Raw genomic sequence first — 130,732 nt, 5'->3', positions numbered from 1 at the left:
TTAGAATTGACTCTATTTAATTTCTTAATACATTTTTCATGTCAATTATTTATCAGTGCACTTTATTCCAGAGTAAAATAGTTGTGTTTTGTAATCTTCTTTTTCAGCTGATGTCATCAACATTTTTCACCTTCCAATCAGAGCCTGATGGCTAAAATCACATCCCACCCTACTTTTTTTCCCCACTGAATATCTTATTTCACCTCTGAGCTAGGGTTTAATTTGTCAGATAATTTCCAACTTATGAACATAGCATGATGGAGATGGCTCTGTGAAATAAAAAAGAGTGCCAAGAAAAAAAAAAAAACTCCAATGATTACCTTTTTATTGTCATGGCTACTTTTCGTTTCATTCTTGAAATCAAACCCTGCCTGTCTAAATATTTTTGTACCTCTTATTCTAATGCGAAGCCAAAGATGCCCAGCTGCGTAGTTTACGTTTATTTGTGTACTATGGCTGATGCTCTTTTCCTCTGGGTTTGTTTATGCGCAATATTTCTTGAGAGCCAATGTCCACACACGTCTCAGTTTTTCCTAGCAAATGGTCCCACCCGAATTTGTTTGTTCTTGTAGATACATGTTGCGTGTGTATTTTCCTTTAGGGCAACAGCACGTCTGCCAAAGTCCAACTCAGGTAATGGACTATGGAAGGCTGACGGGGCCAAAAATCTTTAAACAGAACATGTCTTGACATCCTTCATTAATAAACAGGACATCTGATGTTTCTATAAGTATATACCAACATAACATTGCATTATAAATGCAAATATAGTCTCAAATACTACAATTGCGTTGGCTGCTGTGCATGTTGTAACAAATTTCACATCTTCTGTTTAAAGAATTTTGGCTCCGTCCACCTTCCATATGGACTCAAGCATCATGACCTGAGGGCAGTTAGTGTATAGGTCATAAAAAACCATTACGCCATACGCACCAGCTTTATCTGCCTCACATCACTTCCTGTTGACACTTGTCCAAACCACTGTCACATCACATCACACGATAATAGCTTGTTAGGTAAATATACTTCCTCATAGGGCAAAACCACAAAACAAATGCCGGATTAGTGTGTCATATCAATTAAGTGTGGGAGAAGCCTTTTGAACAAGCAGAAAGATGTATGACCTGTGTGCGTGTGCTTGTCTACGCATTTTGATTAATAGTGTTAGCTAAGTCAAGCATCACGATTACTATTGCTCATATTTAGGATTAGTGCATATAATTGTGCTATTAATTTTCCGAGCCATTGGTTTTAATGATTTGTTTTTATAAATCTCAAAGTCGCTTTAAGAGACTAGAGAACTCTCAAGGGTACACAACTCTTTTTACTTGGCAACTTGCAACATGCTATATATCACTCCAAACACCTGAGAAACCACTTTGAAACACCTTGGCAACCGCCTACAGTAGGCTACCCTAACAACCGCACAGCAACACCATAGTAACCACCCATAACACATTGTCATGTTTTGCATGAACAAGCTTGTGTTGGTAGCCTCTCAGAACTCCCAAGAAACCACATAGCAACATGCTGAATACCATAGCATTACTTTGGCAACCCTAGCAACAGCATAGCAACGCCATGGCAACCACCCACAACACTTTGTCATGTTTTGCATGAACAAGTATTTGTTGGCAACCTCTCAGAACTCCCTAGCAATCACATAGCAACATGCTAAATAACTTAGCAACACCTTGGTAACCATCCACAGCATTCAAGGGTCAAAATGGTGAATTGACAGTCAATTTTCATAAGATATCATACGTTGCAGGACTGTAGCTTTCGTTAAGTTATGTTTATTATGCCATCTTTAATCTGTAGGTTCCATAAATCGAAACAATATTCTTGACTTCAAGTTTTACTTTTTTTTTTTTTTTTGCAGAGAATATTTCTTATATCAATCATGCCGAGTCCAGCAGAGACGTTCAGATGATTTAAATGTGCTTGTTCCAGCCCCAGACTCTCAGAGGGATCACAGTAAAGTATTTCTTTATGAGACACTTTAATGCCTTTCTTTAAAACTCCTCTTTTTTTGAGTATGTCTGCCATTATGAGTAAGCCCTATAAAATATTTCAACTAATTAAAGCAGTGTATCAACATGCTCGTTTAATAAATCCATTCTTTTCTGAACTTTGGACTGCATGAACCCATTCCACCTGCGTTATGGGCAGATGCTCAGCAAACGACAGACAGAGCAGATCTGCCAAACTCACAGACTGGCCGCGTCCAGAATAGAATATTTGCTTACTTACTGAATACTGCACAGTTTATCCCATACGGCAAAACATAATTACATGCATTAAAATGGTCTCGACTATATATATATATATATATATAATTTATTTATTTAATTATTTATTTTTTTACATATGGGGTACTGTTATTTAAATACATATACTTTAAAAATAGCATGTGACTCAGAACACTTTATTCAACATGTAGCATGCTACATTCTTGATTAAGAATGTTCACAGATAGGCGTCCTGGTATCATCTCAGAAATTAACCTATTTTTTTTAACCAATTTTGTGTTTTAATGTTTTAAATAATGAGGTAAAATAAGATGCAGAAATCCTGGTTGATATTGCTTCTGTTTTGAGCAAGTCAAGTGCGTTGCATTGTGGTATGCAGTATGCTGTGGTTTTACACTGCACATCTTGGCAAATGTAGAAGTTTATCCACTTTTCTTTATCATTTCTGCTCTGAATCAGCTGGTGTTTTGGTGATTTTTAGTGGATGCATAAAGCCAGTTCTCTTCAAGTTCACACAGGTGTCCTAGCAGAGGAACCAGGTGTTGTTCATCAACAATACTTGTCTTCTTTTTTAAACACTAGAGCCATTGTTTTAGCATTTCAGAAAGCATAAACATCTTTTTGTCAAATGTTTGGCATGACATCCTGTGGTTAAGTGTATCTTAAGTATGCAAATAGTAAGGCTAGTAGTGTGCTATTCCGAACGCAGCCAGACCCTCAAACACAACTTTTATATTTCTGAACATCTGCACATCTGCTGGTAAATGGGAAGAAAACAGGAATGCAAATCACAGCCGAACATCTGCTGACCAAAGGCCACATCCCAGCCCAAGAAGAATAAATAGTGCTGGCTGTAATCATCAACAGATATTGATTTTAGATGGATATCGAACAGACGCAGCTGCGTCAGGCGGAGAGCGGAGACCACATACAATGCTCTCGCTTTCATGTCTTATGGATTCATGCGCTAAACGTCCGTGAATTGACAAACAAAACAGAAAGATCTGTGGGAAATGTTTCGTAAAACAACAGGCCCAGATGTTGGACTCGGACTCGTGGTAGTAAAACACCACAATGACTGAAAAAAAGAAGAATTCAAGGTTCCACAATTTTGATGTCGACAGATGTGCGCTTTTTCCTCCTTTCCTCCTCTCTCTCTCTCTTTCTCTGGTTTAAACGTTCCTCTTGTTCTGCAACTAAATTTACTCGAACCGAACCCCCTCCCTCGGCTGTGGCCTGCTGAAGCGTTGCACATGAAGTTGTTATTAATTGGACGCAGCTGTGAGTTCCATATCTGAAAACACGTACTGTCACCAGGCCTGTGCGAAAATAAATGGATAATTTGGAGCAATTGTCAATGAGTGTTAAAGAGACACAGAGTGTTTTCAAAACTGCTTTCCCCGCAATCATATTTCTTCACCTGGTACGACTTAAATGGTCATTTGAAAAACTCGCACATTCTTACACGTAGAGAACAAAAACAAAGAATCTGAGAGTTTCTGTCTGATGAACCAAAAATGTGGACTGTGTTTGAAATATCATGCTACTCATAATATTTCAGAAGTAGTATGTGAACTGCATGCATGGTTTGCTAAAATGTCCAGTTTGCAATCAATGCAATACTGTATCCACTTGACTTGACCTTCCATTTATATCAACCATAAATTGTAACATGCAACATAACAAGATCATGTGGCAACAATGTAGCATGATCGCAGCTGACAAAAATGTTCTAGTAATGTTTTGCTAACGTTCCCATTAAGTTATGAAAACATTACTTATGAATGTTCTCTGCACATTCAAAATGTCCAGTTTTATCAATTTGAGTTTTTGTTTGTTTTTTATTTATATGATTGTTAAGGGAACATTCCATTTTTGAATTTTGCAATCATTATGGGAATGTTGAAATCTAACATAAAATGAATTTTCTTAAACAATTATTAAAAGTGAATAAAAAACGTTAGATGAATGTCCAAGTAAAATGTTTCAGAAATAAGACGTTTCATGAACAATTTCTAAATAAGGTTTTTGTGCTAACATTTTGAGAACATTAGTAAAGACGAGATAACGCTGAACCAATGCTCTATTAACATTACTGGAAGAGCGTTTGTTTATAACACTGAAAGAACCTTCCCAGAACATTCCTAGTTAGCTGGGATACTGTTTGCATTACATTTGCATTTATGCCTTTTGTAGACACTTATATCCGAGGCGACTTGCATTGCATTCAATGTATATCAGTTCACGCATTCCCTGGGAATCGAACCCATGACATTGGCATTGCTTTTTTTAGCTACAGAATACCATAATGTACACTGTTGCTCATGGTATTTTTAAAAAATAAGTATGCAGTATACAGTGAGCTAGTATTCCCTTCTGAACAGAGCCTGAGCGGTGAAACACGTGGGAAGCCTTCAGAAGCAGAGCCGCCCCTAAATGTATGAAATCACAACATGCATGGTTTGTTTTTCTTTTTCCCCTGCTTTTCTGCTCGTTTCTCCACATAGATGCCCTATGTGTCAAGACCATCTTGACGGCCGTGTGTTAGTGTCAGTCCAAAGTTGTTTTAGTGACCCTGAGTGTTAGTTTGAGATCAGTTCTGGTGGGTTAACAATCATGCCTGATCCCCGGGCAGATGACTACTGTGGGAAGTATGATGGAGTAATTACTTGCACATTGATATGGTTTTCCAGGCCATTACATTCTGTGCCACAGGAAGGAACTGCCTTGTTCTGTTTGCCGTATCGCCCATGCCAGATCTTTTAACTCGGCTGATTTTCCATCAACAGTTGGGCTTGAAAGAGCAATAAAAGAGTTAATCAGATGCATTGGTTGACATTTAATGAGGGTATAACTCAATGATCTGCACGTCAGGTTTGTTCCTCATGTGTTTAATGTGTATTTGTTTAATCCCACACGGCAGCATTAATTTGGAGCACATAAATTGCATCCTGCAAAGATGTTTTCTGAAAAATGAGAAAAAGATGTTTGTCTCGATGAAGAACAGTTGTTTTAAATAATAACCTGCTTGTCTTTACAGGGGAAACCCAATAATCAGACAAATGTTTTTTTCACAGATGACAGCTAAACATTGCCCTCTCCTGGATATATAACTGGAATCTCTTGCTTGATGAGCCAGTAAGTAGGGAGCAGAGTTTTTTTGGCTTTATGTAGGTGGCATTTAAAGCATCATTTGAGTGAAGCATGTTCCAAAAGGTAGGCTGCATAACTGTATTTTCTTCTAAAATATCTTAATTTGGCCACAGCATTTTTAAAAGAGAAGCAGATCCCACAATGCATTTAAACAAGCTCAGTGAAAGTAGCTCTTTTTATGTGTAATCTTATTTGCACATTATTTGTATGTGCAATGTATTTTTATGCATATTAAAGTGTTCCAGTTGAATGTTTTGGTTGGTCTGAGGCTAAAAAAGATTCTTATTTATTAAAGAAGTGAATTGCCATACGGGCTTGAACAAATACACAGATATGAAAAAATATCTAATTTGCTTTTTGAATAGAACATCCTAGCAACCACCTTTCAATGCACTAAAAATGCATAGAACACTATAGAATAGAAACCCCCTGGGTATGCATAGAACACAATAGCAACCACATAGCAACACCTCAGCATCATGGTGGTGAGTTTTGTATGGACAAACACTCCCTGGTAACTACCCAGAACACCCTTGCAACTGTATAGCAACACTCTGAATGCATAGAAAACTGTATCATCCACATAGCAACACCCTAAGAATGCATAGCAACACTCTAGAATGGTGGTAAGTAACTACCCAGAACACTCTAAGAATGCATGGAACACCATAGCAACACTCTAGCCACATGGGGGTGAGTTTTGCATGGACAAACACACCCTGGTAACTACCCAGAAAACCTCAGCAGCTGCATAGCAACACCTTAAGAACACATATAACACCATAGCAACCACATAGCAACACCCTAGCATCAAAGTGGTTGGTTTTGTATGGACAAGCACTCCCTGGTAACTACCCAGAACACCCTAGCAACCCCTAAGCAACACCCTGAAACAACAAAAAACCAAAACACACAAACACAAATAACCCCATAGCAAACACAACACCATTGCAACCACATAGCAACACTCTAGCATTGTGGCAAGTTTTGTGAGGGCAGACACTACCTAGTAACTACCCAGAACACCCTAGCGACCCCTAAGCAACACCACAGCAACCACATAGCAATGCCCTGTAAACAAATAGAACACCATATTGCAACTAAGAATGTGCAGAACACCACAGCAACACCATAGCATCATGTTGGTGAGTTTTGCATGGGCAAGCACGTCCTGGATCACCTTGCAACTGCATAGCAACACCCATTCAACAAATCCAATCAACACAACATTCATTTTCACTTGTATTTCCTAGCATTTCCTATATTCACTTTATATATGATTTATGTTCACTTGTAGCAAAGAGGAATGAAATCGTATGTGAAAACTCATAAGACATAAAAAATCTCTCTCTTATTCCCTCTTCAGAGAAGCGTTGGGCTCCGGTCCAGGAGAACGAGTCTATGTCTAGACACACAGGTGCAGATCTCTGCTGTCTGAACGCTTGATTCTCCCGGCCCTGTGTGTCACAGCGAGCACAGCTTCAGCAGGACACACCCTGTCCCACACTGACTTCCCCCAGTGGCTTTCACTGTGCAGAAACCAAAGCTAAAGCCATACACTCTGGACCACAGCCAGACACTGGATTTCAGAAACAGACACGCAGACCATCGCAGCGTTTGCCTGCCAGATCACGGCTGAACAAATCTAAACAGACTACAGCTGAGATACATACAATACTAAGGGCTTAATTCACAAGCTCAAATGTTTGTAAAGTTTCATTCTTACAATTATGGGTTTGTTCAGTTCCCTAACCCTGAGTATGAGCAAGAGTAAACAGTTTTTGTTTTATCCAGCTGTATTTACTCAGTGCAATTTATAACATCCAAGTGAGGGGGAGGGGATTCTTTGCTATACCTACTGCACTGAAAAAAAAAATAATAATAATTTTGAGATTTTGCCATTTCAGCTTTTTATTTATTTATTTATTTATTTATTTATTTTTTGTAGAAATGACTAACTTTTATAAATTGTCCAGACACCAAGAACATTTAATTTTATTGGCCCTCAACTAAGCTGAAAGTCAAATGAGCTAGTATAACTGTTGTTTCAATACAAAAAAAGTGCATCTTAAAATAACTGTATGACACCGAAAAAAATAAATAAAATAAAATTAAGACAACAGGGAACAAAGTTTTTTAAGCTGATGCAACAATTAGTTTTTTACAGTATGTATAAACTATTATAGTATTCATTAATAATTCAAATTAGCTTTTATTTTTGTATTTTCAATTTATATATATTATATTTAGCAATTTGTTATTTTTTTTATTAATTTTAGTTTTCATTTAATTTTTATTTATGTTTTATTTACTACAGTTTTACATTTAGTAATACTAGTACTTCAACAAACCTATTTTCAGTTTCAATTGTATACTTTTATATTTATATATGTTTATAATTTTATATTATTACATTATTATTTTATTTTTTTCAATATTTTATACTCTTTACTTTTATACTGCACTTTTATACTGCACTGGAGATGTAAGATAAAGTTGAGTGCATTGCATTATGGGATGCATTATCCCACACACAGCATGCTTTGGTTATAATACACATTGTTACATATATAGTAAGTCATAGATATTCTATTTCCATGATACTGTTGCAAAAATAGTAGTTTTGTAGTATGCCATTCTGACTATCTGCATGCAGGGCTGGTGACATGAAAGGAGAAGTTCCTTCTCTCTCAATGAGCCACTTTTGTTTTCTTCACTTTGGTTTGTGTGTTTGAACAAGTGCCCTCCTCTGGTCAGACAAAAGCGCCTTGTTAAGCAAAACCTCTGCTAACTTTTATGGGTGATGCGGTCTTTGTGCTATTTGCAAACGCTCAAACAAATTAGAATAACAGTTGTGTGATGCGGGTGCATTTCGTTCAGATTCTTCATGGCCACACAGTGTTTCAAAATGATATCCTTCAATGCAGCCCTATTTCTGCGGCTTGCAGGCGAGGTTATATTGAGATAACTGGTGACCTGCTGCGTCAGCACTAGTGATATGATGGCTGAAGATCAATGGGGTGATACTTTTCTATACCCACTCTAAATATAAGTGCATTGGATAACAAAGCAGCAAAGCAAGAGATGGCATAATTTGCATGCATATGCAATTGATTTTAAACATTTGTATCGAATGCAAAAACATTTGGAGCCACTGTATTTATCATCTAAGTATCTAGGTTACACGTAAACAATGCGAAACCTCTTGAAATCTCATAAAGTGTAGGTTTTGTTTGATTTCAGCAGGAGTTCACTTCCCTTTTCTGGCCCCTGCACACAAGTAGGCGGTTCAAACAAAGTGGTAGGTGCTAATAAACAGACCCTGACAAAGTTTGTTTTCCTGTGGAGAGTCAATGCATATAATGGCTTCATTCAGGTCCTGTGGTTCAGCCATGGAAAGAGCTAGTAAAGAAATCCCATGCCTTGTGTGTGACCTTTCTGAACCTCTCACAAACCTGTTTGCCTTTCAGGCCCCGTGGAGGGAGAATGAATATTCATGAGAAGCTCGCTGCATTCACATTACTGTAATGAAAAAGAGAAATGCAAATGACAAGTACAATATGAGGAAATCTTGCATGCAAGAAAAACAGCAGTCACATCATTCACAAAGTAGTCATTTTCTCTTGTTTCTTTTAGTGGAAATATATTACTTTACGACAAATGCTCTTGCATTTATTAAATGGTTCGCTCTAAAATCGAAATTTTCTTACCATATGCATCTTTGTGTGGAAAACAGCTGCGACATGACAATGAGTAAACAATGGCAAAATGTTCATGTTACATAGTTTTTAATGATAATTTGAATTAGGTTTTCTTTTATGGAAGCCTGTTTCCACCAAAGAATAAAAATATAAAAAATTTAATTGTGAGGTAAAAGGTCATTTATCTCATAATTCAGGGTTTTTTTTTTTGTTTTTTTTTTGCTCACAATTATGAAATTACAGTTACAAAAAAAATATTGTATTATTATTTTTTATTTTTTACTTGTTTGTTTGTTTTCACCATGGAATAAAAAAAGGTAATTGTGAATTTTTATCACACAATTCTGACCTTTTTCTCGCAATTGAGATTTAATATTTCATAATTCTGACTTTTCTAACTTCCATATTTTACATTTTCCATTTTCATTTTCATTTTAGTTAATATTTCAGTAATTTTGTTGTGTTGTTGTCATTTTTCTTAGTTTTATTTATATACATTTTTATTTATAGTTATGTTTTATTTATTTTGTCCCATTGTGGAAACAGGCTTTTATAGTGTTTTTTTCCATTTTCATTTTCAAGTTTTAGTAATTTTATTGTGTTTTTGTAATTTTTATTAGTTTCCTTTTTCAAAATATCCTTTTAAATATGCTATGTTTTTTTTTTTTTTTAATAAGTTTAAGGTTTGTCATTATTCGATTTTATTTCATGTAACAAAAATGTTTTTGTTTTTTGTTTTTTTTTAGTTAAAGTTTTAGTTAACCATAATAACCCTGGTTCATGTTTAGGTGAAATATGCCTATAAATATCCTCTTCATTTTGTTCCCAGTGTCCGGACAGTGAAGAAAACTGGAAGAGTCACAAAACTGGTTTGGGTTACCAAACATTGCCTGCTTCCAGTAAACAGGAAGGATTACTGCTGTCAGGCACAGTACGTCTGTACAAACCACACGCTTTTGATGCATTTATTCAAACTTTTACACGAATGACTTACACAAATGTTTTATTCATGATGCTAAATCTGTCAAGCACAAATCCTCTGGGTTCATTTGAATTACACAAGTCGGTCCAGTCACAGGCACACATGAAATCCCCCAGCATGCAAAAGTTCTGCACATTAAAACCTTGAAATGAGCTCAGATCTTCTCAAAAGGGATCTATTGACTTCCTTCAGTGAAAGACATCCTGCCAGAAGACAACATACAGAAAAACAATATCAAATACACTGGTTAACCTGCATTTATGTAGCTTTTTTTTAGTAGTATTTTAAAATATTTTTATATAGTATTTTATGTAGTTCAGTACTGTTCTACATTTTACTGTAATTGCTTTTTGTTCTAAAAATAAATACTTTTGTTTTACTTTAAATCAATTCAAATAATTTATAGAATTAGAATTTTTTTGATTACCCATGTACATAGTAATGCTCAAACCGAGCTACCTGTAAGCGCCAATGCAAGGTGAAGTTCCTCACGCAGTATTTGGAGAACATTACTGACTCCTTTGTCACCCTATGGACAGAAAGTTTGATGTCCGGTTACACATTAAGAACTAACATGCATGTCCAGTAATTCAATATTTACTGTGTTTTACCTCGCAGGCGAGCGCCCACAGGATGGGTCTCCCTACAAACACAGCCTTTGCTCCCAGAGCCAGAGCCTTCAACACATCTGTGCCCTTACGGACCCCTCCGTCCATGAAGACATCCACCTTTCCTTCTACAGCCTCCACAACCTCAGGCAAAGCGTCAATCTGCACTGACATACGCCATCACGTTACTGTATGTTATTGCTTAAAGGCTCTTTCATTCGCAGTTATACATTAGAATATTTACGATTTTTTAATGTTTTTTAAAGAAGTCTCTTCTGCTCACCAAGGCTGCATTTATGTGATCAAAAATGGATTAAAAATTGTGAAATATTATTAGAATTTCAAATAACTGTTTTCTATGTGAATATATTGTAAAATGTAATTTATTCCATTGATCAAAGCTGAATTTTCAGCATCATTACTCCAGTCTTCAGTGTCACATGATCCTTCAGAAATCATTCTAATATGCTGATTTTTGCTCAAGAAACATTTCTGATTATTATCAATGTTGAAAGCAGTTACAGCTGCTGAATATTTTGGTGAAAACTAACATTGAGAAGTGTGGGGTAAGATTAAAAGTAAAAATTAATACTTTTATACAGGAAAGATGCATTAAATTGATCAAAAATGACAGTGAGAACATTTATAATGTTTCAGATGATTTCTATTTCAAATAAATGCTGATCTTTTGAATTTTTTATTAATCAAAGAATCCTGAAAAATTAAATGTACCACAGTTTCCACAAAAATATTTAGCAGTAAAAACTATTTTCAACATTGATAACAATCAGAAATGTCTTAAAGCAGCAATTCAGCATAGTAGAATGATTTCTGAAGATCAGATGACACTGAAGACTGGAGTAATGATGCTGAAAAATTCAGATGCGCATCACAGGAATAAATTATATTTTACAATATATTCACAGAGAAAACTTTTTTTTAAAAAAATGTTATAATATTTCACAGTTTTTACTGTATTTTTGATCAAATAATGCAGCCATTTTTAGCAGAAAAGGTTTCTTTCAAAAACATAAAAAACATTATTCCAAGTATCAAGTTTTTTGTCTTACAGTATATTGTGTCACCATAACTGGTTATCACAGAAAGTTCTAGAAGGATAGAGCTTCAATAAATCATCATCAGCACTAATTATAGATCATAAGATTGGAAGTGTTGGAAGACCTGTAGCAGATACAGCATCTCTGCATCTATATTCAGAACGCTCTTCACGCTCATTTGATGTTCTTCAGTTTTGAAGACCACTATGCGCACATAAAGCTTGCGGTTGTATTCAAACCTTTGTTTGGCATCCAGATTGGTAAACCAGGGACCGTATTTCACACTATCAAAGATGCAATTTACAGGCCGCAGAGGAAGGTTTGCAAAAAGGACTTGTGGGTTGGAGGTCTCTGGAGAACAATAATGCCTCATTTCTTCAACAGACACTTACGGTGGCTGGAACTCCATCAAGCTGTCTTGCTCCGTGGTTTGACACAAGTATTCCATCCACCCCATACTTCAGAGCTTCTTTGGCATCTTCAGCTAAAATGGCAAGATTCACCATGAGCAGAACATTAATTACTGCGGTTCTTCTGAAGCAGTTTTGCCTTTTCTCATTCTAAAATTTGGAGGCAAAATCTTTTGCATGGAGGAAATTATGTTACATTGCAATTATGGTATGCAGTACTGTCTTTATCTGTATTTAAAGGGCTAGTCACTAAAGGATTAAAAGATCTGCTCACTCTCAGGTCATTCAAGCTGTAGATGAATTTGTTTCTTCATCAGATTTGGAGAAATGTAGCATTCCATCACTTGCTCGCCAATGGATGCTCTGCAGTGAATAAAAGCCGCCAGAATGAGAGTCCAAAACACATAAAAAAACATCACAGTAATCCACAAGTACTCCACACCACTCCAGTCCATCAGTTAATGTCTTGAGAAGACAAAAGCTGCATGTTTGTAAGAAACAAATCCATCAAGAAGTTTTTAACTTCAAACTGTTGCTTCCAGCTAAAATCCTCAATCCATAACGACTCTTCCTCCAATGAAAAAGTGCATCTCCTGTAGTCTCTCACATCCAAATCCTGCCACATATTTTATTTGTTTAAAGCTGTTTTTGCTTGTAAATGGTGCTTGATCTGTGCATATTTCTCTCCTGATTCAGTCCTGACCACTCTTTCCCTGGAGGAAGCGTTATTATGGACTCGTATTTTAGCCAGAAGCAACAGCTTTAAGTTAAAAACACCTTAATGTTGGATTTGTTTCAGCTTTTGTCTTCTCCAGATGTTAACTGATGGACTGGAGTGCTGTGGATTATTGTGATGTTTTTATCAGCTGTTTGCACTCTCATTCTGACGGCACCCATTCACTGCAGAGCATCAGTTGCTGAGCAAGTGATGCAATGCTACATTTCTCCAAACCTGAGAAAGAAACAGACTCATCTACAGCTTGGATGGCTTGAGGGAGAGTTCATTGTAAGGAGATTTAAATTTTTGGATGAACTATTCCTTTATTGCAATCATTACTGTTACTATTGCATTCACTCTTTGAAAAGACTTGCTCAATTTATTTTGCACAGGAAAGCAGCTACAGAAAATGTGAAAAATTAGCTTTACATAGTGTAATTTAATTTCTCCAGGTCTGTTCTGTTCGGAAAATTCCCGAAAATGATTAAATAGCGTTTTCCTTTCAGCCGAGGCCAACAGGAAAGGATGCACTTTTCAAGGAAAATTATGTTCCACACATGAGCTAAAATAACTAATGGCGTTCCCCAATTACCCCCCACCCCCCACCCAACATACATTTCTGAGTTTGTCAGGGAACACATTTAAATCCTTTGGTCTGCGCTGAAATAAAAAGACTGGGTGTGTGTGTGTGTGTGTGTGTGTGTGTGTGTGTGTGTGTGTGTGTGTGTGTGTGTGTGTGTGTGTGTGTGTGTAGGCTGTGTGTGCGTGTAGGTGTGTGTGTGTGTGTGTGATCGCTCTTTTATTTACAGAATATGCTATTTCCAGAGCCAAAGAGAAGATAAAAGTTTATCTGAAGACACAATAACAGCAGTAAAGCTTCTAGACGTTTCTGAGATAACCTCAGCGCTCACAGTCTGACTGCTTTTTCCTCCCGGGAGATAAATGACACATTATCTTTAATTAGTGGCTCCTCGCTGACAGACGGGGTCGACCGGCCGTTTGTTTTGATTAGATTATGCAAATAGGTTGTCCTGTATCAGTGACGGTGAGCATTTCACACACTTAAAAATAAAGGTTCAAATTAGAACCAAATAAATAGAACTTTTATTCTGAAGTTCTTTAGAAAACATCTGTACTGGTGGATTAAAGAATCCATAAATTAACAAACTGATCTTAAAAACCTATAACGTAACATCAGGAATTATTTTAATCTCCATAAAACATTTATTTTAAGGGTGCAGGCAAAAGAAGACATTACAGACTTAATTAAATCCAAACTGGACTTTTATGGCTTTATCTCATGTCTATTGGCTTTGAGGTCAGCTAGTGTACTAGTGTAGGTCTTCACATTTTAAATATGTAATGTTTGCATAACATGCATTTATCTGGCCCCTTTTTACAGACAGAACAAATTTATCCTTCAGTGGCCAAGATATCCCACAGTCCTGTGCGTGCAGTTTGGCGGTTAGAGGAAAGAATAGAAATGGTGTCTGATGAAGTAGTTTAAGCGTTTAAATTTATTCATACACATATCTTAATTTAACTTATTTTTTATTTAGTTTTATTTTATTTTATATTTTAATCTTAGTTTTAGTTTGATTTATATTATATTATTTATATTTGTTTATATTTGTATTTTATTTTATTGATATTATATTTTATCATATTTAATTTATTAGTGACCTCGGGTTTTGGAAAGGTGCTATAAAAATAAAACCTAGTAGTAGTATCTTTAATATTTTATTTTATTTAAAGGGGTGCTATTATGCTTTTCCCCTTTTTCAACTTTAGTTAGTCTGTAATGTTGCTGTTTGAGCATAAAAAAGATCTGCAAAGTTACAAAGCTCAAAGTCCAATTCAAAAGGAAATTTTCCATTGGTAATTTTTTATTTTAACAGAAATCACTTTTCAAAATCTACAACGAACGACTCGTTTGGACTACACTGCATAATTTCCGTGATTAGTGATATCACAAATATTGATGAACGGGACGAGACCTGGTTGAGCTGCACTAGAGAAGGCAACGAGTGTTATCACTATGTCTGAGACACGCTAGTTTTCCAAAGGCAGACAAACTTAGAATGGTTACAATCATCTGGGTTTTAATCGCACTCAAATTGATTTGATTTTGACACAATATTTACACTGAAGCTGGCATGCGGCTATGGTAAGGGGCATGACATTTCCCGACCTTGTGCTGAGCGCTGCCAATCACAACACACACTGTCCCAGCTAACCAATCACAGCGCATTTAGTATTTCAGAAGGCGGGCCTTCATTTGATACAGGAACTATTCCAGCCGTTCATGCCAGACTGAGAGAGAGGTGTTGTAATAATGTAAAATATGTGAAAAATAATGTGTTTGAACAACCTAATATGAGAGCCTGTTCTAGTATACCCCCAAAACAAAATCAAGACCTTGTAAAAGTGCATAATAGGACCCCTTTAAAAATAAACTCTCTAAACCTCACTTTAATTTTTATTTTATTTTTTTAAAGATATTACACATGATGTCATGATGCATTGGAAGTCTGTCTGAATCCAGTTTTCTGCCTGTAAAGTCTGGACAGCTTTCAGATACAATCACATATGATGTAAGTGCAGTATTTTTTTATTTAATTAAATTGTTTATTTTGTTTTATTTTATTTTATTTTTAGTATTTCTTTTTTATTTCCACTAAATCCTTGTTTGGTTATTTCTGTTGATATGCTGCATTTGAAGCCTGTCTGAATCCAGTATTCTGCCTGTGAAGTCACCGTTTTCGGACACAAGCACACATGACATGACAGCTCTTCCAATCACCAAACACAACAGGATGGCTCACCTGTCAAAACCCCTTTGACCACCACAGGCAGGGAGGTCATTCTCTTCAGCCACGCGATGTCGTCCCACTTCACCGTGGCATCTATGGCCTGAGTTACATACACCGCCAGGCCACTGTCCTCCCCGTAACCTTTTTTTGAGGAGAACGCTAAATCAGGGGTCTCGAAATTAGCCATTCTGGGGGGAAGAAAGAAAAAGAAAATGAGAGTGCAAAATGGAATTAGTCCTGTGAGTGTTGTTTTTGGTCAGTGTATGAAAACTGAGCCGGGGTTTTATCCAAACACCAGAGCTCACGCTCAATGGCACCTTGTTGCCGCTGCTGCGCTTTGATTTGTGGGGCCGAGCGAAAGTCTCCGGGAGGGTTGAGATGAAGTTCATGTTGTGTCACTGCTGATGGAAACGGAGGTAGTTGTGCTGAAATATACGGTGGGGCCGTGATGCTTTTTTGGATTTCTAATTGCCGTAATTCACCTCGTGGGATCCAGAGCAGGAAGGCTTTACTTTCATGAGGGCATTTTTATAGTGGGCTGCTGTTGGCATATCTGTAGAACTGCTGATATCTGAATGTTTCCCCACATAAAAAACATAATATAGCGAGTGTTGACGGAGCTAAAGCTGAGAGTATTAATCCCCATGAGCGGTGTGATCTACTGTACGCTTCCCCTGTTCAAGAGAGAGATTTCTGTTTCCATAAATACATAAAGCTCTTCAGTGAGCGTTTTGGTTTTCAAGGGACAACAAACCTGTAAAATAATCTGTCCACCAGGGTGAGAAAACTGAGGTTTTTTTTTTATGAAGAAACCTCACAAGAATTGTAAAAGTAAAAGTATATGTTCTTGTGAGTTTTTTTTTTACATCCATTAAATCAAAACTGAAATGTTTACAATGCAGCATCTGACTAGAAAGGTGTAAATGAAGATGCTACTTTTTTTGTAAATATTGCAATTATTTACACCATTATAGTATTAAAAGTAAGTATTAAAGCATCTAGAGTCTGTTAGCGCATTATGTGGTTGCTAAGGTGTTGGGATGCAGTTGTCAGGTTGTTATGAGTGGTTGCCAGGGCGTTGGTATGCAGTGTCTAAGATGAGTAAATTTGCAGATCTGACAAATATAATTTCTAAATGCATAACAGGACATCGCTATGCAGTTGCTAGGTAGGTAAGTGGTTGCCAGGGTGTTGTTATGTGCTTTCTAAGCTTTCTGAGGGGCTGTTAGAACGTTATGTGGTTGCTAAGTTCTAAGTGGTTGCCAGGGTGTTGCTATGTGGTTTCTAAGCATTCTGAGTTGCTGTTAGAACATTATGTGGTTGCTAAGGTGTTGCTATGCAGTTTCCAGGGTGCTCTGAGTGGTTGCCAGGGCTCTGATATGCAGTTGCTAAGGTGATTAAAGTTGCAGATCTGACAGTATCATTTCTAAATGCATGCCAGGCCATTATTATGCAGGTAAGTGGTTGCCAGGGTGTTGCTATGTGGTTTCTAAATGTTCTGAGTTGCTGTTAGAACGTTATGTGGTTGCTAAGTTCTAAGTGGTTGCCAGGGTGTTGCTATGTGGTTTCTAAATGTTCTGAGGTGCTGTTAGAACATTGTGTGGTTGCTAAGGTGTTGCTATGCAGTTTCCAGGGTGCGCTGAGTGGTTGCCAGGGCTTTGATATGCAGTTGCTAAGGTGATTAAAGTTCTGAGAGTATAATTTCTAAATGTATGACAGGACATTGCTATGCAGTTGCTAGGGAGTTTTGAGCAGTTGTCAGGGTGTTGCTATGTGGTTTCTAAACATTCTGAGTTGCTGTTAGAATGTTATGTGGTTACTTAGGTGATTCTATGCAGTTGCAAGGGTGCTCTGAGTGGTTGCCAGGGCTTTAAAGTTGTAGATCTGACAATATAATTTGAATGCATGACAGGGCATTGCTATGCAGTTGCTAGGGAGTTCTTAGTAGTTGCCAGGGTGTTACTGTTTGCTTTCTGCATTCTGAGTGAACTCACCACTTGTTGATTGTTCATATATATATATATATATATACTATCATCTATACCTGTTGCCACAGCATGCTACATTTACCAGGACATTTTAAGTGTTTGTTAGAGCATTGCTATGCAGTTGCTAAAGTGTACTGAGTGGATGATAGGGTGTTGCTATGCAGTTGCTAAGCTATTCTGGATGCTTCCCAGTGATATGCAGTAGCTAAGGCATAAAATTGAAATATATCATTATAGATCTGACCATATGAATCTTTGGTGCAAAAGTCATAGAAAACCTCCGGAGCAGCAGAAAAAGTGTCAGTGTGATAAAATAATAGTAAGTCCTGCCTGTCACATGCTGCTGCTGAAGTTACACTGAAATTACCAGTTGTTGATTCAGATCATGTCTATTCTGATTTCTGATCGGATGAACAATTCACACTGTGTTTGTGAGTTTACAAACACAACCAGCGATGTCTGTAAAGCTTGCTGCTGGCATGCACGCACGTCACGTGTGGTTGTCTCAGCGTTTACCTCAAATGAGAGGGCAGCTTAAATCGGTTGCGCACGTCATCACGTCGCCTGCCAAGATAAGGTGTGTCCACTGTGACAAAGATACCCTTATACCCGGCCTTCTCAGCCCTCCTGACCAGAGACTGAGTCAGCGCTCTGTCTTTATAAATGTACAGCTGCATCCAGCGCACGGCTCCAGGTGCGGCCTCCGCTACTTCCTCAATGGTGGAGGTGGCCCATGAGCTCAGCATCATCCCCGTGTCACAGGACAGGCAGGCTGTGGATGGGAAGAGACCAGAGGATGAGTCAGAACAGCAGGGTGATTGTCATAAGGGTGGTGTGGCTCACAAGATACTGAATGGTCTTGGGTTCGAACCTTCTAACAGGGGTGATCCTTAAACTATATCACCTAAAGTGTGTTGGATCTGCTCAGAGATAATAGATCCCTCACAAAGTGCCAAGCTGACAATTTTCTTCCTAAACTCTGCATAGGTACTAAAATTTTTACTTCAATAAAACTGTGGTAATTTTGTATTCACTATTACTGACAGTAGTAAAGAAGTATGGAAGCTCATTTCTGCTACAGAAGAAAAAATATTGCAAAATATGAGATTAAAAAGACAAAGTTTTGAAATAAAAAGTCTAATTATGAAAAAAGTATAAATTATTAGATTAACAACTCTAAATTATGAGATTAAATATTAAGTATTAATTATGTAATAATTTTGACTGTTTGTCTCATAATGACTTAGTATGTCATAATTTTGACTTTTTATTTCACAATGACATTATATTATAATTTTCGCTTTTTTTCTCATAATTTTGACTGTCATCATTTAAACTTTTTATCTCATAACTGACTTAGTATGACATTAATGTTGATGTTTTATCTCTTAATTATGAAAATTCATGTCATCATTTTGACTTCTTATCTCATAATTATGACTTATGTCAATTATGACTTATGTAATCATTTTGACTTTTAATTCATAATAAAGACTTAGCATGTCAGTATAACTAAGTGTAACTTAATATCTAAATTTATATATTAAATCTTAATATATTAATATCTCAATAATAATATCTTACTATTAACATCTCAGTTTTATCTCTTTTATCTCATAATTATAACTTAGTGTGTCATAATTTCAACTTATTATCTCATAATTATTACTTTGTGGCTAATAACTTTGGCTTTTTAGGTAATAATTTCAACCATTATCTCACTTTGTTTTTCTTTTTTTATCTCATAATTATAAAGTAAAAAAAGTAAAGTGACGTGACATACAGCCAAGTATGGTGACCCATACTCAGAATTCGTGCTCTTCATTTAACCCATCCAAAGTGCACACACACAGCAGTGAACACACACACACTGTGAACACACACCCGTAGCAGTGGGCAGCCATTTATGCTGCGGCACCTGGGGAGCAGTTGGGGGTTCGGTGCTAATTATAATTATGACTTTTTATGTTATAATTTTAACTTTTTACTTCTCATTTAATTTCATAATCATGACAGTACAACATTATTATGACATAATTATGTGTTATAAGTTTCATGATTTCATATTTTTTATCTGATAATTGAATTATAGTCATATGTCATAATTTCAGTTTATAGTCATATGTCATAAATTCAATATTTTGAATTTTATTTCATAATTATGATTTAGTATGTTTTTTGTTTTTTGTTTTTTTTTTGTTTTTTATCTTATGTGGCAGAAATGGACTTCCATATTAGGGCCACACTGAAACTATAGTATATTAGCTCATACTATGGTAACCGTGATCCATTTTTGTTAGGGTTGTTTAAGTGTGATTGGGAGCAGGACATACTGTAGAATGTAGGAAAGACTTATGGTGCCACCATGTGGTCAGAGTAAGTTAATGGTGTCTGACCTCTTGCAGTGGCCGTTTCACCGTCCGGATGCGCCATTCGCTGCATAGCAGTAGCTGCCACACAGATGGGCATACTGACTCTCTGGCCCAGAACTGTGGTGGACATGTCCACTGTGGACACGTCTCTGAGCACACGAGGGTAAATGCACCACCTGCAGGACACAGCAATTCATATTTCAGAAATAAAAACTTTATATAATAATTAAATATAGATGCAACCGGGAATGGGTGGGTTTATTTATAAATTGATTATAGTCGTTTTTTAGACACAAACCTTAAAGTCTTGACTAAAAGAGACTTTAAGAGACCAGTGGGGCATGTTGTCCATTATAGTGGGTATGAAAACCTGTTAATACATGAAATACAGTAAAGTTAAATGTTATGTCTCTTAAAAAAAAACTTATACTCTTCTCAAAATCCTAAAAAAAAAAAAAAAAAAATTATGTATATGTTGATAGTCTTGGCTCATTTCATTTTGCAAAAACAATTAAGAAAAACAAAAAAAAAAAAAAAAATCTGCATTTGTATTAAAGGCAATTTTAAAACATTTTCAGCTAAATATATTCAATAAAACAATTAAGAAGCACAACTGCAACAAGCTACTTTTTGTGGAAACCATGTTTATAAATAGATGAAATGTTTGTGTTTGTTTTTTTCCTGCATGAGTTGTGTAGCGTATGACTTCAGCCCTGACGGTCACTCAGTTTTGTGTTAATATTTGTGTTCATTTCTTGACTCATCGGGTCTGACCGCAGCTCACTTAACTTTCACAACGCGTGTCTGTAACCTGGAAGGACATCTTGTTTGCACATTTTATAAATATGCATATATGACTAATATATATGTATGACTAATACAGTGGCATTATTCATTTGGACAGAGCCTCTGCTGACACTGCTGTAAGGCCGTATTTAGGTCTCTAGGGTCCGTCTGCCCACCCACACGAACGCTCCAGGCCAAGATAAACGCACATAATTATAACTGGCCTTAACTGACCCCACACACCCCAGAGAGGCTGTCTAAAATTAGGTCAAAACATTTAGAAGAAGTGTAATTCTTGTCAGGCTGACTCAAACTATTACACACTGACTCATGCCTTTTTTACTTCATGACTTAAAAGCAATTTGCCAGAGTTCTGTGTTATTACCTGTTTGGTCATTTTTAACGATGTTTAATTTCTCTCACATATTTTATATATATATATATTATATATATATATATATATATATATATATATATATATATATAGTGACTCTAAATAGGATTTACAGACAATTATGAATCAGGAGATAATATTTCAAGAAAAGGTGTTCTTTTCTGAATTTGATAAAGAAATGTCAATAAACAGCAGGTTTTCATTGTGAGTACAATTCCCCATATTTCGTGACAACATGCCCCATTGAATGTATTCAGTTAACAGTGTGTGTGTGTGTGTGTGTGTGTGTGTGTGATAACAGTAACAGTATGGAAGCCAATTTCTGCCACATATGTAAAAAAAAATCATACTTTGGAAAAATCCTAATTTAATAAAATATGAGATTAAAAAATAGAATTTTATGAGATAAAATGTCAAATTTATGACACAAAGAGCCAACATGATATGTCACAATATGCTTGAAATATATATATCTAAATTTTTTAAAGTGTCATAATTTTGAACTTTTTTATCTCATTTTCATAGTCATGACTGAGGATGTCATAATCAATAATCTATAACTATCACATATAAATTTTAATACCATAATTCATAATTTTAACATCATACATAATTTACAACTTTTATTCAATAATTACTACTTATATTCAAAATTTTGATCATTTATACATCATACAGTACATTAAACTCAACTTTCTTATCACATTTTCTAGTAGTTTCAATAATCATAATTATGACTTATCAACTTTTTGTCTCATAATTATGATTAGTATGTCAACTTTTAGTCCCAATTTTGTCTTCATGTCATAATGTCAACTTTTGTCTAATTTTTATCTAATTTTCATAGTCATGACCAATAATTTCACAAAATTGAATTACTATCCCACAAAAATTAAAATATCACTGTTTTGCCATAATTTTATGACTTTTTTCATAATTGACTTTCATAATGACTTTTTATGTCATAATTTTGACTTTTATGTCATTTTTATCATTTATCTCATAATTATGACTTATTATTTCATAATTTTGAGTTTTTATGTCAATTGCAACCTTGATCTTGTTATTTCATATATATGACTTATCACTTCATAATTCATACAATCAATATCATAGTATGTCAACCACATGAAAAAAAACTTTCCCTCAATTAAACCCATAATTATTACTTAGTATGTCATGTTTTTTTTTAAATAAATTTGGCTTGAATTAAACCCTGCGAGATCTTGACTGTGACAACTAGCCCCAGTCTCCCCTGTAAGATTTATTTGTTGCTTTCAGATAATAGTTGGTTCTTTTGCTCATGCATTTGTCTTGTCGTTATGTTTTTCACTTAGCAGACACTTTTATTCCCGATCAGCTGAGAATATATTTGTCTTACGCCTGGACAAACATGTGCTTACGTGTTCAACAGAATCAGATCACCTGTGCTTTGAACCTTCAACTCTTGGGTTAAAAGGCTAGATCTTTAACTATGGTAAGACACACCCTGTCATAAACTTCTTGAGATATATAATTATCTTCGGTAGTATGATATATATATCATAATATATATATATATATATTATATATATATATTATATATATATATATATATATATATATATATATATTCTATAGTATATATATAAATTAGCAGTTTGATATCACATAATGTCAGATGCATGATTTGTAATTGAACTGTAATATAATTATCTTCAGTAGTATCCAAAGTAAAAAAAAAAAAAAGAAAAAAAAAAATTTTCATTAGAAGAAAACTGTGCTTAGTTATAATGAAAATAATCTCACTTTGCAAAACATCTTAATGGTTTTGAAAATAGACTTTATCTACATAAATAAAAATATAAATACTATTTACTCTTTTAAATTATATACAAACTACACTAACATTTGTTATAGGATTTACTTTGGTATAGGATTTACAATTTTAACTCAAAAAGTGCTAGTAAATTTCACAAATAATTACAAAAAGCTGAAAATACACATTGCATTAAATGTGAAATTTTGAAACAGAAAGACTCGATAATCTTTGTTTTATTTACAACTTCAAAAAATCATTTTGTACAGTGTACGACCCAACATGTTTTTTGTAAAGATTCACACTTACAGTATATGCCTTTCTTCATGTCTTCTCTGTAATAAATGCTTGTCAAATCAGAAGGTGTTTATATGATGATGAACAGTCACATACCTGGCAAATGCTGCTACGTTATCACGCAGAGTTTGCTGCTCATCTGCTCCTGAGAAATAATAATCATACACTGACTTTGGTAAAAGTCTTTGAGCTTGACGCTCATAATCACTGACACACACCAGCGAGTCTGACATGTTTCCACTGATGAGACTCAGAGCTCTTCAGCCAGCTGGATTTCACCAGGATCAGAGAGCCACTGATCAATTATTAACTCTCTCAAGTTAACTTTCTGCAGTCTTTCAACTAATGTGTATCCAGCATTGGACCCTTTGCCCCGTCGCAGCTATAGGGGCTTCTGTCATTAATATGTGAACCAGCACAGAACTGAGTAAAAATCAATACTGTCTGTACATAATGAAATCTCAAATAAAGAGGTTTGTATGAAAAATTAGAAATTTAATATGACATGAACAATGTGTCATTGGGTCAAAAGAAAAAAAAAAACATTTTGCATAAAGAATATTATTGTGACATTATTTTCTTGACAATAAAGCCCATTTTGACCCCAAAATTTTATTACGGCAATGCATCGGGATGTTTTCCATTTGAATTTGTTTGTATTTATTGTTTGTATTAATTATTCTCAAAGGAAATTATCATCCATTCAAATGTTTGTTAGTAAAAAAAAATAAAAATAAATTACTACCATGATGCAAATCTTGATATAATTAATTTTAACAATTATTACTTAATATAATATAACATAACATAAAATAACATAACATAACATAAACACTATATATATATCATTGTTGTTGTTATTATTATTATCACGTTATATATATATATATATATATATATATATATATATATATATATATATATATATATATATATTATATATATATTATATATATATTTATAGTATATATATAGTGTATTAATTTATTTATTTGTATTAATTTAAATAATTGAACATAAGTTTTTTGTTGTTGTTTTTACATCTTTTGCTTAATTGTCATCAAATAATGCAATATAATATCCTAAAAAAAAAAAAAAAAAAAAAAAAAATTTTTTAATACTTTTTTTCATTTATTATGTTACTATTCTTCGTTTGTTTTGCAATGTAATTGTCATCAGATAATATAACAGTATCTTGAAGGTCCGAAATTAGGCTTCATTCAGTTGACAAAATCTAATTTCTTTGGAATTATGTTACTATTCTTCGTTTGTTTTGCAATCTATTAGACATACTATGCAGACATACCTCACACATTTTTTGAGATACTCCCCCCTCCGAGAGTAAAAACCGTCACAATATTCTCCCCCATCATCTTGTATAGAATTTTAAAATTGTGTGTCTCCTCTCAGCCTCCTCTGCAGCTTTACGTAACAGCATTACAGTGCTTCACAACAGCTGCTTGCACACCTCGACTTCACATCACACCACACAGACCAGAACCTCAGTTAACAGACTATCAAATGCTCATTCCTTTAAAACCAGTATTAAAATGACTCTTGTCCCAGTGAACCAATTCCTATGAAAACCAAGTCATGAAAACATGAGACTCTCATATTCCAGCTCTGCTTATTCTGGATGTTCATCAATCAACTTCCTGTTTTGCATTTAAACAAATGAGGAACAGTTTTGATGTTGTTGTTGTTTTGCTTCTGTTTTTGTTTTGTTTTTTTCTTCTTTCATTATAAAAAAATACATTTAAAATGCAATGTTGGTCGTACATCTAATATTTGTATTTGTCTACAAAAGCCTCATTTGAATCAAGCAGTAAAGCAGATCTAAAGGTTTTTGAGATCAATAGAAATCAGTTCTGCCTGTTGGACAATGTTTGCTAGTTTCAGGTCTCTTTGATCAAGCCATGGCAATTATTTTTACATAATAAAATTATTTATTTTTATTACACAATAACATTTAATTTCCATTTATTCATTTACACAGAATAAGTGTAATAATTTATGGTGCTATTTTGTATCATTGAGATATTATTATAGTTTTTATTTAAAAGCTCTTGTCTTTTTCTCCTTTTCCATCTCTCCAATTCTATTCTGCTCTCTGGTGATTGGAGATAAGTGGGTCATGACCTCTCACTTTGTTGCAGTTTGCAGATTTTTGTAAAATAACTAGATTTTGCTTTTAACATTTTTTTTTTTTTTTTTTCAAATAAAATGTTGGGTTCAGTTTAATAAGTTGCAGGCTCATTTATTGGTAATAAATAGGCCTAATTTATAATAAATAATATTGATGATAAATAATTGATTTATATTGGTCTTGTTTTGGGGCTTATTTTTGAAGCTGCGGTTGCTTATTTGTCTCACGAGAGTTGGCTACAGTGGATAGTGAGTATGAGACAAAAAGGAAGCAGGACTCTAAAAAATGCTGGTTGTTAAAGCAAAGCACTCTAAAAAATGCTGGTTGTTTCAACCCAACTTTGGGTCAAATATGGACTAACCCTACTTTTGGGTTAAAAATATAATAAAAAAAAAATTTAACCCAATGGTTGGGTTAGTCCATATTTGATCCAAAGTTGGGTTGAAACAACCAGCATTTTTTAGAGTGAAAGCAGCATCTTGAATATAACATCTAAACTTCTGTTAATTCTGAACAAGAACTGTTATATGAAATTAATTCAAACTGGTTAGTACTGTAAGTGAAGACGCAGAGATCTGTTAGTGTTTAATGGTATGTTTCTGCAAGTCATTTGACTTTTTTATTTTGTTGTTTTTTTTTTTTTTTTTTTTTTTTTTTTTTCAAGTATAATAAAACATTTTGAAAATAAAAAACATGAAAAAAATAAAAAATGAAAAAATAAAAAGCACAATTACCTTAAAACATTAAATGCAAGTATCTGAAAATATTTTGCACTGTATTTAAATTAGGATATTTTACTTGAATTGTTCCTTTGGCAACTATTACTACCAGTCATTTGACCTTTATTTATTTATTTAATTTTGTGAGCAATGGTGTCATCTGTCCATTTACACCATCTGGTGGTGATTTCACAAATTAGTATCGCTGTTATTTTTGTAAATTTACATACATATCTAGGTAATTTAAGAAAACAGAAAAATACTCTATAAATAATACAGTATTTTTCTGTGTCAGTAATTATATAATATTTAAAATAACAGCCAAATTATTAATTTTACAGACATAGTAATTTTACAGTTTTGTGTAGAATTTATGGTAATTTATATTTATTTACATACATGTATTATGTCATCATATCTCAAACTCTAATATGCATGACTCAAGTTTTGTTTGTTTGATGACGCTGCAGGTTGTTCTGTATCCAAATGCATTTTGTCAAGTGAAGTGAAATTAAATAGATATTTTATGATAAGGTAGTAGGGTGCAGATTAAAAGTATAGTTCACCCAAAAATGAAAATGCTCTGGTCATCCATGAAAAAACTGATTTACATTATTATAATAATAATATTATTATTATTATTATTATTATATTATTATTATTATTATTATTATTATTTTCTTAAGTAGAGAGTAAAGACAATTTTTAGCTGAAACCATGGTCATTGGTGATTTTAGAAACCCTGGCCAGTATTCATTAAAAAGACTACAATCAATGCATGTCTTCTGTCAAAACTGGAAGACAGTGGCACAAACGTCATTAAAGTCAGTGCACTTCATAATACATCATAACAAAATCCACAAAACTACAACAAAAAAATAATAAATCTTATTATTTATTTTTTACAAAATTTAAAGATCCAGATTTTGTTTTTTGTTTTTTTAGAAAATTGCAATACAACATGCAATGCTGTAGTAATTTATTTATGTAGAAAGCAAAGATAAACAAAGGATGGGAGGGTTTATGGTGTAAATACAAATCCCCTGGAGGAAGGATAAAAGTGCTTAAGTAAAATAAAAACAATGGGAAAAAAGGCAGTTATTTTTTATTCATTTTGCTTATAGGATCAGTGGACTGTGGTGTAACATCATCTTGTTCCACTTAATCTGGCAATGAAATCAGAGGGGGAAAAATCATTAAGGCAACAGAAACATATAGTACATACTGTACATACAAATACAAATTTCTACACACCACGTCTCTCTCCTTTTATCACTTACCAGAATATACCTCAACTTCACACAGAGTGAGGTATTCTGCACGTCCAGGCACAATAAGGTTGACGTATCGCCCCTTAAGAGGCTTAAACTCAAATGTTTTTGTGTTTCCAAGTGGGATGGGCCCAACAGTTGCAGCCCTGTGAAGACACACGGAAAGAGAGAAAAATAGAGGAGCACATAAAAACGGCATGAAGCATATTAAATATACTTCTGTCAAAGGCAAGTTTGTATTAGATATATTTAAAATTGCTTAAACGTAATCTTTAGTTTGGAGAAATGTGGCTAAAGTTTCAAAAACTGTGTAAGCATTTAAAAAAAAAAAAACTGTAAAATGATTTATGCAAACTTGCAAAGCAATTTTATCACATGTATTTAATTTTCTAATTATTTGTGTAAGTCTTGAGAGAGCGACAGCACTTACAGCTGATTATTGTTGCCGTTATTCTCCAGGCTGTTGCCGATACGGATCTGAATACCCCTGATCCTCTTTTCACAACAGTCTCCACGATTAGTGATGCTAACCCTGGTTATCCTGTAGACGTTCAACAAGTCAACTCTCCACCAGGGGTCTCTGTCCCCATTAGTCACGCTGCAGGACCCGAGCGCGTAACTTGACTGCCTGTTGCCATCGACAGCATTATGAGCAACTCCTAAATTACTGTATGTGGTGGACTGAACAGCATTGCCTCCAAGAGCAAGATTTCCTGTTTAACATAAAATAAGGCATTATTATTATTATATTATTTATTTATTTATTTATTTTGGTGAAAAAGCTGTGTAATAAGTAAGTGACTCTTACTGTATATTATTTCTGTATACTATTCTTTGTTTGTTTTGCAAGGAACTATTGTTCTTCACAGAAGCTTTGCATTTATTACTAGTGAGCTGATAAAACATTTCAACTCAAATCCAGGGCCATGCCGAGACCTTTGGAGGGTCAGGTCAAAATGTAAAAGGGTCACATTGAACGAGGCTGTGCTCAAAATGTCAATACAGCAATATATCGTGGCACTTTCCTTGCTTATACGCCTATCAATATGTATTGCTCTATCTGATGTTTGTACACAACAGATGCTTTCCAAATGAAGCGATCTTTAACAGACATCTTGCAGATGTACCTGTGCTATCTGGGTTGGTGTCCAAAATGAGGGGATGTGAACATTACAGAGCGCTAAACACTCTCATGCAGTGTGTTTCATTCATATTTGAAGCCGTAGGGCGCTCTCGCACAGAAAGTCCAAAACGGACTCAAAGAAGTAAGCAGAAAAACTATCAATTAGACTTACTGGCAGCCGCAGACGTTATTGAAGGTTTCCTGATAGTGTGCTAAATTACTGACATCTGATGAAGTCAAGTGAAAGGTCACCATGTGGGTCATTTTATTTATGGCTAAATTATTATTCATTAATGGTTGTAATAGTTAGATTAGGCAGGCCTTCACAAAAGAGCCTTTAAGAACCACCCCCCCAAACATTTTGCCTTGACAAAAGGGCTCTTTGGGCACGTTCCAAGATAACAACTGTCTGGATGTACATGATCCCTTATTGGTTACCAAATATATGTGTTACTGACAGCATTCAGAGTAATGAAGAGCACTCACTTGGAACACAAATGTACAGTGGTTTGTCCTCTTCTGTAAATAATAACAGTCATACACACATTATTAAGTACATGAACAAATTTTTTCACAGAGTCGTCTTCTCTCTCTGTCCCTCACCTGCAAACACCTCGACTTCACACAGAGTAAGAATTTCATTATTCCCGGGTAATAAAATGTTAACATATCGGCCGTTAACAGGCTCAAACTCAAATGTTTTTGTGCCATCAGGAACAGTGAGAATAGTTGCAACCCTGCAAATTCACAAAGAGCAGTGTTAAAAATGGAAACCAGAGGCCTCTCAATGCAATGTACATTTAACAAATTCAGTTAGACTGTACTGAAATCAAGTGAGATTGTATAGCACTCTTCACAATACTAATGATTGTTCATGTTTTATATCACGTTGCTACAAATTTAAAGTTGTATTGTGTACGCAGAACCTCCTTTAATGACTCAACAGACAAGTGATTACTTTCCTTTTCCACTGGGTTTGCTTTAATGGAAAAAAACTACAAATGGAGAGAAATGTTTTTTATTTGTTTATTGTAAGAAAGAATAGCAAAGAGAAACTTTGCAATCTTCAGTAGCTCTGAATGAAACTCTATGCTTTTGGACCTTTCCAAATATTTGGTTCACTTCTTGTGTGCTTGCAGATCACTGAAATTTGCATCACTGTTACACCTTTCTGTGAATTTCTTCAGGTCGGTGACATCAATTGACCCTTCTCAAAGACTCGCCCCCCTTAGTTACTGTTGCTATATCCGACAAGTCATGGCGATCTCACACCACGCATCATGTTCTCACGCAGTGAAAAATACATTGCGGAGCAAAGAGGAAACTGACAACACCCCAACAGACATGCAGTTTGACCAATGTTTGCTTACATTCAGGACCTAAACAGAAAGGTCAAAGCAATGCAAAATCACACAAAATGAATGCAGACTGTAGAAAACAAAAGCTGAATCCTGGACATTTTTGATGATTTAGAAGTCCTGGCTGGACAGGTCCAAAAAGAGAATGTATGGGCACCCTGGTTAAATCAGATCGAGCATCATAAACATGGGGAGATGATAAAACATTTGAAACATTTCTTACAGCTCATTGTTGTTTCCGTTGTTCTCCAGGTTGTTACCAATACGAATCTGAGCTCCTCTGAGGCGGTCTTTGCAACAGTCTCCACGATTAGTGATGGCAACCTTGCTTATACTGTAGACGTTTCCAAGGTCAGCTCTCCACCATGGATTCAACTCAGATTTAGTGTGAGTGCATGAGCCCTTGCCATAATCTGCATTTCTGTTTCCATCTACTGCATGTTCAGCAATTCCATCGGCTTGGTATAAGGAGGACTGCACTACCCTGGCATTAAGAGCAATATTCCCTGTCCAACCAATAAAAAATAAGACAGCTTCAAAGCAATACAAACAAATCAATCAATCAATCAATCAACCACAAGCTTCCAATTTCCATATTTCATTATATAATTTTAATAATTTAATTTTATTGATATGTAATATGACGACTCACAATGGTTACAGATAAACATACCTTTCAAATAAGCAACGGACAGGCCAGTAAAAAGTGTTAGTACCAAAATCACACGTATGGCCATCCTGATTAAAGACATAACAACACAACACATCATCACAGCATATGAAGAAATTATTTTCAATTTCTCATCCTCATTTACACAAAGAAAAAGAATATAGTCCAGATTGAACACTTGATAAAACTGCAAAGATTTTAATGCAGTTAATAAAACTTTTCAGTTGCATCTGTTTTCATTCATGTACAGTATATTCACAAATTCAGTCTTGATTAATATAATTTAAGTTAGCTGCTCACAATTATCAACAAACACACTTGGTTTATTTTTTGTTTTTGTGTAGTATGAACATGACATTTACACTGATATTAAAGTTTTGTGAAAGGAAAAATAGATAAATAAAGTAGCACAACTTTGTCTCTTTTGACGATGAGCTTTGTTAGAAGTTTGATCAGATTTGAGTGTTTGTACCATCTCTCAAATTTATCACTAGTGAAACTGATACCAAATTGGTTTAATACTCTGTAATCAATCAATCATTTTATATATATATATATATATGTGTGTGTGTGTGTGTGTGTGTGTGTGTGTGTGTGTGTTGTGTGTGTGTGTGTGTGTGTGTGTGTAAGACTGCATAAACATTCAACTCACCTGGAATCCATCAATGTTTCAACCATGATTATCCGCTTTTAAACAAAATAATAGATGTTTTATATAATGAAAAAATTGTATTATAAATACTTGTTTATAAATATATAATGTATATTATCCAATATATTATTCACATGTGGAATATTATGCCCTGACAAAACATTTCAAACCAAAAATGTGCTATTGTAGCTATGAAAATTAATACACACCAGCAATCTGTGAAGAGTGCCTTGAATAAGACTCTGCTCTGAAATGATGCTTTATTTATTGCTGAATTAGTCCCTCCCAACTAAATGAGGTATCTGATATCTGAATATTCAACATTAAATGGACCAATTACGAAAGAGTTCCTATTTTTTGTAAGCTCTTATTCTGATAAGAGACAATTACATATGAAATTTGGAACATTCCCCTATAAATGTAATTATTATGTTACAAATATGTAATCAGTATGTTTATGTTATTAGCAGGGGTGCACATTATATTTTCAGCCTGGTTATCATATGAGAACCTGGATATTTGGTTTGTTCCTCACACAGCACATAGTGTGACCCATCAAATATAACTATAAAAACATTAATTAATAATAGTGACAACATTATTGCAATTTTTTTTTTAAATAAAATAATAAATTAAATAATAAAGTGTGATAATACTATTTTATTTTAAAATAAAAGAGAGTATTAAATACAAACACAATTATTTTATAGTAAACTTAAAAATAAAAAGCTTTTATTTTTATTATTATTATTTTAATTTGAACTTTCATCATTTTCAAACTGAAAATCAGCCAGCTTTTATTTTGGCGAGTTAATGACGCAGCAAGCATGACACCGAGCCATTTCTTCCTGCCACTTACCTGTTACCCAACACAAGGGAAGAAACCGGCTCTACACAAAGGTTGTAAAACCTCATGAAGGTGTTAGGTGTTGCCCAGCCCGCAGCTTGACAAATGTCTACCAGAGAGGCGCCGGGCACCAGCGCCCAGGGGGAGGCAACGCTCCGAGTGGAGTGGGCTCCGACCCCAGGGGGCACGGCTTGCCTTGGGATTGGTATGCCAAGGCGATGGCATCCACTATCCAGTGGGCCAACCTCTGCTTGGAGACAGCCTTCCCTTTCTGTTGACCTCCACAGCAGACAAGGAGCTGCTCAGAGCTTCTGAAACTCTGGGTGCCACAAAAATTGCAAAGTTTGGCTCCACCCATATGTTTAACCACGTATATGCGTAACAATCTTATGGGACACAACAACGCCAAGGCAGGATCTGCCTCGCTTGCAGGCTCATCACCTGATCTCGGAAGGGAGTGGTGGGAACTTTGGGCACGTATCCATGCCAGAGTCTCAGGACAATGTGAGAGTAGGCCGGCCCGAACACAAGGCAGTCTTCACTTACAGTCTTATGCTTGGAGGTCCCCAACCCTCTTGATAGAAGTGAGTGCGATCAGGAGCGCTGTCTTAAGAGATAGGAACTTTAGCTTTAGCTGTATATACAGTATATATACTTCAAATACTACAGAGACAAACTTGCAGGCAAATATAATTTTATAAAATATTTGTCCAAACAAGAAACGTAAACACTCCAAATACTTTTTCTGCTTGTTCAGTTGACTTTTTTGAAATAAGTTGCAACATTTGACTTCATATTTCATTTCACTTGAGAATTGTAGTAATGGTGCTTTTGTGTTTGGGAAAACATGAATAATTTTTGCTAAATGAAACTGGACAGTTGATTTCCCTTCATGGGATTGGATTCTAAACTCAAATCTTTATACAAAACACTTTGTTAGTGTGAAGTTCCTATGCATGTTAACAGAAAATGATGAAACCCCACAGCGGCATGCAAGGGCAGAGGAAAAGACACAAAAATATTATATAAAAACATTTTTCCTTCCAAAATATACACACAGCTCTGTTTCCACAAAACAACACAAAAATTTTTTTTAACAACACAATCATTATAATATAGTATTACACCACAACAACACATCACATTTAAAAACAGAAAAACACCTCTACAAAACTTTTATAGTTCTCTTATATATAAAAAACAAATTAAAAATATATGTGGAGCCAAAAAACTCTAAAATTTTTGTAAACCATTTGCATAAAGCAAATAAAAGATAAACAAGATGTAAGTTTATCTTCATGAATTCAGATTGTAGATCACAGCGTTTTTGTTTTTTTAGTAGTTGCATTAAGCCATGTCATGATCTTATCATGATTTCAGTTTGAATTTAACCAAATGTGCAGCCTAAATGAGCCTTATCACCAATGCCCACAAACCTCAATAAACTGGAGCAACACTGTAAAGAAGAGTGGTCCAAAATTCCTCCAGAGTGATGTGAGATACTGATAAAGTCATACAGAAAAGTGACATGACATACAGCCAAGTATGGTGACCCATACTCAGAATTCATGCTCTGCATTTAACCCATCCACAGTTCATACACACAGCAGTGAACACACACCAGGAGCAGTGGGCAGCCATTTATGCTGTGGCGCCCAGGGAGCAGTTGAGGGTTCAGTGCCTTGCTCAAAGGCACCTCAGTCGTGGTATTGCCGGCCCGAGACTTGAACCCACAACCTTAGGGTTAGGAGTCACACTCTTTAACCACTAGGCCACGACTTCCCCAGAAAATTATTACTTCAACTTATTGCTGCTATAAGTGGATCTACAAGCAACTGAATCATAGGGTGTCCTTAGTTTGTCACACATGGCTTTTCCATTTTGACATGGTGTGATATGCCATGTGTTGTTATATGGTTATGGTGAGGTTATATTTACCAAATTTTAAGACCTGCCAATGACCAGATTATTTTTTATTTTATCCTAACACAGAAAACCATGGAATTAAATAAGGTGTCCTTTCCTCTTCACTGACTATTTCTGAAGGTGGCAGCTGCAGTAACACAATGACTTTACCAACTGGCTATTGTCTAAATCCACTTATTCCACAAACCAGTGGCTAATTTAATGCAGTATTAATGCAATTAGCACTGTTGTCTGAATTTCTTCAGCATCAGTGTGTGAACCCTTATTTTTTATTAAATTTTTGTACTTTCACAACCTTCACTTTACACACACATTGCACAAAGCCAACGATTTTATCTTTGTTCTTGTAAGACTGAATGTAGTTATGCAATTGTAGTAGACCACATAACACACAACCTCTTTGTTTTTCTCTCTTTTCTGTAGCTCTAGCAGTGTTTACTTGAATGTGTATTATATGAAACGTTTTTGGAAACATCAGTTAAGGAGTTCTAACCATCAATCCATTTCACTAACAACAGACAAATATTCATCTGTCATTCATATTAAGCTATCGAATGGCTTTGGGAGACATAAAAAAATTATGCATGAAAACTTTTATTGTGCTTTATAATATTTTTTGCCATTTCTGGAACTTAACAACTGTGAACTGGACTATTTTCACAGCCTTCGCTTTACACACATATTGCACAAAGCAATGATTTAATATTTTTCCTGCAAGACTGAATGTAGTTATGGAGTTGTGGTAGACCACATCATACACAACCTCTACCTGGAAAAACAGTGCATCATACAAACAGTTCTAATCTATAAAATTTTAATGGTAAATGTTGTAAAACTTCAGAAGCATCACTGAATACACCTAACAGTTAACAACGGCAAAAGTTGAGAGTGATAAGGAACTGTAGAACTGTTGACAGAAATAGAGAAAAAAACCATTGGAGAAACCAGGCTCAGTCGGGGGTCAGTTCTCCTCTGACCAGATGAAACCAGCATGGTGTGGCTTAATTCCAGGCTGCAACATAAGTCAGCCTTCTCTTTGATGATTGTGGTACATCACATGGTGATGAAGTCGGAGCTGGCCACAGGGCCTGTGCAGAGGACTGGTCTGGTTCTCATGGTCTTTGGTGAGTTTCTGTGCCGATCAACCCATTGTCATCAATCAGTTTATAAAAAACACAACTTTACACATTCCAATTGCATGTAATGCATACACCAAAGTCCAATTTTGCATGCATATTATACACCAGTCCTTCCCATTAACTTCGGTGGAGAGCAGATGCGTCCAAAGACATCACAAAAAGTAGTATACTTCAAGTTTATTTTATTAAGTATACTTAAGTAAAGTTCAAGTATATTTTTAAGTATACTTTACGTAGCAAGTATACAAATATCAGTGTTCTAGTAGTATACTTGTAAGTGTACTGTTTCAATACTCCATTGGGACTAAATTGGCCCACTTTCTAGTATATAAAAGTATACTTTTAAGTATACTTTAAGTCAAGTCAAGTCAAGTCTGTTTTATTGTCAATTCTTCCACATAAACAGTACATACATACAGAGAATTGAAATTGTGTTCCTATCAGACCCTTGGTGCATACAGATAACACTAACAGTAGAACATTAAATACAGATAATAAAATAAAATATTATTACATTATTACAAAGTTTGCTTAGTATAACAGTAGCAAACTTTGAGTACACAACTAGTTTACCTCTATGTTTGTAGTTTGTACTGCAATTATACTAAAAGTACACTTTGAAGTATAGTCTCAGTAAACTACGAGTTTAGTAGTTTTATACTGCAAGTATATTCATAAGTTTTCTTTAAGTTAACTTTACATCACACTTTAAGTATACTACTATGTCCCTATTCAGGTTTTAATTTGTTTATATTTTGTTATATGAATATCTGAACATACAAAACATCCAAAGAAAGAACAGGGTATCTGCTTGTAAACAAAAACATTTTATTCTAGCCTCATGCATTTTTTTTAAACACTTTAATGTGGGTAAGTTTCATAAAAAAAAGAAATAACATTTTGAACAAAAAGCTGAAAAAAAGACTATGAATTGGATTCAGAATGATAATCAAAATGTAGATGGAGTCGATCAACACCCCAAAGCTTGACTATAATTATTACCTCCACATCGGTCGACATTTTAATTCCATAATGTTACAGTTTTGATGCTGTTTCATGTCAGATAATCGTGTTACATGTGTAAGTATCTGTTGTTTCTTTCTTCTTCACTTGTGTTTTTTTTGGAAATTCTGTACAGAAGATGTGTACTAGCGCCCTCTAAAATTATAACAATGAAAATATGGACTCTAGGGGCACAAGTATAGTTCAAATACTGTATATTTAAACTTTTTGTAAGTATAAGTCAAGTATACTTACATGTCATTTTAAATATATTTCTGAGGAGTACATAAAGCCCATTTCTGAGAAGCACATAAAAAAGTAAACTAAAAGCATACTTTCCTATTTTTAGTTTAAAAGAAGTATACTAATAGCACACTTGAATAAACTTATTTTTCATAAGGGACGTCACCAGCGAGGCTCAGTTCGCCCAGTTCACCTGATGCACGTACACCTTCAAATGGTTAAGTAAGGGCAACAATATTATTTTGTAATGAGATTACTGGGTTAATAGTAAAATAAAATTATTTCAGTGTTTCTGCATCACGTTAGATGGGGCCATGTGTTAAAATGGCAACGTATGTATTCAAGTGAGTTGTTAGTGGAACAGTGGGCTGCTCAGTTAGCACAGCTGGTACCATTCACATTAGCCTAAGAAAACAACTACTTAATAATATAGCGTCAATCACTATCAAAAACAAACTAATAAACAAAAAAATTTTTAACCACAAAACCTCATGGGTCTTCCGCTTTTAGACATGTTAAGCATGAAATACATAAAGACTCTTTCAATCATAATATATGTACCAATTCAAGCCCCTACTTTACCTGCATTTAAACAAGCCAGCAAAAATGTACAAAAATCAAAACCTCAACACACCCCATATTCTCAACCAAACTATCAAGCACACACTTTTAGGCTGACAATGTTTTAAGCTCAAAACCTTATCATGCCCCATGTTCTCCACCAATTTCTGTAGCGAATCAATCTTAAAGGGGAAATATGAATAATCAATCATAACTAGTTTATGATTAATTATAAATATTTAGACCGCTGTAAGTATTTACTTGACCTCTCAGTGTCAACTGTCTGTCAATTCTAAGAACGTTAATTTCCTGGTTAAGGAATTAGGTTAATTAGGGACTCCAATTATGAGCAAACAATGAACAACCTCAGGTGTGATACAAGACTTCATTAACTACATAAACACTTTAACTAGTCTAAAATGTGTTCCAGTGGCTTAGTGGTACAGCACTGAGTTAGCAGCACAAAAGGTTGTGGGTTCAATTCCCAGGGAATACACATACAAAATGTATAGCCTGAATGCACTGTAAGTCACTTTGGATAAAAGCATCTGCTAAATGCATAAATGTAAAATACATGCATACAGTTGGCATAAGAAAAATGGTTAAAGTTTAAGCAGTAAGGAGAAGAGAAATAAAAACATGAAGCTATGTTACAATTTGATATTCAGCAGATCTACAGCCTTAAGGAAATATCAGTTTCTTAGTTCAAATACACCTTTGTAAAAGGTGCAAATGATACTTGATATATCCATTAATAAGACTAAGTTTGATACTTGCATGTTTGAAAGTGAGTTCTGATGCACTTTGGAGCTCTAGTAGGTTTGCTGAAGTTAGCTGATGAGAAAGAACCATTTTGAGTCAGGGGATCTTGATGAATGGAAAGACAAGGCCGAGGCCTGGTACAAGCTTAGGGTGGTTTTTAAGACTTTTAGCTCAGCATTTTCTCCTGGAATTCCTGAATCTAAAAATAACTTCTCTGATCTGGTGATCAGTAATCTATAAAGGGTGACTTCTGTTAACAATAGTATGCAATCCTAAAATGTTCATTTAAAAGATTTTGTATCAATACACACTATAAGAGGAAAAATAATGAGATGAGGAAAACTGGGTACATTTCCCTACATTTTTCAAGTGGTTATATCTAGAGGGAGATAGAATTAGGATGGACTGTATAGTACATTTATCTGTTTCAAAGTGAATTTAGAGTGAAAACTCTACATTCCTTTGAGTTGTAAAACAATCTTATCTTGATGCGTGTCTTTGTTACCAAGGTAACCAGAGGCCTGTTCTGCCCTTTTGAGGTGTTAGTTGCATTTCAGGGGAAGGGTCCATAGACCCTCATAGTCGGCCCTTTGGTTAGATGAGGGGGTGTTAGATATTATTTGTTAAATATAACAAATAGATGTCTGTCTGATTGGTCCAAATGCTACATACTTCTATAAAAGGATGTTGGAGGTCATTGTATAAGAAAACAATTGAAAAACGAAGTGGAGATTTACAATGGCAGATTTCTCATTGGATTTTGGCAACAAACCGTTATGAAGCTCATCTAAATGCTTTGCAAGGAGAAGAGTGTTTGTTTTGTGGTCTTTAAGAAACAGTTTTTCATATATTCATTGGATGTTCAAGGTTATTAGGGATTCTTGGTGTGTTAAGAGACTTAAGCAATAATTTTGGTTTTATTTTTACACATAGTTTCTTTATTTTTGGTCCAAAATATAGCACTTCAAACAAATTTTTTTTTTTATTATTTTTTTATTTGGTGAGGCAAAAATGGCAATTTGGCTGACAAGAAATAGCAAAATGTTGCTTAACAGTGATATCGATCCTTTGAACATGTTCAGAACTTTGGTAAAAAGTAGGCTGGTTATGGAGTATAAGTAATATGAATTGGTGAATGATACTGAATCTTTCTTTTTTATGGGGTGTTGGAAATATTTTGTGTCAACCCACTGAAGAGCGAGGTTGTGATATATTGTTATAAAATGAAGATGTTTTTATTTATTTTAAATAATTTTATTTATAAGTATATGTATTTATGAAGTAATGGTTTGTGTTTAATGGTGGGTTTTTTGTGTTAATGGATTGTAATTAAAGAGATGTTGAAAGGTCTCTCTCTCTCTCTCTCTCTCGATTGCATGCTGGGAGTTGTGTGAGAGTGGTGGTGAGAGCTATTGTGTGGTGAGAGTTTCTAAATCTTTTTCTTTTAATCTTTTTTCCAGCCCCTTTTTTTCCCTCTCTCAACATTGTATGATTTAGAAAGGGCACATTTAAAAAAAAATGTTTCTGGGTTGTGTGGTAGGATGGTGTCTTTCGCTGAGATGCCACCATTATCACTTCATTATGGTTTCAGGTGTGCTCATGAAACCATTTTATCTGCTTCACGTATGAATAAGGCTTTCGTGGTGTTCCTGAAAGAACTAAATTTAATAGTGAGTGGTCTGGTTATTAATGATGCTTTTGTACAACTTTCTCCTCTTTACGCACCATCCACAAAAGTTACGATTTCAAATGTTCTGCCATTCATATCCGATGAGGTTTTACAGCGTGAGTTAGCACGATTTGGGATGGTTGTTAGTCCTTTTCTCGGCTGTAAACATCCTTCCTTGAGACATGTTGTGTCCTTTAGGAGGCATGTTTTTATGATATTGGAATCTAATGATAATACATTGGACATAAACTTTCGTGTGAAACATGAGGGAAGATCGTATATGGTGTATGTGACCACCGGCAATATACAATGTTTTGAATGTGGAGACATTGGACACAAGCACCTTGCATGTCCGCACAAGAGAACAGGGGCAGAGAGCGCGGCAGGATCAGGAGTTGCTGCTGCAGATAATATCGAAGACTCCACTGAGCCTGAGGCCGCTCCAGATGACATTGTTTCACCTGTTGAGGTGAATGCTGTTAATGCTGACGCTCTGTTATCTGCTGAGGAGGATGAAAATATCAAGTCTGTGCTCTCAGTTTCTAGTAATGTTTGTGCTGATGGAGATGTTGCAGTTAATATGGAACCTTGTGTTAGTGCAAACCTTCTAGTGTCTGATGTTAAAACTGATGAAGTAACTCCTAGTAAGTGAGTGAGTAACGTGACATACAGCCAAGTATGGTGACCCATACTCAGAATTTGTGCTCTGCATTTAACCCATCCAAAGTGCACACACACAGCAGTGAACACACACACACCGTGAACACTGGACAGCCATTTATGCTGTGGCACCCGGGGAGCAGTTGGGGGTTCAGTGCCTTGCTCAAGGGCACCTCAGTCGTGGTATTACCAGCACGAGACTCAAACCCACAACCTTAGGGTTAGGAGTCAAACTCTCTAACCACTAGGCCACAACTTCCCCAGTACTACTACTCGTGGTGTTAAACAGTTGGAGTATAAGGAAGGTGTAAACTATGCAAGTCAGGAAGAACTGTGCTATGATGTTGTGAATAATGAGGAAATGGAGGATGTGCTTTCTGATGATCTAGAGTTACAGAAAGATACTCAGTGTGATGATGGTAATTCACAGGGGTCTGTATTCAGTTCAGTTCAAGCTGATTTTTCTGGAGGCTTTAATATTTTGAATTTTTCACTTTAAGTTTGAGTAATTTTGTTGTGTTTTTGTCATATATACAGTTTTATATATATTATACATGGTTTGTGTGTCTATATATATTATATATATAGTGGTTGTTTTAGTTCACCAAGTTAAACTAAATAAAATATGAAATGTTGCCAACTAACAAATAAGTTTAATAATACTTTTTAAAAATATTTTATTTTATTTCAAGTAACAGAGTTTTTATGGTTGTAGTTTTAGTTTTAACTAGCTTATACATGGAGTTTATTAGTTCTTGGATTTTCTAATAATCCTGATGAGTTAAATCAGGTGTGTTTGATTAGGGAGACGTGCACCATGTGCATGCTTGGAGCTTCAGGACCAGGCTTGAGAAAACCTAAGGACCAGGCTTGAGAAAAACTAAAAAACACTAACTGCATATCAGCCCAAGTTTCTGCAGTTAATTCAGTTTCAAAAAAGATTTAGAAAAAAAAATTGCCAAATTTCTGAAGGAAAATTAATGCTTATTGGCTGATGAACATGAACACAGTCTCAAAACTTCAGTAGGGACCATCCTGACCATCTAACATGTAAGTCAATTTGAGTTTTTTTAAAGAACACAGTGAAAATAATGAAATGATTTGAATGTCACTTGAAAAAATAATGTTTAATTATTCAAAATACATGGCTACTTGTGAATGCTCGTCCAAATAAAAATATGGTACTTGGCAGCGGAATCATGGATGGTGTACTTATGATGTTTAATAATAGAGACTAACTAGATGAAAACTCATTTTGAGAAAACAGCCTTTAAAGATGTTTTAACTGAAATCTATAGATGCAAATAGATGAAATGCAATAAACAAACAAACAAAAAAACTACAGGCAAATGCTACATGAACAAACCCCTCTATAAAACCCTTCAGAATATGGATATAAAACTGTAGGCTAAGTTTTGTTGTGTGCAAGTGCTGCTGAAGTGAAGAAAAAAACTCCTTTGGCCTTTAAAGATATGGATTTTTGAAATCTACTGACGCAAACAGATGAAGTGCAATCAATAATAGAGTTAGGCAAATTATATATACACACACACAAGACCTTCTATAAAAACTTTAAGAATACATATAGGATGTTGTTGAAAATAATCCAAAAAATACGGAATTTCCTTTCCCTGATCAATTCTCAATTGGAAACTGTGATAATGAACCAGGTAAACTAGAAATTCGCTCATCAAATGATATGAAAACTTTGAGATTACAGACTTCTGCTTTAACATCTGAAAAGTTTGAGGCAGTATTAATGTACACCCTGTTAGAGTTTTGCTCAACAGTTAAAAACTGCCACGTATCTATAATTTTTGCTCACTGAACGATGATTGAGGTCCATTTTGCAATAAATATTGTTGCAGAATGGATATTCTTTCTTAAATGTTGTGTTGTTTTATCTTATCTTAAAGAGACATTCCAACAAAGTTTAAAAACTGTTTTTTTCCCCCTAGACTACACCTTAAAGATGTTGTAATTGGTTAATGTAGATATAGATTAGTTTGCTTCTCTAAAAAAAGATGCCGCAATTGTCATTTGAACTTATGCTACTGTGAGGTTGCTAACTGTCAAATTTTGCACTTGCTGGTCTGCGTAGCCATAGCAACCTATGCCCCGCTCACACAAAGAGTACTGGGTGTGTGTGTCTGCATTGTCTGAATATGGAGAAACGAAAAGAGAAGATGGGTTTTATGCTTGGCTATAAAATGCTAGGTCTGGAACACTTTTGTGCCGCAATTCGGGGTAAAAACTCTTAGCTGTTTACTTTTTATGTTATTTGCTTATGAGTTATTGTTTTTAATAAAGCTAAACCATTTTCTATGGTGATGCATTAAACTTCTTTTAAACAAGTCTCTGAGTAATTTATTAAGAGTAACCTATTATCTGAATTTATACATAAATCTCCAAAAAGAGTCCCGTAGTGGGAAGGACCTCAACTGGGTCTGACACCGGTGGGAAGAGTATTGAAGCTTCGATTGCATCTCATGATACAAGAGGGCGGTATTTATTTATTGCAACTGCTTGGGGGATACAAAGATGTAAATAGAGGATTTATATATTATTCAATCGGTATATCAAATACATCAAGGAGTAAAACTATAGGTTTTGGTGCAAGTGCTGCTGAAGTGCAGGGGGGAAAAAGAATTTTGAGAAAACAGCCCTTTAAAAAATATGTATTATAATTAAAGATGCAGATAGATAATGAATAAAATGAACACTTAAAAGTGTATTTTGGATGTTTTCTTTCCACTATTCTGAAACATGTTATGAAAAGCCAAACAGCCTAAAATCTCAAAACTGCCCAGTGCATGAAAAAAATAATTTTGCCTGTAGTGCTTTTAAATGCTGACATGACAAACTAAAATCCAAAATGCTTCGTATCAAGTCAAACTGTTTAATGAACACAAACAGTTATGAACAGCTTACACAATATAACAATCTCTCACACAATACAATGACAATAAATGTTCAGCATATGATAAAGGACACAGAAACATTGAACAGATGTGCTGGTGTGTTTCTGTGCTGGGAAATCACCAACATTTATTTGCTACACAGATTTAAACAGTCTGTCCAGAGTATAAAAATGAAAGGCAATTGTCAAAGACTGCACCAATTTTAATACCAAAGACATTGTCAAAGTTTTATTGTGCAAATTATGAATTCATTTTGCAATTACAGGGAATACATTACAAATCTACACCGTACAAAACAACATCTTCATATCATTGAAAAATACTTATCCTGAGACCTGGTATGCAAAGCATCTGTCTGATAATACGCCATGTTTATGGAACTATGAGTATGGACAGTTCGTGCAATTCAACACTATATGCATTCATTGTGTGTATAAATGCTATAGTGCAAAAAATACTCTTCATATTTACTATACTTTAAGAAAATTTCCTTCTGAAAATGGTCAGGATTGAATTGTGGCACAAGAATGTGAAACTTGAACTAACATGGAAGCGTTTATCATTACAGCAATTTAAGGAATTGTGGTAAAACAACAGTGTAATGCATGTATCTCATTAAACCTGTTAAGAGCATGGCTTTTATATTTCACACCAAAATAAAAATAAAAAATAGTTTTGATACGTTTTGCATTGCAACATTTTCATGACAATTAAGCACATTTCCCCCAAATTCTAATTACTGTAACGCATCAGTACCTTTTTCTGAGTTCTGTAATTTTAAGTTATTTTCATTACTCTGCATTACAGTATAAAACATTCAAGTCAAAAATAACAATTAATTACACAATTTATAAAATCAACAAATACTACCATGATACATAAATATTTAAATATTTAAATGCATTAATCACACCACTGTGTAGTTTGAAATAATTATGATTTTTTTAAATATTTTTGAAAGAAGACTCTTATTCTCACCAAGCCAACATTTATTTGATTAAAAATATAGTAAAAGCAGTAATATTGTGAAAATTATTACAATTTCAAATAGCTGTTTTCTATATGAATATCTGTTAAAATGAAATTTATTCCTGTGATGCCAAGCTGAATTTTCAGCATCATTTCTCCAGTCTTTAGTGTCACAAGATCCTTTTTTACAATGATTTCTGAAGGATCATGTGACACTGTATGTGCTTAATCAACAGTCAAAATGTAAAAAAAAAAAAAAAAAAAAAACTATTAATAATTCCTCCAACAGGTTGCATTTTTCTCTTTTGTATTTTTTTTTGAGGTGAAATATAAGCCTTTTTTTTTTTTTTTTAAATATTCATCCTAATACATTGTAAACATGTTGTTTTTGCAACTTTAAAATGAGTCTATTTATGCACATTCATATTTTTGGCATTTATAGAAAATATAAAACTGTCAATGTTTGGTATCTTTCAGCAATCAATTTAAGCAACTACTCTTAAAAACTAAACTGGATTAAACCGCAGCGAGAAGCAGGTAAACCGCGAGGAAAGCACTGAATGGGCAAACCACGTTCTGCATGTATGATACATGAATCAGCTGATAGTTGGCGTTGCTTTGTATATCCTACAGATATGGCAGTTTCCTCTTGTTTTTGGTGGCAACTGCAGGGACTTTATGTTCCCTCAGTAGTGTTCTGCGCCTGTGGTTTGCGTTTCCTCACTGAACTCTCTGCTGCCCCCTCTGACGGAGGCTGATCACTGCCAGCGGCGGCTCCGTCACTTATCGCTCCTTCCTCTTCGGTCGACTCGTCACCAGACACTCGCTCGCTCTCATTGTCCAGGTCAGATGCGTGTTTCTCCTCCGTCAGGATGTCCTCCACCTCTTCCTCTGAGACTTCCTCTTTCACTATCACAACTGCACAGACACAAAGATCAAATGATTCATTTTATTAGGGAAGGTTCAATAAAAGTTTATCGACCAAGTAAAGTTGACCTTGGCAGAGTTATTAAACTACTTAAGTAAACTGTTATTTTATATATATATATATATATATATATATATATATATATATATATATATATATATAATATATATATATATATTAGGGCTGTCAAATGATTAATCACGATTAATCACATGCAAAAAAAGTTTTGTTTACATAATATATGTGTGTATACTGTGTATATTTATTATGTATATATAAATACACACACATGCATGTATATATTTAAGAAGAATATGTTATGTTCAAATTATAATAATGTAAATATATACTATAAAATATAACAATATAAATATATAAATGTATATACATGTAAAATATTTTCTAAATACATAATTTATGTGTGTGTATTTATATATACCCTGTACACATACATATATTATGTAAACAAAACTTTTATTTTGGATGTGATTAATCGTGATTAATCATATGACAGCCCTAATATATATATATATATATATATATATATATATATATATATATATATATATATATATATATATATATATATATATATATAGATATATATATATATATATATACTGAAAATGAAACTGAAATAAAATATAGAAAAAAGTAAACTTATTTCAGCTAGTTGCCAATAAAACAATTCTTATTTTTTATTTAATTAACTTATAGTACTAAAATAGCTCAAATTAAAACTGAAATAAAAATGTGTAAAAACGATTAAAAAAAAAAAAAAAAAATCAAATGAAAATAACATTTAAATAATTCAAAATAACACGGAAACTGGGCATTAAATATGCACAATATATTTGGAAGGATTTTACTTGTTTTAAAATGTAAGCAACATTTTTTGTTAATTAAAAAAAAAAAATATATATATATAAATATTTAAACAATAAAAGCAATGTGTTTGACTGATGTATCTGTGAAAAATGATTTTCTTACTTAATATTTTTTTCTTGTTTTCCAGTACAAATATCTAAACATTCTTAAATCGAGATACAAACTTAAGAATCAAAATGACCAAGTATTGAATTAAGTGAGTTTTTGCATAAAACAAGAAAAATATTTGTCAATGGTGTCTGAAAAATAAACTTGTTTTCCCTTTAAATGAATCTTATTTTTCTTACCCCACTGAGATATTTTGTTCCTGTTTTAAACTTAAACTCATTACATTTTGATATGTTTTTCAGAAAACAAGACTTCATATCTTAAGTCATTTTACCTCTTAACTAAAAGTATCTTCATTTAAGAATTTGTATATATTTATACTGAAAATGACAAAAATACAGAGTCAGAAAATCATTGTGTACTATTTAAAATGAACAAATAGTAACACTTTACAATTAGATTCCATTTGTTAACATTAGTAAACACGAACTAACAATGAAAAATATTTCCAAAGCACTTATTAAACTTAATGTTAATTGCAACATTTATATCCAATTAAAATCAAGTTAACATTATTTAATGGATCTGAGCTGACATGAACTAACAATGAACAGTTGTATTTTTATTACCTAAAGTTAACAGTTTCTCATTGTTAGTAAATGTCAATAAATACATGAACTAATGTTAATTGATGTGAACTTATTGTAAAGTCATAACCAAAAATAGTGTGCAATATGCAATAATAAACATTTCAAACAGCATTATGCTATAATGCGATATAATAAAGTAAAATTAAACCATTTAAACATAATTAGTACAGAGTAAATAATAAGTATGATATTAAAAAATAAATAAGAAATAAGAAATCTAATCTCACCTGTTTTGTTTTCTCTGTGCTTTGGTCTGGACGGCCAAATGCAGTCAGCGATCAAAACAAGCATCTAATTGAGATATATTTACCATTAGACTGAGTAAATATCCCAAACCCAGCAGCTGAAGTTCACTTTTGAAAGTTTGATCCACTACATGCGAGAACCACCCACTGTATCCTCAAAAGAGCTGCAGAATCGACCAGTTACACAACTCACCGTTGTATAATGTAGGAACTTCTTTTTCAACATTTATTATGTAATTCCTTCTAGTGCAAGTCATCATGTATCAGTACAGTATGTGCGATCTGCTTCATAGAGCTCTTGCATCAGATGAAGTCAAGTGCACTTTGTTGGTTCCCTTTGGTAAATGGTCTTTTTAGATCTGTAGCACGGATGCTCCGTCCACAGGAATATTTATACATGAGATACTTTCATGCAAAGAGTAAAGCATTTTACTTTAGGCTTGAAGCATGAATAATACATCAACCCATCTAAACTGTGAAAATTATGTTTTTAAACTCACCAGGCCGAGCATCAGTCCCATAAAGAGCGTAATGATGGCAAAAATCACATAAGAGCCCCAAGAAGGGATACCGAGAGTATTCGTCAGGTACGTGTGGATTTGCTGTGTTGAATGGACAGAATAAGGATGTATTTAAGACAAATGACAGGATCAAATTCAGACTTGACAGGTTTCTTCATAAAACTCCATTTGGTAAATGAATGCATAAAATGACCCAAAAGGACGTTAGAGTATCATTAACACTTCACATTAGAAAATAGAAGATTAATAAATGCTTTTGCAGTATTTTGCGTTATTAGTGCATGTCAACTAATGCTAACAAATAGAACACAATTATGAAGTGTTACCAAATTGCTCTATGAATCAAGTGTATAGCTTTAGACATGAACATTAAAGAACAGTTGACCCAAAAACGAAATTTTGCTGAAAATGTTCCCACTCTCAGGCCATCCAAGATGTAGATGAGTTTGTTTCTTCATCCAGTCCATCGGTTAAGCACTTGGTCAACCTCAGTTGTGTTTAAACATGCTCTATAAAGAAACGTTGTTGTTGTAATGTCTCGAGAAGGCTAAAGAAACAAATCCATCATTAAGACTTTTAACTTCAAACTTTTGCTTCAGGCTAAAATACTAGTCCATAATAACGCTTCCTCCAGTGAAAAAGTGCATCTCAAATCAAACAGATATACTCACATATCTGTTTAGAGCTGTTTTGGCTTGTAAACGGTGCTTGATCTGTGCAGATTTCGCTCCCGATTCAGATCAGATGATTTTTCAATAGAGGAAGCATTAATATGGATTATGGACTCATATTTTAGCAATGGTTTGAAGTTAAAAACATCTTATTGATGGATTTGTTTCAGCTTTTGTTTTCTCCAGATGTTAACTGATGGACTGGAGTGGTGTGGATTATTGTGACGTTTTTATCAGCTGTTTGGACTCTCATTCTGACGGCACCCATTCACTGCAGAGGATCCATTGCTGAGCAAGTGATACAATGCTACATTTCTCCAAATCTCCAAATTTTCATTTTTGGGTCAACTATACCTTTTTTAAAGACAATACTACAGAACAAATTGCTAAATATTTCTTACTCTGATCCACACGGAGAGACGAAAGAGATTAGCCATTCCTGACATTCTGTAAAAGAATGGTTTTAAGCAAGGAGTTTATATATAAATGTAATGTATTCAATTCAAACAACTCATTTTATGTGAGGCAAACACATCAGCACTTTTTTTTCCAGACAGAAAAGGTTGTATTTACAGAAGAGAGGATGGCGACTTCCATCCTGGCACCGGCTCAACCATCGCCCACTTTTTCTGCTCAACATACGCCTGAATATCCTCAATAGTCCGTGATGAAACATATTTGCGGAAATTGCCATCTTTAGCGCTGTGGATGAGATGCTTTTTTTAGTATTATACTTTAAATATGAGGCATTTTTAATCCAAACAACTGAACCTAAAAGAAAATTTTGAAAGCCAGTTTTGTCATAACACCTGAGGGAATATAAATTCATCCATCTGAGGACTTACTGAAATATAGTCGGCAGTGTTGTAACCAGAAACCTCCCACTCAGACCTGCAGAACAAAAGAAGAGAGGATGGATATATTGATGCAGAAATGCAGATAGAAGAGCGAGCACATCCTATACCAGCCAAAGAAATCCCTTCGGCATGGGAAGGCAGCGAATGATCTATAGCAGTGCTGTAATAAGAGTAAAGCATGACAGCTTTCTGACAGTAAGAGGCGTTTTCTCGCCGCCTGAGACCTCCACAGAAACGTACGGGAGAGACGCCATTCAAGCCCCGCTGCAGGTGGAAGCACAAGACAACAGACTCCATTTCCACTGCATCATTAGCCGCTTAAATGCATTCTTTGCTTGCATTTGAAATGCAATTAGTGTTCAAAGGAAATCATCTAAATGGCTCTGGATACAATGGCTTTCATCTGCTTGTGATGTCACTCAGTGATGCCACACTTCAAATATAGCTAATAATAACTGCAGTAAGAATTCAAATTAGCGATCTGTTAAACGCACAACTCGAGTCTGGCTCCTTTAAAGTCCCACTGTAGTTCATTTGAGCCACATGACTAAACTTAGAGGGACTCTGTGTGCAAACAATCCAGCAGTGTTCAATGTAAATGCCAGACGCACTGCTGTTGATCAGACCGGATGCAAACAAGGCCTTCACACTGATGATCGTATCATACGCATATAATTCTTTTCAACGGCTTTGAACGTGGCTCATCCTGTTTTATGTAACTGTTGCATAATCTCAAGATGTTTTTGCACTGATGTCAGACTAATTGTACCCATCAAGTTCCAAAAAAAATAAAATAAATAATAATAATAATAATAATAATAATAATAATAATAATAATAAAGAAATCAAATAAGCATTTAATTCTAAGTATTAACATTATTTAAAAATATACAAACCAGTAAAAATAACTATACTGTGACATATTTTGCTGTATAAAATATTAATGATGATACTTAATAATACATTACTTATATTAAAATGTATTGTGTGTGTGTGTGCGTGTATATATATATATAAGCATGCTATATATAAATAATAACAAAACATTTTAATAATAACATTTATACATAAAATTAAAAACAATAAATAAATACAATAAAAAAAAAAAAAAAAACAAAACATTATAATAAAAAATAAAAAAACATTTTAATAATAACATTTTTGTATTACATTTTAATTATATTTGATTAATTATTTTTATATATTTTATATTTATTGTTTTATATATATAAAAAAATACAGTATATACACACACACACACACACACACACACACACACACACACACAAACACACAGCTAGATATACCCTTAAAGATTTGAAATGATTTGCATTTTAATTTCAAAACTGCATCATATACAGGACGAAGTAATGGTCAAACCTGGTTGTTGTGTAACATCGACTCTGCCCACTGATATACCCAGACTTTCACTTTGTCTTCCAAGACTCTCCCAGTCTGTGTGTAAATGTTGGCAGGCCGGACACCACGGAGCATAACTGATAAAACACATGAAACAGAGAGGTTAATTTACATGCATGCATAAACGCTGCATATCGGATGTAAATGTGGGTGTAACCCTGATGATGTGAACATATCTAATGTAGGCCACTATTTACACAATAACATCCACAATATTTGTGCATATAGACGTTTACTGCATGCCATGGCGATCTGAAACGATTTGCGTGCATTTATACATACTACTGCAACAAAAAAAGAGAGATTTATAATCACTTCCGGTGAGAACTCAGCACACCCGTCACTGCACAACATACATTGTTAATGTTATTATTTAGACACGCTGTTACAGTATAAATTGTTACATTGTTGCACCGCGCGGCAGATCAAAGCATCATCGAATCCCAGCGCTATGAATCTGACCATTCACACCTGAATCCTGCAGCGTATGGATCAGATCAGATCATACACACACACCCTACTCACAATTTGATCATCCACTCGCCGTCCAGGATGAGCGTCCAGTTCGCGTCGGCCACCGTCAGCACATTACTGGCGTCCGTCTGCGCGACGACACGAGCCGCGAGCATCAGGAACACAGCGCAGATCCAGCAGGAGCTTCTGTGATATTTCAGCATGTCAGCGCGTGTCAGTCCCGCCATATTGCTGCTGCTGCAGGAGCACATGATTCAACACAAGCAGGAAATTCAGCGGCGGCGCTTAAAGCTGAACTCGACAGATGTGAAGAAAGCCCCTCTGCAGTAACACACACACGCCTGAATACTGCACACATTATACTGGTACCTTAATCTTTAATATTTTTTACAATACATAAAACAATTATGTAGATACATTTTGTAAATATATATAAAAAATATATAATGAACATTACTCTGTATATATTTTTTTCTCTTCTAACATATATTAAAATACATATTACGTGTTTATTATATATATATATATATATAGATATATATAATATATATATATATATATATATATATATATATATATATATATATATAAACTTTATTATTAGTATTATTATTATTATTATTATTATTATTATTGCTATTACTGTGTGTGTATAAAAACCATTTTATATATATGTATGTGTGTATGTATATATATTATCGTCAAATAATTAATATAAAATATAATCTAATACATTTGTGTAAATAAAAAAAACTAAAATTCAATACAATAAATAATAATAAAATATTTTATAATATAAAATACATATATAAATCTTTGTATTATATTTTAATTGTTTTATTTATATATTATATATATATAATATATAATATATATATTATATATATATTATATATATATATATATATATATATCATATTTTAATGTCATTTTTTTTTTTCAAAAACATAGGATATGGATCATTTTGATATGACATATTATTACAACTGTGTGTCTATATAAGTCTTTTTAAAAACCAATAGTATCCTGAAGAAACCATCTATTTTTGGGCTTGTTATCTAATCAGTCCCACACATTATGAATTTAATTGTGGATTTTATGAAGGCACGTTATTTCCCATATATGTGAGCTCTGTTCAGGAACATTCTTACATAACACATTACAGTATAACCTTAATCGAAGATCATTTTGATGTTTTGCTGCAGTTCTGTTAAATATCACCCGATCACACTTTGACACTTATAGATCAATATATAACAGCCAAATTAATCTTCATGTACTTTCAAGCTGACTATAACACAATAATAATAATAATAATAAAAATAGCTGTTTTTCTTGTAGTGTTCCCAGAAGTGGAACTGAAACAAAACATGTGAATGTGGCTCATATAAACATTGGTTATATTGGTATCTGCCAATATTAGCATATTATAGGCCTAATTATCATCACTGGTCTGAATTAATATTGGTGCAGCTAACTAAAAGATTCATGAATTGAACATAAATTACATTTCATTTTCTAGAAACTAATCAGGCATGCTCTATCATTTTGCATTAGATAAATAAGATTATAGATTACTTTGTAAGAGATGAAAGATGAGGGGAAGTTAATATATGAGATGCAGGATTGCATTCAGGGCTGAACTGTAGGATTTAGATTCCCAGATGTGGGAGAGAAAAAGAAGACAGAAATGAGACATGCCGGCGCTGTCTTTGTCAGTCAATATTAGTGCATTAGTGTTTTAATTATCACCATCTGCCTGAATTGGTCAATACTGGAAGCAGATTATATCAGGGTTTATTTTGTCCAGTTTGTTCAGTGTGCTGCTTTCTGTGCCGGTTACAGTTTCAGCTTTCCTTCTGTGTATATTAATGTTTTGATGCCTGTTTGTGCATCTAGCATGAATCATATTCTAGATTTGAGCTGTATTATGATCACATTACAAAAATGGAAAAAAAAATTGAATGTTGTCAATAACAAATATGTATCTGTTATTGCTCTAAATTTCAATAATGACAATGATATTGTCAGTGTAATTTATTTAAAGGGTCATTGTGAAATGATGCGATTTCAAGTTTTCCTTTCTCTTTAGAGTGTTACAAGCTCTTGGTGCATAAAGAAGATTTGTGAAGTTGCAAAGACTATAGTCTCAAATCCAAAGAGATATTCTTTATAAAAGTTAAGAGTCAACCACACACCCCTAAAACGGCTCGTTCAAACACGCCCCCACATCTCTACATCACTATGTGAGAAGATTTGCATAACGCCACCCAAATGTTCACGCAAAGAAAGAAGGCGTACCTTTTATTCTCGTTGTAGTATTGTTGTTGCCGCCGCCGCCATGTTGTATAGACGCTATGTGTTTCGTTGTGAAAGTGAAACTACTTTGTTTGGTCTTCCAAAAGAGGACAATAACCGCTTCGTCATGCCTGGAGCTGATCCGTGCTGGTCGCTGAGGAAATACATCAACTTTGCACTGTGGATCGCAGAATGGGCTTTCACCGTGGATGAAGCGGAGTCCAGCCCGGGGTCGTCACATGTGGTTGCTGCAAGACCAAGGCACACTCCTTCATAGAATCTGCCTGCCGCACCGTTCGCAAGCCGCCCTCCTCTGCTCACTCAAGGCCGCGGTGTGTGACATTGTTTCGTTGAGAAAGTGAAACTACTTTGTTTGGCCTTCCGAAAGAGGACACGACTAGATATCATGTTTATATCACGTTCATAATGGGTTCTAATGTTTATCTCTCATCGCTCCGGCTGGACAGGGCATCACAGTATGTTAAGAGGCGTAACATTTCCGTCATACGCTTGAGGTATTCGGCCAATCACAACGCACTGTAAAATATCTTAAATTGCATTCCAAATAAGAACAAAAATTTAACTATAATATAACAACAAATAATCAAATGATTAATGATGACAATTTTTATTTTGGGGTGGAGTATGCCTTTATTTTTCTTGAAAAAATATTTCACAATGGAAAAAAAATAAATCTTAATGGCAATGAAAAATAGGCTTTTCTTTCTTTCTTTATATATGTATTTATAAAATATTTATTTTTTATTTTCGACTGCAGAATACTGTATCATTGTGCATTTAAACTTTGATTTACTTTGAAACTTTGATTCTGATTCATTTGTCATTTGATTTATTTGTAATTTAAATAAAAAAAAATCAACATTTTAATTAACACATTATAATAGGTTACTAAAAGGGAAAAGTGTTTATTGTCATAAAAAACTGTCACAATGCAAAAAGTCTTAATGATATATATATATATATATATATAGATATATATATATATATATATATATATATATATATATATATATATATATATATATATATATATGGAAAAACATTTTTTTATAGCATTTTATTTCATTTCCCATTGCAACATATTTGAGCTTTTAAACTTTGATTTATTTGAGCTTTTAAACTTTGATTTATTTGTAATTATTGTAATAGATGAAATGATGATGCTGATTTCTATAGATGGCAAAAATCCCCGCGAGTGTTCCGCCTGCATTCTCTTTGCAGAGGTGTTATGAAATGTTTAATTGTGCCCGTTCCTCCTGCCGGGGAGGGAAGCGATGCGCACTAGGAGGCGCTGGATCTCAGTGCGCACATGAGTCAATGTGCGGAGGACTCTCTCTCTCTCTCTCTCCATCATTTATGAAAGCTCTTCCTCTCTGCTGCTCATTTGCTCCGCGTCTTCGATCACTTCTCTCGTTCTCAATCACAAATCGTTCAGTCCAATCAGACAGCATGCGTTTAACGCGTCCGCGCGCCAAGCGCTTCTAAATGACCATCCGAGCGCGTAAAGCGTTTCCATTCACCACAACTGTTCCGCTGTCATCCAGCGCGCTCCGCTTTGGCTTCTTCCCGGAGAAGAAAGAGAGAGGCTCTTGATTTTCCCCCTTCTGCTTTGGGTGTAAATGTTGAAGCCTGAATGGCTGGAGCTCAACCTGGCGTTCATGCGCTTCAACTCAAGCCGGTGCGCGTGTCCGAGAGTCTGAAGCGAGGCAGCAGATTTATGAAATGGGATGAGGTAAGTCACCAGCATCAGCCTGTGTCTGTGTGTGTGTGTGTATGCGGGTGTTTGACGTCTTCAAGTCAGAGAATGAATGCATATGATGCTTCTGCGGTGAATGCGGTTTGTTTGATCGCTCGCGCGGATGTTGCATTGTTTACAAGCCCAGCATCAACCCAGCAAACGTCGCAGACCATCTCAATCATCTCCCCATTGATCTTTATTGAGGTTAGATGGGGTTTGATAGAGGAACGCGCCCTGTTTTGAGTTCTCAAGTCCATCAGCATGTTCCCAGCCTTCACAGACTCCATCTGGAGCGAGTGTCAGAGTCTCTGCAGAGCCTCAAGAGAATGACATCAGGCTACTTTGTGTGCACTAATGTATCACTTCATCAATCTGTCACTAGAAACCTGACTGCACTAATGCAACAAACTCTCATGTGATTCCTCGCTATGGGTCGTAATATGAAACCTTTAAAAACAAGCATGCAGTTTGCTACAGAGTGTGTCGCATTTTGTAGCGCGTGCTGCATGAGCATTGATTGAGTGCTGAGGATCTCTTACACATTCACCTGTTGGATGAAAGAGTTTTCTGCGAGAAAAACTCCCTGCAGCTCCAGATGAAGGAATTTAGGGATTTTCTAAAAGATAAATGTCTAATGTTTTCTGTATTTTAAAGCATTCACGATTTTTTTTTATTTGTTTCTTCTAATTGCAGATATTTTATTTTGTATCAGAGATTTTAAGAAATTAGGTGTTCTGTTGAAGATTTAGAACATTCTCCTTAGAAACAGTTTACAATTATCAGTTTTACAATGAATTATAAAGAAACTGCAAGTAACACATTGAAGTAAAAGTAGGATTTACTCATAAAATGTACTCCAATAGTCTTTGTTTTTTATTTACAACTTTGTAAAGTGTAAAAAATTACATTTAGCTGTTGATCAACATGGGTTTTAATGGAATTTAGCTTTTAGTTCATGCAGATCTTGAATATTTCATTTCACCATTAATTAAAAATCAACTGTAATTCACTAAGAGATTTTGAAACAGGAGGTTTTACACGTTAAAACATTTGTTGATTAACGTCAGTACTTTTAATGATCTAAAGCTGAAAATAAAAGCATTACATTCATTTTAGAAACATCTGCTATAAATTCTGTCCAAAAAAGTTGGTTTATTATGTTAGTGTAGCTAAGTCTGATACCAGTTTTCTAGCATTTTTTTGCTAATTAAAACGCTTTTTTTAGAGAGAGAGAGACTAAATCTTAGAACTGCTTCGAACGAATCATTTGAGAATCGCTGGAAAATTAAGTGATATTAAATGCATATTTTGAGAAAATTAAAGCTTTTTTTTTTTTTTTTTTTTTTTTTTACCTTGCATGCATGTAATCCAATTGTATGAGACTCCCAAAACTAAACAGGAACCGTAAAAATGGCATAATAGGGGCACTTTAAATATTAAGAGATTTTGATGTGGTTTTGTAAATGACTGAAGTAAAGCATTTGTTGTTGTTTGTGACATTAGTACTTTTGTCTATTCTGTAATGCTCTAAGGTTAAGTATAAAAGCCATACTTGTTCATTTTTAATCATTCAATTTAGAAACTGCTGCTATTCTGTCCCAAAAAGCTACCAGAGATTTTTAAGAAGTGTGGCGTTTCATTGAATATTTATCATATTCTCTGTAATATTACATTTAGTGGTTGAACAATATGGGTTATAATGTTCAATTCTTGTTCTTTTTACTTATAGTTCACACAGATCTTGAATATTTGGTTTCATCATTAATCAAAAATCAACTGTAATTCAACTAAGAGATTTTGAGATTCTGTTCTGTAGTAAAACATTTGTTGATGTTGGTAGCAACAGTACTTTGGTCTGTTATGTAATGCTCTAAAAATAATAAAGAATGGCTTTTATATTTAGATTTAATCATACAGGCTACATTCATGTCCAAAAAAATTATGTCCAAAAAGCTAGTAGTACACTGAAGTCTGATATAATTTTCAGCATTTTCTAGCATCTTCTTCTCATTTCATTCATTTGATTTTTTTTTTTTTTTTTTCATTACAAATGACAAAAAAGCTGGTTCATTATGTTAGTGTAACGAAGTCTGATACCATTTTTTCAACATTTCTAGATTTTTTATTTTTTTTTCTAATTTAAACACTCTTTTTTTTAATGCAAATGATCCAGAATAAAACATTTGTTGATGCTGGTAATATCAGTACTGTTGTCTATTATGTAATGCTCTTAAGCTAAATACATTCATTTTAGAAAAACTTCTGCTTTGAATTCTGACAAAAAAGCTGGTTTATTATGTTTAAGGTAGTACACCTAAGTGTGATACCATTCCCAGCATTTTTTTTCCTCATTTAAAACATTTTTTTATCACACATTTTTAGATACCATTTATAAAGCATTTTCTACCTTTTTTTTTATTTAAACACATTTTCATTACAAATTAACAACATCATAAGAATAATTCACATAATTAACATGGATTTTAGAATGTAGTTGAACAAAACCTGATGATCATGTTCTCCAGAATGATTTGAGATGTAGAAGAAACCAGAAACCAGTGTCTGTGCCTCAAATTGAATGATATGTCCAAGAATCTGAAATATTGCTTCATTTTGCATCTTGATTTTACATTTTCAAGTTAAGAAGGGGATGAAATCCCATCTTTTCAATGTGTCCGTGCTCTTTTAGAAGCTGTAATCACTAAGTAAATGCAGTAGGTGTGAGTATTCTGGAGGAGTCTGCCTGCCATCAGCACAATAATGCCGTGCAGCTTTACATGAGCTTATGCTGAAAATGTTGACGTTTAAAAGCTTTTCCCTGCAAATAAAATGGGAAATGTTGGCCTGTTGCTATGGCAACTTTCATGCTTTAAATTCCTCGTCTTTCTTGCCTGCCTTACATTAGCGAAGACACAACTTAGATGTGCAGTTAGAATGTGGGCAGACCCACGCAAGAGCTAAAATAACACAATCAATTACAGATCTCTGTAGAGAGGACGCTGCCGGCTTTCCTCAGCCGATGAGACGTTAGCTTTGCCCCTTGTCTTTTCAAATGTTCTGTGACTTGAATGTTGTGACTTCCACCGGTGGGAAATTATTACCAGCCAGCATGAATCACACAAATATAGAGCGCTTACGCAACGTCTGAGTCAAACCTCAAATTTCGGTTCGTCCCGAGACCATATCGAGAAACATGTTTTCAAATGGATTGCCACAGAAATCCCAAATGTTTTTCTTGCGCGAGGCAAGATAAGGTTTACCTCCCACTGAAACATGACGTCTGCTTACAGAAGACTTTGATTCTGTTGTGCTTTTTATTCTGAGTGCTTAAAATAACTCCTGGAGTTGACTATAGACCATATGATATCAAAATCAGACCTTTAGCCACTGTTATTTTAGTATATACTATTAGCTTTAGTTAATGTTTTGAATTTTATTTTTAGTTATTTTGTTGTTTTTGTCATTCGTATTAATTTGTTTTTTTTTTGTTTATATATACATTTTTATTTATTAGTTTTTAATTTTAGTCAGTTTAGTACTTCAAGCTAAACTAAATGAAAATGAAAAAAAAAATATATGTATTAGATTTTTTTTATTGCAGTTTATTTTGTTTTAAATAATACTAATATTATTATTATTTAATTTTATGGATTCTATTCTGCCATATAATATTAAAATTTGACTTTTATTGATTTTATTCCATCTGTTTGCTCTGAGCCACTGTTATTTTAGTATATACTATTAGCTTAATATTTTGAAAAAAATTTTTTGTTTTATTGTTTTTTTTTGTAATTTTGTTGTGTGTTTTTGTCATTTTATTAGTCTATATAAAATACATAAAATTAAACTTAATGAAAATTAGAAATATTTTATTTGATATATTTATTTAAAGTAACTATTTATTAATTCATTTATTTTTTATTTTTTATTTATATAATAGTTTTATTTAATTATAATTATAATAACCCTGCTCTATATGCTAGTGTAAAAGGAAAATTTCAGCATATATATGCATTTAAAATGTATGGCGGTACAGACCAAAAATAATGACATCTAGGATTTAGATATTGTCCAAAATTGTTATCTAACAACAGCAAGTGTTTCCCGTTCCCCAGTTACTTTAGTACTTCAAGTTAAGCCTACAAGTAGAAATAAAACAAGTTTTAATGCATATTGTGCATATATTGTCCATAGCCATTTTTATATTATTTCTGCTGTGTTTTTATACTTAAAAATTTCATTTTTTTCTGCTCAGGATTCTTCTACAGTGACTCCAGTGACGTTGCGCGTCGATCCTCAGGGATACTTCCTGTACTGGACAGATCAGAATAAGGTACAATTTCTCAAACCAGAATGCAGATTTATTGAAGCTTGTGATTATTTGTTTTTTTGTTTTTCACAAGTGCTTCTAAGATTTGTGTGCAATTTTTGCTGAACCATGCATGGCAGTGTTATTGTAGTATTATCAATATACCACCTAAGTATTTATTAGTGTTTAGATTTTATTTATATATATTTCATTGTCATTTTAGTTAAAGTTTTAGTAATTGTGTTTATTGTTTGGAATGTCATGAAATATGTCCTTTTAGTTTTATTTTTTATTTCATTTTATTTATTCATTTAGTACTTAAAGTAAATGAAAATTAGTTTTTTTTTTTTTTTTTACATCTAATTGAAATAAAATAAAGTTGTTGTTTTTTAGAGCCTGAACAATGTGGGTTTTTTGGGGGCCGATACCGATATTAAGGAGTAAAAAAGACACCGATACAGTATATCGATACCGATATATCGGCCAATATTCTTTATGTGTGGTAAATATTATAGTACAGTATAGTCAAAAGTTTGGACACACTTCCTATTCGTGTGTCCAAACTTTTAACTGGTAATAGCCTACATAAACAAAATATATATACATAAACACTTTTTTTTTTACAATGATAACTCAAATGTGGTGATCAAACACTTATAATGATGTGACAAACATAGGCCTATGTAGTGGAGGCAGGTTATTTAACAATTTAACAATAAACTTTATTATTCAAAATGAGTCTGGCATCAGTGCACAGTAAACTTCACTTCACTTGTTATAAATAACACAAACAGAACAAAATATATATAACTTGAATTAAGAAATTAAACAAGGTGACTGTGTAGGGCAAGCAAGGTACTGACAAACCAACAGGTGCAGGTTTATGCAGGAAGCACAGCCATTAAGAACATAAACACCTAAAATAAACAACAAAAAAAAAAAAATAATAATTAATAAAGAAAAAATTCACAAACTCTGTATTTTCTGTTATCGCAATGAACATGCAGAACATTCGTATTTAAATCATCTTTTTGCAGTTTATTTGCCTATTCACAGACCAACTATGCTGACACCATGTCTGCATCGCAACAGATGCAACAAAGCGACCATTGAAAATATTTGAACTTTGTGTCAGCACGTCATAAATAGAATGAGGCATCAGTTTGCTGCATCCAGTGCGGAGCAGTGCGACAAAATACAACAGACCGATGTGATAAGCCTGAGTTCTGGACCGCTAAAAACACCAGCATTGACTGAGTGGCTGCGATCAGATCCAGTGGCAGTAACACAGGCTTATATGCGCTGCAGATGCGTGCCATGATGCGCAGATCAGCTCTAGTCTCTAACGTCACTCGATCTGCTGTTAAAAATGAGCCATCAATTCATCATATCATCATGCAAAACCAAGAATTAGAATCATTGTAATGTGACGATCAAATATAGGTGTGGGTGGGTGGCGGGCGGATAATTTGAAGCACTGGACTCTGAACAACAGTGACCTGGGTCGCCAGTAGCAAACAATGGAGTGTGCTCTGCTAGACAAACTAAGTAATTACACCATTCAGAAGCATTTCGTCTGTTTTATATGTTCTGTAAAAAAATATTTCATATATGCGGCATATTTGCAGATATCAATATATCGGCGACAGGTTCATATCGGCTAAACGATATATCGGTTTGGCCCTACTTTTTATGTCTCTGTAAAATTTAAAAATATTCTATTTTATTTAATTCATATAAATTAACATTAAATTTAGTTTTTATTAATTTTTTTTCCATTCTATTTTCGTTTTAAAATTTTAGTAATTTTGTTATGTTTTTGTTGTTTTTATTAAATATGTCTATTAAGGTTTTATTTTTATTTTTTATTTCTTTATTTAGTACTTAAACTAAATAAAAATTAGATTTTGTGTTTGCAACTAATTGCAAATAAATATCTCTCTGATAAATTTTTAATATTCTATTTTATTTAATTTAACATTTAATTTATTTCAATTAACATACTTTTTTAATATAGTTTTAGTTAACGGTAACAACACTGGTCCTTGGGTTTTCCTGAGGTCTACAGTAGTCAACATTTGAAGTGGATCAAAAACGTTAATCAAAGTTGACAACTTTGGTGAAAGATTTTGATCCACTTCAAATGTTGACTACTATAGACTAACCTGCCAGTGACATTGAAAGTATTTTGACATTAAAAATCACATACTTCACCATTAACCTTAAGTGTTCTGAGCATTAAAACAAGACATTATAAATATACATCTCATCAGAACGAAACAGTTCGTTTTATCTAGTGTGGTGTCACTTTCCAAAGTCTGTCCGGAGGGAATGAGGTTGAGTCTTTTGTCCAGATGGAGCACCGACAGCCAAATGCTCACATAGCCTCAGAGTCTGGCTTATAGAGATGTCCCACTTTAAATGAGTGGTTTTCATCCAAGTATAGATGATTTCCCATTTTAAGTGTTCCAGAGTTTATCCTTCACTTTTTTTGCGTTTGCATTAATATTTTTAACATGAAAATAAAGCCCTACTGTTCATTCAGTGTTGATCTTGACTGAGGTACCTGGAGCTACTGAGCTGATAAACAGCATCTAATAGATGGTGCTCAACAGTAATTGTGTTGAAATGATCTGATGGAGTTAAGTGTGGGCGAAGAGAACAGGATGTCACGTTGTATTAAAAGCATACAGCATTGCTGTACAGGATGCCAGACAATGACATGAATCACAAGAATCACAAGCACGTTTGGTAAGATAACATCAGTTCCATTCTGTGTCAGAAAGCACAATCGTATCTTAATATGGAAAATTAAGGCCACTGAGCTGATAAAACCAGAAAATGAAGTGCTCACTTGCCATGACAATAAATTGGAGTTGTGGAATTTGCACTTGTTCATTTTTTATATTTATTCACCTCTTTTGATGAACTTAAAATGTATTTTTAGACAGAATTATACATGAAATCAAACTGCCCCTGTCCACTTTCTTAATGCATGTTACTGGTCTTGAATATTATTTAAATCTTTTTTTATTATTATTATTATTATTATTATTATTATTTTTTTTTTCAAGAGCTAAACTGGGCAGGGAAAAAAAAAACAGATTTTCAAACTGAAATAATATTTTCTAATAAAAAGTAATAAAATATTAAAATAGAAAAAATAAATACTGAATTAAACGTAATAAAATTTTGAAGTAGAAATACTGAAATAATATTTTCTTGTAAACAGTGTTATTTTAGTATCATTGAGATAATATTATATATAATATGAGAAATGTTGCCTTGCAACTAGATCAAATTAATATTTTTATTTTATTTATTGAACAATTATTTTAATGGTTTAAGATCTGTCTGTCTGTCTACTGTATCTAATTCTTCTGATGTATTTATTTAATGTATTTATTTTTCTAATATATTTATTTATTTTATGTGTCTAAGGTAATTATTTATTTTTCTAATTGTATATATATTTTTATCTAATTCATTAAACAGGAAGTGAGGTCATATGATTTTATTTTATTTTTATAAGTTAAAATGTGACTTGGACATGAGTGTGAACTCAACAGGAAGTGAGGTCATATGAGATGTAGATTTGGAATCATAAGAATAAAACACCCCCCTCCCCTCCCCCTTCCATATAATAAAAAAGAATCCATTATTATTCAGTCGAGTGCAAGTGTATTGCAGCAAACTTTAGCATTACTCATGTCAGTTTGTGAAAGCAGCAGTGAGTAACATCAGAATAATATTCATCTGAGTGACTCAATCTTCAGATACCAGATGGTATTGAATAAAATGTTGCTAATTGTGAAAAGCTCACAGGACGTCCAAAATACATAGATATTGATATTGGCTGAAACCAAAACATTTCCAGGTCACATTTTACCTCAGAATATAATGGGGAAAAAAAGAGTAGATATGTAATGTGTGTGTGTGTGTGTGTGTGTGTGGGCATTGTATCTGTGTTTGTGTGTGTGTGTATAATATATATATATAGATATATATATATATATATAATATATATATAGATAATATATTATATATTATATATATACTATATATAATATATATATATATATATAGATATGTATGTATATGTATATATAATATATATATATAATAATTAGATTATTATTATTATTCATTATTATTATGATACTATATATATATATTTTTTTTTTTGAAAGTGTAGGACATAAAATGTGCCTAATATGTCACACAATTGAAAATAATATCATGATGAAATAAAATATTAATAATTTCTTATCTAATATTTTATATATATATATATATATATATTAATATATTATTATTATACTATATATATAGCTATCATATATATATATACCACACAAACACCATTATATATTTTGACTTATTAAGCAAAGTGTTAGATAGAATAGTCTATATATATTATATATATAGAAATTGGAAAAATACAAAAATACAAAATGGTAGTGTTTCTTATCCTGTCTAGTGTTTTTTTAGTGAATATAAATATTAGTAAATACACAATAAAATTCTTAATGGCCCTTCTATGGGATTTGTTTATTATTTATCTTATTTGATTTTATTTTTTTTTTTAATATTAAATTTTTTTTTCCTTTTACCTTTTCTTTTTGGGATGAAATATGGCTTGAACTCATAGCTGGATCAGGTTTTACCCGGTCTGTTTATATAATATATAAATAAACTTATATATATCTATATAACTATACTATATAGATAATTACTACATATATATTAACAAATCTACTTGCCAAATCAATGAGAAGCAATGAAAATAAAAACCTGAACAGTTTTTCTCCTGTCCATAAAATACGCACCAGAATTCCACAGAACAGGCGCCCTGTTGCCCAGATAGTTAATATAATGTAGCATCCCCCATGTATTGTTAATGCAAACCCAAGCCATGTATTTGAATCAATACACAGAGTTTCTATATTTAGCAGCACTGCAGGCCGGATTGTCGCCACTGAGAGTCGAGCAAATCATGACAGTCACTTACAACCGGCTCCATTATTGAATATCGTAGCAGGTTTGTGAGTTTTCTGTGGATGGAGAGTCAACAGAGAGCGGTTTGCTCTGCTGAACTAACAGATTATTTGATCATGTAGTTTCCCTTCACAATTGGGGGCATTTTCAGCAGCGTGCAGAAGCAGGAGATCTGAGCTCGTGGCTGACGTCACTTCGGCAAGCTGATTTTTCATAGATGATCTGTTGCCTGTCTTCAAATTGCTTTAGCCCAACTCCCCATCATAGACCACCTCCATGCTCTGTTGCCATGGCTCTGGTGAAGCTCCTGCCACCATACACGGATTTTCATAGATGAACCGGCTGAGTGAGAGATGCTTTCATTATTCAGATAGCCTTGGCACACACTTGAAATTTTCATAAATATTAGATAGTCATAAAATGGGAAAACTATATTGAAAAAATAGCAACTGCAATGCATTGCATCATAATTGCATGCATGCAGGGACATTTCACGTGTTCGGAAAATGCACAAATTTACATTTGCATTGTTCGGTTTCTCGTCAATGTCATTTCTGCATGTTTTCATTTCAGATTTAGTAAATGTGAGTTGAGTTGAAAATGACCTCGTGGCCGAGTGAATATTAGAGGAGATGTGTTTCTTGTCCTGTGTTAGTGTTTTAGGTCAAAGCCCAAAAATGACATCCTGGGAGTCTTTGTATATTCTCCTGCAGTCTGCTGTCCTCCTGTGTTCATAGAAGTGTGTCACGCACACAAAAGCATGTCAGTGAGGGCTGGGGATTGCAACCCATCCAAAATGTCTAGAAATCAACAGAAATATATTATAGAAATAATGAAAATGGATGTATCTTCAAACATAATTGGTTATTTGTATTCATTTCTCATGTAGAAAGTATAGAAAATATAGATAGTGTTCGTTGTTTGATCACAGATATGGATTTTTTTGAAAGGACAGTAGTGTTGGGTCTGAATCCACCTTGTCGAGTCCAAGATGAGTCCTAGATCTTAACGAGTTGAGTCATGTTACACATGATGTGGATTCATCTGTATGAAAAATTCTTGAGTCCAAAATGTCCGAGTCCATGTCAAGTTCCAAGTTCATTCATCATTGCAGTCTGAGTACCCCAACTCTTAAGGCCAATAATTTACAATAATGCACAGTAACACAGATATATAACAGATATATATATATATATATATATATATATATATATATATATATATATATATATATATATATATATATATATATATATATATATATATATAGTATTAAACATATTACATCTAATATCTGTTTCTTTCAGACATATCTTTTGTATGTGTATTAGTATAGAGATTTTAAAGTAATTAATCCTGCAAGTTACGCCAATAGGTGGCGCCAAGGGACAGTTTTTTTTTTTAATGGATGAGTCAATATAATTGATTCGTTCAAAACACGGATTCATTCAGGAGTCAGTGAATCATTCATTCAACCGATTCATTCAAACATACTGATTCATTTGGGAATAAAAAAGAAAGTTGCTCTTCTGAGTGAGTCATTGAATTGTTCGCTCAAATCACCCGCTCGAAAAAAAACAAAAAAAAGTCATCCACCTCAAAAACCATACTTCTCAGATGTTTGTCTGGTGTTGTCTGGAAACTATGTTCGGTTGAATGCGAACAAAAAAAACAGTCTGTAACTTGAGCTCATAAAACAGCATGCATTAGGAAAATAAAGGAATTAGATAAATGTGGTTTAGTTTTTAGAGTATGATGTCACATTACAGGGGCACTGTTGTGTCAAGTACCCATGTGTTGCAAATGTTTGTGGAGCATATGAGGACGTTCAGGTTTTACCGTCATAAAAATAATGTTCTATTTTTACCTTCCAATCACTGCTGTGTTGCATAAATGAGTATAAGGAGCAAATGCCTCTTTGTTTTGTTCCAGCTCAGTTGTAGCTCGGTCATGCCAGCAGAATGCCGTCAGCTTTGGTTTCTGCTGCAGCTGTCAGAAATCATATCCATCAGCATGTCCATTACAGACTGCAGACGCAAATAACACGGCGCTCTGGCCCTGCATCATTTCCTTACCAGTGTATTCTAACGGGAGTCTTTCATTAATTTCTTTGATCTAGATCTGTGCGCGTGAGGTAGTCACTACATTTTATGTCTGTTTATTGTATTTGATACATCTTGTTTTTCCTCGTCTGGCTTTTGTGCTATTTAACCTAATATTGATTCAGTTCAACAGCATGAAATTGTTTTTATGAGCTGTGGCATAAAATCTGCCCCTAATATTGATTCAGTTCAACAGCATGAAATTGTTTTTATGAGCTGTGGCATAAAATCTGCCCCTCCTTTGCTTGGATTTCAGGAAACAATCTAGTGCTGGACAAACCTACATCGGAGATGCACGCCCAAATCTGCTAGCCCAAAACGCCAAAGGTAAGACTAGTGTATTCAATCCATCCTGCTATTATTAACCAAACAAATACATCCGGGCCCAAATCTGCTAGCCAGTGCTACAGTAGTTCCATCATGCTATATTAAAATAAGAAAAGGAAAGTTCACCCACACCTCTGACTCTTAAATATAACTAACAAAGATCATTATGCTGCTTGATATTGGATTGTAAAAATGGATTGTGAGTGGAGGCGTATCTTGTAAACGTGAATTCGCTCAGTTCGAGAGTTGCGCGTTTTTGAGCCGGTAGGCCCCTACCAAAGATCTATTCTTCTAGCAATTAAAAAAATTTTTGAAATGTAAAAAACAATTTAAAAAAGAGATCTTACTCTTCAATCAAATTTGATAATTCTTCTAAAATTTCTATATAAAACTTATAAACAAATGTTCTTCCACTATCATTAATAGAATGTTTATATCGACATTAATAGAAATGGGTTTCGTGGCATAAAATTAGACACATATATTGTTGTTATCATTGTTCATGGAATGTTGTTTTGAACGTTTTCGGAATGTTCAGAGAACGTTCAATAGTAACGTTTCCATAATGTGTGCAAAAAAATAAAAAAAAAATAATACCTTAACTTAACGTACAAACAACAAAAAAAAAAATGTTTTTAACGATTTGATTGTTAATGATCTAAATGGGAATGTTAGCAAAACATTCTTAGAACATATTTTTGTTAGCTGGGTCACGTTCGTGTACCTTAGTGTTTTTATCCTTCAGAAATCAAATATTTTCTGTGTTTTGGTTCATCTGAGAGTTGGTACCTTAGTGTTTTTATCCTTCAGAAATCAAATATTTTCTGTGTTTTGGTTCATCTGAGAGTTGGTTGGTTGAAGAGATTTTTGAGATGCCTGTGGACTAAATGAATGAGAAAAAGCGTGAAGTAAAAGATATCTACTGAGAAGAAGTATAGATCGGCACGTCTAAGCATCGTTGGAGCATGTGTGGAGAATCACACAAGTCTAATCTTGCTAGCGTTGTCCCCCCCTTCATTCAATCGTCTCATTTCAAGGGTATACTGCACGTTCCTTGGGTAAAGGAGGTTTAGCCATACTCTACGGCAGCGTGCTCTGTTTTTTTTTCCCCCCAGGCCTTATGATCAAGGTTAATAGTATCTTGTGGTTGGATAAGCATCTCTCTTATGAAGAGGTAGTGGTCTGTGCAATCTGGTGGTGCAATGGCCACAGGCAGACAGACATCTGCACCCACGAATATAGCTGGACCCGCGCCGGTCAAATATGGAGCCCGTGGGGCGGGCGGGTCGCCCAGGTGATACTCTTTCCTGGAGCGGCTTCACGGGTAAGGGTGATTTGTGTCTGTGAAATGAGGAGAGGGCGGATGTTGACAGCGGGTCTGTTTCAGTCTTGAGTTTATGCTGTGCATTCATTGATTTCAAAGCGTTAAAATCATCAAAATGATTTCAGTCTTGAGTTTATGCTGTGCATTCATTGATTTCAGTGTGGTTGGTTCATCAGAAGGATGTAGAGGAAAAAGGCAGGGGTTTGTGAAAGCGTTAAAAGGGGTCATATGATGCTGCTAAAAAGAACATTATTTTGTGTATTTGGGTGTAATGAAATTGTGTTTTATGCGGGTTTTAAAGGTTATTAAAAAAACACAGTACTGTAACATTATTGGTTTTCTCCTCTATGCCCCGCCTTCTGACAACAGCGTCGATTTTTACAAAGGCTCAACGCGCTCTGAAAAGTGGGTGTGCTCTGATTGGCCAGCTATCTCAGTGACGTTGGTGATTGGCAGAATATCTCAAGCGTGTGACAGGGGGGGGGGGGGGGAAATGTTTACGCCTCTTAACAGTATTGTGATGCCCTGCTGGCCGGTAGCGAAACGAGACATAAACATTAAGCCCCATTGATAAACGAGTGATATGAAAAGAACATTGATTTCTAGTCGTAGTCTTCTTTTGGAAGGCCAAACAACAAGTAGTTTCGTTTTCTCAACTAAAACAGCGGTCACACCCCGCGGCCTTGAGTGAGCAGAGGATGGAGGCTTAGACGTGAATCGCGGCTGGGGGCAGAGGCGGCGGCTTGAGTGGATTCTACAAAGGAGCATACCTTGGTCTTGCAGAGCAACAACATGTGACGTCCCGGGCTTGGACGGTTGTGAAAGTCCATTCGTGATCCACAGTGCAAAGTTGATGTATTTCCTCCATCGCGGCACAGCACGGGATCAGCTCCAGGCATGACGAAGTGGCGATATCTTCATCTTTTGGAAGGACCAAACCAAAGTTAATTGTCGCTTTGACCGTGAAAAACACAACACACACGTCTATACAACATGGCGGTGGCAACAACAATAACTTTCACACGAATAAAAGTAATGCCTTAGTTGCATTTCATTGTGTGAACATCTGGCGGTGTGTAGGCAAATCTTCACCATATAGTGGACATAGAGACCCCCTGTGGGGGCCATGTGTTAGAAATGAGCCGTTTCAGGAGGGCGGGCGTGGAGGAGTATGTACTTTTTATAAGAATATAGCTCTTTGGATGTGAGATTTGAGATCTTTGCAAAACTTCCAATTCTTCTTATGCACCAAGAGCTTGTAACAGTTCAAAGAGAAAGGAAAATCTGAAATCGCATCATATGACCCCTTTTATCAAAATGTAACAGGTTTTATCTTTTGTATCTGGTGGTCTAGATGTGGTTTCCAGTTTCAGTGACTTGTATTTTATATTCAAAGATACTTGTTTCATCCCAAAATTAAACACAAGAAATAAAAATATATTATAATTTTTATAATTAACTTGAAAAATAAAATGATAAAATATTTATAATTATATTATGCATAAAATAATATTATAAAAAAGCAAGAGTTAGTGAAAGTGGTAGATTGTGCAACCAAAATGTAAAAAAGCAAGAGTTAGTGAAAGTGGTAGATTGTGCAACCAAAATGTAAGAAAATAAAAACTTTTGCAGCATTTTTGGTGTATAGTTTTCCAGTTTCTTTAATTTTATATTCATAGATACTCTGGTTTTATTGCAAAATTAAAAGAATGAATTAAGAATATATTCACATTTTCATAAACAATTTATAATATAAACATAATAAAGGAATTATTTTATATATTTTTTTTGTATTATTTTTTTTTATATATTTTTTTATTATTTTTTATAAAGTACATGAACAGGCAACAGGCAAGGCTTGAAACAGGCACACATAGTTTAAAAAATGCAAGGAAAAAATGTAAAGGAAAAGGGCAAGGGGTTGTGAAAGTGGTTGGTCATGTAACCACAATTTAACAAAATTTTAACTTTTGTATCTATTTTAGGTGGTCTAGACGTGGTTTCCAGTTTCAGTTACTGGTATTTTATATTTATAGATGCTTGTTTTATCCCAAAATTAAAAGAAAGAAATAAGCAAATTGTATGTGTGTGTGTGTGTGTGTGTGTGTGTGTGGGTGTGTGTGCGCGTGTGTGTGTATGTATATATATATATATATATATAATATATATATATATGTGTATATATTATATGTTTTATTTTTTATTAATAATTTATACAATTTAATAAAAAATAGAAAATTAATTATTTTATATTATTAATTTTATTTCATGTTTTTAAAGAAAGTGTTTGTTGGACCATTGGAATTTTTGGTATTTTAACATTCGCTTTTATATGAGTTATTCATTTCTCTACATCTTCTTGTACTGCGGTGGTCAGAGTGAATATTGCGGTCTCTCTCTCTGTTCCTGCGCTGGCTTGTAACTGCGGGTGTGGTCAGACGGATGAATATTTGCAGGTCTCTCATCTCTGTTCGCTGCGCTGTGTATATAAAGCATCTCTCTCTTCTCGGAGTGTGCGACGTGTGTCCATGACTTGAGAGTGATTCTGGGAAAGCGCAGTGGTGGCTGGTGTCAAAGGCAGCTGAATAAATCTTGTAGCGGCGGTTTATACTGAGGGCATCCACGAGCCACAACAAAACTGTCCATCCCCCCTTTGATGGAGAGGTCCACGCCATTTTTACACGTACTGAGAATGCGGGCCGCTGTCTGCGTGTGCGAGATGGATACGCGGGTGCTGCAATTTCAACTATCCGCACCGTTATTTTTTTTCAACCACTAATACATGACTCCTGTATCTTCTGGCGAGCTTTTTGTCCAAACCTTTTTTCACACACCCTTTGTCTGTTCCAGGCTGGTGCTTTTTTGAATAAACATATTTGGGTTGTTGTGTGGTAGGGCGCCCCTGAGTGCGACTATTGAATTTGTTGAGTGTTAAATTGCATTTTAGTAAGTTTATATAGCACATTGAAATGTACACTTGATGTATTAGAGTTCCAGTTAAAGGGGTGTATATGATGCTTTTTTTAAAAGCTTGAGTATTTTTGTGTATTGGTGGTGTAACAGAATATGTCGACATGCTTTAATGTTCAAAAAACAAATTTTTCAAATACTGTACATTATTGTAGGTCCTCTATGCCCCGCCTCTCTCAAACACATCCCCCTTCTGACAGTCCCTCCTTCTGACAAGCGCAGTTTGCTCTGATAGGCCAACTGACCCAGTGCATTGTGATTGGCCAAGCACTGCAAGCACTCGTCGGAAATTTAACACGAAAAGGCAACAGAATCGTGTGACAGACACAGTGATGAAGCTCCTATGTGTTTGCAGTACACAAGCCACGGACGGTTAAGACAGCTGATTCCACTGTGTGACCCTCTCTCTCTCTCTCTCTCTCTCTCTCTCTCACACACACACACATGCGCACACACACACACATACACGACACGCAAAACTCACGCATTTGAACAGTCAATAGCAAATACTTAAACTAATAACAAAACATACTTACAATAGCCGATTCAGAAGCGCCATATTGTCGTAGCAAAGTCAGAATTACCTCCTCTCATTGGTTCACGAAACAGTCGTCCATAAAATGTGTTGCTGTTCTGTTGTAAGTAATCTTGAAGCTTCCTAAATGCATCTATTCTTTCAGAAGGCCAAATAAAGTGCTTTTGCTTTCGACCAAGATACACACAGCATCTGATCCTGACATGACTGCTCACAACACTGTGTTACTGAAACCAGCCACTCTTTCTTTTGCGTCCAATGTGAAACATTGGGCGGCATTACAAAAATATTTCCACACAGTGATGTAGAGAATGTGGGGGCGTGTTCAGAACGAAGCCGTTTGTCTTTGCAACTGGCAGAGTCTTAACTTTGATAAAAAAATATTTCTTTGGATTTGAGACTTTAGTCTTTGCAACTTTACAGATCTTCTTCATGGACCAAGAGCTTGTAACACTCCAAAGAGAAAGGAAAAGTTGAAATCGCATCATATGACCCCTTTAAAGTTATAAAAATTAACCAATATTGTGAATCACCATCTTCATGATTTATATAGGCATTTTTTATGCATATAGGGTAATTTCAGAAAAAAATCTGTACTGTAAATATCAGATATTTATAAGTGTTTATATATGTAAAAGTATAGAATAATGACCTGGGATTAATTTATACTTATTTATATATTCCCTGATACATGTTTATATTTTTAGTAAGTGTTAGACTTATGATTTAGGATTATTAATTAATAATTTTTTTTACAATTATAATTAATTTATTAATACTTTTAAATAATGCATTTTAGTAAAATATAATACATTGTTATTATTATTATTATTAAATAATAATAATATTGTGAAAAAAATTAACAAAAACAACAACAAAAACAAAAAAAATAATAATAACAACAATAATAATAATAATAATAATAGGACACTGTAATAAATGATAATACATTTATTACAATATAAGTAAATGTATATATTTAAAAAAAACTACATTTACTTGGATTTATCACAGGTTCAAAAATAAAATAAAATTAAATAAGCAGCAAGAACTGTTTCTTGCATTGATAATAAATCAGCATATTAGAATGATTTCTGAGGATCATGTGACACTGAAGACTGGGGTAATGATGGTGAAAATTCAGCTTTGATCACAGAAATAAATTACATTTTAAAATATATTCACATAGAAAACAGTTATTTTAAATTGTAATATTTCACAACATTACTGTTTTAATTGCATTTTTATTCAAGTAAATGCTACCTTGGTGGACAGTAGAGACTCTTTTATCTATCTATCCTCTTTTCCTTACTTTATGGCAAGTCATCAAACTCTACTCTAATCTTCTGTTTTATTCATCCCAGAGTAGCAGGTTACTTCTAATTGCAAGCTGTTTAACTAACTTTTTTTATTAAGAAAGAAATCGGAGTGTTTTTTAATCACTAATGCGCTGAGACCATGAAAAATATCCTGCTGCTTTTGTTTGCAATTGCTTTTTTTATGTGAGCTATTAAAGATGTGTTGTTAATTGAAAAGAAGAAAGATGCCATTGATTTGTTGTGCACTTGTAAAACAGACAGCAGATGAATACAGAAGAGAGCAGAGGAAATCTTTCAGGATTCTTGTTAAAGCACACGGCGAGAACAATAGCATCCTGTTAATTACTCCATTGAAAAACGGAGAAGATAATGAGACGGTTATGTCATAAATGTATATGATTCATATTAAAACCAATCACAATATCTCGAGCAGTAGTGGGTCATCTGTATGCGGCCAACTGTTGAAAAGCAACCAGAGCTTTGCTAATGGCGCTGCTGCAGGTAACGGCCATATGCTTTGTGGAAAGTTCTGTTCTCATTCTGCGGTAAGAGTCTCAAAGTGAAGTCTGCAGCTTGTCCAAGCATGTATAATAGCACACATACACTATTTATGAAGTGCAACTTTGCTTAACAGTTGCGCCCCTTATTCTTAAAAAGTTCAAATAAAAATTAAAATTCTGTCATTATTTCTTACGTCTGTTACTGTAGTTGTCCGTTAGTTGTAGAAATATTTATAAAAGAAACATGTTTAAATTTGTTAGTGTTTATATGTGTAATAAGCATAGACTTAAGACTTAGGATTATGAATTTTCTAATAATAATACTGTAATATTATTTTTTAATACATTTTAATAAATTGTTATACATTTATTATTATTAAATGCTATTTTTATTACAAATTAAAAATGTTACTAAACATAAATTTTAAGAAAATATTTAATAAAGTGTATATATATATATATATATATTTGTTGGTATATATATATATATATATATATATATATATATATAATGATTAAATGTTATGATGTATATTTATAAATATAGACTTGTAATTTAGGATTATTGATATTTCTAATATACTGATACTTGTTGTTGTTGCTATTAAACATTTAGTAAATTTAAATACATTTATTATTATTATTTATTATTATTATTATTATTATTATTATTATTATTATTATTATTATTATTATTTGCAAATTCAAAATATTATGTAAGTGAATGTATATATTTAAAAATATGTCTAGTGTTTATATATTAAATTATTACAATTATTTTTTTAAAATATATTTACATAGACTTATTACTTAGGATTGTCATTATTAGTATAATTTTGATTAGTAAATCAAAAATCTCCATCTCTCAATATATATATTGAAACATATTATATTTGTTTTATAGTAATATAGTTATTATTTGTAGTTCATAGGAAGTGTTTATATATAAAATTAATAAATGTTTTTATATATAAAATGAATTATTTGTAATTATTATATAGACTTATGACTTTATGATTAATAATAGCAATCATATTTATTATTATTATTATTATTATTATTATTATTATTATTATTATTATTATTATTATTATTATTATGCATGATAATAAAGTATAGTCAATTTATATAAACGTATAATCATAATAATAATAATTATTATTAATATTATTGTCATTATTATTATAAATTCAATATTAAGTCATACATCTGTACTTATAAATGCTGTATAATACTTACACTTAAATCTAAATAAATATTTGTATTTTTTTTAAATATAAAAACATTTTGGCTGAACATGAGGCCAGCTGGAGTTATTTTTATGAAGCTGTGATTTGAGTTGATTTCTTTGCTGCATTGGTTTGTGCTGCTGTGTGCGTTGCAAATAAACTGCGCTATCAGTGGGGGCAATTTGCTCTTACTTGAGTCTTTTCCATGCAACAGCATATATTTTGAGTTAGACTAAAGACCCGGCCCTTTTTTCTTTGGGCACTGAGCCGTTCAAGCGTGCAGCAGATAGAATTAGAGTCCTTCTGCTGCAGCTTCCGCCCACTCGCAGGTTTACCCCGCAGACTTCTCACACTCACGTGTTACCGCGGTAAAACTCTCATGAGCCTGTGCGTGTGTGTAATTAGCAGAAGCATGGCTGTTGCTCATTCGTAGAGTCAGTGAGTTAAACTTTCATATGTAACTCGTCCAGGAGCGAGGTGTTTACAGAGGGCAACAGCAACTTTCTGAAGGTGAGAATCAAACACGAGCGATGGAGGAATAAAATCAGTTTTTAAGAAACTTGCTGGTTCGGTACTGAAGTGTAAGACATGATCGTTTACACTGTGCAGATTCTTATTAGTTCGTAAAGGCACATAAATTAGAGCATTTATTTATTGATTGATTTGTTTGTTTGTGTCTTTATTTGTTTGTGTATTAATTTATTTTCCCTCATTAATATTATATATACACACACACACACACACACACACACACACCACACCCACACACCACATATATATATATATATATATATATATATATATATATATATATTATATATATATATATATATATATATACACTCATTAATTTTTTTATGTATTTGAATGTTATTTATAAATCTCACTTAGTGTTTTTATTTACATATTTGTACATAATTGTATTTATTTAGTTAGTTATTTATACATCTTCATTATTCATGTTTTATATTTTTATGTATTTGAATTTTATTTATTTATAAATACATCTCTCAAAGTTTTTCATTTATATATCTATACATGACTCTTTTAGTTATTTATAAATCTCACTCATTAATGTTTTTTAATGTTTTTTTTTTTTTACTTTTCTTTGTAAATCAGTGTTTTTATACAGTTATACATTTAATCACTTATTTTTTTAATCATGAATTTCTGTGAAGCTGCTTTGAAACAATTGCGAAAAATGCTACACAAATAAAATTAAATTAATAAATTATTAAATTAAATTAATGAATTAATAAATGTAATGTATAAATACATAAAATGTTTAGTATAAATAAAAATATGCATATGCATGCGTGCATGAAAGACCTCAGTTTCTTCAGAATGTAAAAATCTATTTTTTTCTTGTTGTTGTTTTCCCGCACTGTTGCAGTATGTGTTCTTATCTCTGTTTTCAGGAGGTTGTTTCCCTGTATAATTACCAGGTGTCAAAACATAAATCACTAAATAAAGGTTTTCTACAAAACAATACTTGCCTGCTGGTTTAATACTGTATGACACCTGAATATTTCTTACTCATTTTACTGCAACTTTTGTTAAAGTAACATCTATTCATTGAGCATTTGCTCTTGTCCAAAGCCAATTATGAATGAGGTTAATAATGCATGCATTGCATTTATTTATTTAGCATTTTTCCAAAGCAATATAAATTATCAATTATAAGAAACCAAAAGTATTAGCATCACCTCAGCACTACAGCAGTACGAACTAACGTATCTGAACTCAAGATCTAACACATCTCACTTGTTTTAATTGCTTATTAGCGACATGAAAAGGCTTCGCTCAGTGCCAGGCTGACTTTCATTGTCCGTCAGGTCGTTCTCTCGTCTTTGGTGGTTGAAAGCGATCCAGTGAGCTCAAAGCCAGTGATTCTGGTCAGAGCAGATGCGCCGTGGCCCTTCACTTTGATACGACATGGTTCGGTTAAATCCGGCTCCCAAAGGCAGCGAGGTCTCGATGCATGTTACCATAGAAACTCTGATGGAAAGGCTCCCTGTATGTGACCGGAGCCAAAGGCGCCGGAGCTAATGAGGTTGCGAGAAAGGGCATCCAACATGGCGAGGAGCCTCGCGGAGGACAAGGTGACAACAATGACAACAGCGGCTCTCCAGCGCGCCCGCGGCCCAGAGACGCTGACTCATCTGATTTAAAACCTCCTCCTTAACAGCTCTGCCATCATCAGAGTGAATATGCATTTCACTGCATTCTTTCCAGACCCAAAGAGAGAAAGCGTTGGTGATTATCACAGATGTAGGTGGACTGACGCTTTTGTTGAGAACCCTTGTTAGTGGTGTTTGCTAGAGAAAGCATCAGTAATTCTATTCGGTGATTTGGACAAACACACTTACTTTGGGATTTCTGGTCGCACCATTTGTTCTGATAAAAATTGTGATTGTAAAGTTTTTCTTTTATTTTGCATGAGTATGTAAAAAGCACCAGGTTTGCAGTACTTCTTTGTAAGGCTGCATAATTTGGCCAAAAATTGTGATTCTATATGACTCTAAAATTTAAATTTAAGTAATAATAATAAGAGTAATATTAAATGTTTCATTTAGGCAAAAACTGAAAATGAAAATAGTTGATTTAATATTTTAAAATGACTCTAAAATTAAAATTATATAATTGATGCAACAAACTGTTTTTTTAAGTATATTAAATCATCTAAACTAAAATTAAAGTTTTCATTTAGCCAAAAACCGAAACCAAAAATAGTTCATTTAATTATCAGTTAATTACATTTATTTAATAATCAACACTTGAATACAAACTGATTTGCATATAAACATTTAAGTTGCACATAAAAGTTTATATAATAATCAATGAATTAATCACATTTATTTAATAATCAATGCAGTTATGTTTCCACTCGAGTTCGTTGTTGAAATGTTTAAATGGTGGCTTTAATAAAAATTTGTTTTCATGACATATTTATTCAAACATACAGTACATTAAATAATTAATGCAACAGCCTAATTAAAAAAAAAAAATGAATATGTAGTTAATATATAATATATACTAAATACTCAACACATCACTAAAAAAAATAAAAAAACAAAAAAAAAAAAAAAAAAAAAAAAAAAAATAGTAGTAGTAGTAATCATTATTATTATTATTATTAAATATTATACTTTTTTTTTTTTACAATATTATTTATTATTAAATAAAATAGAAAGCAGCTAGCAACCCTAGGATGTGTTGAGATGATGTCAGTGGTTTTTGTGATATGCTGCAGAAAGCGATTGACTCGCTCTTGGTTTTTCAGCAGGAATATTGTTTTATTACAAGCAGTGCTGGATTCCTGAAGACAGAGAGAGAAATGAACAGAGGTCTCCGTGCACAGGAGAGCTGTAATATATGCAGGTGTGCAGATAAATCTAAATCCAATTTATTTTCCTCTCAGCAGGACCTTTCATTTTGCCCCGCGTCCTGCAGAGAATAAAAAACGAGATTTGCATGAAACAAGCACATGTGAGAGAATTCCAGACTTCACATGATGATACAGAGTTTGAGAGTTTGACGTGCGGTTATTATGGAAAAAGCTGCAGTTTTATTAAATGCATGCTTGATAGTTTACTGTTATTGACAATGAAAAAATAAAGAAAATATTTGTATTGTAATTTTACATTTGTACTATAAAATAAAATAATATTTATAGTACGAAATAATTTTTACAACATATTTCTTGTTTTGTTTAATATTTTTATTTTATATATTAATATTTTACAGTCATGTTAAATAGATCAAAAACATTGTAAATAAAAATGGACTGAATACATATAAAGATAATAATAATAATAACTGTTATTATTATTATTATTATTATTATTATTATTATTATTATTATTATTATTATTATTATTATTATTTAGAATCCGACAGTTTTTTTCACAGTACAATATTTTTTATAGTACTGTAGTATTTTTACAATAAATTTCTAATTGTATTATATTTTTTATTATTTATAATATGTAGTATTTTGTATTGTAGTATTTTTACAAAATATATTTATTTAATATTTTTATTGATCGATAAACCTAATGAAACTCATGATTATTAAAACTAAATAATATAATAATTACTATCAATATAATTATATCAAAAACAGAATAGATCAAAATCAGTGTAAATGAAATGCCAATTGGAAAGGGATTTCTTTTTACTTTTTTAATTCACTTTATGGTTATAGAATGCGATGTTTGATGTTTAAGGAAAATTAAGAAATTAAGATGTAGATATTTTTATTGTAATTTTACAGTTGTGTCCTGTGAAATTAATAAGTAGCTACATATAGTTTATTTGTACAATAGTATTTTTTTTACAAAATATTTACATTTTTATTTATTAATAATTAAGAATAAGAATAAAACTCATAATTGGAAAGATTATTATTATTATTATTTTTTTTAACAGAACACAATACGAGATGGATTAATGTTTGAAAATAAAGAAATGAAGATGTGAATATTAGTATTGTTATTTAACAATTGTACTATAATTTGTTTTTATTATTATTTATTAATTATTTTGCAGGACAGTGGTATTTTTTTGTGGATTTTATTCTCATTTATTTATTTAATATTTTTATTAAATGATCAGAATACAAAAAAAATTATAATTATAATTTTTAGTCATTTTGAACAGATCAAAAACAGTGTAGAGAGTTGAGAGTAGCTTTATGGTTACAGAAAGAGGTTTGAGTTGGTTATAAAGAGTAAAGAGTTTTATTTTTATTTTTTCACAAATTGTTTAAAAATCAAAAATTGATTTTTCATCTTTTTTCTATGCAGATGCACTCTACTGCGAAAATCACCCCAGTCTTTCTAGAGTGGTTAATTCTTTCTAAATAGATCTATTCAAATCATCTCAATGAAAATTTTTGCAATATCATGCAGTCCAAGTGATTCAAACAAGAACACCCTCGAATTATTAAATCAAAAAACAACCACATAGAAATCATGATATTAATGTTTAAGAATAAAAAACAATAATAAAAATGTAAAAGATAATACATGCATCATGTCAAGTGCACATTTTCATACAGAAAAATAAAATGCAATGAAAATAATCATGCAGTAAGCATAGGCTATTTACAGGCTTGATCTTTTTTTAGCAGCGATCTCACACACATCTGTCCGGCTGACACAGAACTCCCCTTTTAAAGAGTCAATTTAATATTCAATAACTGCATGTATTATTCATGTGCTATTCAGGAAAATGGTGTCTGCAGTTAGCACACAGTGGCCTTTCACTAATGAACCTGTGCCGTCTGTCATTGCTGTATAATACAATAATTATCAATATCTACAAAATCAAAACAGAAACAAAGCTGCAATGACCCAAAACAATTCATAACACACAAAGAAAACGGGAAGAACATGCACAGACAATATTATAATACAATATTTTTCTTTCTTTACCCATGTAAAAGCTTAAAGGTTTTTTTTTTTTTTTTTTTTTTTTTTTTTTTTAAAAATAAAGGTTTGATGATTAAACTTTTAAAATTGAAGAAATGTCAATATTGTAATTTTACAGTTATAATGTAAATTTAAAGTTTATATTATTTTTAGACTTGATTTTATAGTGAAATATTACAATAGTAATGTCTCGTAGTTTTTTATTTTGTATTTTATTTTTCTGCAAGTATAATTTTTTTATTATATATAATTATTATAATTTTTTTAAATATATTTGTGTTTAATACATTTATTTTATTTTATATAATTTATTTAATAATAATAATAATAATAATAATAATAATAGCCAAATTTATATATTTATATATATTATTTTTCTTAAATACTTAAATTGTTTTTATTTTACAGTAAAATATTACATTAATAATATCTCTTATTTTGTATTTTAGGTTCTATTTTATTAGTATTTTATTTTTGTGCATTTTCTATTTTATACATTTAAAATGTTTTTTATTATTATTTAATATTATATAATTAATAATAATAATAATAATAATAGCCAAATTGATGTTATTATATAATTTTTCTTAAATAATTGTTTTTATTTTACAGATAAATATTACATTATTAATATATCATATTTTGTTTTTTAGTATTTTTTTTTTTTTTTTTTAATTAGTATTAATTAATAATTTCTCTGTGATCTTGTGGTCTGTAGATCCTTCAATGTGCATCTGTGGGTTTTTTCTTGCCTGTTTTATGGTCTAACAGCTGAAAATCGTGCATTCATGAGCACTAATTGACTTGGAAAACACCACTAACAGAAATCTACAAGCACATTCTTGATGTTCAGCATTTAAATGTGTTTACAGAAATATATGGTGTGTTTAATAATGTTTTTAATCTTTTTATAGTGTCATTGGCGTCTCCCTCAGAGCAGCTGTTCAGCTGAATCATGATGATTTAATCTCCAATTTAATCACCAAGATTTACATAATTTACAAATGCAATTTCTGTAGGTTCAAACATGAAGGACATGCAAATTAAGCTTATATTTCACCCAAAAATCTACATTTGCTGAAAATGTGTTCACCCTCAGGCCATCCAGGACGTAGATCAGATTTGGAGAAATGTAGCATTGCATCAGTGTTTGACAAATGGATGCTCTGCAGTGAATGGGTGCCGTCAGAATGAGAGTCCAAACAGCTGATAAAAACATCACAATAATCCACAGCACTCCAGTCCATCAGTTAATGTCATGAAAAGTGACGTTTCTAACTAAAACATGAGTCTAAATCTGCATAGATCAAGCACCGTTTACAAGCCAAAACAGCTCTAAACAGATATATGGGTAGATTTTGATTTAAGAGACAACAAGAGATGGACATTTTTCACCGGAGGAAGCGTTATTATGGATTATGGACTCTTATTTTAGCCGGAAGCAACAGTTTAATGTTAAAAATGTCTTGATGGATGTGATTCTTTTGGCTTCACAAGACATTAACTGATGGACTGGAGTGCTGTGGATTACTTGTGGATTATTATGATGTTTTTATCAGCTGTTTGGACTCTCATTCTGACGGCACCCATTCACTGCAGAGCATCCATTGCTAAGACACTGATGCAGTGCTACATTTCTACAATAATACGATCCAGTAAGCGTCTGTGTCATCATGAAAAAAACAATCTTTAGAACATTTTCAGCAAATTTACATTTTTGGGTCAACTATTCCTTTAATTCATGTGAACACCTAATTCTGATTATTTTACAGAAAAAAAACTTGTCTTTATAATCTTGCATCAAAGTAAGAGTGGTTGCAAATGGCATCTTGATTGCTGTATTTATGCTTTCACAGAAATAAAAGGAAACGTTGGATTCATTGATGTACTCTATTTTGGGTGTGACGGTCTATTCAGTGTTTGCACATCTTTCCGTTTGAATCAAATATTTATGAGCATCATTTAGCAATGGATCTAAATGCTAGTTTGGAGCGAGAGGTTTGTGGCTTCCGGAGCTCTGATGAATGTAGACTCTGTAATAGCGTGCTTTTCCTCTGGGTGTGTTGTGGGCATATTGTTTTTTGAGTCACATCTGAAACTGATAAAACGTTTGATTGTTCTTGATGAAAAAACATCAGGTGTCTTTTTTCCATATGTTGTCGGTGACGTGTTCATGTGCACTTTGGGATTCACTCGTCCTCATGCAAACATCCAGAAGTGTTCAGTGGTGGGAGTGATTTCACCCTTGATTATGTTTGTTCGATTTGTCTGATTATATTTGTCTGCTGTGGCATGGATTGCACTTGCACATGATAAACACATCATAATAAAAAAAAAACATTAATTCATTTCTTAGTTATTTATATATAAAAAAGTAAAATAAAAATATTTTTGTAAAATTTAAAAAAAAAAAAAAAAGACTCCAGTGTAAAATCTTGGTCATGAAGCCATAACAAAAAAAAAAAAAATAAATATAATTTTTTTTTTTAATAAAAAAAATTTTTCTCCTAATTTAAAATCATTAAAAAAGTTAATAAAAAAATATGATAAAAGTGTTGTGTCCAATGTAAAATCGTATCTTAAAGTAATTTTAATAAAAAAATCAAAAAAAAAAACAAAAAAAAAAAAAAAAACTATTGAATTACTTAAACATTTCTTTCTACTACATAAAAAAAAAAAAAAAAAAAGTATTAAATGTAAAATCTGGGTCCTGAATTTAGTCCAATGAAAGCTAAATTTTATTTATTTAATACATTTAATTTTTTTGATTACTTTTGCATGATAAAAAAGTGAAGTAAATATAACAAAAGCAAAATGTAGGTAGAATTTATTTGTTTGTTTGTTTAGTTATTTATTTAGTTATATAATATATTTATATCAATTTAATTAATCAAATTACTTATATTATAAAAAAGTATATAAAATGAACTAAACTAAATTATAAAAAAAAAAACAAAATCAAAAAACAATTTCAATAAAAACAAAAATCATGAAGAATGAATTGCAAAGTGAATTTGCTTACAAACACACACACACACACACACACACACACACATACCCCCCCCCACACACACATATATTATATATATATCGTTTTTTTCGCATTTTTACCATATTGAAATTGATAACTTGTTAGATTTTTTCAATTTGTTGTCGGTGACACGTTCATGTTCTCTTTGGGATTTCACTCACTTGCTCGCTCGTTCTCAATCATCCAGATGTGTTCGGCAGGGGGAGTGTTTTTCAGGCTTGATTATGTTTGTTAAAGCATTGGTTCTGCTGTGGCACGGATGGCTCTCACTCATCAACCCTTGATTGGAGAGTCGTAGCGGTGGCTTTAATTAGCCGCTAACAGCTGAAAGACGAACACACACCTGATGCACAGCTGCATGAGCTTCCGAGAGAAACACTTGTTGAACGACGCGACAGATGAAAGATCTGCTCCAAAACCAGAGAGGCTTCCTACCTGATGAACACTTTCAGCTACAGACGAAAAGCTCTTTTGGCTGAAAATCGGCTCCACATTGCAGCTTATTCCGGCCAAAAAACACCCACTCAGACAGGAACAGAGCATCTGACCGACGCACATTTACAAATATCAAGGTCAAAATCAAACAATTATCACATACATAATTAATTTTGTATTTTTGTATTTTTTTTTTTAATAAGTTTTTTTAAAAAAAAGTATCCAATGTAAAATTTGGGTCTTGAAGTAATTTCAATAAAAGGAAAATTGAGGTAGAATGTATTTATTTATTTATTTAGAGGAAAACAATTGAGAGTTAATTTCATAAAAAAAATGATAGAATTGGAAATTTCATTCATTCATTCATCCATCCATCCATTTCTTTATACCTACTTTTATGTATTTTTAATTTCTTTATTTATTTTTAGCTATTTTAATTTTGCTATTTTATCTATCTATTTATTTATTTGTTAATTTTATTATTTATTAAAATATTTGTCTACCTACCTGTTTATTCATCCATCCACCCGTTTATCCATTATTCATTCATTCATTCATTCATTTATACATATACAATTGCTATTTTTTCTATCTATTTATTTGTTTATTTTGTTCATTTATATATTCATCTACCATTATTTATTTATTTATTTTAATACATTTTAGATTTTGGTTATTTTTGTGCGATAAAAAAGTGTTGCGTCCAAGCGTTATAAAGTAATTTTAATAATCTATATTATATATATATATATATATATTATATATACACACACTTTTTCTGTATATCCATCTATCCATTATTTATTTATATTAATGCATTTCATTTTTTTGTATTTTTGTGTGATATTAAAATTGAGTCAAGTAATATTAATAAAAGTAATTTGTTTGTTTTTGTATTTTAGATAAAAACAATAAAGTGTAAATATTAATACAAATTGGCTAAAAATGTATGTTATTTATTTATACATTTATCTATATATTTATAGATTTATTCTTTATTAATTTATTATTAATGAATTAATCATCTAGCTGTCCACTGTTTGATTATATTAATACATTTCATTTCAATGTAAAATGCTGGTCCTGAAGTAATTTCAGTAAAAGGAAAAAATATTTAAATATGAATAGTTTCTCTTGTATGATATAAAAGTGTGTGTGCTGAAGATGAACTAGCTGATGCATTAGATGTTGTTACAGATAAAAGCGCTCACGGGAAGCGGTTGTGGGCGAGATCGCAGCAGTCTTAAAGAGGCGTTACAGGCTTATTCTGCTGTGTTTTATGGCGGCGTGGTTTCATTACTGCGCTTTTCCCTCAGGAAGCGAAGCTGCGGGAGCTGCTGGATGTGGGGAATCTGGTGGGACGGATAGAGAACCGGATGACGACACCCGACAAGGTAAACAACAATCCTAAATCACAACCTGAACTTCATGGCCTTCCAAGAAGACGTCGCTAAGGTGTTTTACTGCCTCTGAACATTTCATTAGATCAGCGGAGCGTGGAGTGGCAGATGAGATACTTGTGCAGCATAAATCCTAGTCAGGATACTTGACCTGAAATGTTTTAATGAAAATGGCTTTTGTGTTTGTGATAAAGGAGTGGGCACACGAGCTCTTCAGTCTGGCGTCTAACCTGCTCGCTCAAAACATGGGCCGAGAGTCCTGTCTGGAGAAAGCGTGAGTACCTGATGTTTATATGTGCCTGCTTCTGTCAGGAGGCCGTTCACACCTCAATCACATGATTTTTTCTATCAAAAGTTTTTAAATGTGTTTATAAGTCATTGTCAGGAAGCAGTACCAGATTTAAAAGAATATACGGTAACACTTCACTGAAAGCCTTGTGTAATGCATAATGCACTGCAGGGTATTCATAATGTACTGTATGCTGTAATACGTTATATCATTTTATAAATAATTGTAACCAAAGTTAAAATGCATTATAGGAAGGTTTGTTAGTCATGTGTTTTAATGCATTGTGGTTTATAAAGGTGTGACAATTAAAAAAGGTATTAGAATGTATTATAACTGTGGTTACAGTTATTCACGAGATCATACTGTGCATTACAAGCCATAGTTAATGCATTAAAACGACATTTACAATGCATAATATATAAAAGCTTTAAGTAAAGCATTACAGAATATGCTTTTATTAATTCATTTATATTATTCAATTAATTAATTCATTAATTAGTGAATTAATCTTGTTTAATTAATTGGTACTTTAATTTTTTTTATTTGTTTGTTTGTTTGTTTGTTTGTTTTTGGGAACTAACCCTTTAAAACAGGCAAATCAATTTTAATTGGAAAACAATAGTGTTTATTTCAGTAAAATACAAATTTAGATTTCTGTGTGTGTGCGTGTGTGTGTGTGTGTGTGTGTGATTGTCTATTTTTAATCTGTGTATTTTTACCTAATTATATGAAATAATTTTAAGTAATAAAATATTAATCAATCAATCAATCAATCAATCAATTAATATATCAGTATTTTTCTTTCTTTTATTTTTGATTATTTGGTTATTTTTGGAGGATAAAAAACGTTTTGTGTTCAATGTAAAATCTGTGTCCCTAAGTAACTTTGAATTGTATTTATTTAGTTAGTTAGTATATACTTTTTAAAATCTAACTATATATAAATTTTTGTTTGTTATCTTATTTAGCATTTTGTCTATTTTTATGTATTTATAAATTTATTTTTATTACATTATCTTTTTTTATTTTTAATCTTTTATTTGTGTATTTCTTTTTTTTTATCTGTTTTTATCAACTTGTTTTATCTTTTTGTCTGTCTATATTTATCTATTTATTGAATTATTTGTGTACTGGTGATGAATGGGCATAAATATTGTGTGTATATATCTATATTTATATATCTGTATCTACTGTATAAACACAATCAGTCAGTCATGGAGACACTGTTTCCTGAGAATGACTGATTTTCACATGAAATTGTTTTATCACCAGCTTCACGAGACTCAAGCTGCAGACGAATCAAGAGGGTCGAATCCCAGTGAAAAAGTAAGACCCCTTTCGTCTCCACCTCTGCCTCACACGATGAAGCAGAATGTGACCTGATCTGAATCCTCCTCATGTTTCTCTGTCTCTCTGCAGCATCTTCCGCTTGTTCTCGACTGACCGGAAGCGCGTGGAGACGGCGCTGGAGAGCTGCAATCTTCCAGCCGGCCGGGTGAGCATATGTTCGGCTAATCGCTCCAGAATCCCGCTGGCAGACAGGAAGACAACACCTCACCACACCAAATCAATTTCAATTTTTTACCAAAATCGTGTGCTTTCGGATCGAGGCATGCCACTTGACAAATGACAGTTTTCACTTCCAGAATCAAAATGAGTTTGTTTGTTTGCCTTATCATTTTATGGCAATTGTAAAGGTTGAACATTGAACACAGAGATTTTCCCAAAATTACACAATCTTAAAAAACCTCATAACTAAAAAAGAAATATAACTAATAATAAATACTGACCTATCCTTTCACACACATTCATTTAACTCACATTTAATTTATTTTTTAGTTTAGTTTTTTTATATATATTTTTTTCTTCCAATTTTCTATTATTTATCTTTTATTTGTGTTTGTTTGTTTTTTTCTGTTATTTTATTTATTTGTTTATAATTTTATGCATATATTTATTTATACATTATTTTTATCTATTTTTATATTTTATCTATATTTATTTATACATTATTTTATCTATTTTTCTGTTATTATTTGTATCTATTTATTTGTTTTTTTATTTTTCTGTTTATTTATCTTTTATTTATTTATTTATTATCTGTTATTTTATTTGTTCATACTCTTATTTTTATATTTTAAAAAAAAAATAAAAATATATACATATACATTTATTTTATCTTTTCTTCTGTTTTTTATTTTTTATCTGTTTATTTTTATCCATTTAGTTTTATTATTTTATTTAGTTTTTTTCTGTTTTAATCCATATGTATTTATTTATTTTTACATGTGTACTTTTTTATTTAATTTGTACATATTTTTTATTTATTTATACATTTTGACTATTTATTTATTTATTCGTCCAATTTTTCTGTTTATTTATCTTTTATTTATTTATTTTTATTTATCTGTTTATTTTTTATTTATACATTTTTATTTATTTATTTATTTATAATTTGTTTTATCTGTTTATCTGTTTGTTTGTTTTTTCTGATCTTTCACTCCCAGGATCAAGGGGAGTCTATTTGTTTGCCTTATCGTTTTACAGCTAATCTAAAGGTTGAATGTTGAACACAGGGAGATTTTCTAAATCCATAATGTTAAAAGGCCTCGAGAGAGTCGGGAGGGAAGAAAAAATTTAACAACTAATAAAAAATCACAACATCCTCCTCCTACTAACCAACAACAACAACATCCTATTATCTTTTTTCTCCTTTTTCTTTGTTTGCTGCTTTTATATTTTGGTCAACAAAGCATTAATCAGCCGCGGGCGCTGGATGCTTTGAATGTTTCCTGTGGGAGATGAACGTCTGACAGCATGTGGATGACATTGAGTGATGTTTGCTCTCCGACAGCGTTGTCCATTATTGGGATTGTCGTAACAAAACAGTTGATTCGTTTTCAGCTGAACTAGTGGTTCTTAGGATGAAATGAGCTAATTAATTTTGAGGCAAGCTTAAATATTTTTGTTTTTATTCATATGAGGCCACTTGTTAATAAAAGCAGGTTTAGCTTCTCTATTTTTGGCGATTAATTGCTTGCGTGAGACTGAAGACTCGTTGTTATTGTCATATGTTATATATTGTATAACAAATACATGAATATGTATTTCATACCATGGTTAAACTCTATATTAAAACAATATGTACACACACACACAAAAAAAAACACTGTATAATAAAATAACAACTACAGTACGTGGGGTAAGGTTAGATTTAGGGGTAGGTTCAGGGTTAGTACCTAATTATTACCCAATTATTGTAATTGTTATAAGTACATAGTATGTGCATGCGGAACAGGAGGGTAAAATAAAGTGCTACACATAATTTGATTGTCTGTTCTTGTTCATCTCTGCAGAATGACTCCATCCCTTTGGAGGATTTGACACCTGATGTTTACAAATCGTTCATCAACAACCTCTGCCCACGATCTGAGATTAACCAAATATTTGCTGATCTGTAAGTCTTTATGGAGCCATTTTCAGATGATGCTGTTGCTAAGAATGGCTTCAATAAGAGAAAATTTTGTATTTATTTATTTATTTATTTATTTATTTATTTATTTATTTATTTATTCACTTACTTAATTATCCATTTATCTATTCATACTTTATGCATTTAATTATGCATTATTTGTATCTATTGATTTGTTTTTATGATTTATATGTTTTATCTATTTCTTTATTTTTCTATTTTTTTTTTAATTTATTTACCCTTTATTTATTACACTTTTACTTTTTTTATCTGGCTTTATTTATTTAAACTTTTAATGATTTATACATTGTTGTATATATTTGTCTGTTTTTCTGTTTTCATCCATGTATTTATTTGTCTAATTTAAAAAAAAAGTATATATTTATTTATTTATATTTTTTTTATCTGTTCATTTATTTATACATTGTTTTTATGTGTTTATCTGTTTTTGTTTGTTTTTATCTATTTATTTATTTGTCAAATTTTTCTATATATTTATTAATATTTAATTTATTTATACATTTATCTGTTTATTTCATCTATTTGTTTAGATATATTTCTTTATTTACCAGTTTTTTCCTGTTTTTATCTATTTTATTTGTCTGGTTTTATTATTTTATAATTATATTATATTTTTATGTTCATTTTAATGTTATTTATTTATTTATACATTGGTTTTATGTTTTTTTTTTTCAGTTTTTATATATGTATTTATTTATTTGTATGTTTGTTTTTCCTGATATTTATTTATTTATTTATTCGTTTATTTTTATATTTATCTTTTGTTTATGTATACTATTATGTTAATTTTACTGTTTTATAGTTTTTTTATTCATTATTCATAATTTTATTTTTCTCAGCTTCCATTTCTCATTTTATGTATTTATTTATTCATATATATATATATATATATATATACAGTATACATAAACAAAAGCTAAATAGAAAAATAAATATATATACACTGAATAAACAAACTCTTTTGTTTTTGCCCCCATTTTTGATGAGCTGTACTCAAAGATCTAAGACTTTTTCTATGTAAACAAAAGGCCTGTTTCTCTCAAATATTGTTCACAAATCTGTCTAAATCTGTGTTAGTGAGCACTTCTCCTTTCTCGAGATAATCCATCCACCTCACATGTGTGGCATGTCAAGATGCTGATTAGACAGCATGATTATTGCACAGGTGTGCCTTAGGCTGGCCACAATAAAAGGCCACTCTAAAATGTGCAGTTTTATCACACAGCACAATGCCACAGATGTCTCAAGTTTTGGGGGAGCATGCAATTGGTATGCTGACTGCAGGAATGTCCACCAGAGCTGTTGCCCGTGAATTTAATGTTCATTTCTCTACCATTAGCCATCTCTAAAGGCGTTTCAGAGAATTTGGCAGTACATCCAACCGGCTTCACAACCGCAGATCACGTGTAACCACACCAGCCCAGGACCTCCACATCCAGCATCTTCACCTCCAAGATCGTCTGAGACCAACCACCCGGACAGCTGCTGCAACAATCAGTTTACATAACCAAAGAATTTCTGCACAAACTGTCAGAAACCGTCTCAGGGAAGCTCATCTGCATGCTCGTTGTCCTCATCGGGGTCTCAACCTGACTGCAGTTCGACGCCCACATTCGATGGCGTCTGGTACTTTGGAGAGGTGTTCTCTTCACGGATGAATCCCGGTTTTCACTGTACAGGGCAGATAGCAGACAGTGTGTATGGCGTCGTGTGGGTGAGCGGTTTGCTGATGTCAGCGTTGTGGATCGAGTGGCCCATGGTGGCGATGGGGTTATGGTATGGGCAGGCTTATGTTATGGACAATGAACACAGGTGCATTTTATTGTTGGCATTTTGAATGCACAGAGATACCGTGACGAGATCGTGAGGCCCATTGTTGTGCCATTCATCCACGACCATCACCTCATGTTGCAGCATGATAATGCACGGCCACAAGCTGCAAGGATCTGAACCCAATTCCTGGAAGCTGAAAACATCCCAGTTCTTGCATGGCCAGCATACACACAAGACATGTCACCCACTGAGCATGTTTGGGATGCTCCGGATCGGCGTATACGACAGCGTGTTCCAGTTCCTGCCAATATCATTCATGCAACTCTATGCGAAGGAGATGTGTTGCACTGCGTGAGGCAAATGGTGGTCACACCAGATACTGACCGGTTTTCGGACCCCCCCCAGACCCCCAATACAGTAAAACTGCACATTTTTTGAGTGACCTTTTATTGTGTCCAGCCTAAGGCACACCTGTGCAATAATCATGCTGTCTAATCATTATCTTGTTATGCCACACCTGTGAGGTGGATGGATTATCTCGGCAAAGGAGAATTTACACAGATTTAGACATATTTGTGAACAATATTTGAGAGAAATAGGCCTTTTGTGTACATAGAAAAAGTCTTCAGCTCATGAAAAATGGGGGCAAAAAACAAAAGTGTTGCGTTTATAATTTTGTTCAGTGTATATATGTGTGTGTGTGTGTGTGTGTGTGTGTGTGTGTGTGTATTACTACATATATATATAGTAGTTAATGATGCCTTGAAGTCATATTTTAATGATATTTATGAGACAAGCACATATGAGCGCATTGAAGTATTGTAATTAGTTGGGGGCGTAACAGTTTAAAAAATCCTGATGAAAGATAATTGGTATTGATCATAACAGAGAAAAAAATTAAGTCATTGTATAATTTGCATGCTGGGATGATGTAGCTGCTCATCTCTGTGGTATGATTATCACTGCAAACCGTATGCTCTTTTCTGGATCTCTCTTCCTCTCTCCAGCGGCGTGAAGAGTAGAAACTATCTGACGGTGGATCAGATGACAGAATTCATCAACAACAAGCAGCGGGACCCGCGTCTGAACGAGATCCTGTACCCGCCGCTCAAACCTGAACAAACCCAGCTGCTCATGGAGAAATATGAGCCCAACCCAGCCATGATTCAGAAAGGTCTGTGCCAGACAAATGCCTGAAATTGATCAAAACAGGCATTATTCATTCGCTAACGCTTTATTCCACTGAGCCCATAGAAGCTCTTTCCCTGCTTTATAGTAGGGGCTGAATGATTTGGGGGGGAAATTAAGTGTTTTTTGTTGTTGTTGTTGTTTTCAGATTAAGAGTGTTTTGTAATAAATAGTTAATAAAATGGAATATATTACTGTTGTTATAATTCTTTCCCAATAAAAATAAATCAAGTATTTAATCTATAATTATAATCATCATAGCAATCAGAATAGCTGAAAATTTTGGCCCAAATCATACTGGGTTTATGTATCAGTATGTGTATAAAATAACAGCACTACTACTAATAATATATAAAAATATAAATTATTAAAATTAATAATAATAATAATAATAATAATAATAAACTAAATATAATAATAATAATAATAATAATAATAATAATAATAATAATAAACTAAATAAGGAATATTATTATTATTATTGTTATAATACTATTTCAAAATAAAATAAAACAAATCAAGTATTTCATATAATAATAATAATAATAGTAATTGCTCTTACTAATAATATTAATATAGTAGGACTAAATAATTATTATCATTATTATTATTAACAAAAAATGATTATATTATTATTGTTATAATACTAAAAATCAAGCATTAAAGTTATAATTATAATTAACCATAGAACTGTAAAATTACGATACTAATATTTATGCCTTAATTTCTTCATTTGCAAGCATTAACACATCAAGCTTTTATTTTGGTCGAAAACTGCATGAAGCTTCTCCATTTTTGGATTACAAAAAATCAACAATAATTATATTACAACAAATAATCAATCACCACTACATAATAACAAAAAAAAATAACACCATAACAGTATTTCAAATGACTCATTCACAATATTGCAAATATTCTAAAATCATGTGACGCTTTGTGTGAGAAACAGACCCAAATTTAGTCATAATTCACTGAAAATCTTCCCCTTCGCTACAGCTTTCAAATGCAGCGTGGGTGGGTGTGTCGAGTGAAGTTTGCTTTGAATCCAGTAGCACAGACTATTGTCCTGGCAGGATGGTGTCTTCTCTGTATCCCATCATCCCTGAGAGTGACCGAAGACAGCGAGTGTTTCTCCATCAATCGCTGATAGACAGCTCCATGTAATTGTTAAATGCTGATAATTACGTGGTAGGGTTTTGTCTCGCATTCCCATGAGGTGTTGTATTTATATAAGAGCAGAAGACATCAGGTCTTTGTAATCGAGCACCGTCTGGTCCCGTCATCATGCTTATATGAAATCTAATCCCTCATTAGTTTTTCCAGTCAACTTATTGATTGACAGCCACATTAAAACACTAATGGATTCCTGTATGTCGATGTTCTCTGTCGCTTTAAACGACAAAAACCACAGAATTGGACCAGGAACGATCCCATTATAAATCCCATCTATTTTAAATGCCTGTTGCCATGGATACGCTTATATCAGATTCTGTTTGAAAATATTAACTTTACAGAAACTTCAGTCACATTTGAGAATTTTTGAAAGATTAATAATTAGGTCTGAAACATTGTTGCAATTTCTAAATATAAACATGCATATTTTTGTCAGATATTCTTACAGTGCGTTCACACCAGACGCGACTTGCACGAATAAATCACGCTATTCGCGGTAGTTGGACGCTTGAACATTTTGAGTTTATTTGCTTCATTTGGGCGTGAAATTCGCTTCATTCATACATACATGAAATTAACTTAACAACAGACGCGAATTCCTGTCATGGGAGGGGCTTCTGCAAGTTGAGTTCACGCAGCATTGTGATTTCAAATGTAGTTGTTTTAAACTCAAATATGCGGTTTATTTATAAAGACAGCGCCTATTTAAAAATGTGTTTCGCCGATTTCGAAGACGATCAGCTGGAGCTCAGTTCTCATGTCACCGATGAGAGCACTCTCAACTCGGCTAGTCCTTCTGACATTTACCATTGGCTCTGATGTCTCTTTAGTGGTTAAACATAAAATATAATTTGTTTTGGGTAAATCTAACAGGTAATTTTTTGTCTTTATTCAATTAATGTTTTAATATGTTAAAATGAAAATAAAAAGAGGCAGTACTGTTTGATATAATATTTCTTTTCATTGTAATGCAGGCTATATAGGCCTACACATTTCCCTTAACTACATTTCTGCTGCTATTTAATATGTTTAAATGAAAACTAAAGGAGGCAGTGGTGTTTTTGGTTCAAGTTTAGATTGTTATAGTTTTCAAATGATAAATGGAGCCACTATTCCTATAAAAGTATGAAGATGTATCGTACAGCTCCGTGTATCCACATACAGCGACGATGATTTTGTCCTTCATTGTTGTTTCTGATTTCTGCCTCTGCTTGCTACGTCATAATCACGTCACTACTAGAGCTAACTCCTGATTGGTTAACGTGGCGCCAAAGTTCGCCAAAGTTCAGATTTTTCAACTCGCGCGTTTCACGCGAATCACGCGTATACTAATATATTAGTATACTAATATAAAAATATACTAAATCAAATATGTTTATTTTAGTGTATTATTTATATTAGCATACATATATTTTAGCTTACATTTTGCATATTCAAATACTAATTCATTCTAGACTGATATGTATACATTTTATTTGTTTAATGCAATTAAATACTGATTATTTCACCCAACATTTTTGTCTAATATATATTTTCTGCTTAAATCCATAGATTCAAAGGATCTTTAAGATGTTGCCTATGTAAATTCATCATTTCATATGCTAATGAATACAAATGTATTTATTTATTTTAGTATATTTATATATGTACATTATAATTTATAAGTATTAGTATATTAATATACTAATATACTAATTAACATACTCTAAACTGCGAAATATAGATATAAATAGCTTAATTCAATTAAAAATTAATTTAACCGACATTTTTGTGCAGTATGTACTTTTATACATTGCAAATCTATCTTATACCGTATAAGGATCTGTTTCTGTTAGGATGTCGCCTTTGAAGGCAGACAGCGAGGAAGTGCACATTCCTTTTCATCACAATATCAAAAATAACTCACTACATGCAAAGAAAACAAAACCTCCATAACATTCCGTTTCATTACCATAGCAACAATAACTCACGAGATGCTGTCCGACGCTGCAGTGGAGCCGGTTTATTTATATCTCTCAGAGCACAACTCCACGGGCGAACTGGAGATCAGGTCACTGGATGATAATGAGCGGGCGGCCGTTAGTGTGACAGGTGATTGATCAGGCACATTGAGTCCAGAGGGGCCAGCGATGGCCATAGATGAGGATGATCATGGGGCTCTTTAGCTGGCGGTTCTAGCATGACACCTTGCTGTCACGCAGATTAGCGACTCTATTTTCTCAGTCCGATCTCAGAGACAGGCAGAGGACAGGCGAACGCCCACACGAGACACAGCAGACACACGAGACGCTGATATTTGCGTAGTATTGATTGTAGATCTGGAGGAACAATCAGGTTGTAAATGCGGGAATGGTCTGCGTTGGCAGAACTATATTGTGCTAGAGCGACATTCATTGTCCGATGGTCAATAAACGCTGGAGACGAGGTGCTTATTTTTGTATTTGAAATGGTGGTCTTTTCTTTAACCCTGTAAAGCCTGACATATTAAATAATCAAATTTTTTAAATGGAAGAGTTTATTGACTTTAACTTTAGAAAAAATATTAAAACACATCTTAGAAAATGGTTGCAAAAAATACATATATTTATAATCATTATATATATATGTATGCAACTGAGTGCAGTTGCTGATATATATATATGGACAAAAAGTGATGAAATATGTTATACCTATATATAATATATATATATATATATATATATATATATGCAGTTGAGTGCAGTTGCTGATAAATATATGGACAAAAAGTGATGAAATCCTGTTGCCATGAAATGAAAATCAATGAGATCTTTATAACAGTAGAGCAGATACTGACATAAAATGATATAAATATCAGTCTTCACTCTATATGTCCAATAATATCTCTTAGTAAGATGAGATTTAAATGATCCAAACATATAATGCAATGCAATCCAATGATGACTGAGAGATGAAAAAGCCTGATGATCATATTTTATACTCATGTTATAATTTTTCCTAAATAAATAAATAAATGATGCTGAACTAATGTCAAGGTTATTATTGCTAACTAAAACTAATAAAGTCATGAAAAATGTCATTAATTTAAATAAAATATACGTTAATTGAAATAAAATATTAAAAAAGTATACTTAAGTAAAACTTATCAAAAACAATATAGACATATTATAAATAAAAAAAAACCTGAAAAAAATTACAAAACACTCTAAACTTAAATTAAGTAAAATTTTAATGAAAACAGAAAATATACAAATCAATTCTAATTCAAAATATTAACTAAATAAACTAAAGCTAAAAACTTAATAAAAGCAATACAGACAATAAATAAAACTAAAAAAGACAAAAACAGCAAAGTTATTAAATCTTTAACTAATATTAAAATGAAAAAAAAAACTATAAAAAATTTTATCTAATTCAAAATATTAAATAAACTAAAACTTAATAAAAACAGTATAGACATTAAAACAATACAAATGACAAAACAACAGAATTACTAAAACTTTAAAATTAAAATTAACATAATAAAATATAAAAATAAATTCTAATTTAAAATACTAACAAAAACTAATATTATAGCATAGATACTAAAATACCATACTTAACAGTCCAGTAAATGTTCATCTTGAAATAACACTAACAATATGAGTTATTCTGAAGTTTACTTGATAAAAATCAGTCAACATTTGACAGCAGAAAGACACGAAAAGCTCCAGCTGAAGCTGGACGTTTGTACAATTACACTAAAAGAGCTTTTACTGGATTAAAAAAAAAAAAATACTCTAAACTATCAACCAGACTTGAACAACAGAATTATCAGCAAAGTTTTGATCATGATAATCATTCAGATCATGAAAAAAAAAAAAAAAAAAAAAAAATTGCATATCAAATATAATACTATAGACTCTAAAAAATGCTGGGTTGTTTCAATCCAACTTTGGGTCAAATACTGACTAACCCAACCGTTGGGTTAAATTTTTACATTCAATTTTTAACCCAAAAGTAGGGTTAGTCCATATTTGACCCAAAGTTGGGTTGAAACAACCCAGCATGTTTTAACAGGGTTAAAACTGTTTACACTTTAAGGCAGTTACGTAAAACTGTTGATTGGTTGCTCAGACTAGTTCAGACTAGGCCAAACCAGCACAAAACCCTCTGAAATCTTGAAACTAGACCTGTCTGAACAGGCCTGAAAACCACCTTAGGATGCAGGACCGTGACAGCAGATGCAATCCTGTTCTTTCGTTCTCTGTTTAACTCGTTCTCTGCATAACAATACATGAAAATCACCAAATTTCATCAATTTTAGTCAATAAAACCCATTTAAAACCCATTTTACCCACATCAACGTGACAGCAAGGTGGTTGGTGTTATTTCAGAGTGTGCAAATCAGAGGCTGTTTGCTCTGGAGATCCCCACTGCATTTGCTCTGACACACGTCATCCAGCCTGCGCCGTACCGTCCTGCAACCAGAAAGAGGGCCACGGTTAATTACCTCCGGAGCTCTGCAAAGAACAAGTTTAATTAATGTAAACTGCTGGTGAGAATGAGTCACGGGGGACGCTTGTCCCTGAGTGGCTTCCCTTCAGCCGCGAGTGCTGTTTAGGGAGCGCTGATCTCCAGCTTGAGTTTAATTTGAAGTTTGTTTGCAATCGTAGTGGTAATTTACTCGACGAGGCGAGTTGTTACTTTAGGTGCAAAAGAGAGAAAGAGAGAAAAAAAAAACAAGTCAAAACAACCAAATTCACAATAATGCTTTTATTTTGCAAGGACAAATGTGACCCTGGAGCACAAAACCAGTCTTAAGTGTCAATTTTTCAAAATTGAGATTTATACATCATATGAAAGCTGAATAAATAATCTCTCCATTGATGTATGGTTTGTTAGGAGGACAATATTTGGCCGAGATTCAACTATTTGAAAATCTGTAATCTGAGGGTGCAAAAAAATCTGAATATTGAGAAAATCGCCTTTAAAGTTGTCCAAATGAATTCTTAGCAATGCATATTACTAAACAAAAATTAAGTTTTGATATATTTACAGTAGGAAATTTACAAAATATCAATGCAATTTTCCAGTTTAAAATTCCTGAAATAATTGTCTTCTCTACTGAAATGTGATGCATGCACCTTTTTTTATCTTAATTGTGTAACAGGGCAGATCTCAGTGGAGGGCTTCGCCAGGTATCTGATTAGCGAGGAGAACAGCGTCATTCCTCCAGAAAAACTGGACCTGAGTGAAGACATGACCTTCCCTCTCTCTCAGTACTTCATCAACTCCTCCCACAACACTTACCTCACAGGTACCACAACACACACACACACACACACACACACACACACACTCCTGTCTGAATGCACATTTCATTACAGAGTGCATCATAATAATGCATTTAATATTTATAGCACGTTATAGCTGCTTAAAGTGCTTCACAGAGTTTAAATACTTTTATAAAGAAGACAACCACAACAATATAAAACAACAAAAATAACAACAAAAGAGCAAATATATATATATATATATATATATATATATATATATATATATATATATAAAAATTACATCAGTTTTCTTTTAGAATCATTATTATATCTTAGATTTCATTTATTTATTTTATTTAATGTTATGTTTTCACATTGAATAACTGAACTTTTAATAATTTTATTGAATGTTTTAGTCATTTTTATTCTTTACATTTTGTTTTTTAAATGTTTACTTTATTTTTATTCAGTTTTATTTCAGGTTTAGAATTAGTCATTTTAGTACAGCAAGTTAATCTAAATTAAAATTAGAAATTTTATCGTATATATATATAATTCTATTCTATATATATATTATTCTTAAGTCGTAAATTATTTAAAAAAAAAAATTGTGAAATATCTCTTAAATGAAGCCTGTATGATTATCAGTTTGCATAAAACTGCTGAAAAGAAGAAGAATACATTATAAGAGGTATCTGAGGCTCACCACAAGCTTTAGAATAATAATTCCACATCTAACAATGTTTTACATGCATTAGTGCATTTTTCATTTGTGTACTTCTCAAAGTCTACTTACGATAAAGTGCATTACATCATGTAAGAGCAATTATCAGGAGAGGGAGCTGAGAACACACCGCAGAAACCAAGAAGAAATTAATTATGATGCAATTATGGTCAGTGTAGTGCTAATGTACCATTCTAACACACAGTGCAGCTGCTGAAGATTTATACTTAACCGCTACATGCTACAATGGGTGTTCTTAAAGGAACGGCACGTCCAGAAATAAAACTTCTGTCTTCATTTTTTCAGCTTTATGTCGTTCCAAGCCGATATGCTTTTGTTGTTTTTTTCCTAAAATGCATAAAGCTCAATAAAGGACAAAAACATGAAAGTATCATAAAGCAGTCCATACTATCAAAGCTTGTTTCTGCCATGGAATAAAAATTTGAAAGGTATTTTTTTTTCTTGGAATTCTGATTTTTTCCCCCCCTTTGAATCCAGTTTAAATCTAGCATTTTTTAACCTTTTCTCAGAATTTTGAGTTTAAATCTAGACTTTTTTTTGTTACTTTTTCTCAGAATTCTGAGAATCTTGCATTTCTGACTTTTTTCACAATTTTTCTTGTGAGTTTATATAGCGCATTTCAGACTTTTTTCTTAGAATTGCGAATTTATAAAGTCAGAATTGTGAGATAAAAAGTCTTAATTATTTTGTATTTTTTTTTTTGTATTTTTTATTATTATCGTATCTTTTTTTGTTTGTTTGTTTTTTTAGTTTATGTCTCATAATTTATAATTTTCTCTTAATTCTATTTTTTTTCCTTTGAATTCTACAGTAAGTTTACATTTTGGAATATTGACTTTTTTGGAATTCTAAGTTTACAATCCCAAAATTACTAATCACAATTCTGAACATAACTCAGAATTAAAAGTTTAAATCTCACAATTCTGATTTCTGACTTTGCATCTCAGTTTTTTTTTTTCTTTTTTTTTTCTCGGAATTCTGAGTTTTCACCTTGCAATAATTTATTTATTTATTTATATATATTTTTTCGCCACAGGAAAAAAAAAAGTTACCTGCGACTCTCATAATCTCATAAATCTGACTATCTTTTTTTTTTTTCTTGTGAGTTTATATCGCACAATTCAGACTTTTCTTCTCAGAATTACATATAATTTAAATTTGCAATTCTGAGTTTATAAAATCGGAGTTGTGAAATTAAAACTAGCAATTACATTTTTAATTTTTTTTTATCCCGTAGTGGAAACAAGCTTTCATACCACACAGCTCCAGTATTTGCTTGAGTGCATATTAGTTTGTGCATGCATTGTGTCAGCGTTTGCTGAGGGGGGTTTGTGTGTGTTGTCAGCGGGGCAGCTGGCGGGGAGCTCCTCTGTTGAGATGTACCGGCAGACGCTGCTGTCTGGCTGTCGCTGTGTGGAGCTGGACTGCTGGAAGGGCCGGACGGCGGAGGAGGAACCCGTCATCACACACGGCTTCACCATGACCTCAGAAATCTCCTTCAAGGTGACCCGCAGCACTCCACCACATGAGAGTTAGGTTACGCCTGAGCTTTTCAATAGTGCTCACAGTTAAGTAGTGCTTAACTCGGAGCTATTTTCTGCTTTTGGAGACGTTTCCATAAAAAATGATAGGTGCGCTGAGTCATTTTTTCACTGTCTGATACACAGTCGCTAACAAAATCAGTCTGCAGAAGTCAATAGCCCTATGAGTGCTTGTTTAATTTTATTAAAGTGTATAAATTGTAAAATAATTATAAATTTTAATAATTATTTAATTGAATTTATTCTTTATTTTATTTTATATTTTATTTCATTATGCTTTCAGCTTCCATTAAAAATTTAATACATTTTATTATCATATTTGTGTCTATTCTGCAGAATTCAAAAACAATTTCCACCTAAACAAGTGAAGATTTTATTATATTTTACTTTATTCTGTATTTTGTTGTTTATTTTATATTTATTAATTTTATTATATTTTATTATGCTTCCAGCTTTACCACATTGTAATTATTACTATACTTAAATCTATTTTGCAGAATTTAATTTAATTTAATTTTATTTTATTATTATTTTTTTGTTATTATTTAGTTTTATTTTATTTTCAGTATATATTTTATTTCAGCTTCTAATAAGAGTTTTATACACTCTAGGCTGCATTTATTTGATCAAAAATGCATTAAAAACAGAAATATTGTGAAATATTATTATGATTTAAAATAGCTTTTTTCTATGTGAATATATGTTAAAATATAATTTATTTCTGTGATGCAAAGCTAATTTTCAGCATCATTACTCCAGTCTTCAGTGTCACATGATCCTTCAGAAATCATTCTAATATGATGATTTGCTGCTTAATTATTAATAATTAATTAAAATTAAAATCAATAATGAATTAAAATCTTAATTACTCCATATATACGTTTACCCTGTAGTGAATAGTTTAATTTATATAATAAAACAAAACCTAATTAATGCACATTGTATTCAGTATCAAGTGAAATAGAAAATACAATATATGTATATAAAAAACAAAACAATCCACTGTGCATTCAATATTATAACTGCATTTAAAAAAATTAAAATAAACAATATAAATAGAGCTATTACACTTTGACATATTGAAATATTTCATGATAGATAAATGACTAAATTCACTTGAATCTGTTCTTATTTTCCAGGAGGTGATCGAAGCCATAGCTGAGTGTGCGTTTAAGACGTCTCCGTTCCCCATCATCCTGTCCTTTGAGAATCATGTGGACTCGTAAGTGTAGATGCTGCTAGTTTCCTTCCCTTAGCGCTGCAGCTCCGTGGGGCCGACTGCAACTATGGCAACTAGGAGTAGAGTGATTAGAAGCGTCTCTGAGATGCATAATTTGTTTTCAGTCATCATTGTCCTCTTGTGAGATGTCACACGCGCTGGCGGCTGAGCACTCGTATCATTTTCTGCATGAAATCAGAGATGACATGAGAAGTGCACGCACTTCAGTAACGTCAGGTGGAGATGTAGTTTCCCGGAGCGAGATGCATGTGAACGTTGTAAGGGGCTAATTTTGAAATCATTGTAATAGTTATTTGTTTTCATTATGCTTTCAGCTTCTAGTAAGAGTTTAGGACATTTTATTCATTACCATATTGCATATTTACAAAAATGTCCCTTAATCAGCGAAGATTTAATTTTATTTAATTTAATTTTAGATTATTTTATTCTATATTTTTAATATATTTTATTCTTTTTTGTTTTATTATTTTATTTATTTATTTTAAAATTATGCTTTCAGCTTCCAATAAGAGTTTATTAGATTTTATTTTAGATTCATCTATATTTTGCTTATTTTATTCTTTATTTTAGATTTAGATTTTATTTCATTATGCAGAAAGCTTCTAATAAGAGTTTAGGACATTTTGGTTAATGCCATATTTACATCTATTCTGCAGGATTCTACAAAACTTCCCCCTAAATCAGAAGTTTTTATTTTATTTTTTATTTCGCTATTTTTGCTTTGCTTTGTTTTATTTTTTTATTATTTTTTTATTATGCTTTCAGCTTCTAATAAGTTTTCAGTACATTTTGTTTATTACCATATTTAAATATATTATGCAGAATTCTACAAAATCTACCCCTAAATCAGCAAGTATTTAATTTAATTTAATTTAATTTAATTTAATTTAATTTAATTTAATTTAATTTAATTTATTTTTTTATTTTATTTTTTATTTTTTTTATTTTATTTTATTTTATTTTATTTTATTTTTTGTTATATTATATTATATATATTATATTATATTATATTATATTATATTATATTATATTATATTATATTATATTATTCTTTTATTATGCTTTCAGTTTCTAATAAGTTTTCAGTACATTTTGTTTATTACCATATTTAAATATATGTTGCAGAATTCTACAAAATCTACCCCTAAATCAGCAAAGATTTCATTTCATTTCATGTTTTGTTTTGTTTTGTTTTATTATATTATATTATATATTTATATTATATCCTATTATATTATATTATATTATATTATATTATATTTATATTATATTATATTATATTATATTATATTATTATTTTATTTTATTTTATGTTCTTATCTTCCAGTATGATTTTACTAAATTTTTTTATTGCTATATTTAAATCTATTCTGCAGAATTCTACAAAATTTCCCCCTAAATCATTGAATAAATAATGAAGGGTCTGCAGATTTAATTTTGTCTGAATATACAGCAGATGTTACATGCACTAATTTTGTTCTGTGTTGTTAGTACAATGATGGCAGCTCTAATTGTGTTTCTGTTGCATCACAGCCCCAAACAGCAAGCCAAAATGGCAGAATATTGCCGATCCATATTCGGGGACGCTCTTTTGACTGAGACTCTGGAGAAATATCCTGTAAGTGTATCTCTCCCACATGCATTCGTGCTCTTTTAGCGGCCGTGTGCGGCCAGTGTTCTCATGACAGTTTCTGCTGTGGCGCTTCAGCTCGAGTCAGGCGTTCCTCTGCCAAGCCCTCAAGAGCTCATTGGAAAGATCCTCATCAAGAACAAGAAATCTCACCCCAAACCCTCCGATGGGAGCACTAAAAAGAAGCTGTCCGAACAGGCGTCCAACAGCGACTCGTCCAGCGTCTTTGAGCCGTCTTCACCCAGCGCTGGACCCGCAGGTATTATAACAGTTTATATTTAAATAAATTAATTTAAGTGTTTATTATTTTCTATATTTATTCAAATAATTAATTTAAAAAAATAGTAATATTAATTTTTTTTATTTACATGCCTGACATTTGAAGTTTGAAAATATTAAAAACCGTAGTACATTTACATTTACATTTAATCATTTAGCAGACGCTTTTATCCAAAGCGACTTACAAATGAGAACAGTAGAAACAATCAGATCAACGAGAACAACAACGGTATACAAGTGCTATGACAAGTCTCAGTTAGTCTAGTACAGAACACGTAGCCAGGGTTTTATTTTTTTTTGGGAATATGATAGAAAAGAAAAAAGGTAAGTACTAGTATTAGTTGGTTAAGTGCAGGCGAAAAAGATGAGTCTTTAGATGTAGTGCTGCTGTTGTTAGCAATTATTAATTGTAAATATGTAATATAATTTAAATATTTGTAAATAAAATATACATTTGTATAAATTTGTTGGAAAGTTGTGAATATACAAGGTATGATAAATTAAAATTAAATTTGTAGAAATTGTAAAATACAATATAATTCCTCCACTTTATAAAGCGGTTTGGAGAATGGATGGATGTAATTATACAGTATGCTGTACCGTCTTGTTATAATTATTTTTGTTATAAATTGTAAATATACACTATATGATAAATTAAAATTACATTTGTATTTGTAAATAATAAATATAATATAATATAATATAATATTATATAATATCATATAGCATAATATAATTCAAGTTTAATTTGTAAATTGTGAATTAAATATCATTTAAATTTGTATGCGTTTCTAAATTGTAAATATACAATATAATATGATAAATTAAAAATAAAATTGTCAGTAAATCAAAAATAATATATATTTGATATATATTTTTGATAATAATATATTTGAATTGAAGTAAATGATGTATATATATTATATTATATATATATAATATAGATCTATATTCATATATATATATTTATATATATATATACTTCATTTACTTCAATTAAAATTTTAAATGTACAGTATTATATAAAATTTAATTTCTGATTTGTAAAAATATAATAAAGATTACATTTGAATTGTAAAAAAGCAAAACATTATGTAATAAATTAAGCTATTTTATATAATAAATTAAAATCACATTTCTAAATTGTAAAATTATAATATCATAAATGAAAATTACATTTTTAAATTGTAAATCTGCAATATGCAGTAATAAAACAAATGCAAATTAATGTTGTATAAATTTCCAGTATATAAATTTAATATAAATTCCAGTATAAATTTCCAAAATATAGACTTGTGAGCCAAGTAAGTTTGGTAAATTAACTGTCTGGTAGTTGTTTGCTAGACGTGCAACTTCAATGCCTTGGGAGTAAAAATACAGACAACAAAATTATGACTTTGATCCAAGAGCACTTTTTGCCATTGATATCTGACATTTGTCAAAAAGCGGCAGCCGGTTTCCAGAGTACATTGAAATCTTTCAAAAGTGCTATTATGGGGATTGTGCTCATGTCTATCTTTAGTAAGTCGAAAGAAAGAGCGATTGCAGAGCAGAAGCAGACAGCATGAACTCTCGCCGCGGTCTCTGCTGGTTCTGAGGTCTGTGTTTGTCACAGCATGCGGAGAGTCAAGCGGCTGACATTTCAGCCTGTGTTTGTGCGGGACGGAGGCGTCGGGAGCGTGTGATGGATGCGAGGGCTCTGAAAGGTTGAGTCCAGACAGCACTGAGGCAGAAAGCAGATGTTGAACAGCTGGTTCCTCAGCAGGACTGTGTGGATCCACCTGTAACACCACAGAGACCCGGAAATTCATGATTCATGACTGCTGTGAAGAGAGCACACTTGTCAGGAAATGAGTGCAAATGCTTGCAGAATCAAATAAATATCATTTATGTTATATTTGATGAATCTATTGATAGATAGATAGATAAATAAATAAATAAATAAAATGTATTTATTATAAATAATATAATATAATAATAATGTAATTTAATAATATAATATATATATAAATAATATAATATAATTTTACATATTAAAAATAATAATTATATTTATGTGCAAATGAAATAGATTGCCTAAAAAATTATAAATATATAAATAAATAATGACACAAATGAACAAATGAAATGAGTAACAATTAATTTATTTGTTTATTTTTTTTAATGATAGAAAAAAATACTTATTATTTATATTCATGCACAAATGAATAATCACTCACTTTTATTGACAATATTATATATGTATGTTATATCTATATATATAGATATGTATATATATATATATAATATATATGGTATATATATATATATATATATATATAAATATACGTGTATATATATATATATATATATATATTATATATTATATATCTATAATATATATATATATATATATATATATATATATATATATATATATATATTGGAGACTGATCTTCAATATATTGGAGACTGATGCAATCACTGTGAAGTGTTGTTTTTTGGAAGTAATGCAGGTCTGAAATCACACGAGGGAGAGAACATCTCTGAGCTCTGTTTATATCTCACACCAGCTCTGCCTTTCTTCAGCACAGTGTGAGAAACTCAACACTTGAATTGACTGAAGTCTGATCTGATCCTGTTTTTGTCCTTTAGCACCTGCAGAGGTGGAGGCTGAGGATGATGAAGATGAAGAGGATGACGATGATGACTGTAAGAAGTCCATGGACGAGGTCAGTAAGAGTTTATGCTGTTTTTTTTATTATAGTATTGATTCATATTTTAAAAATAGCTTTTATTTGTATATTTTCAGTTTTCATTATTTATTTTTTATTTTAGTTAATTCCTTATAGCTATAATAAATACTTAAACCTGTTTTATTTCAGTTAGTTGTCAAGTTTTAGTAATTATAGTGCTTCGAAATAAAACCATTTCAATTTCAGTTAGTTGCCAAGACAACATTTCTAATTTCATTTTTTAAAGTTTTATAGCTTTAATCTATTTTAAATTCAGTTTTAGTTTTAGTAATTACAGGGCTTCAACATAAATTTTTTTCATTTCGTTGCAAAAGTAACATTTTTGTTATTTTATTTTTTTATTTTAATTTTTAATTTTATATTTTTTATATTTTTATATTTTATATTTCTATATACATTTATTTTTATTTCAGGTTTAGTAATTTTAGTACTTCAGCTTAAACTTGTTTCAATTTCTAATTTAAATTTTTTATTTCTATATAGCCTTAATTTATTTTTATATCAGTTTTAGTAATTATAATACTTCAATGTTAACTTTTTTATTTCAGTTAATTACCAGTGCAACATTTCTAATTTGTTTTTTCTTTTCATTTTTTTATTTAATATTTATACATAGCTTTAATTTATTTTTATTTCAGTTTAAGTTTTAGTAATTTTTAGCACTTTCCTATCAAACTTATAATTGTTGCCTTGGCAACTAACTAAAATAATTTCTACTCTTCTGTTTTTGAATACAATATTTCTATATAGTTTTATTTCTATTTTAGTTTTAGTCAATTTACTTTTTAATTTCTACATTTTTGAGTCTGTTTTTTCTAATTCAATTAATTTATGTTTTTTTATGTTTCAGTTTTTCATCTAATATTTATATTTATTCGTTTTTGAAACTGATTAATTGGTCATGTTGAGGTTATCAGCAGAAGCTGATTACTCTATCTGCTTGTAAATAAAATGTTTTAACTCTTGTATACTTTTTATCAGTATAGTACAAAATAAAGCTTAAAAAATTCAAAGTTTCGCAACAAATTGTCAAAGCAGGAGCTTGACCCTCAGAAAACGATCTCTCACTGATGTTTTGTGCTGTTGTTTTTTCAGGATACAGCAGGATGTGAAGCCTTTGCCACTGAAGAAATGTCCACGCTGGTCAACTACATCCAGCCGACCAAGTTCCACTCGTTTGAGATTTCCAAGAGTGAGTGTGACCGCATACACATGATGAAGTCTTGGCTGATATGAAGATCTCATTTAAAGTAGATTTGTCTGCTCTCAGAAAGCAAACGCAGTTATCAGATGTCGTCGTTCGTGGAGACCAAAGCGCTGGAGCATCTCACCAAGACACCGGTGGAGTTCGTCGAGCATCCTTTAAAACAGCCCACATTTCTGATGGCAAACCAGGACAAGCACATCTATTATTTATGAGTAATCAAATCTGTCAGGAAGATTTCAGACACTAGTGCAATCTTTATTAGCCATTTAATAGTTTGTATGAAGAATAGACTGAAATATAAGTTGTTATTCACTAAAATTGTGCTCCCAAATCTCATTCTCACATGCACCTCTTTGGAAATGACATTTAAAGATGTTTTCCGTGCACTGTTTGAGGTCAATGACACCGAACGGCATTTGTTTATTTTTATAGCATTTTTTAATGACAATAAAGTAAAATTTCACCCCAAATTCTTATTACTATACTGTGAAAAACAGTGATGTTATTTAAATTGCACAGTATTTGTACATATATAATTATATAATATATAATATATATATAATTTCAATATAACAATAAAAAATATAAAAAATAAATAAATATAAAAAAAAAATTAATATATCTATATATATATTTATATATTCCATTTTGATTCCCACGTTGTTGTTGTTATTGTTTTTTTTCTCCTGGAAAAAAATTATAAAAAAATGATAAAATGTATCATTTAAATTTAGGTGTTCAATTTTGATTCCCAAATAGTTTTTTTTTTTTTTTTTTTTTTTGATGAAAAATACTATAAACATGATAGAATTTATCATTAAAATTTATATGTTCAATTTTAATGCCCAAATTTTATTTTGATTCCCAGTATTTCAGTTAATTACCTGTGCAACATTTATAAATTCTGTTTTTTATTTAATATTTATATATAGCTTTAATTTATTTTTATTTCAGTTTTAGTTTTAGTAATTTTAGCACTTTCCGATTAAACTTATAGAATTTATAATTTAAATTTATATTTTAATTTTTAATGCTCAAATTTGATTTTGTTAAAGGAAAAAATACAACACAAATAATATAATTGACCATTTAATTATTTTATTTTGATGACTAGATTAATTTTTATTCCTGAAAAAAAAAAACTATAAAAATTATATAGTTTATCAATTTAATTTATGTTCAATTTTAATGCCCAAATGAGTTTTTGTTGCAGAAAACACTATACAAATAATATAATTGATTTTTTAAATGTATATGTTCAATATGTTGGCCATCTTTTACAGAAAATATGATAATTTATATTTAAAATTTAAAAAAATACATTCTAAATACATAATATATTTTAAAGTAAATATATATATATATTATATCCTTTGGTGTCGGAAGTAATATAATATTATATAGAATATATATATATATATATAATGCTATAATAATATACAAGATAGCTCATATATAGATATGTATATATATTCTATAGAATATATATATATATATATATATATATATATATAAATCATTCCTTTTTTTTTTTTTTATATATGCCAAGTCAAGATTTCTCTTGTCATTCCTTTTTTTTTTTTTTTTCTAGTTAATTATTTTATTTTATTTTATTTTATTATTTTATTTTATTTTATTTTATTTTATTTTATTTCAACAACACTAGGATAAATAATTGATTAATTTTATTTATTTATTTATTTTATTTTATTTTTGTTTTGGAAAAGTATATTAAAATAATTATAAAATAAAGAAAAATATCTTCCTTTATGAAAAATGTAATCCCCTTACTGTTCTGTCAGGTGATGTTCTGGTGGTGATCACACATGTATCTCCTGGTTGTGATGGAGGTGAATGATTTACTGATTTCTCGGTGTTGTTCATTACGATGCTCCCTTAACCGTGTGCATGTAGATACAACAAGTTTCAGCTGAGCAGGATTTATCCCAAAGGAACACGCGTGGATTCCTCCAACTACATGCCGCACTGGAACTCCTGAAACGCCAGATCTCAACCACTAAAACTCAACACCAACACCAACACCAAGAACAATAAAAATGCAAAAGAAAATATGAAAATATGACTTAACTGTAATATGAAATCTCCACAGCAATCTGACTTAATAGCTGTTGTTTTTTACTCGTCTCTCTCTCAGATCTGTCCATGCAGCTGAACCTCGGCATGTACGAGTATAACGGGAAGAGTGGCTACAGACTCAAGCCAGAGTTCATGAGACGACCGGACAAGCACTTCGACCCCTTCACAGAAAGCACTGTGGACGGCATTGTAGCCAACACCTTATCAGTGAAGGTTAGGCGTATTATAGCTCGATTTCTTCAAAACCATTTGTGACCCTGGAGTACTAAACCAGTGTTAAGTCGCTGGGGTATATTTGTAGCAATAGCCAAGAATACATTGTATGGGTCAAAATTATTGATTTTTCTTTTATGCCAAAAATCATTAGGATATTAAGTAAGATCATGTTCCATGAAGATATTTTGTAAATTTCCTACCATAAAGATATCAAAACTTAATTTTTTGATTAGTAATAGTGCATTGCTAAGAATTCATTTTGAACACCTTTAAAGATGATTTTCTCAATATTTAGATTTTTTTGCACCCTCAGGTTCCAGATTTTCAAATAGTTGTATCTCAGACAAATATTGTTAATTCAAATGTTCTATTTTCATGCTCAAATCAGTTTTTAATCCAAAAGAATAGTGTATATATATTAAATTTTGATACCTAAATCAGTTTTTGTTCCAGAAATATACTAAACAATTATGTAATTTGACTATTATTTAAAATAATAATACCATTCAATTATATCATTTAAAATTAAAATTTAGTTTTTGTTCAAGAAAAAATTATATAAAAAAGATATAATTCATAATTTAAATTTATGTTTGACTTTGATGCCCAAATTTGTTTTTGTTCCAGAAAATACTATAAAAAATATATATTTTATCATTTACATTTGTTTAACTTTGATGCCCAAATTAGTTTTTTTAGCAGAAAAATATTATACAACGATATCATTTCTAATTTAAATTTATGTTCAGTTTTGATGCCCAAATTACTTTTTTTTCCTGAAAAATACTATGATACAATTAAAAATAATATGATAACGTTTATAATTTAACTATATATGTTAAATTTTGATGCCCAAAAATACCATAAAAATTATATAACAAAATTTATTTGTTCAAATTTGTTTAGTCTTTGTTTTAGTTTTCATTCCAGAAAAGTACTATCTAAAATTTTATAATTTATTGTTTCAATTTAGTTTTTGTTCCAGAAAAGTTCTATATAAAATGTTATAATTTTTCGTTTAAATTTAGTTTTTGTTCCAGAAAAATACTACGAAAATGATAAGAATTATAATTTAAACTTGTAACAATTTTGATGCCCAGATTAGTTTTCGTTCCAGGAAAATATTATATAAATTATATATATATTTTTAATTTAAATTTATGTTCAATTTTGATTGTCAAATTAGTTTTTGTTCTGGAAAAAATGCTATAAAATTATATAACTTATCATTTAAATATCTATATATTCAGTTTTGTCCAAATTTGTTTTTGTTCCAGAAAAAACACCATAAAAATGAAACTGTTCATAATTAAAATTTTGTATGTTCAATATTAATGCTAAAGCTGTTTTAATACCAAAAATAAACACTTTAAAAATTACCATAAAAACACATTAAAAAAAAAATAATTTATCAATAACTTGTAAATAATATTCTTCCCTTAAATTTTCAAGCAACTTTATATCCTCATTTACTCTTCAGATCATATCAGGACAGTTTCTGACTGACAAGATCTCGTTTCTCCCCAAAAAAAAAAAAAAAAAAAATTCAGATCATATCAGGACAGTTTCTTACTGACAAGAAGGTGGGCGTTTATGTGGAGATTGACATGTTTGGACTCCCCGTTGACACAGAACGAAAAGCTTTCAAGACAAAGACGTCCCAGAGCAACGCCATCAACCCTGTGTGGGACGAGGAGCCCATCGTCTTTAAAAAAGTAGGGCTGTTTTCGTGTCCTGTAAGCGTTCGTCAGACGCTCGGAGAGCACGAAATCAGTAACGGTGTTGTTTCTGGGTCAGGTGGTGTTGCCCACGCTGGCGTCCCTCAGGATAGCCGTGTATGAAGAGGGCGGCAAGTTCATCGGCCATCGCATCATCCCCGTCTCAGCCATCCGTCCGGGTGAGATTCAGCCTGAGCCACGTCACCTAAAGACTCGTTTCAGTCTGACGATGATGTCATCACAGTATTTGCATACTGAAACACGATTGGTCTCTTCTTTCGTGCATTCATGTAGCCTTTACACAGCAGAGCGTTTGATTTCTACAGACTAAACCAGGACTGTTCAACCTTTTTGACTTTAAAGTATTCAAAACCTTCTCCAAAAAAAGCTAAAATATGACAAAGCTGCTTGTTTTAAAACTTCTTTTATTACCAGAATCTGGGGGTATCCGTATATAAAATTTATTAATTGCGATTCAAGAATTGTTCTTCATTTAAAAAAGAAAATAGTTTTTGGAGGTAACTATTGATGGTTAATCTTTTTTTACATTTTGATTTAATGTACTATAATGCAGATTTTTTCTTCTTTTATTGTATTGTATTGTATTGTATTGTGAGGGGGATGTGCAAAATTATTTCAGTTTGTTTTGATTTTTTAGCAGTTAATTTAGTGTTATTTTAGTTCATTATAATATCAAATAATAATAATAATAATAATACATTTGACAACATGAAGGTGTAGATATAGTTGTACTTTATTTTTCTTTTAGTGTGTTGTATTATGGGGGAAATAAAATATTATTTCAGTTTATATTTTGATTTTATGTGTTTTTTTAGCATAAATAATTATTAAAAATCAATATGTTAATAATAAATAATTAAAAAAAATAAAAGTAAATAAAAATTAATTTAATAATTTAATAAAAATTTAAAATAATTTAATATTTACATAAATAATAATAAAAAAATATTATTAACAGCAATAATAATAATAATATAGTTGTACTTTTTATTTTATTGTATTGTGAGGGGCAAATATGATTTTAGTTTATATTTTTTGTGTTTTTAAGATTACAGTTATATTATTTTAATATATTAATACTAATTTATTATTATTATTATATAATATATATTATTATTACCAACAGCAACAATAATAATAATAATATAGCTGTACTTTTTATTTGTGAGTATCAAATAAGATTCAAATATAAATTTATTTTATATTTATTATATTACAAATATAACATTTAAATATAATAATAATAAATTAATACTAACATAATAATATTAATACAAGTAGTAGTAGTAGTAGTAACACAAAATTTTGCAATATAAAAATACAGATATATTTTTCCTTTTCTTTTATTGCATTGTATTGTGAGGGGTAAATACAAATATAATTTAATTAATTTTTTTTGTATATTTTTTTAGCATTTTATTTTAGATTAGAGTTAGATTATTTTAGTATATTAATAATAAATTATTATTATTATTATTATTATTATAATCACAAATATTATTAAAAATATCATTTATTATTATTATAATGTATTGTATTATTATAATGTGACATGAATTTTTTTATTCTCACAGGTTATCGATGTTTTGTGACATGAAATGCAGATTTTAATTTTATTGAAACATAATTTTGTCATATTCTCACAGGTTACCGTTACATCGGTTTGAGAAATGAAAAGAATCAAGCTCTAACTCTTCCTGCTATATTTGTGTATATCGAGGTGAAGGACTACGTTCCGGATACATTCGCTGGTAAGAAACTCATTACTCTCTGAAACAGATTCATTTCTGTGCCACTGTCAAAAAGCACTAAAAGTACCGTAGTATTACTGTGGAGACCTGTGAAATAACCTCAGAGTATACCACGGTAAATATGAGTGAATCTCAGGCTTCTTTGCATTATTTACATGTGACACACACTTATTTTGGTGTGAATTATGACTTGACACCAGTGTTTTTTGTGAGGAGCGTTTCCATCTGTATCCCAGCGGCTCTCATTGCTCCTCATTTGCATCCCGAAACTACAGTATGAGACGAGGGACCGTGGGACAGATCGACGTCTCTAGTACCCAGAATGCACCTGCTGGTGTTGTGCTTTAGTTAAAAGGTGTTAGACCACAGAGGAACGACAGCACTGACCTCCTCAGCAGCGTTTCACGCGTTTGTTAGGACTGACTGGATTCCAAACACACTCACGTCTGGACTGTAGTGACACAAATCAGGATGGAAACGTACCCCTTCTTTAATTAAAACACAAACTTTGCTTTATTAAAACCGCATGAAACAAAGTGACTTCACTTATGAAAAAGTTTTATCTCATGTAAATGTGATCAAAAACTAAGTTACTGATAATAGTTTTGGACTTTTGGGTCTTTATTATGAAAATGTTGAATATAACACATTCTTTATGTAAATGAAGATGATTTCTGGCCTTTTTAAAAGATTGTTTAAAATGACGATTTAAAAAATGTCTCTTCATGGAAGGTTTCCACCTGTTATGAAGCTTCAGATATTACATTTGTATGATCAAAATGTCACTTTAAGAAAAAAGCCTTTAAAAGGGGGCAAACCAATGCTAACGTCATATAAAAGTTACGAAATATTGTGAAAAAGTTATAATTGTTAACTAACAAAAAACTATGTCATATATAACATCAAATGTAATATCTTTGAATATGTTGGGCTATTATTTTGGAGTTTTTTTTTTTTTTTTTTTTTTAAATATAGGCATTTAGAGTTAGTTTTTTTAACACTAATGTTGCAAAATATTATAAAAAAAAAAAAATAAAAATAAAAAATAAATTAAAAAGTTATAATTTTTAACTAAAAACAGTTAATTTTGAATTGTTCATTAAACTAAAATGCTATTGTCATATGTAAAATCATATATAATATTTTTGAATTTCTTGGACCATTGTTTTGGGTGTTTTTTGAAAGGTTTTGAAATGACAAAATGTGGTGAAATTTATAATTGTTTACCCAAAATATTAATTGTTAACTAAACTAAAATGCTGATGTCACATATAAAATCAAATATAATATTTTTAAATTTCTTTGACTATTATTTTGGATGTTTTTAAAGTTGCAAAATATTGTGAGAAAGTTATAATTAACATAAAATTGTTCATTGTTTTTTGTAAAGTAAACTAAAGTAAACTAAAATGTTATACAAAATCAAATAGAATATTTTTGAATATCTTTCGGTTTTATCTGTTGGGCATTATTATTATTTTTAAAAGGTTTGAAGAATAAATATTGTAAAAAAAAAAAAAAAAAAGTATAATTGTTTACTAAAATGGTTATTTTTAAAATTGTTAACTAAACTAAAGTGCTAATGTCATATAAAATCAAGCATAATTATTTGACTATTATTTTGGATGTTTTGTGAAAGGTTTTGAAGTTGCAAAAAAATTTTGTGAAAAAGTAAAGAAGAAAAATTTTTAGAAGAATTTTCATCTAAATTAAAAAACTAATTCCTTTTATAATAGAATATTTTATGAAAATTTTAAAACTATTATTATTTAAGAATTTATATTTTTTAGTAGTTTGAGAAATATCAAAAAATTTTATATTCTTTTCTTAATTTTTAAAATTGTTAACTAAAATGTTAAATGTCACATATAAAATCAAATATAATATTTTTTGGATGTTTTTAAAGTCGCAAAATATTGTGAGAAAGTTATAATTGTTAACTAAAAATTGTTCATTGTTAATTGTTAGGATGCCAATTTTATAAAATCAAAAATAATATTTTTGAATTTCGAATTAGATTTTTTTTTTTTTGAAATATTTTGTGAAAAATGTTGCAATTGAAACTGACTGACTGGAGTGTGACTGACAGTGTGTGTTTCTGTGCTGATCAGATGTCATCGAAGCGCTGTCCAACCCCATCAGATACGTCAACCTGATGGAGCAGAGATCCAAACAGCTGGAGAGGAGAAAGACACCAAATACCCAGAGCTGAACCATCGAGGAGGGAGAAGAGGAGAAAGACACCAAAGAGGTGCAGACACCAGCAGATCCCCAGAGCTGAACCATCAGATACTAGATCGGATTGCACTTGCACTAATTACTCCATCTGAACTCTAATCACATTACTCATTACTAATGAATTCATCTGCTTATGAAAGAAGTCATTGTAATGAATAAGTAATGAAGCAGTCTGAGTTTGAACAGTATTGGAGGTTTTGATGATGAAGTTCCTTGTTCTTCAGGCGGATCCATGTGTTGAAAACCCTTCGGAGGTTCAAAGCGAGCCCAAACTCGTCCCGGTTGAGAACGGATTGAGTCACGCACCCAGCGCCGCTCCTAAACCCGCGTCCCAGATCAACACACAGCCACAGTCCACAGGTCAGAGCTTCACACACCTCACACAACATCAGCTCATCCGAATCTAGCGTCCACAAGAGGAGTATTACTGGATATGCATGAGTCTTATCTGATGAGATCTTATCCCGTTATGATTCAGGCTCAACCAAACCAGCGGCAAAGACTGAAGATCTGATTCAGAGCGTCCTCACCGGTCAGTGACTGACTGTTCAACAGATCCAATGGCTTTTTATTACTCCAGACTTTGAGTTTTGTTTCAGTGATAGCGAAACTTGAAATAACTTGGCATGGTTTGTTTATTCTATATAAATTAAATTAAAATTATAATATTATTAAATTTAAAATAAAAAAAAAAATAAATAAAAAACATAAATAATAAATATATAAAACAAAGTTATTTCAAACTAAATTTAAATTAATTAAATAGAATGGCACACAAGTTTAAACAACCATGAACAAAATTTAAAACAAAATTTAAATTATTTTAAAATATTTAAAAAAGTATTAAAAAAGTACACACATACAGAAAAAAAGAGGCTAAAACAAACCATGGCAGGTTATTTAAAATATTATATTATATTATATTATATTATATTATATTATATTATATTATATTATATTATACTTATTTGAACTTAAAAGTGTTTTCATAAATAGATTTCAGTAAAAAAAAGGTACAATAAGGTTTCATTTATTAACATTATTCATAACAACAACAACAATAATAATAATAATAATTATTATATACAATATTGTTTGTTTGTTTGTTGTTGTTCTTTTAAAATCATTATTATTAATAACAACAACATACACAAAAATAATAAAAAATAATAATAATAATAATAATAATAATAATAATAATAAAAATATATTTTGGATACAAATAACATATCAGTAAAAATAAAAAAAAATAATAAAATAAATATACCAAGACATACTAAAAAAAAAAAAAATAAAAAATATATTAAAATACAAAAAAATAAATAATAAAAAAAACAAGTGTGCAATATAAATTATGTCTGTACCTTGAAAAAAAATAAATAATAATAATCCAGTCAAGTGTGCAATATAAATTATGTCTGTACCTTGAGAGAAGCTATATTTTGCTTATTTTATGTGAGAAATGAAAAAAACACAGACAGCCACAGGTGAAATTTTATTAGGTAGCCGTTGAGTTTCAATCATTCTGAATGCGCTATAAATTATTGAAACATTTCTGATGTACAGCTTTAGAAAATCCATCGACATGATCTTCAGGAAAGCTTCATAAAATATGGAGGTGGTGATATTAAAAAAGCCAATTTTACAGTCCTTGAAGCCTGTGTTTCTGCTTCAGAGATGGAGGCGCAAACCGTCGAGGAGCTCAAACAGCAGAAGGGCTTCGTCCGAGAGCAGAGACGACACTATAAAGAGATGAAGGACCTGGTGAAGAAACACCACAAGAAGACCACCGAGATGATCAAGGAGCACACGGCCAAATACAACGAGATCCAGCACGACTACCTGCGCAAACGGGCCGTCCTGCTGAAGTCTGCCAAACGAGACGGTAAGAGGAGGTAGGTAGAGTCCGCTGCTCCAGTCACTGTTGGGTTTGAGAGGAGGAACGTCAGAGAATGAACATCTCAGGGACTGGTGTGTCTCGTCAGGTGTTTGTCGTCCAGTCCTGAACACGGACCCTCGTTCTTCGAGCAGGAACTGGCCAATCTGGATCAGGACAGCGGACAGAAACTCTCCGAACTCAAAGAACAGCAGCAGCAGCAGCTCCTCAATCTGCGTCAGGAGCAGTATTACAGCGAGAAATATCTGAAGAAAGAGCACATCAAACAGGTCAGATTAGAGACGGGACGCTACTAAATACAGTATTATATATGTGTGTGTGTGTGTGTGTGTGTGTGTGTGCGTGTGTGTGTGTGTGTGTGTTTCTGTAATATTATAAATATACCGAAAATAATCAAACCATGGCAATGATAAATAAAATGAATAAATATAATAATAAATTAAAAGTGCGTGCGTGTGTAGTGTTAAAAAAATCAAAATAATAATAATCATAATATTATATGTGTATACGTGTATGTTTCTGTAATATTACAAATATACAGAAAATAATCAAACCATGGCAATGATAAATAAAATTAATAAATATAATAATAAATTAAAAGTGCGTGCGTGTGTAGTTTGTAAAAAAAATCAAAATAATAAAAATTCTAATATTATATGTGTGCGTATATATGTGTGTGTATGTGTGTTTATATATATATATATATATATATATAAAAATAATATTATTTAATAAAAAAAATAATATTAAATAATCAAATATTATTAAAAAAATAATATAATATTAATAAATCAAATTTACATACATATATATAATTCATAATACAAATAATATTAATATAACAAATGTCAACATTAACATATATATATATATATATATATATATATATATATTAATTATATAATATATACAAATAATATTCATAATACAAATAATTAATCAAATGTGCGTACATATCTAGCTTGTGAAAAAAATCTAAGTTGTAATATATATTATATATATGTGTGTGTGTATTTATGTGTGTGTGTATTTATGTGTATATATATATATATATAATGTGTTTTATATTACACTCACAAATAAAACAATTAAATAAAAAAATACAAAATTACAATTAAAAAAAAAAAACACAAAAAATAATCCAAAAAAAAAAAAAAATTCAATATTACAATTAAAAAAAATAAATAATAAATAAAAACAATCCAACCAAGTGTGCAATATTAATGATAAAATGTATTTTGCTAATTATGTGTGAGAAATGTAAACATCTCTGATGTCCAGCTTTAGAAAACCTTTTTGTGGTTCTTTTTACTGAATCGGTCAGAAAGACAGGTGAGTTGTTTCTCTCTGAAAGCTAACTGCTGTGTTTGCAGGTGATCGAGAAGCTGACGGCCATCGCTGAGGAAACTCAGAGCAACCAGATGAAGAAAATCAAGGAGCTGTGTGAGAAGTGAGTCTGTTATGAATGTCACGGGCTTCTTTAATAATTCATAAGGTCATGTAGAGTCACCGTCGCTGTCCTGTCTGTGTTTACAGAGAAAAGAAAGAGCTGAAGAAGAAAATGGACAAGAAGAGACAAGAGAAGATGAGCGAAGCCAAATCCAAGGAGAAACACCTGACAGAAGAGTAAGACTCCATCTGTTCATCAAAGAGACACTTGTTTTGTGTGTAAAATTATGTTTTGGTTTTAGATGAGTGAAATAAAACATGTTTAACAGTATTTAAAGCAGATTTTTTAGGTTTCATACAATTTTAGCTTTCATTCAGGTGATTCCATAATGGGAATTTGAAGCATATTTGGCTTCTAAATAATATTAAAATACTTTGTTAAACTACGTTTGATAATTATATTAATTGGTCATACATAAGATATTAATATTAAGATATAAATATATACACACATGTATTATATATATATATATATATATATATATATATATACACATGATTACTGTATGAATACATGATTAATATATTACATGTAACAATAAATTAACAAATAAAAATCTGTCATATTTAATTAAATTGTAAGTAATAATCTAAAAATATTAGAATATTTTCTTTATATGTGTACAGAAACATACACATATGCTTGCATATATATATATATATATATATATATATATATTATATATATATATATATATATATATATATATATATATATATATATATTATATTTATATTTATATATATATATATTTATATATTCTATTATAATATATATGAGGTATATATATATATTTATAAATGACCTGTCATGGTTTTTTTTTTTCTATTATTTACTGTATATGTGTACAAAAACATAAATCATGTACACATAATATTATTCTTATTTTAATCTCTATACTTCAATGTATTATTACAAAAAATCAATCATTTACACAAAATCTTTGCTTATATATAAATCTAAATTAATCATATAAAATAATCATCATTCTAATAATCATCTAATATATATATATAAATTACAAATAATATTATATAATATATTATAATTATTATATTATATGTAACAATAATTAACATTATGTAATATATTTGAATTTCAAATAATAATCTAAGAATGTTAATATTGTTTTTCTCTATAATGTATGTATAATATTATAAAAACATTTATACATTATACACAATTTATATTATATAATACTGTATATTAATACAAAATAATCATCATCTAACTAATTGCGAATCTCTGTAGAGAGAGAGAGAGAGAGAGAGAGAGAGAGAGAGATTCTTTTCAGGTTATTTTTTATTAATGTTCTGGGAGGCAATTAAAGAAATGGAATGGAAGGATTTTTAATGACTCTTTATAAAACTGTCCTCTAGATGGCAATGAAACATTGTTAAATGCCTCTCATGACAGCATAAGAGTCTCCGTCTGATTTCAGGGAGAAGCTGGAGATCAACAGGTCGTATGTGAACGAGGTGGTGCACCACATCAAGAGGGTGAGAGACTGTCTCATTTCTCATCATCACAATCCAGAGCAAATATGACTCTTTACACTTCACAGCGTTTGTCTTTTCTATCACTAGCTGGAAGACGCACAGACTAAAAGACACGAGAAGCTGGTAGAAACCCACAAGAGCATCCTGCAGCAGATATTAGATGAGAAACCCAAAGTAAGTTTTACTATAATAACAAACTACCAGCGCAGCGCCGGATCTCTGTCTGTCATCTCAGCTGGAGTTTAATGTCACATGAATGAGCACAGCAGGTGATTATGATCACTGTTATTGTTATATGAGCAGAACTCATCTAGTAAAGCCAGTGTGGATGCTTTTTTAGGAAGTCTGACAGATGAGATTTGGAGTTTGTTGCATCATGACACTGTAGATCAATACACGTTTTACAACCATTCACCAGCATGCTTTGTAACTTTAACCCTGTAAAGCCTGACATACACGCTCAGAAAAAAAGGTACAAAAGCTGTCACTGGGGTGTCACTTTTGTACCTTTTAGGCACTAATATGTACACTTTAGGTGCTAATATGTACACTTTAGGTAATAATATGTACCTTTAAGGTACCAGTATGGATTCTTTAGGTACAAAGGTGTGCCTTTTGAAAGGTGCAGTACTTCCCCAGTGACAGCTTTTGTACCTTTTTTTCTGAGAGTGTGGGAACAGTGAAAGTAAAGCTTCTGGAAACAGACACTCCTCAAAAGATCCTGAGGATCAGATTTGAGACTCTAAAACATGATTGATGGAGAATCAAGTAAAGCTGAGCTGCTTCAGTCCAGTGAGTGTTCATCTGGAGATATTACTGCAGTTATTCTGACCTTTACTTGATCAAAATCAGTCAAGATTTGACAGCAGAAAGACTCGTGAAGCTCCGGCTGAAGCTGGACGTTTGTACAATTACACTAAAAGAGCTTTTATTAGATAAAAAAACTCTAAACTATAAATCAGACGACAGAAGACGTGCAGCAGATTGTGTGCGACACGTTTAACAGCAAAGTTTTGATCATTTAGAGGCCTCAGAAATCTGCATATGAAATATGATACAGTAGGCTTTATAGGGTTAATAAAAATTCACTCATCACTGAAAGTCCTGTTAAGACGTTCAGGACTGACCCTTAAAATATTAAATACTTAACGCTTTAAATATTTCACAAGCTGTCAGGAGTATTTAAATATCTCAGATGTGAAGCTCCTGTTCTCCTGGAGAATGTCTCTCTGATCATCTGGCACATTTTTAATGTCGATCTTAATACAGAAACAGAGGAAATGTGCTTTTCAGTGTTCAGCATGGCGGTACAGCTCTGTGAAAACTCTCCAGCTGACGCTTTTTGATTGGCCTTGGAGCTGAATCGTGTTGCATGAAGTCAATACTCCCTTCCTGCAAGCCCTGAGCTTTGTAAATGATGTGCCTTTTGTGTTTTTTTGTACATAATGCTTCAAATTCAGTGTTTTATGTGAATACACTCTTAAAAATAAAGGTGCTTAAAAGGTTCTTCACAGCGATACCATAGAAGAACCATTTTTCATCATTCGGTCAAAGGTTCTTTAAAGAAGCATCTCTTTCTTACCTTTTTATAATCTGAAGAACCTTCTTTCGCCTCAAAGAACCTTTGGTGAAACAGAAATGTTCTTCAGATGTTAAAGATTCTTTATGGAACCGTTTAGACAAAAAGGTTCTTCTATGGCATGGTGAAGCACCTTTATTTTAAGAGGGTAAGAGGAATGATGTGCTGAAATCATTCGTGAGCGCTGTGCTCTGAACGGCCTGGACTCGCCGCAGCATTAGTGAGTATTGATCTGTATCTGTCAGTACCGTCCCGTGTCACTTTAGCTGTACACTGTAGCGTTCATGTCATCGACTCGGAGGGTCTCCTGCAGGCAGACAGACACACGTTCACCGACTGAACGCGTCGTGTTTGCAGTTTATAATGTTGCATGAACATTAGTGCACTTTTTCAATAATGATGTTTGCAGGAGTCTTATTATTCTAATTATGATTATTTTTTTGTTCTTTCAATCTAATTTTTTTCCTTGAAGTCCTCTATTAATGTTAGTCTAGGATTTTTTTCAGGATGATTTTCCCTCTTTCTCTATCTCTTCCAATTAAGCAGGCTGTTATTTGCTATATCCATTGACATTTCCCACTTTTATTATATATTTTTCTTTAAGTCCTTTAATAATGTTAGTGAAGGTGTTTTTTTTTTTTTTTTTAAGAGAAAAATTTTATATATATATATATATATATATAGAGAGAGAGAGAGAGAGAGAGAAAGATAGAGAGAGAGAGAGAGAGGCTGATTAATTTATTTTATTTTTATGATAAATTTAAGATACTGTAGTTATTGTATCGCATTTAAATTTTTAATAAAAAAAAAATTCTGGATCATTTTCCACCCTCTCTCTGACTTTTACAAGTTTTAATAGTATTATTTGCTTTTTATATATAGTTTTACAACTTTTATTATTTATTTATTTGTTTGTTTTTTTATTCTTGAAGTACTCTAATGATGTTAGTCAATTTTTTTTTTTTTTTTACATCAGATTTATTTTACATTTATAATAAATTAAAATGTATCATTTAATTAAATTTAAACTAATCTTTTTTTTTTTTTTCAGGACCATTTACCACCCTCTCAGTCTCTTAAACTTAAACAGGCTTTTATTTGCATTTTTTTATTGATCCTCTAATAATGTTAGTCAAGTTTTTTTGTTTGTGTTTTTCCGCCCTCTGTGAGACTCTTTTTTTTTTTTGTTTTTTGTTTGTTTTTTTTTTTCACCACCAAAATCGGTCAATTATTGTTAGTTAACCTCAGAGTTTTTCCACCCTCTGTGAGACTCTATTTGCTTTTTTTCACAGACTTTTCTACATTTTATTATTTATGTATGTCTTATTGTTAGTTAACCTCAGAATTACCTCGCTGTGACTGTACAGATAAAGTTTCTGAGCATATAATAGGTTTCACTGATGTGTAAATGTGGCCACAAAAAATTTAAAAAAAAAAACATTTCAGTCAGATTATCAACAAAAAATGCTTATTTTGGACTTAGAAGAAGTTTTGTTTATCTAGTACACAAAACTATTGCTGTCAGTCACAAAAGGAAGGATTTAGATTTTGAATGATGCACTAAAGGTCATTTTTGATTCCCTGTAGACTTGACCTGTAATATTTTGGCCTGTGTTTGCAGCTCCAGAACGACCTGGATCAGGAATACCAGGACAAATTCCGGCGGCTTCCACTGGAGATCCAGGAGTTTGTGCAGGAAAGCACCAAGAGAAAGACTGAGGACGGAGAGCCGGAGGTTCTGCCCTCTTCCTCCTCCACGCTGGAGAAACTCATGCAGAAAGGAGCACAGTCTGAAGACGACACAGAGGAGGAGAAGAAAGACTGATGTCAGAAACCTTCAGGATCTCTTCCCACTTCACTTTTATGTTCCTTCATTAACATATTTGAGATTTGTAAGGCTTGTGTTTTACTCCAGCAGACGAAGGAGAGTTTGTGGATCCGAGTCACGGAGCGTCACATCAGAAACACGCTGGGAGTTTTAAGTTTTTGTTTTTTACTTGAATGGATCCACACTTAGATTTAAATCTGAATCCTTTCTAGTGTACTGTTGATGTGCTTCTCATAATAATGAGTCAAAAGTGTTTTAATGGAAGAGAACGCAGGTCATGACACTGCATTGAGATACTGTAGCCGTCAGTTGTCTTTATCGGATGAATCTCATAAAAACTTCCTGGTCAGTTCAACCCAAACAACAAGCTGGGTCATATTTCACCCCGAAAATATGATTTGCTTAGACAAAAATTTGTCTGTTTTTAAGGCCATTAAGATTTTTGCAACTTTTGATGTGGAGTATTTTTTTTTCTTTTGATTTTTTGTTTTTTAATTTTTTTTTTGCACCAATAGAGGTCTAAATGATTTTTCCAGACAAATTTTCACCCTCTCTTTCTGACTTTAAAATTAAACCTGGTTATTTTATATTTTGTATTTCCACATTTATTGTTTATTTATGTTTAATTGTTATGTAATTGAAGTCCTCTTATAATGTTAGCCAATTATATATATATATATATATATATATATATATATATATATAGATATATATATATATATATATATATATATATATATATATATATATATATATATATAAAAATATATATTTAATTAATAATTTATTACTATTAATATTATTCATTTCTTTTTATTCAGACTTTTATTTAATTTTTTTAATTATTGGGAATTTAACTCCTATAATTTTTTGTGCACCAAAAACTGTCAAATTATATTTACATTTATCAATTTTTTTTTCAGGACTATTTTTCACCCTCTTTCTTTATCTTACAGTTAACCAGGTTATTTGCTTTTTGCATAGACTTTTTTCCAAATTTCTTATTTATGTTTATCAATTTTTATTTACATGAAATCTTTTAATAATGTTAGCCAAGGTTTTTTTTTTTTTTTTTTTTTTCAATCTGGGTCAATTTCAATTTTTATTTCACCTAAAAATTATAATTTAAAAATTACATTTTAAGTGTAATTAACTATATTTCACCCTTATTTTTTTATTTATTTTTAAGCAAAGTTTAAATTCATATGCGTTTTTTTTTTTTTTTTTGGGGTTGAATTCTCTCCAGGCTTTGTGAGATTCACTCTTCCGGACGTGAGAGTTTCTGAAAGGTTCCTGGTTTATTTGCACTGAAACGGATGATGATTCTTTGATTCATCTTCTTGCTGCTGTTGGTTTGGTTTGATTGCGAGTGCTTGACTTGTGCTGTGTAAACGACAGGAGCCCTAGCAGGTGATTTTCCACCTGTCCTGATGTACATTAGAAACATTCTGGTCCGGAGGTGCTGAAACTCTGTCCCACACTGACCTGGAGCAGTTTCAGGGATGCATGCTAACAGTCAGCGGGCCGCTTGTGCTTCTACACATCTGTAAATGTCAGCAATATAGCTTGTGTTGTACTGTGATGAACTATTATCAATTTGTGAAGGTGTGTTTCAACTTATAAGCTTTATTTATTTTCAAAACCATAACAGACACTGTTAGGTTGTTCTAAAAAAATAATTGCATATGTTTTATTGCAACTGTCCATTTCCTCCCGGTTTCTGTTTAGGAGGTTTTATGAAAGTGTTTGCATTCTTTCCTTTGTTACTACAGTCAGAATTTTCCAATTAGCATCAGTAGGACACTTTAATGACTGAGTGAATCTCATGAAAACATGTCCAGCTCACATTTCACCCTAAAATCGATGACAGTAGTGACAGTTTTCCCTCAAATTCCAGATGTTGTACTTTACTGTAATAGTGTTTTTAACAGAATAAAGTAAAAACATCATCATGCATACATCATTTATTATTATTTGTATTACAGTAATGGCAATTTCTCATGAAAATGTTACAAAAAAAATTAAAATAGGCTTTATTTTCTTTATGCAAAATGTATTTTCTTATTTATTTCTGGTTTTGGGGAAAATATGACCTGAACATGTCCTTGTTAGATTTTGTGTGTGGAATTTTGTTTCCGTCGCGGAATAAAAAAGGTCCTTGCAAATTTTTTCTCACAATTCTGAAAACCTTTGTGTAATTCTGAAAACTTCTGCAAGAATTGCAAGATATAAACACAAAACTGTGATATATAAGCAGAATTGTAAAAAGTCATAATTGTGAGTTATATAATTAAAATCTGACTTTTTTTCTAGCAATTCTAAGTTTACTTTACATAATTCTGAGTTTGCATCTTGCAATTCTGTTTTGTTTTTTTCCACCACTAAATAAAAAATGTTTTAATTGCGACTTTTTATTTTGCAATTCTCTTTTTTTTCTCAGAATTGCGAGTTTTTACATTATCTCAGAATTCCGAATTTTTTATCTCAGAATTGTAAGAAAAAAGTCTGAATTTTGGGATGAAAAGTCGCAATTACTTTTTTAATAATAATAATTATTATTATTTTTTTTTATCCCATGGCAGAAACGGCCTTCCATGTAAATGAGATTCACGTCAGTCATAAATAAAAATAGTAATGCAGATGAAGGCAAGTAAATAAATAAATAAAAAACTGAAAAAAAATAAATAAATAAATGGATATGCACTTTGGATGTCCCGAGGTATTATCATCATTATGCAATCTTTCTACATAAGTCAGAAAGCATGTAATATCTCCTTTTTAAAACTTTATTTTGTTCAGTTTTGGAGGGATACTTTTAAGGATTTTTATGCCAAGTGGAATTTGATTGTTAATTATTTTCTACTTCATGCCATAATTAGGGATTTCGTTCAGCACTTTGATTAGCTGTTATTTCTACTTGCTAGATTTTAATTTACCGATTTTTACTTTTTTAATCTTTTTAATCTACTCCGGTTGGGTTAGTTATGTATTTAAAGGTACACCAAGTAAGAAACTAAATTAAATTTGACATTCATTTTCTGTATATTTGCAAGGTTTTGATATTTATGCTCAGTATCTGATCTATGTGAACTACTAAAAAGTGCCAAAATATGTTTCTTTTAACTTTCTTTTCAATGCATGTGACAGATTGGTCTAGAAAACAAACAAAAGACATCATAAAACACAAATGTTGAAACCTTGCATAATATCTGTTTAGTCTGTTTATTGACTAAACTATTCGCTTTATAATTTGCTTTAAAAAGAGTCTGGATCATTCCAGTGGCATCATTGGGAAGCAGAGAGTTAATTAATTTCCCCATAATTACTAGTTTACATGTAAAATGAATCCTGTATATTCACTTCTAGAAGTATTGTATTGAATTTTTACAACACGATTCTGTGCCATCGTTTCCTTTCGACCAAAATCTTTTTGCAATGTAAGATTACTTGAATTACTTTTCTGATTATTTTCGATGGTTTTGAAGTGAAGTCCTGTGCCTTTGAATGTTGAATCTGTGTTAGATGTGGAATGTAAAAAGTGTTGATGAATAGAGCTCATTTTTGTATAAACCATAAGCGCACTTTTAAGATATTTATACTACTACAGAATTAGATAGATATGACGTGTCAGAATCTGTATGCTACTGAATGCCACTTTATTATTTTCAACTTTTGTTTCTGCTGACAAAAAAAAAAAAGATCCTGATTTGACATTTAAAGACATTTAAGACATTCTGTTATTAGTATCACAAATATCAAGATGATCTTTGGAAGACAAATACTGTTGAATGTAAGTTGTGCTCGTGTTGTGCATTGGTTTTAATAAAATTGTTCTTGTGAAATTTGGGCTTTGGACAATATTAATCATTTGCTCTTTTTTTCTGAAACAGTGTTAAATAAAATGCATGTGAGCTTTTAGAAGTATTTTACAGTCATGCATTGATTAGGCTGATTAATACTTAATAAATCAAATATATTACACTTTTATGGCATTTCTAACTTCTAATTCAATTATATCAATGGTCTACTGAGATTGACTTCATAAGGTTTCTATTGTTTTCCCTTTGAAGTATTTTTAAATATTCTATCAAAACACATCAGACAGATATGTATTGAAATGTAACTCTGTTTTATGACATTGAAGAGAGTTGCTGTTTTTGTCTGTTTTGAGGAAGATTCATTCACTTGTTTGGCAATGTCAGATTTTTAATGTTCATCCAATCTCATTTCGTGACCTTTCTTTCTGTTTTAAAGACCCAAAGAGAATATAGGAAAATATAGGCTGACTTAATTAATTTGTTTGCTGCTAGCTAAATTTCACATACATTAAGAAAAATCAGGTTCTAAACCTCTTTTCTTTATTCAAAGTAGATCTAGATGAGTACATGGAAACTATCTAAACTCTGTCTAAAGCTCTGAATTTATCCAGCATCACACACAAATGAATCATGCTTTTGCTACAGTATTTGTAGTAAAACTGGTTATACAAAAAAAAAAAAAAAAAAAAAAAAAAAACTAGAGCAAAACATTGTGCATTATGATCGAGTTTGTAGCTCAGTTCACTGTTTTTGTCACTGTGGTCGTGCTGTAAAGCTATCGGAGGCCTGCAGGTGTCGCTGTTTAATCATCTGAAATGTTTTAATGTTCAGGCTTTAAACTTTTGAGAAAATCAGTCTGACTGGAGCAGCAGAACTGCGGGTAAATCAACTCACAAACTCAACTTTTACCCCATAAAATGAAGTAAAGTGTAATAATAAGGCAGCATCTGTTAAATATCCGCTGGATTCCTCTCGTGTGTTTATATTAATGTCTGTCAGTCAGCTGATTTAACACAAACTGATTCAATCACTGAGTGTTTTGGATTTATAATCTTGTCTTTTTTATGTAAAACTGTTTCAGAGCCTTATAAATTAGAGTAAACGTATATCAGTGTGTGTTTTAAGTCTCGAGTTAAATGTAAACGTCATATTCTCACTCCACATACTGTAACAACCGGGGCTAGTTATCACACGCTTTATTTCAACGAATGTTTTTAAAAAGTAGCTTTTTCTAATGCACAAAACTTTTAAACATTTCCACCATTGATGCCCAAAATTGTCATTAAAAAGCATATTATAGAATTTTCTGCAGAATTTGAGAAGAAAATCATTTATGTAACAGACAAGTTAATAAAATAGTGTAAATAAACCTCCCATACAGGACTGAGATGATTAAAACGCTGAGCTTGATCTCAGATTCATACACTCTCTTGCACCTAATGCTTGTGTTTTATTTTCCGTCCTGTAGGTCAACCTGCAATCGGGCTGTTCCTCATTTCATTCAGGGAGGGGCATATTTTGACAGATTTGATGAGGTATGAATATTTCTCTGTTGCATTGACTTTGTTGTTAACCGGAAAACATGTGTTTATGGTTATGTGTTTATGGTAAATCATAAATACACATAGTACATAGTACACATGATTTACCATAGTACACAAATCATATTCCAAAATTTTTATATACTATTATCAGTGATTATATATAAATAATCATTGTATATACATTTACATTAAGTCATTTTGTAGACGTTTTTAGCCAAAGCGACTTACAATTAGGAAATACATAAAGCGATTCTTCTTAAAGAAGCACACAGACACAGGAAGTGCTCGTAATACCAAGTTTTAGGCATTGTTAAAATAAATACAAGCTAGAAAGAGAAGGAATAAATAAAGGGAAAGACTTTTTTATTTTTTATTTTTTATTTTTTACGATGAAGTCAAGTAGCTTCGAAAGAGACGAGTTTTCAGCTGTCGCTTGAAAATGGTCAGGGATTCAGCATTCAGGATAGATGTGGGAAGATCGTTCCACCAGCCAGGAACGGTGAACGAGAATGTTCTGGAAAGTGATTTTGAGCCTCTCTGTGATGGTACCACGAGGCGTCGCTCACTAGCGGATCTCAGACTTGTGGAGGGGATATAGCCTGGAATAGGCTATAATAATAAAAATAAAAAATGAAAATAGGGTGCATGCTTATTAAGATTATTAGGGCAATCTCCAGGAAGCGCAAAAAGACAATAAAGTGTGAGTTTATCAGTGCATCATGTATTCATTCAGATAACGGATGTTATTTTCTTCTTAAGAAAAAATATTAAGATGTACTTAAGAATATATCTGAGATACAATTCAAGAAATTTTCAAGAACTGCACTTCTTACGAACTTATGAACATTCTTACGAACTTCGTGGAATTTATCTTAAGAATTTTTTGTGAATCCGGCCCCTGATTTTTATGTTTTATAACAAAAGATTTGTGTTATTCCTAGACTCTCAGTCACTGCTTCAACACTATCAGATATAAAAACAATGTAAAATATTTATTATAAATGCTGACAAATTGAATAAATGCTGAGCATTAATTAGTGACTTATAAATACAAGATGGTTGCAAACTGTCAATATATATATGTATGTATATACATACATACATACAATACAATATATGTATCTGTTAAAAAACTAGGAAATAAAAATATTTGTATTATATATATATATATATATATATATAATCTGTTAAAAAAAATAGGAAATAAAAATATTTGTATAATTTTACAATTTTTATTTTCAAAATAAAGACATTGATAATCATATTTTTTATTTTATATAAAATAACAGAGATCAAATTGATATTTTATAATAATAATCTATATATATAGATAATTTATATAAAATATTACATAGATATCAATATATATATATATAACAAAAAAAATGTGTGTGTGGAACAAAAACAAAAAAAAAAAAAAAAAAAAATACCTTGACTTGGGTTGTGTGTGTGGTGTGTCTATATAATATATATATATATATATATATATATATATATATAGATTTATTATACATATTTTATTTTTAAATTATAATATAATAATTCTATATCTAATACAAGTATTATGTATATATATTATTTTTGATAGTGTATTTTTTTATAAAACAGATTAGAATTATGAATATAATAAAATAATAGTATATTACATATAAGTATAGTATACAAGTGTGTATCTAAATGTATAATATTTAAAGGTATAATTCGAATAAGGATCTGAATATTCTGTCAGTTTTTATATTTATAATCTTCTGACAGATTTTTGATTTATTTTATAGATTGAACCTTTCTATTTTTTTTTTTTTATATAAATGTTCTACATATTTTAATAAAATATAATATAAATATAAAAATAATAACTATATAAATAAAATAAAAATCTGTCAGGTTATATATATAGAAAAAC

The 130,732-nt window shown here is 31.9% G+C and overlaps 4 protein-coding genes and 1 long non-coding RNA gene across 6 annotated transcripts in view; 2 read left to right on the top strand and 3 right to left on the bottom strand.

Annotated features, from left to right (window-relative positions):
- Positions 1-10,057: 10,057 nt before the first annotated feature.
- On the bottom strand, positions 10,058-23,615 carry hao1 (hydroxyacid oxidase (glycolate oxidase) 1). Of its 2 annotated transcripts, XM_042773475.1 has the most exons (9): positions 23,427-23,563; positions 20,354-20,425; positions 20,080-20,231; positions 18,200-18,455; positions 15,708-15,883; positions 12,147-12,238; positions 10,700-10,858; positions 10,548-10,617; positions 10,058-10,291 (listed from the first exon to the last, which is right to left on the bottom strand). In XM_042773475.1, exons 3-9 carry the CDS (start codon positions 20,183-20,185, stop codon positions 10,224-10,226), a joined length of 927 nt encoding a protein of 308 aa, XP_042629409.1. In that variant the 5' UTR covers positions 20,186-20,231; positions 20,354-20,425; positions 23,427-23,563; the 3' UTR covers positions 10,058-10,223. The 2 variants fall into 2 exon arrangements, with proteins under 2 accessions (XP_042629409.1, XP_042629408.1); XM_042773474.1 differs by lacking the exon at positions 20,354-20,425 and having other exon boundaries at positions 23,427-23,615.
- Positions 23,616-27,160: 3,545 nt separating this feature from the next.
- On the bottom strand, positions 27,161-31,530 carry LOC109063680 (fucolectin-4-like). Its single transcript, XM_042773480.1, has 9 exons — positions 31,479-31,530; positions 31,270-31,304; positions 30,621-30,685; positions 30,171-30,453; positions 29,193-29,326; positions 29,076-29,108; positions 27,897-28,179; positions 27,476-27,612; positions 27,161-27,361 (listed from the first exon to the last, which is right to left on the bottom strand). The coding sequence occupies exons 2-9, from the start codon at positions 31,293-31,295 to the stop codon at positions 27,357-27,359; spliced, it is 966 nt and encodes a 321-aa protein (XP_042629414.1). The 5' UTR covers positions 31,296-31,304; positions 31,479-31,530; the 3' UTR covers positions 27,161-27,356.
- Positions 31,531-44,290: 12,760 nt separating this feature from the next.
- On the bottom strand, positions 44,291-50,973 carry tmx4 (thioredoxin-related transmembrane protein 4). Its single transcript, XM_042773481.1, has 8 exons — positions 50,721-50,973; positions 50,157-50,272; positions 48,765-48,810; positions 48,493-48,621; positions 48,321-48,366; positions 47,228-47,329; positions 46,710-46,773; positions 44,291-44,886 (listed from the first exon to the last, which is right to left on the bottom strand). The coding sequence occupies exons 1-8, from the start codon at positions 50,918-50,920 to the stop codon at positions 44,645-44,647; spliced, it is 945 nt and encodes a 314-aa protein (XP_042629415.1). The 5' UTR covers positions 50,921-50,973; the 3' UTR covers positions 44,291-44,644.
- Positions 50,974-54,206: 3,233 nt separating this feature from the next.
- Positions 54,207-124,140, top strand: LOC109055844 (1-phosphatidylinositol 4,5-bisphosphate phosphodiesterase beta-1). The gene is given in 33 exon segments (XM_042773369.1): positions 54,207-54,720; positions 58,982-59,099; positions 67,578-67,786; positions 76,124-76,355; positions 84,643-84,695; positions 84,835-84,914; positions 86,202-86,255; positions 86,349-86,424; positions 88,286-88,386; positions 91,203-91,369; positions 97,691-97,837; positions 99,887-100,044; positions 101,222-101,304; positions 102,856-102,940; positions 103,031-103,211; positions 105,866-105,942; positions 107,062-107,158; positions 107,237-107,321; positions 109,088-109,210; positions 109,324-109,483; positions 111,037-111,201; positions 111,284-111,383; positions 112,872-112,976; positions 115,088-115,227; positions 115,439-115,574; positions 115,693-115,746; positions 116,890-117,109; positions 117,200-117,380; positions 118,485-118,561; positions 118,648-118,737; positions 120,003-120,060; positions 120,148-120,234; positions 123,261-124,140. Coding segments are annotated over 33 exon segments (4,002 nt in total). The 5' UTR covers positions 54,207-54,621; the 3' UTR covers positions 123,465-124,140.
- A 4,626-nt stretch (positions 124,141-128,766) lies between these two features.
- The window catches only part of LOC122148123, a 5,524-nt gene continuing 3,558 nt past the window's right edge, over positions 128,767-130,732 (top strand). Inside the window, exon 1 of the long non-coding RNA XR_006162094.1 lies at positions 128,767-128,820. This is a non-coding gene — a long non-coding RNA (uncharacterized LOC122148123). The remainder of the gene's footprint in view (positions 128,821-130,732) is intronic.

Source organism: Cyprinus carpio, chromosome A17, assembly GCF_018340385.1.
Source record: "Cyprinus carpio isolate SPL01 chromosome A17, ASM1834038v1, whole genome shotgun sequence".
NCBI classification, from domain to species: domain Eukaryota; kingdom Metazoa; phylum Chordata; class Actinopteri; order Cypriniformes; family Cyprinidae; genus Cyprinus; species Cyprinus carpio.
Note: the sequence above shows the minus strand (reverse complement) of the source record. Positions and strands in the feature narration are given on the sequence as shown.

What these genes read in the sequence shown, in the direction of transcription:
- hao1 (XM_042773474.1), bottom strand. Translation starts at nt 23,563, where the DNA reads ATGTCAGACTCGCTGGTGTGTGTCAGTGATTATGAGCGTCAAGCTCAA. An exon ending in AACGTAGCAGCATTTGCCAG is followed by an intron (nt 20,232 to 23,426) that starts GTATGTGACTGT and finishes TGTGTCCTGCAG; the next exon opens with GTGGTGCATTTACCCTCGTG. An exon ending in GGTCAAAGGGGTTTTGACAG is followed by an intron (nt 12,239 to 15,707) that starts GTGAGCCATCCT and finishes TTGCCATTTTAG; the next exon opens with CTGAAGATGCCAAAGAAGCT.
- LOC109063680 (XM_042773480.1), bottom strand. Translation starts at nt 31,295, where the DNA reads ATGGTTGAAACATTGATGGATTCCAG. An exon ending in GAAACATTGATGGATTCCAG is followed by an intron (nt 30,686 to 31,269) that starts GTGAGTTGAATG and finishes GTCTTTAATCAG; the next exon opens with GATGGCCATACGTGTGATTT. An exon ending in AACGGCAACAATAATCAGCT is followed by an intron (nt 27,613 to 27,896) that starts GTAAGTGCTGTC and finishes GTGTCTTCACAG; the next exon opens with GGCTGCAACTGTTGGGCCCA.
- tmx4 (XM_042773481.1), bottom strand. Translation starts at nt 50,920, where the DNA reads ATGTGCTCCTGCAGCAGCAGCAATATGGCGGGACTGACACGCGCTGAC. An exon ending in AAGTCGCCATCCTCTCTTCT is followed by an intron (nt 48,367 to 48,492) that starts GTAAATACAACC and finishes ATTCTTTTACAG; the next exon opens with AATGTCAGGAATGGCTAATC. An exon ending in GTCTCTCCGTGTGGATCAGA is followed by an intron (nt 47,330 to 48,320) that starts GTAAGAAATATT and finishes CATTCAACACAG; the next exon opens with CAAATCCACACGTACCTGAC.